Below are 144,179 nucleotides of genomic sequence, written 5' to 3'. Positions count from 1 at the left end.
CGGTGACTTAGCATGGTGGGTCTATTTCATCATGCTGTCTTTAGACTTCCCATCTCTGCAAGCGTGAGCAAAAGAAAATTTTGGCAGGTAAACTGTATTCATCAAATTCTTTATAACTTGGTTTCATACCTCAAACTGTGAGCAGTGCAAGGCGATAACTTAGGAAATGGCTTCAATCTTAAAGTGCATGAGTCTTACGTACACGTTTGTGAGTGAAGACGGTTGCACGCAGAGCCTTCTCAACTGGAGGCTTAAAGGATTTGCTTTGATAAGCGGTATTTAAATGTAAGTTTTAATAATTAGATGTCCGCAAAAAAACTGCAAGTAATTTAATTATCACTAAGCTTCTCTGGAATGGATTAACATTTTTATCTTGTAGTAGAATAGTTATTATTTGTTTAGCACTGACAACTTAAATACATAATCAGGTATACTATTTTTAGCAAAATAGATGTTATGGAATATACAGTGAAGATAACTAATTAAAGGCTGGGTTTATTTTCTATATCCATTTCTATACCACTACATGTTTTCATACCAGCACAGCTCTGTTGTCCCTCCCAACCTAATACATCTAAATAAATGTTTGTCAATATTAAAAAAAAAAAAAAAAAAAAATAGGAATGAAATGTGAGATTTGGTACAAGAACCCCAAGTAAGTGGAGTAGAAGAGGAACTGCATATCAAGAATTGTCATTTTAGGTGTGTTCTCAAGGCTATGTGGGCAGTGTGGATAGCTTGTTTTCTGTAAGAATTTAATGTAAGTTCCTTTTGTTTTTAAAAAAAGTTACTAATTTGAAGAAAATGGCACTGTTGCGGATGTAGATTTGCTGGGTGAAAGTTTTGTTGTGGATGGACTGCTTTCTTTTAATGTGGAAGAGTATTGATGAAATAAAAATGACAAATGGTAGTAACAATAATAATTGTGAATCACCAAGAGGTAGATGTGATGCCCGCCTCTTCGCTCAAACATTCCTTCGGTAGTGCCCTTAGTCATACTGCTGTTAATGTTCGCCCTTGTACATCATTAATTAAAAACAAAACCAGCCTTGCCCACTACCAGATTAAAAATACCCCAGGAAACAGAGTACAGATCACAAGGTCTGTATGATGCAGTGCTAGCAGTTTTACAGAATATTCGGACTGGAGAATTTCTGTGAAACTTTGCTGCTTTGTTACCAAATCTTGAAAGAAACAGTGCATCTGTTACAAGTGGCACCTTGTATTCTTTAAGTCCTGGTCTATTGAAGGTAGTGGGAATTTTGTGGGATAGCCCAGGTATTTAGCAGATTCATACTACAAATGGACTCCGTTGTAAGTGACCAGCAGCAGCGGGTGCCCCTCCTGACCACGTGCACAAATAGCTGTTCCAGCAGGCTTATGCTTGGCTCAGCTGTGGTATGCCAATAGTTGTGCATGTGATGGGTTGTAATCACTGAGCTGCACAGATGATCTCATGTATTTCTAATCAGATGCTGGTTAATTGCTGCTAATAAGGTCAAAGTACTATAGAGCCAGTTGAATTCTTACTTTGAAAAGAGAGGACCTTGATTTCACCGTGACACGTAGGGACCCACCACGTGCAGGCAGGCAGTGTCTAACTCGGAGCTGGACAGTACCTAGCCTGAGACCAAGGAGGTGTTGAAAAGACTTGGCAACCAGAGCTGTCCTGGTTCCTCCTGAAACATTTTAATGCATCCTGATCACCTTAGTTAGCAAATAGGTATGTGCCCAGCAGACTGACAGGGTGGACTGGTTTGTTGCCTCCCATTTTTACTGGTGTTGATTCAAATGGAGACTTGGTTGTGCTGATTTTCTTCCTGGCTCAGTCTGGGTTTCTCCTGTCTTGCACACTGACTGAATTTGGGAATGATGACTGATCACTCAGAAGCCTTTCAAAAGGGAAGATTCCCTCATCTTTGAGGAGTGATTTATGTTTTCTTTCTATTGTGTATGATTTTTGCCTATGGCATATGCTTCAGCTGTTCTAGACATGATTTTTCTCCCCTTTTTTAGAACAGTTAGCCAGGTCAGACCACTAAACTTTTAGTCCTACTCTGTGTACATGTCTTAGGCCTTCCAACTGGTAATGATCCAATACTTGGTGCTTTTTGTAAGGTGCTTGAAGTGCATTGCAAGCAGACATGTTGCACACAGTCCAGCTGTTGGCCTTCCAGCCACTGAGTGCTTGGCAGCAGAGAGAGCTCTTCTTACAACAGCAGTGTTTTAAATCTTAGGTTGTGTCAGTTAAACACCTCTACAGCACCTGGCACATTGCAGAAAGCCATAACAGTGGTAGTACCAGCATGAATCCAGGAAATGCTTTTAACTAGGTGAAATGCTTTTAACTGAGGTGCAGTTTACGGGAGGATGTTTTGGAAACTGTCATCGTGAAGCTCGGAAGATCTGTGCCGTTGAGACTCATGCCCTGAGCGTCATGATTACCATTTGTCTGCTAATCCTGGTGTGGGAAAGTGCCCTTCCTTCCCCACGTGCCCATGAACATGCCGAGTCATGTGTGGCAGAAGCACGCTTACGAGTGGGGGCTTGTGATGCGGACAGCATTTAATACATCTGATCACTTAGCAGTGGGCTGCTGCATCCACCCCATGTGAAACAGCTGAGCTTGGGAGAGATGTGTGGTGACTCGCAAGACCCACCACACAGGGAGCTTAGTGCCGTGACAGATCCAGATATTAGTTAAAATAGTGGATTGCAGCATTTTTTTTCCTAAGCATTTGTAATGTGTGCCAGTGTTTATGGTTACATTCTGTGAGTTTCTAACCATGTTCACTGATTTATGGGGGATTAGAACCATTGTATTGATGTGTGTTTTTTCTGTTTTTGTAATCCTTTCAGAAGACACAGTGAGCCTCTTTGAGAATTTGTTCCTAACCAACAGTTCCTCATGATTGAAGACTATAAACCAATTTCCCTTCTGTTTTGCAATGTAATAATTTTCTACATTAGTTGAGTTCCACTCTGCTAATCTTTGGGTTTATGTGTTATTTTCTTAAGCTAATTTAAAATTATTTTCAAGTGTGTTTTAAAATTTATGAATGAAATATCACATATACTAGAAATTTTTAGTTTATTATCTGCACTTATTAGGTTTGTTGGATTATACTTGAGTCGGATTTTTTTTTTCTTGCTGGATTTATTATTTTATAGTTAATTCCAGTAAACCTGCTATGATCCACATATATTAAGTACAGAAATATTTTTGAAATGATAATTTTAAGGTCATAGAGCTTTATTTTGGTCAGATGTGAAAGAGGAGTCTTTTTAGAAGTTAATATAAATTTATGTAATACTAGTGGGGCTTATTCAAAGGGAAATCACATGCTCCAAGAACTCTCAAGATTCACTAGCACTGAAGCGAAGAATGAATCAGCATCTTCATGGATCTGTCTGCACCATGTCTAGGGTCTGGCTTTTGCTTTCCTCTGTCCTGTAGGAGCACATGGACTAGGATGGTTGCTCAGAGCATTTAGGCTCTGTATAGGATCATCATGCTCCACTGTACCAGGGAGGTGAAATTAAATTAACTCTGGTGCAGTGGGATACCTGAGGACATTAGCAGTAGAACTTTTGAAATTTTTGTCCAGACATTTAAGTCCTGCTCTAAGTTGTCTTGACAAATCGGACGCAAAGAGCAGGCTGCTGGATGGCAGCAATGACTCTTCCTCTGCATAGCACTTCTTTTCCTCTCCCTTTAAGAACAGGTTTCTTACTAATTTCTCAAGACATTTTTTGAAGACTGCTGCTTTCATAGCTTTCTCAAGTGAGTCTTAGAATCATACTTCTCACCTTAACTGTGTACTATTTTGTTTTCATCTCTTTAAGTGTAGATATCTGAACTGAAAAATGTGATGACTGTTAACAAAAATTGGATTAAAGTGCTACAAAAGTTAGTTAATACAACTGTGTTTTCAGGCAGTGGGGATGGGGTGGAATTTCCCAAGGATATTAGATATTTTGTATGGCCTCACATTAGCATTCTCACTTCAGGATCTTAAAAACTGAAACCACACATCAACATTGCTGGAAAGTTTGGGCTGCAGTCCGTTACTGTTCCAAGTCCCATGGAGTTTGGTGAGGGTGGGAATCTGTAACAGCCTTCTGCTGGCTAGGAGAGGCTAAGGAGTTACAGAAATACTGTGGAGGAAGATATTAGGAATACAGCAGATACTGTGGAGGAAGTGGTGGAGGAAGAATAGCTGTATCTTGAACTGACATCTAAGCAACAAATAAAGCATGTAAAAATCAGGGTGGGAGAGGAACATAAGTTTCTGAAATACGGTCTGTTCTATTTCAAACATTTTGTAGAGCACAGCTAACAAAAAAGTCAGCAGTAGCAGTATCTCCAGAAGGTCTGTAGAATGAACCACTGCCTACGGTATGAAGTGGTAGAAGTTAATGTTCTCCACTTTTCTTCAGAAAATAATTTTAGGGGATTAAGTTAGAAAGCTATTTAATCATTTAACAACATCTTATGTGAGCACATTGGTAGGTAAACAGCAACTGATGTGATAGTGAAATTTCAGCAGTGCTTTGTATGATAAAATAATAATGATCTTACCTAACAAGTTGATATATAATATATACACTGGGATTTCTTACCCCACAGCCATTTCCAACCTAAAAACAGCAACAGTGTTTAATACATAACAGGAAGGGAGGCCTGAAAATCTAGTAATGGTTTTACAGAGATGGCAAGGCTAATGCCTCTAATCTTACAAAGCTGTTTGAGGATCTTTAATAACCTGAGGTTTCTACATTATTGATTTTCACATCAAATCTGAAAACCAGCAGAAATTTCCCTAGTATCAGTGAGAGTATTGGTAACACCTTAAAGGGTAGTAATATCCTTTGTGGATTGATTAACCAGCCTCAGTTCGGGCAGGATTTGTGATATGTACCTGGTGAATCAGTGAGGAAGGTGTTGGTACAGGGTAGCAGCACTGCTGACTGTGTGCCTTGTCTGACCTCTGGCTGTGACAGGACTGACTTGCTCCCAGCATGCAGATCCTGATATCTCCAGAGGGCCAGAAAAGGCATGGAGGTACACAGTGAGGAGGAGGGGAAGTAGGGACACACTGCCGGTGATATGGTGCAGTTCCTATCTGGATTTCCTTTTCTTTGAAACTTGAGTAGGGGGTGGGAGGGCTGGTGCATGTCCAGGTATCACCCCAAAGACAGCATGCATACATACAGGAAAGCGCAGGAACTTGGTAGGATTCCTACTGGTGGTGATGTATGAATAACTTGTGATGCTTCATGTTCTTGAATTCATGAGTTCCTGATTTCATGAGTCTTGAACATCTAGATCAGGTTGTAAGTGTTGTATATTGTGGATCAAGCATAGTAGGATTGACAGAAACTCCACATCCATCCATGGTTTGTTTTAAAATCCTATAACTTTTAGTAAAAGTGTAAGGGACTTTACCATCTTCTTTTAATTTAGACATGGGATTTGAGGTCAGAAAGTGGAAATCCTGCTGGTACCTGCTTCGTTTCTGTGGTGGCCATCAGGCTTTTCCCTTCCTTGAAGACTTCTGCTGGGATGACAGCAATGTGAACAAATCTAGGAGAGACCAAGGGGTTTGTCTGAAATGAAGCATCCGGCTTGGCCTCATGGTCTCAGCTCCTTTTGTAGTGTATGAAAGAGCCAGACCTCTTCAGGGGCTAGTTCCTCAGATCTGTTTCAGGTGAATCATGACAGTGACTAAAATATTGTGGAATGATTGTTGATGAATAGCAACTCTATATATCCCACAACATGCAGATGTGCTGCTGCTAACTTCAGTGGGATTTGTGTTCATATGCCTATGGAGAATATTATCCTCAGTCTTCAATATCCCTGAATGTGTATTTTGTCACTGTTTGTGTTGTAGTGTGTATCAATAATTGATAATTTAAATAGAGGAGAAAAGATGATAATATATTTCAGGAACAGATTATAGAAATGAGGAATATCTGATATACAGTGAAAAGCAGCATGTAGTTCTTTGACCAAGGCTGAATTCTGATATGTATCTATATGGATATTTTCTGACCTTTAGCTACTGAGCTTCCCAAAATTTAGATTGACTTAAATTTTTTTGAGAGAAAATTTTGAGAGCATTAGAAGGGATATTTTGCATGCTAATCATCTGCACTGCATTAGTGAACAGAGTCAGAAGGAAGAACTTGAGATACAGACCGTAACAGCATTATCTTTTAACAAAAGGAATTTTGTTTCGAATTTAAATTAAAACTTGAACCAAGCAATTAGAGCGTAATCCTTAATTTTCATTGAAAGCTTCACTTAGAATTTGCAAAAGTATTAAATCTGATTAATAATAAATTGTAATGATAGATTCCATAAGCATGATAGAAGATTTTGCAGAATTTCAGTTCCTGTTTCCTGATTTTTTTTCAGTTGTTTGTCATGGATAAAGTACTGTTGTTAGTGGTGATGTAACTGTTTCAAAATAGAATTTCTTACAGTTAAGGCTGTTTACTAACATTCTGTAATGTCAGATTATGTTCTCTCCTCTTGAGATATACGCATGGCTCGCTGACATAACCTTTAATTAATTTAATGCTTCTTCAGTCTACGTGCAGGCTAGTACAGGCTGAAGTTGAGAATGTTCCTCAGTTGTAAATGAGATTTTGCTCTGCAATTATTTAAAATTGTAAAACATTCGTTGCATAAAATTTGCATAAAGTTTGCATAGAAAACAGGAACATTTTCTGTTCAAGAATGAATGAAAGTCTTAATTTTCAGTATCTTGATGACCTGAATGTTCACCAAAATTGTTTTCCTCCATTCACAAATCTGTTCAGCCGATGGCATTCTCTTGGGAGTCCAGCCCAGGTGAGGCAATTGTGACCAAAACTACAATTCTGTCTTCCTTCATTAGAAAAGTTCTAACTTTTCTAATAAAAGTAATTAACTGTTCTGTGGAGCTGATGCAAAATGGTACATTTCACATGAGTTACAAAGTAGCCATATGAATGTTTTCTCCTCCTCCACAATATTAAGGTTTGGATCCAAGTAACACAACCTCCCCTAATCCCCTTCATTTTAATGTATTTGGTTAAAATCTGGTAAGTTAGAAAAGCAATAAAAATTCCCTTTGAAAGTTTTTTTCAGAGTCTGTATTCGCCACTGGATAAATGAAAAGGCCGCTTTGATTCTATTACTCTTGATTTAGTTTGTTTCTCCAGCAGAAGAGTTTCCTTCCATCCCAAAGAACTGATGTCATATGGGTCTTAACTCTGCTAGTGTACTTGTGATTTTACGCTAAAAAAATGCCTTGCGTTGTTATTCTGCTTCAGTTCACTGGATTCTCTGAATGTTAGTGTTAAGATAAAGGATGATGTTTCTGTGCAAGTAAAAGTTTTAATTAAATAATAGCACTCTCAAGTATGTTGCAAAACCAGTACAATTTGATAGTAAGTAGAACTAAGAACTTTTTCAGTTATATTTACCATTGTCAGTGGTCCAGAATCCCCATTTATGTGTCAGTTTGCATAAACACCCCTTAGGAAGATTTCTCATTTCTTTATTTTACCATAGTGAATTATTGAGTGGTAAGGTACGTTTGTGGTGTGTCAAAAAACAAGTTGTAAGACCTGATTCAACTAGGGCGGAACAGAAATCTTAATCCACAGTTGGTACTTCCCAGAAAAAAAGGTCAGCAATTTGGAACCGTTCTTCTATCTGTTCCTCAGGTTTTTTCTTGAAGATAAAGGTCTTGAGGTTTTCTCAGTGTATTTTGAAACTTTATTTTTCCACTGTGGAAGTGAACCTCTTGATTGCCATTTAGATACAATAACAGTCTTTGTCAAGTGGTTGTAAGAGCCTCCCTATGTTATTCTATTATTATCATCTAACTGGACAGCTACGGCAACTAATGATATTGTCAAATATACTAGCTCAGGGTTCTCTTCTGTTCTGTGGGATCAAAGGCAACATGGTGTTTAGTGGATGCTGGGGCTTTTTACTCTCTTTTGAGTGGTGGTGGTGTGACAGAAGGTTCTTCAAATTTTACAAATGTCACCAAAAAATATTCTGCAATTATGAAGTAACTGTAAGTGTTAAAGGTCTCATTTTTATGTCCTTATCAGATCAGGTCTTTTAAAATGTGCCATGTATTGCAGTCATTGTATCTCCGGTCTGAGAAATGCCAATGATCTTTTCCTGCTGGAGCTGAGTGTGTGACTTGCCACCAATTCTGTTTTCACTAAAAGTGTCTCTGAGGTCAGGATACCACATACTTTATTTGTGCATATCAGGGAACAATAAACATCATGATTGTTTCTTCATTCTGATAAAGCAATTACTTTTTAATAATAGTAATTATAGATATTAAAGTAAACCAAAGTAATTACTTTTTTACATTGTTTTCCCTTTTATGTAAGTGCACGCATTGAAATGCGAAGCACTTCTTCAGTGACTGTTGTTTATGGTGAAGTTATACTGTGCTGATTTTTAGTGGATTTTTTTTTTTTTTTTTGGTGCAGAATGCATATTTCTTCAACCTGCTTTGCAGCAGATAGTGTGTAACATCTCCAGCAATAACTCTGCTCCCTCCTTGTTTTCATGGAATTCAGTTTCATGCTTTTTAACTGTTTTTAGTTTAATTCTGGGTAACAGCCCTCAGCTGTTCTTTTTGTTGAATACCATTTGGTTTTTAAGCACTTCTAAAGTAAATTTTGTCATATCGCCTTGCTTATTCCATTTAATTAGCAATACATCACATGCATATAATGAAAATTACTTCTTCCTAACATAGATGCAGGAGGAGTATAGATAGGTGCATTTCATTGTTTTCCCATAAACAGAGCAGGAAGAAAAATAAGCGTCTCCTGTACCAGAGCTACAATTGTGAAAATCTTTATTTTTAAACCTAACTTGGAAACCTAATTTTTAAGAAGTAAAAATTGGTTTAGATTTGTTGTTTTCTCTGAACTTGTTAAAAAATGGAGTTGCTAGTTAGCATCAGAATTTCATTGGTTGAGTTACAAAGGAAGCTTTTCTGGAAAATCTTCATTTTGTAGAAATACTTGGTTAGACCCAAATTCATGTTAGCTGACGGAAACATGTTATTGTTACAGAGTATAATGAGTAAACAAATGGTTAAACATGTTAAGGTCCTTAATCGCTAAAATGTGACTGCTAGAATAATAATACCCATTACCTTTATGGAAGTGTATTTGATATATTATTGCATATCTGTTTTATGGGAAACGTAGTTACCTCTAGGTTAATTGCTGCCTTTAGTGTAGGCATATCCTCTTCTGCTTTTTTTTTGTGAAGCACAGGCAATTTCTGTCCCTTATTCCTCAGGTGCTGAGCAGAACGCCTACATGCTGCTTCTGCAGAAGGAAGTTCTCTGTCCCCAAACCCTAGTCACTTGACTAATTCCAACAGGTTCTCCTATCACTTTTCCCTTTTCAGATATTTAAAAGACTTTTAGTGCTTTTTCCTGTACTCTGAGTAGCTCTGAGGGTGTTGGTTGTCATTTTCCTCATCGGTTGTTTACATGCCTTTCACTTCATATGAGTCCCTTTTATCCACAATTGCATCCACTCATAACTTATCATATTAGTCTAGTTCTTCAATCACATGAGACATTTGTATTTAGCATGGAGGATCTGTGATGTTAAAGTCCATAGTTTTCTCCCATCCTTATTTTACTGGCAATTTTCTTCAGTTCAGAGCCCTCCCTGTGACAGGTCAGGATCGGTGAGAGATATCCGAAGGAAGGTATCTGGAAATGTGATAAATTTTTAAAAAAGAATAGGATCTGAATAATATTTCAGCATGAAGAACTCTGAATTTAAGGACTATACTTAGAAATTGATGCTATTTGATGGCATCTTAACATTTTTATTTCATATCTGCAGTTCTATGAGAAAATCAGACACAGTTATTGTCAATGGTAGTGATGAGTGGGTTAGACAGATTTCAGCTACATTTGATGTTAATAGTTAGATTCTCAAAAATAAATAGAGACTGAATAGAACTTCTGAGAGTAAAAGAATTACTCAGGTTTTGGTTACAATCCAGAAGCTGACAAATATGATTAAAGCACAGTTTATTCCTATGTTGGAGTGTTAGTTCAGTGCTGACTGGAGGGCATGCTGATCTACCATATCCCTGTTACGGACTCTCTGGTTTGTGACGTACACTATAGGTTCTACAGATAAACCATGCAGGTGTATTTCCACTCAATTCATTTAACCATTTTTTTTTCTTCCACTTTTATATCTTTACTTGCATTGCATGTGGAAATACTGAGGTGATTTTAGTTGCCACATTGTTTCCTTTCTAGAATTCATACTTTGCAAACTTGATGGCTTTTTAGTCAACTCTGTGCTATAGAGGATGCGGATTATTCTACTGAAGATCTTAAGTTTTGTGCATGTTTTTCTTAAAAGATGATGGGTAGTCACGGTTTAAGAGAAGCAATAAAAAATTTGAATAGCTAAAATTAATGCAGGTTTACAAAAATAAAGTAAAAAGTATTGTATTTAGACTTCTTAGCTTTGGCAGCATTTCTCTAATCAAGTAGCAGAGGAAGCAGCTAGCTGAAATGCCATCTTAAGACATGACTCTTATCATCCTTTTTGCGATCATCTCTAGCTTTTCTGTTGGAGATGTTTTTTATGTTTCTCTGACCTTTTTGCTGATACCATACCCTGTTGCCTGGAACTACAACTCTGTAATAAACTGTGCTAAAGGTAATGGTGAAAGATGTGCCTGACTCATACCAGAAGTAATTCATACCACTAGAAGAACAGGGAAGAGGAAGAAAAGGCAGCCTTGTGAGTTTGGACTGAATTCTGTGCCAGTGTTTCACCCTGTGCTTGAATTCCTGCATTACTGTATTAGAATCAAATTTAGATACATTCATTGTCTGGGATGAGCTCGTTAAACTGCACTGTGTGATACACATTTGTTTTCCCTCCTTTCATAAATGTATATACAATGCATGCGTACATTCATATATGTTCCCTTTCCCCCCCTTTTGAAAATAGGTATAATTTAAATGGAATTAAAGGATGTTACTCCTTGTCATTAAATGATCAAGTCAGTGAAAGTTCAGCACAACTCTTGGCAACACCAGCACAGGCTTGTGTTATCCTGTCAGCATAGCGTCACGTTCCTCCTCTTCTGTTGAAGAGTCCTGTGAGTAGGTGGTTGGACCTTAACGTGGGTATGAATTGTGTTAAGGAAGTCTGGAGTTTCTTCTCCCTCCCCATCACATGGCAGCCCCAAGGGGCATTGTAGCTTCTGAGCTAAGGTAATGTAGGTCACTGGTGTGAGGATACTCTTCAGCAGGGTTATGAAAGAGGCAGAGATGGACAGGGAGAAGATAGGATCTTTGTCCCACAGGTACATAGAAGCGGTGGCTGAGGCAGCCAGGCGTGTGGGATGCTGAGCAAGGGTTATTTTGCACCTTGTACATACAGAACTGTTTTATCTGGGTTAGTTTTTGAAATGTCATGTTAGCCACTGCATGCCAATTCTTATTTTTTAAGTGCTGATTGACATTGTTCAAAGTTTGGACAGTTTGCACATGAGTTTAGGTGGGAGTCGGTATGCCCTAGCCTCACCTTTTAAATACAACCTGACAGAAGGTCCGAAACAGAAAGTCTTCACAGTGCCTGAGCACCTCCTTGTTACTGCAGTAATATGGGTAAGTGCTGTGCTCTAGCATTTGGCAAGTGGTTGCAAACACAAGCAAAGCAGTTGAGTGAGACTGTGGCGTTTTCAACGCCCTGCGGCCTATAGACACAAATATTTACTGTTTGAGCTGTTGTCTGGAAAGAAGACTTTTCATGTTAACCAGGTGTAAAGTTGGGAAGGGAAAAGCTAGAGTGCTACTAAGTCTTGTCACTGATGGGTCTTGTTTCCAGGCCTGAAATCAGCCTTACTTTCTGTTTCAGTTTGTACTAGCTAATATTTTTATACTTGGTTACAGTTGCCAAACGCAAGATGTTATCTAGAACTCCCCAGGTTATTATGGCTAGGAAAAGATAGCGCTCTGAGCTCACTTACTGCTAGGAGATCATGACATTAATAATGAGAGCAGTTACATTTATTTTTCAATATTTAAACATTATTTATCTTGAACACGTTGAAGCATAAATAAACATATGATGAAGCATTAGCGATGCAGCTTGTGAATTTGAGAAACATACTAAACGTGGGACTGCAATACTGAACATGCAATCCAGCAGAATGCCATAAAATTCAGTTTAACTAAAGCAACAGGAGCTTAATGTTAAAATGGAGCGTGCCGCAGTTGCCTACCTGGTTTCCTCATTTTCTGTGTTCTGCTTAATCACAGATGCCATCTGTAGAGATTTTTGTGTCTGGGGAGGCAAAACCCCAGGCCTGGGAAGGGGGCAGGCAATGTTACAGAAGCTGCTGCCTTTTCTGAGGCTGTCTCTGAGTATGGTGGCTTTATTCAAACAGCATAGTGAATGCTTTCTGACCAGGAAAGCATCAGGGGATTTAGAAATTTAGTTTAGAAATGAGAGGACTACAGGGTGCTTGACAACTATTAGTTTGTTTTGACAAATGTAATTATATGTGCTTAAATCACAGCTCTGTAGAACCTTCTTTTGCTTTTGAGTTCATCTGTACACAAAAGGTGTAGGGAGCAGTGGAAGTGATATGAAAATGTAAATAGATATATCTAAGCCCTACCCGTAAGGTTGAACACACATATAAGACTCCTCCAAATTCAGAAAGCGCTTGAGCTTGTGATTAAGTCTTAATGGTTTCAATAGAACTCAAGTGTATTCTTAAGTGAAGATCACAGAGCTTCTTTTATGAACTTAAATTGTACCTACAGAAGAGGAAATGGAAAGAACCAATTCTGGTATTTTACTACTCTTATGCTCCTACAAAAATTTTTTTCTAGTTTCATGTGTGGTATTTTCATTGTACAGAGCTTAAAGAAAAAGACAGTTTAAAATATATTAAAATAAATGTTTTAAGTTTCCTAATATGTATTTTAAATCACATTGCTGAATATGATTCTGACATTCTATGGTTTCAAATAATTTAAATTTTGCTGATATTTATTTTTCTTTTATGATTTATTATACTGTGAAGCAATAAATTAATATTTGTTGCATTTATTTGACTATGAGTCATTTAATTGAGTTGATAATAATATTAGAAATTTTGCAAGACATAAAGATTTAAGTTCTGATATTTAACATTAATGAACAGTATTCATATAATATGTTAGAAGGATGGGTAGGCAAAGAGGTATTATACATACATCGAACTGATCTATTTCTGTATGTGAATTTTATAAAGCATGTTATAAGGTGTTAAAGCACTTGCAGATTTAAAAGGGGGTAAAAACACAAACTAATTTGCATAAATAGAGATTGAAAGATGATTTGGTTTAGGTGAGTGGTAGGACTTTATCTGCTAAGAGGTTCTATCAACTGTAAGGTATTAGAATGAGAAATAATTTAAACCTGATTCTTTTTTTTAGTTAACTGGGATGGTTTAAACATGTCAACACTGAGTAGTGGTGTTAACTGACAGTAGAGACCATGGAGAGAATCACAGCGTTTCATGCCTAGTTGAAGAACAAGAATTTGAAAATGAGGACTGCTGACTACAAGAAAAAAACCAGCCACTCATTTAATTTAGACAAACAAATGAGAGTACTTAAGCACTAAAACCCGAACCTAAATACGTCTGAGGAACTGTTTAAAAACATAGAGTATATGTTGGCTGTAGTCAAGTTGTTGAAGTATCTACTGCAAGAACTTCAGCTGTTCTTACAGATGACAGACTGTGAATATGGGAACGCCAGTGCTGTAGCTTTATAGATCTGAAGTAGCCCTGAAATTCGTGTTTAGTGTTATAGAGAAGTAAGTTTCAGCTTAATTTAGCCATCTAGCATCTCTTCAGTTTACTGCAGGCAAACAGGATTTGAGTAAGTGTTGTTGTACTTACGCAAGACTTTTTCTAGTTAGTAAACAAGTGCTATGTTTTCTGCACTTCTCCAGATACTTACTGGTTGTCGTCTTGTTGCATAGGCTGAAAGTCTGCATGAATTCCCAATTACCTGGATGACTTGCATTTTTACTGATTAAACTGTCTTTAGCAGATGTTGTGAGGAGTTCTGTGTTTAGATTTGAGAACCTTAACAATTTGCATTTTTAGAAGTTATGAGTGTCTTATTTGTAATCTGCAAAACTACAAAAAAAACCCCACTTTACTGTGATTCACTTTCTTTAATGGCAGTTTAGACATCTTTATGGTTATCTTTAGAGTTCCTGTCACTGTACAAAAATAATTCCTTAGGATAGGGATACAGTCACTGTCATAAATGCAATTGAGACAAATAAATATTATGGTGATAATGGGGTGTTTCTGCATGCCAGCATAACTGGGAAAAGATCGGTGGGTTTGTAAAAGCTTACACTATCTGGAGATCCCCTGTATTTATGACATTAACTGTGGGAAGGGAGCAGTGTTTGAACAAATTTTATATGAGTAGGCAACAGTGAGAAACATTTTATTTGAAGACCAAATAATTAAAGACTTCAAAAGGCCATTTTTTAATAGGTGCAAAGCACCCCAACTAGTTAATTTGTTTCAAAATTCTGAAGATTAGTCTTTCTAATTATGGATATTTGTTTTGAAACATCATTTTTAGAATGAGGAATTTATTATATGGGCAATTATAACTACTGTGAAAATAAATGCCTTTAATTATTTGTATCTGACACTGGACTTATGAGACTTCTGATTTTGAGATTTACAAATGAATTTGCTGAAGTGAGCTTCAAGGTTTTATAAAATTTCCTGTGTATGATCATGGCAGTATTTTAATATGTGCGTTCTGTCAAAATTTATTCTGAATTAAAAATTCTAAGTAGTAGTCTGTCACTTTGCTATATCTTTTCAGATTCAAGTGTAGTAACTTCAAGGAAAGTTAATGGTGACCTTCAAGTGTGAACAACACAATCATTCTCTATTTTGAAGTTACATCTCAAGATACATAGTACACTTAGAAGTTGTGAGCTTTCGATAAGGATTTCTATACTGTAAGTTGATCTAATTTTGATTTTGGGAGTTTCTGAACCAGATAGAGGTCATTATTTGGTTTTCCATAGTAGCTGAAGTTTTCTAACTCAGGGCAATGGATACCCTTGACATCCTTATCCAAGGGTGAGTTTAGTGAGGCAGCTATTGCCTAGGCTTTCTTTATTCTAAAGTGTACATTTCAGTATGACCACAATTCTTATTTAGGGCTTGAAGGCATCATCTTACTTGACAGAATAATTAGAAATGGAATAATTAATTATATGCTGTGTGAAAGTATCTTTCCACATTTGGCATTTGTTTAAAGTTTACAGTATTTATTGCACATTACACATAAACTGGGGCAACTTCCAATTAAAATAGGTCCTACCTCTCATTTACAAGGCTGATTTTGATCCTTTTACTCATGGTAGGAAGACCCAGACCCAACATATGCTCAGTGTAATACTTGTTTGTTCCACAGTTAAGATGTCAGGTATGGTATTTCCAAATGAGCTTCTTGGAAAGCATCAGAAATATAATTGATATTTCAGGGACTTTGGGTTTGGAAGAGGCAGAGACCCCACAGACTTCTGAGGTCAGTGGCCTCATCGGCCAGTGCTTGAGAGAAGCCTGAGAGTAGGGTCAAGGTGTGAATGTCATGCTCAGTGTGTGAAATTTGACAGATCTGCAACAGTTGTCAAATGACTATGAACACAGTTTAGAGAGTGAAGTGCATCTAGCAATGTTAATTTTATCATTTAGTGAACTGCTTAAAGGTGCTGAAGTGCTCCATTGAGGAGTCCCCAAAAAATTCTTGAAGAGTGACATGTATTTGGACTGAAAATGTCAGAGTTATAGTGGTTTAAATGTTAATACAGTAATAATTATCAGAGCTAAATTGTTATAAAACCAATCTTGGATGTCTTCAAAGAGCAGTTCTCTGGTTTGAACTTCCATCATCACTGGACATTACTTTTGTCATCACTTTCCTTAAAAACCAGCTTGCAGTGTGTTGTACATAATGTACTTGATCATTGATATAATTAATTAGACCACTGGAGTTACTCTAAGTTTCCTTCATAATCAATAGAGAGAATTTTTAATGCAGAGTTTGAAACTCTAAGGTGTCTAAAGTAGTGCGAAATAGGTGAGCTGTACCCCAGGGGTTTCTGGTTCTGTCAGAGTGTGAGCATGTGGTCTAGCTCATGTGTCCCTCTCCACGTTGTACTTTATGTATGTTGTTTAGATAACTGTATAGCAAAGCAGAGCACAGCGTATCTCAGTGGTGGTGTAACACTCAAATGTATACATTAGTTGTGTCTAAATTAATCTTTCAGGCAAATTAAATGGAATATTTGAACTTCTGTGAATTTATTCCCACTTCGCAATAGAAAGGCTCTGTAACGTATTTTCATATGGGTATAGAAATGTCAGTCATGTAGAACACCCATCTTGGGAGCCCGTTAAAATTAGCTCTTTCATCTTGAAACAAGCTTGAATGTCTTAAGTATGTTGAACAAGTAGAATAAGAGCTATGAGAGGCTCAGCTCTGCCATCTTTTACTCTATTGTCATTTAAAATGAGACATACTGAGTAATGTCTGTTCCAAAATAAACCCTTCATAGCTTTTTTTTTCCCCATATCTTTGCATTTTGATTGTGAATATTTGACTAATTTAGTCTTTTTTAATACTGTTCATTGTGATAGGATCTCTTTATCCCTTTATTATCTTCTTTAAATTAAAGGTCAGTGAAGACTGATGTCAGCAGTACATTAACTGCTTTGGAATTCTTAGATTATCCCCTGTAGCTCTTCCTTGTGGTGGAGTAGTGGACCAAGATTTATCTTGGCTCCTTGCTTCCTGTTAATGTGTTTTTTGGAATAATCTCCGACTACTCTTCAGGCACCATCAAGCTGTTTCAATTTCATTATTTTCCCCATGCTTTCTGATTCTATATTCTCCTTCTGTGTTTGTATTGTTTCTTAGCAAGTTGTCACTTCTGTTTCCAGTACTTTCCCCTCATGTATCCAGAAAGACCCATAGTTTGGTCAAGATCATTTATTAACTTTTCTATCTTTCATGAAAGAAAAATGTATATTTGTCTTCATTGTATTGGCTTTATTTTTAATAATTTCTTAATTCTTGTGGACACTTTTTTGTTTTAGAGATTTTTCCAAGATCATATTTACTGTTTCTTGAAATATATCCTGCTGTAATCCACTATTTTTGTTTTGCCATTACACTTTCTCCTTGCATTATAACCATTTCCCTTTCCATTTATTGACAAAGTTCTCATTTTCTTGACCCAGGCAATTTGATCTGAAATACATAAAAGTAATTTCCTGTTGCTCTTCAACTGTTTTGTAAACAAAAAAATGTATAGATGATTGAAATTGATTTATGAAATATAATAAAGTAGAATAAAAAATAAGCTACCTTTCAGTCAGATAGAAGCTCAGAAGAATTATAAGACTTTCTCTTAAAATGAAATTTCATCTTGGTAGAGTTGATTCGAAACATGTTATAAATGAAATAGGGAAAATATTACAATATTTTTTTTCAAGGCTAATGGAAGCTTTCAGTTTCTAAAGGCAATCTTTCCTTTGCTTTTTCGTTTTTTAATATATCTATCAAATAGGGGTGCTGTTTCATGACTGGTGAACGGTAGATGTACTAATGCTGTTTTAAGAACAATATGCAAAGTTTTAGAAAAAAAATGAAGGAAAGAATAATTAGACAAAATGAAATAAAATGCATTGCAGGCTAGTACAAGACTAATTGTAAATGAATAGGAAGGACGATAGAGTTAATTTACCAGAACTCAAGAAAGCATTTCCTATAAACGGAAATAAAATTCCTATATTAATGATTGGATTCGATGATCTTCAAGGTCCTTTCCAACCTAGTTGATTCTGTGATTCTATAATGTCATATAGGAAATTATTCATTAAATTGGAAAAGATTGTTGTAATTGAAGTAATTGGTTTAGTGGAAGTCAATAGAGTACTGAGTTCTGGCTTCCAAATGATTAAATTTTACATTTTTCCTTGATGGAACTCCTTGGCTAGTCCAAGGAAATAGTTATTCCTTTCCTCTTTGAAGCATTACCTACCTGAAAACTCTTTCATATAGTGGAAGTCTCCCCAGGTTGAGAATAAACAATCCAGTTCCTTCAGTCTTTTCTCAAGATCTCTTTTCTTGACTTCTAATAATTAATTGCCACATGTTTGCCAGTGATGATTGGGTCCCTAGTCAGTCATTTGCAAAAGAAGTTGCTGCTTAGAAGCAGTTCCTGTTTCTTATGTTTCTATGCTTCCAAAATATACATTTTCTAGGTTGAAAGGGAGGCTACCTTTATAATGAAATGAATCAGCTTCTGGTAACATTCCTGAGTAGTGGGATGCACTCATCTATACTATTAAATTGTTCATAGGGTCACTAAATCATAGAACAGTGTAGGCTGCAAGGGGCCCATGTAGGTGACTCAGACTAAACTCGTGCTCAGAGAAGGTCTGACTAGATCATGTTGCTCATGGCGTTGTTCAGCTGAGTTTGGACAGTTTGTCTCCAGCAGTGAAGATTCCACAAATGCTCTGGCAAACCTGTGCCACAGGGAAGAATTCATTCTTTATGCCAAATCTGAATTTCCTGTGTTGCAACTTCTGCCTATGGCATCTTTTCCTTCCACTGTGCACTTTTGAGATGAGTCTGACTCAGTTATCTTTATATCTTTCCAGTAGGTCTTTGTAGAAAGCAGTAAGTTCTCTACCTTGGCTTCAAGCTGACTAAAGTTTTCTTAGTCTCTGCTTTCATTTCTTGTGCAGCCTTGAGCACTCACTGTCCATGTTTTTTTTTGTCCTGATGAGTCCAGAACAAGACACAGCGCTCCAGATGTGCCCAACAGAGTCCCACCAGTGCCCAGTAAAGGGGAAAGTTCACTTCCCTTGACGTGCTGCTAGCACTCCTGCTGATACAATGTTGTACATGGTCGGCTTGATGGATTTGACATGATTGACATGGATTTGATGGATGGACCACTGGGTGGATAAGGAATTGGCTGGATTATCACACTCTAAGTTGTGGTCAATGGCTCGATGTCCAAGTGGGGAACACTGATGAGTGATGTTCCTCAGGGGTTGATACTGGGACCAGTGCTGCTTAACATCTTTGTTGGCCACATGTACAGTGGGATTGAGTGCATCCTCAGCAAGTCTGCTGATGACACTGAGCTGTGTGGTGCAGTCAACATGGTGGAGGGAAGGGATGTGCCATCCAAGAGGGACCTGGACAGGCTTAAGAGGTGGGCCTGTACAAAGCTTATTCAAGTTCAACAAGTCCAAGGACAAGGTCCTGCATATGGGTTGAGGCAATCCCAAATACAAATAGAGTGGATGGAGAGCAGCCCTGTGGAGAAGTATTTGAGGGTATTAGTAGATGGAAGTATCATTCTGGAGGCATGCAGTGGTAACCAGATGTAGTGGGAATTTGTAGTGCTTATCACTACCCTTTGAGCCCAAACATCCTGGCAATGTTCTGCTCATGTTATGTCACTCTCCAAAGCATATCCTGCTAATTTGTCTATTCCACTGTGGGATTGTGTTCAAGGCATTACTAAAATCAAGGGAAGTTGCAGCCATTGTTCTGCCTCAGTGCAGTGAGCCCATCATCATGTCACAGAAGACAATCAAATTGGTCACTTACGATTTGCCCTTTAGTAAATCAGTGGTTGCTATTCCCAGTCACCTTGTTATCCTTCACATACTGGAAATTTCTTCTGAGTGAATTTTCTCCATAACCTTCTTGAGGAACTGAGAATGGGCCAATTTGGGGAAATCCTGCTTTGAAAATGGATGTGACATTTGCCTTTTTCTAATCATCAAGAATCAGAAACCTTTCCTGATTTGCCAAAACCTGTCAAAGGTGGTAGAGGGCAACCATGCAATGGTATTGGTGAGCTCCCTCAGCAACTTTGGATGTCTGATGGGATCCATTGGATTTATGTATATCCAATCGGTCCAACTTAATCTTCTTGTAATGTAGATAATGCTTTAGTCCCCCAGACCCTGATATCCCTGATATTGGCTCAGGGATCTGCGTGGCTGGATGACAAACCTTGCGGGTAAAGAACGAGGCAAAGAAAACACTGAGTACCTCAGGCTTACTCATGCCATTGGGTTCACTGCCCCATTGAATAATGGACTCAACATTCTCTTTAGCCTTCCCTTTTCACTGTTGTATCTTCAGAAGCCTTTCTAGTTGTTTTTCACATCCTTTGTCAATTTTAACTATCTGAATTTTGGTTTACCTAACCCTATCCCTGTGTGGAGCAGTATCTTTGTATTACACTCAAATGACTTACTGCTTCTGCCACTATCCTAATGCTTCCTTTTTGCATCTGTGGTCAGTCTTTGTTGTTCATCCATCCTGCCTTCTACCATGCTTGGTTGACTTTTGGTACATCACAAAGGGCTGTTTTCATACTTTTGAGAAGGGTGTCCTGAACATCAACAAGTTCTCCTTGATTTATTTGCCCTCCTACAAGATGCTGCTGAGCAGGTTTCTGAACAAGCTCATGTTTGCTTTCCTGAAGTCCAAGGCTCTAACTCTGCTGTTTGTCTTGCTGCCTTCTTCCAGGGTATTGAACTGCACAACCTCACAGTCCTTTCAGACAAGGCTGTTGTTGACTTTTATATCTTTAACCAATTATTTGAGAGTAACAAGTTGGAAGGTTTCCTGGCATGCTTTTGTCTGAGCCATCTACAGAGTCCTAAACAATTCCTTTCACAGTTTGGGAATTAAGAGTATTGCTGGAACTGTTCCCAGTTGTTGATTTTCATACAGCCGCTGTTTTCAGCAGTGAGAGTTTACTGGAACTAAGCACAGTGGTCATAGTTTTGGGCTACTAGATGCCAACTGGCTTTAGTGACCTGAAACATTCATTTTTATTAGTGTAGATGTAGCTGACTAGTCTCACAGGTCTGCCATGCAAGCAGTTGACTAAAATGTTGAAATACATTGTACCAGCTAGCGCCAATAAAAAGAACACAGAGGTTTTTTTCTGCAATAGCAGCCTTTTTTAGCTTTAAAAATGGGAAAGATACAGAACAAATGATAGAGAAATTTAAGTGTGTGTATGTGCATGTTCCCACAAGCACTAGGCCAGTCCTGACCTGAGAAAGTTGCAAATGGAGTTCGTTGCTGTTAAGGTCTGTCTGATCCCCCCCATACCTCTGTTACTATATTGATTTTCCTTGCTCCAGAAGTTTTCCATTGGTCTTAAGCTTGCTTGATGCTGATTCTAGAAGGAAAGCCTGAAGAAGTAGCTGATACTTTTTTACTCTGTCTAAACTGGTCCAGTCACACTTCCAAAGCTCTGCATCTAAAACATGCCCTGGAAGTTTCCAGGATAACAGTGTCCTTTCCCCACCTTCATTTTCCCCACACCCCTCCTGTCTCCCTTTGGTTTTATAGGAAATAAACTCTCATGTGCAGGTTGGGAGGGAGCCATAACTCTCCAGATTTTACTTAATGCTGAGTTTTGACTTAGTCTGAATAAATAAATGTCCTATGACGGTTTAATTTAGGTGCATATTACAGCCACAATGTGACAATACGCTGAACGGGAATGTATTTATAGTTGTACAATAGAAGTGTAAACGTGTTCTTGAATCCTTCTAATAAAATAAAAATGTCACGGTAACAAAAAGATAAATTGGCCTGAGGAACACTTACAAATTTATTGTATGATAGTATTTCACTGAAAAGTTATTCACAATGTTCTAGGTAGAATTTATGATTTTTTAAACCTTTTTTTTTTTTTTACTGTTTACAGTATTTCTAGTGGACATTTTACTTTCATAAACTCCTCTATACAGTAGTTTTTAAACAGCATCCCTTTATATGGTACCTTCTCTGTAAGTTTATTGAAACCACTTTGGAATTTTTTGCATTTGTAGTGCTGAAATTTAAATCTGTGTACTGATGTAGTTCTGCAGTGATGGGCACCTCAGTCTGGATGGAGGTATCCTACTTCTGCCTACATGACTTGTACAGAACTGGAGCTCATGAGCCAAGACAGATCGAAGCTGGCTCTCACAGAATGTCTTGTCACCAGTCAGCATTGCCAGATAGACATAGTAGCTGGATACTGCATGATATGTATGTACTGGCTTGTGTTTGCTCCAGTTCTGGAGTCAGTCATTTCTCAGTATCCCAGAGTGCTGGAACATTGCAGGAGTCCTGTGGACTCAATAACTTCAGTTTCTTGCCAGCCTGGTAGCTCTAGGCTGGCTCAGCAGAGTGCAGACTGTGTGGCTGTGCAGCATACTCCCACTGCGGATATTGTCACAGCTTTTTCATTCTCTTTGTAATCCCAGAGCTGCTGCTAATGGGAGGTTGCCCGTATTAACTATGTAGAAATACTGGTTTGCAGAAAATGAACATTGCTTCTGTGCAAAGGATCATGGAATGAGACTTTCTGAAGATTTAAATAGCAGCCAGATTCATGGCTGAAGGAAGTATCATCCACAGGTCGAGATACATGTGAGGTTCATAAATGTTTCTTTGTGCTGTGCAAAAGTTTCTTAGGGAAATTTTTCCTTGTTAAACACAGATTATCTTCTTACTGTTGTGTGTGGTATGGACGTTCCACTTGATAAAAACAGGTAAACCAGAAAATATTCTTAAAGGGGATGTTGACACAGGTCATATCTAAAGTCTGCAAATAGTAACAGAAACAAGGCTTGTCAGTCTAAAGTTTAATTGATCCTGGATGAATAACGGTGAGTCCTGAAAAGCCTCTCACGTTCTATCACTGATTAATTACCTCCAGCATGAGAAGCCACCTAATACCCCCTTTCAAACCCCATGGAAGAGATTTTAAAATGATGAAATATTTTGGTTCCATTTCAAAGATTTTATTTAATTTCAAACCACAGATTTCAAAAGTAGGGTTTTTTTTTTTACTTTATAATTTGTATAGGCATTTGTGGTTGACTGTCTTAGGACTCTGGTTTCAGCAGATGAGTATCAAAAACTTCAATCAGAAAGCTGTTCAAGATTCATCTTTTCATATAAATAACTTCTATCACATGAGGCTGGATTTGAATATGTCCAGTGTTTTGTGATAACCTAAGAACAAACAGCACTGCCATAAAATGTGAGAATGAGGCAGTGAGCAAGTTAAGACTGTTTTCCTCCTCCAGTAAATTCACACCTGAAAAGTGAAGGCAGGTCTCTTGAACCTTCCCCAGAACACTTGCCTGAGGATTACAAAGCACACTGAGTCTGTGGTGGCAGGATACAAGGATTTATACTTCTGTATAAACAATTCAAATCCACTCTATGCTATCAGAAATGTGGGAAAGATCTGTGCCTAGCTAAAAATGTTGTACTTCATGGCATTTCAAGAATCTAGCTTCAGAATTATTAGTAGCCTCTTGCTCTGTATTTATAAGAAATTACTTGGCATTTTCGTTTTCATTCTGCAGGTACTATCAGCAAATATATATTTCATGTTTTTAGCTGCCTACAAAATCAGATCATTCATATGCGTGGTATAGATGGCTTACTGTTCCCACAGAGAACTTCTGCATTGTTGTGTATACGCAGTCCTTCACACGTGGATGCCAATTTGGGCTGAACTTGCTCTTAGCTCATAAACGCCATTGGTATGGTGCAGCATTTGGGTTACGAGCTCAGCTGGAAGGCAGATGGCTCAGACTGAACTTTTGGGTTAGCTGTGGGTACTCAGCTTTGCAATTAGTGAAGGTTCATATCAAGCCAGCTTAGAAAGTCAACAGAATGAATACTTGCCTACAGGCAAAGGTTATACAGATAACAGAGTGTCATTTTTGATGTCCATTAATGTATTTGCCCAGAAACTGCAATGTGGCTGTTTCTACTACATGAGGGAAAAGGAGAATCTCCAGCAATTACAAGTGTATGATCTATTCTTCTTCTGTCATTACCTTATCTATAATCAAGGCACTGAACTGTCACTTAGCAATAACATGAAATTACCAATAACAAAAAGAGCCAGGGGTTCAGCTGCTCAGACCATGGGACTCGCTTTGAGAAACCTGGTCTACTGGGGGCTGATGGGGTCAGAGAAGGGGAAGAGCATCTTTGGTCATAGCCTTGCCCAGCTGATGAAGAGAGCTTTAAACTAAAGTTGCCAAGGGAGGGGAACCTCAATCCATCCCACTCCTACCAGTATGATGCCAGTGCCAACAATAGATGCCCAGAGTCTGGAGAGGGATCACAGGTCAGCAGGTGAGCACCTGAAGAGCAGCACCAAGAAATTCCAGACATTCTAGTCAGTAAGTCAGCTTCATCGGGGGCCTAACTTAAATGTCACTATACAAATGCATGTAGCATGGGGAATAAACAAGATGAGCTAGAGCTGTGTACATGCCTGCAGGGCTACGATCTTACTGGCATCACAGGGATGTGGTGGGATATTTCCTATGACTGGAATGTTGGAATGGAAGGATACAGTCTCTTTAGGAAGGACAGGCAGGGGAGACAAGGAGGTGGTGTCACCCTCTGTGTCAGTGACCAGCTGGAGTGCATGGAGCTCTGCCTGGGGATGGATGAGGAGCCGACTGAGAGTTTATGGGTCAGGATTAAAGGGAGGGCAGGGACAGGTGACATTATAGTAGGGGTCTGCTACAGGCCACCTGAACAAGAAGACCAAGCAAGTGAGGCCCTCTATAGACAAATAGGAGCAGCCTCACGTTCACAAGCCCTGGTCCTCATGGGGGAATTTAATCACCCAAATATTTGCTGGAGGGACAACACAGCAGGGCATAAGGTTCTTGGAATGTGTTGATGGTAACTTCCTTCTCCAAATGATGGAGAAGTCAATGAGGAGAGGTGCTATGCTGGAGTGTTCTCACCAACAAGGAGGGGCTGGTGGGGAGTGTGAAGCTGAAGGGCAGTCTTGGCTGCAGTGGCCGTGAAATGATGGAATTCAAGATCCTTGGGGCAGTGAGAAGGGTGCACAGCAAGCTCACTACCATGGACTTCAGAAGAGCTGATTTTCATCTCTTCAGGGGTCTGCCTGGCAGAGTAAGTAGAATGGAATAAAGCCCTGGAGTGAAGAGAGGCCCAAGAAAGCTGGTTAATATTCAGGGATCACCTCCAGGAAGCTCGGGAGTGGTCCATCCCAACAAAGAGGAAGTCAGATACGAACACCAGGAGGCCTGCATGGATAAACAAGGAGCTTCTGGACAAACTCAAACACAGAAAGAAAGCCTACAGAGTGGAAGCAAGGACAGGTAGCCTGGGAGGGATACAGAGGAACTGTCCTGAGACACCAGGGATCAGCAGGTTAGTAAAGCCAAATCCCTGATAGAATTAAATCTGGCCAGGGCCGTCAAGGGCACAAGAAAAACTTCTATAGGTACATCGATGATAAAAGGAAGACTAGGGTAAATGTGGTCCCTCTCCAGAAGGAAATGGGAGACCTGTTTACCCATGATATGGAGAAGGCTGAAGTACTCAATGATATTTTTCCCTCAGTCTTCACCACCAAAGTGCTCCAGCCACACTACCCAAGATGCAGAAGTGAAAGGCAGGGACTGGAAGAATGAAGAACTGCCCACTGTGAGAGATCAAGTTTGAAACTGTCTAAGGAACCTGAAGTGCACAAGTCATGGGACCTGGTGGGATGCATCCACAGGTCCTGAGGGAAGTGTCAGATGATGTGCCTTAGCCACTATCCATCATATTTGAGAAATTGTGGCAGTCCACTGAAGTTCCCACTGACTGGAAAAGGGGAAACATAACCTCCATTTTTAAAAAGGGAAAAAAGGAAGACCTGCTGAACTACAGGCCAGTCAGTCTCACCTCTGTTAGGCAAGTTCATGGAGCAGATGCTCCTGGAAACTGTGCTAGGGCACATGGAAAATGAGGTGATTGGTGACGGCAACGTGGCTTCACTAAGGGCAGATCATGCCTGACAGATTTGGTGGCCTCCTCTGATGGCATTATAGTGTTGGTGGAGAAGGGAAGAGCAACTGACGTAATCTATCTGGACTTGTGCAAAGCATTTGACACTGTCATGCGTGATCCTTCTCTACATTAGCGATACATGGATTTGAATGATGGATCACTTGGTGGATAAGGAATTGGCTGGATGGTCACACTCAAAGAGTAGTGGTCGACGGCTTGATGTCCAAGTGGAGAGTGTGACAAGTGGCATTCCTCAGGGGTCAGTATTGGGACCGGTGCTATTTTAACATCTTTGTCAGTGACAGACAGTGGGATTGAGTGCACCTTCAGCAAGTTTGCTGATGACACCGAGCTGTGTGATGCGGTCAACACACTGGAGGGAAGGGATGTGCAATCCAGAGGGACCTGGACATGCTGGAAATGTGGGCTCATACAAACCTCATGAAGTTCAACAAGTCCAAGGACAAGGTCCTGCATATGGGTTGAGGCAATCCCAAGTACAAATACAGTGAGTGGATGGAGAGCAGCCCTGCGGAGAAGGACTTGGGGGTATTAGTAAGTGGAAAACTGACCATGAGCCAGCAATGTGCACTCACAGCTCAAAAAGCCAACCGGGTCCTGGGCTGCATCAAGAGAAGTGTGGTCAGAAGGTTGAGGGAGGGGATTCTCCTACTCTCCACTCTCATGAGACCCCACCTGCAGTGCTGTGCTCATCTCTGAGGCCTCCCAGCATAAGAAGGGCTTGGACCTGCTCAGGTGGGTCCAGAGGAGGGCCGTGAGGATGATCACGGGGCTGGAGCACCTCCTTTATGAGGACAGGTTGAGAGAGTTGGGGTTGTTCAGCCTGAAGAGAAGGCTCCAGAGAGTCCTGTAGCAATCTTCTAGTACTTAAAGGGGGCTACAGGAAAGATGGGGAGAGACCTTTTTTCAGGAAGTGTAGTAATGGTTTTAAAATTAAAGACAGTAAATTTAGGTCAGATAGAAGAAGTTCTTCAGTGTGAGTGTGGTGAGGCACCGGAACAAGTTACCCAGATAAGTTGTGGCTGCCCCCTCCCTGACAGTGCTCAAGGCCAGGTTGGACGGGGCTTTGAGCAACCTGGGCTAGTGGAAGGTGTCCCTGCACATGGCAGGGTGGTGGAACTAGATGATCTTTAAGGTCCCTTCCAACTCAAACCATTCTGATTCTCTGAATTACATATTGATTATGATCTTTTGCCTTCATCAAAACATTCCTTTCCTTGCACTCTTGTTTGATTTCACATTTCACAACATTTTTAAAGCCTTTGCTTCCTTTTGCTCTATTTTTCCATTCAGCTCAGTGCTTACCTTTACAAACAAGTGAAGGATTGCAAATTGCAAAATCACAATACCTAAAGGATCCTGACATGGTTGTTAGGATAAAATTGCTGTGCTGTCCTTTTTTGGTGACTTCTCCTCACTTTGTTTCATTTACTAGAAAATATCTGTGCTGGGTTTGTGTGGTAGGGTTTTTGCTAGCTGGGGAGGGGGCTACAGCAGTGGCATGTGGGAGAAACTTCTCAAACCTCTCTGGGCTCTAAGTCGGACTCTTCTTTGGCCAAGTCTGAGACAATTAACAACAGTGGCCATGTCTCTGTGATAACATATTTAAGAAGGAACATCAGAGGGCGTTGGGAGTTGTGAGGAGGCGTTATAAGAAGGACACCTCTGAGAACACCAAGGTCAGTGGAAGGAAGGCGAGGAGGTGCACTGGAGTAGAGAGCCCCCCTGTATCCTGTGGTGAGATGTCAGGACTGCCCCCTCCTCCACCCATGGAGGTCACTGGAGGAGCAGAGACCCACCTGGAGCCTGTGGAGGACCCCTGGGACTCTGTGGGAAGAATCAGCCCCTGCTGTTGTAGTTCATCATTGGGAGGACTGCAACATATGGAGGTGACCTACACCAGAGCATCTCAGGAAGAATGCATCCCATGGGGAGGACTCACGACAAAGGAAGTTTGTGGAGGACTGTCTCCCGTGACATGGACATGATGTGGAGCAGGGGGAAGAATGCAGAGGAGTGCTGCCCTCCCCTTTGCAGGAAGAAGCAGTGGACTGACCGCACCCCCCATCCCCTGTCCCTGTGCTGCTGTGGGAGGAGGTAGAGATATCGGGAACAAAACTGAGCCATGGAGGAAGGGAGGGGTGGGGAGAGGCGTTTTTTTAAGATATGATAATGCTCTCACCGTCCCATTCTCTTTAAGTGTTGGGTTTGTTAGTGTTTGAATTAAAGTGATCAGATTTTTTTTTTCCCCTACCAAGCCTGTCTTTTGCCTGTGATCATAATGGGTGAGCACCCCTTTCCTGTACTTATCTCCATTCCTGAGCCTTTTGATTCTTTTTTTCTGCTTCCTAGTGCTGGTGTGGAATGGCTGGGTGAACAGCTGCGTGGTGCTCAGTTGCCCTCTGCGCTCAAACTGTGACAGAATTTAACATACCATTTAACAATTGTAGTCTTGGAGATATTGTTGGTTGAAATTTCAGTTTCTGTCAGTTGTTTTAATTTTCCATTTTCCAAACTCTCTCCTGTTTATAGAATCTACTGGTTTCACATATACATTAGTGCAGATTCCTCCCTTATTTTATTAGGTTACAACGCCATTTTAATGGTAAAATAATATTTACATTTTTACATTGCAAGCAGCATGTCCATAAAAAGCAGATGGCTGAAGTTTTTGTAATAGGTGTAAATCTGAAGTTACTCAAGAGGAATTAGGGAATGGGAAAAAAGCTGCTGCTGCTTCTTGTAGAAATTACTTCTTTGGGTTTAGGAACATTATATGTTTGTAATGGCTATGAGACCTCAGGCTTTTTTGTCTTCCTCTCCTCTCCAATCCATCAATACCTGCACAGCATTATTTTCTCCTCATTGTTTTGTTTCATTGCTTGCAATTGGAAATACATAATGTGGGGAGAATCTTGTCATTCAGCTAGCTGTGTTTCCTGGGATATGCAAGGTTTATTATTTGTTTTGGAAACACAGGATCTTTATTAGAGTTATTCTTAGGCATCTGCTCTCTCCACATTTTTCTGTCAGGACCCAGTGTGCCTTTTTCAGCTTTTTGTGAGTACCCAGGAGTCTTCACAAAAAACCTGCAAATGGAATCAGTAAGTACTAGGAACTGAAATGAAATTTATATTTTTGTCTCACTCATAAACCTGTTGATCACAAAGGTACTGTGTTTTCTTATGTATCTGGACAGCTTCTCACACAAAGGGTTCTGCTCAGTGACTGAAGTCCTTAGGCTATGTCTGTACTAATAAATGAATAAGTGCCAGGGAATGTTCCTGGGCAGCAGAACCCAGTCGTCTGTATAGCTAAGTTGTTAGCATGGTCCCTGGTATGTTTTTGGCCTAAGCCAACTAGCACTCTGAAATATTCCCACGCACTGCTCAGAGTTAACCCAGGCCACAGAAAATTTCCATTAGGTAGTCTGAATGCAGCCACCCTGTTTTGGTAACTAGCAGAGTTTAATGTAGGGTCGTGGGTGGTTCAGCACCAGTTCACTTCAGTGGCCCCAGCACACTTCACTTTCTAGCACAGATACAGTCTTAGAGCTTTTCCCAGTTCCCAGATGTGCATCACGCCGCTACTCTAACTCCATGTCAGAACAAGACCCAGGAACTCATCATTTTCTTCAGATTTCCTTTCCACATCTTGAGGCTTCCAAAGAATGAAAATGAGTCTGCTGGCTGGGAGCCAACTATAGCATGATCCAGATAGATCCTCAGTCTGGCCAGGGACAAGACAAAGATGATGTGAGCATGCAGCAGAAAGTACCTGCCATTCTGTTTCTCTGTAGCCTTACATAACATGTCTCATTTTGAGCATAAATCAATTATTTCAACTCTTATTTCCTGCATTAAAAGGGAGGAGTCTAGAACTTCTTGGGAAATTATTTGTATTGCAGGCACTTGAAGTTTGTCATTTTCCTCAGGACCAGAGGCAGCTCAATAGCCTTCCCTGCGATCCAAGAGAAATGAATGAGCTTCATCCTCTCTATCTGGAATAGGGTTAAAGTGAACACCTCTTCCAGAAGTGTGATATGCAAAATTTGTCTAAATTGACACAGATTGACTTATGTTTTAAATAATATGGCAAAGCAGAGTACATTTGTCTTTTAAGAACTGTAGTTTTGATCATTGCCAAGTCATATAGTGAAATCCCAGCGTCATTAAAGTGAGCAGCAAAACTTCTGTTGTCTTTGGAGTAAGAGTTTTATTCCTGCTATTTGGTTTGGATTTTTTGTTTGTTTTTTTTTAACATTGATGTTCTAAAACATCCTGGTCATTAAAGTAAGATGGATCCTTATTTTAATAGTGATTCATCTCTTCCAAACAGATAATATTACTTCATCTATCATATTAAAGGTCCAGACCAGTTCCCACACAAGTCAGTAACACTTGAATCAGATCCAAAGAGATGTTTGGCTTTATCTAGCTTAAACTGACATGGTACAAATGCAACTGCCTGGGGAATTTTCACAGCATTATCTGCCCTTTTGCAAGCGCTCAGACTGAGTATCAGAAAACTGTTTTTAAGAGGGCATTGGTTCTTATGTAAACCTCTGGGATCCATGCTTTAAATCTAATTTCTGATCCAACTTCAGGCATAATTTTCTGTATTGTGCTTTATAGATAGAGGAGCACAGTTTGAAAAACTGGTATGCTTCAGGTTCCAGAGGCAGTCAGAATGATTTAAGGATTCTGGCAAGATAAGGTTTGTGGATAGAGGTGATACCTTTCTTGGACGAATTAGTGTAGATCTGAGTCAGATGAAGTCCTCATCTCTTAGATAACTTCAGTGATATATATATATGTAGATATCTACATCTAACTAGGCATGCTTAGCTCATTTTATAATCAGTGGAGATAAATAGGGACTTCTAATGTGCAATTCAATTTAGACGTTTACTTGGGGTGATGAGTCATGCTGTGGAAGGGCTTAATTCTGTCCATCAGTGGTGTTGGTTTGGGGTGCCTAGCTCAGTTGCAGATGTCTGCATTGTGTGCATCTATATTTAGTCAAATCAATCCCATCTGATTGTGTCACACATAATGGATATGATTAGACATTATCCCATTTTCCAAGTCAGTTCTGGTGTCAACATATGTATACTCCATTAAAAGCTGTCAGATTTTCTACTGTGCTCAATGACTAATGTTTAAATTTTTTGAAGAAAACTACACCATACTGACATAGAGTATATTTCTTACTAGTGGATTGCATAAGTCAGAAAGATCTGGTGTAGTAATGTAGACTATACACGACGGGAGAGGGCATGCTTGACAAAAGAGCTCTCCAGATCTTATTATTAGTAGAAATGTGACTGTATCATAGTCCTGAGTTCTTTCAGGGAATATTTGGAAATACCTGGGGCATTCTGCTCAAGTGTGTTGAAATCTGTGTAACAGCATGAGAACCAAAGGCTAATTTGGTCCTAGGCATAGCTGCTGGCATCCAACCAGTCCTTCAAAAATTCTGTAACCATTCAAAGGAAAGTGATTAAAAATTAGTTTGCTAAATTCTATTAAGAACATTTAACAATTAAAATCAAAAGAAGAGGTAGTAAGGAACTTGTTGTTCTTTGAGTTGTAATAAAAAAATAAAGCATTAATTTAGAAAGAAACCATATAATGTTATAAACTTAATCATACCAAGCTCCACTAAATCTCTGACTTGAATTTGATGAGATATTTAGGTATTTCTCCCAGGTTCTTGCCCAATGTCTGGACTTCAGTGGGAATGATTATAGTATTTGTTCCTTAGACACCAGTTTTCACATCCTGATTCCTGCACAGCCTGTTAGCACACAGATGCCTATGCCTCCCTTCCTTGCTTGTTTCCCCTATTTAAAGGTGAAAAGGTTCAAATATAGGTACTAAAGGAATGAAGTGGAATCCGTCAGTGAACAGAAATTTCCTATGGCCTAAAATGGGTGTGTATGGTAGTTTTAGCAAGGAGCCTATAATGACCTCTGATGCTTGACAAGATACAAAAGAGGTACAGGAGAAGTTTAAGTAGAGAGATCCTTGTGGGGTTGCCCTGTGCTGCACTGGCAGGTGCTCATGCATGAATGCACCTACACAACCAGTTTTTACTCTGAAGTTAGACAACACTAAGGACACTTGCAAGATAATAAAAATAGAATTATGTAATTAAAGGAAATGTCAGGTCTGTAAAGAGGATTATATTTTCCCTCCTCTGACTCAACATGGGGCATTGCAGGGCCTGAGTAAGAGGCTGCTGCAGGAGGTCTTGTTGAGGCAGGTTGTTCCAGCAGAGTGGTCATGCATAGGGCAAGTGGTTTGAATTTTGTCCATTTATAAGCTGAGCCACAGATGGAGCTGTTTCACTTTGGAAACTGAGACAATAAAATGTTATCATGCGAGAATGTTCTATGAAATACCTTGACAGGCTTAAGAGGTGGGCTTGTGCAACCCTCGTGAAGTTCAGCAAGGCCAAATGCAAGGTCCTGCACATGGGTTGAGGCAATCCCAAACACAAATACAGGCTGGATGGAGTGTGGATTGAGAGCAGCCCTGCGGAGAAGGACTTGTGGATGTTGGTTAATGAGAAGCTCAACATGACCCGACAGTCTGTGCTCACAGCCCAGAAAGCCAACCTCATCCTGGACTGCATCAAGAGAAGTGTGACCAGCAGGTTCAGGGAGGTGATTCTCCCCCTCTGCTCTGCTCTCATGAGACCCTGCCTGGAATGCTGTGTCTAGCTCTGGGACCTCCAACATAAGAATGACATGGACCTGTTGGAGCGAGTCCTGAGAAGGGCCGTGAAGATGATCAGGGGGCTGCAGCACCTTCCTGAAGAGATCAGGCTGAAAGAGTTGGGGTTGTTCAGCCTGGAGAAGAGAAGGCTCCAGGGAGACCTCATAGTGGTCTTCCAGTACTTAAAGGGGGCTACAGGAAAGATGTGAGGGACTCTTCATTAGGGAGTGTAGTGATAGGACAAGGGGTAAGTTTTAAAATGAAAGAGGGTAGATTTAGTTTAGATCTAAGGAAGAAATTATTTCCTGTGAGTGTGGTGAGACACTGGCACAGGTTGCCCAGAGAAGCTGTGGCTGCCCCCTCCCTGGCAGTGTTCAAGGCCAGGCTGGACGGGGCTTTGAGCAACCTGGGCTAGTGGAAGGTGTCCCTGCCCATGGCAGGGGGGTTGGAACTAGATGATCTTTAAGGTCCCTTCCAACCCAAACCATTCTATGATTCTGTGAAGCTTCTCAAAAGAGGCAAGGTAATACACAATTATACATGGCCTGTATTTTCATACATGCTTACTCACAACCTTGCTGTAAAATGGATCTATGTGATGGGGCTTATATAGAGAACCCAGTGATGGCTGTGATAGTTGATAGCTGGTTTTGATTGCTACTTTATCATCTTTGAAGAAATGTTATCATAACAGATGTTGCTCTTAGAGGTGTATATCAAGATTACTCAAAGTAAGTTCTTAGCCTTCCTGGTTGTCTGTGGGGAAGCCAGCAAGTTAAGAATTAGGAGGCTTTAGATGCTACATCAGTAAATAATCATAAGGGCAAAACCTTTCTCAAAATATGAGTGCTATTTATTTATGCGTTATATTTTCAAATAACTTCTGTCACATCACTGAATTCAGTGCACGTGAAATGGATGTCAGTTTTTACTCTGATGTATGTCAAAAGGGGTTTCAGTGTATACAGTCATAACTAGATAGCTAGATAACTAGGTACCTCATGCCAAGAGCTGCGGAGGCCCATCACAAAAGCAATTTCAGAAGCTCAAAAAATAGAAATTGTAAAGTGATGTTTCACAAAACACAGCACATTTATTAGTTCTTTATCAAGGACAGAATTTAGGACATACTTCTTTAATCCTAGCAAAGCCGGCAATTTGGTGACATTATTTATCTTCTGACAGTGTTCAACAAAAAATCACCCTAGACATAGCAATGCCTACTGCCATGTAGGTGTAAGAGGTTGCATTTTACTCCAAATCTATTTTATTATACTTATTCAGTCTCTAAAAGTTTTGCTTTTGCAAAGCCTTAGAAAAGCATGCGGTTGTTCAAGGATCTGGTTGTTTCTAGAAGTGAAAGCGGACAGAAATGGATTGTTAAATCTCGGGGCCATTAACACTAAATATGAGATGCCAACACAGACTTATTTTTCCTTTTAAGGCAGAAAAATAGCAATTTGACAACTAGCTTGTGCCCTTGAAGATCAGAGTTAACATGTATCCTTTTGATGCTGAGCAAAGCACTTAAGACTTTTTTAAACTTTGCACTGATGAGTCTGCAGAGAATCCCAATATTCAGGTTTTGCTCCATGCGTGCAGTCACTGAAACCTTTAATTTCTTCACTAATGAACTTCAGGACAAAAAAGTTGTTCCCCTAGCAAATGAACTGCTTCATCAGTTAAGTTCCTTTGTTCCTATCCCAAATGTGTTAACATCATTGGGAATTTTTTCCTTTGTTGTCTATGGGTTTTGGATTTGAGTTGCTGCTCTGAGAGAAACAGAATCAGCTAACAAATATAAAGACAAATAGATTATGTATGTCCTGGTCAGTTCCAAGTTCCAGGTAGTGACATCTACAAGTTTCTTTTTCGCATTTTTTTTTTTCCCCCTAAAAGAGTATCTTCAGCTGGGAGGTCAGCTTGTGGGCTTTTAGTATTTTGGTGGAAGTGATACTAGGTGCAAGAAGCCTTGCTTGACATGAATTTTGTCAGTCTAAGAAAACATTTTCAGACTATTTCCTTATATGTCATAGATGTTGCCCATGATTCCATGTGAATATTATTACAGAAATGCTTCACCACCTGCTGTTTCATTGACTGTTTTGTGTTGCACACAGAAACCCTGAATGGTACCAGTAGAATCAGTGTAGTTCTGTTATGCCAGAGAGGAACTGAAGCTTCAGCCGGGAGCTGTATATTCATTCTTTTCCTTACAGTCCATTTATCCACAAGGATTCCCACATACAAGCTTGTGCAGCATGGCTATTGGGGAGTGGCATTTCAAAGTTCATCAGATCCATAAACCTTTCACTGTTCTGGAGAAGTACGTTTAAACCACCTTGCTAGTCTCAGTACTTCCAGGAATGGAGATTTCAAAAGATTATTTTATTTTTCTTTGTATCCCTGTAGCTGTTTGTTGGTATAGTGTGAGGATTCCCTGCCATCTGAATATGCAGATGTCATGAGTTTGGACAGAGTGCTTTCACTGGCATTGAAATCCAATGAAATGTTTTGTAGGGCACAAGAATTCTTCAAGTAAAACAACATAGGTTTGATGAAGCAAACCAGAATGTTTTTTTTTTTTTCTTTCTTTTTTTCTTTCTTTGTGGAAAAATGTTGATTTAATGATGTGAAAGGAGAAGGGAGACATGCAGCCAGAAAGGGCCCAACAGTGCATTTTGCTGGTGTGTGTATGATCCAAATTCAGGCTGTCTCTGACACCATGGATTTTAGCTTTGCAGAGAAACATTCAAGATCATATACTGCTTCAGGAAACTGTGTTCATATTCTTGAGTAATTTCCTGACCTGAGGTCCTGGTTGTTAACTTTTCCTTGAATTTTCTCATGCTCTCCACTATTTAAAGAACACTTTTCCCCTTTGGATCAACTGACTGCCATTTTCTCATTTTTTAAGTGCCTTAAATAATCCAGGTGCCATCATGAGAAGTATGTTTATGAGTCAGATTTCTTACATTATTTTCCTTCTTGTCAGCAGTGCTTCCTGATACAGCTGTGGAATGATAACAAAACCCTTCTAGGTCATTCAACCGATTTTTTATGGGCCACTCCAGCAAGTCCTACTCGGAAGACTCTCTCAGACTTCATTCAGGTTGTTTTACTCTAGTAAAAAACCTCCAGTGAAGACTAATATTGTTGATGTTGTTTCAGTGATGATGTCTGATATTTGATATTATTTATTTCTGATTTTAACTGATTTAAAAATATTTACCCTTCCCTGCCTTATTTTAAGATTTGATTCTCTTTTTTTTTGTTAATTGAAATGAGTCAAAAAATTGAAGTTATACCTCAGAGACAGCAGAATTGAAAGGAAGTATGTGGTCTCTGTTTGGGGATTGCTTTTATTCTCTAATCAATTTGCAATAAGTTTGTAATCCTTTCAACAAGTTAACTATTGCTATTGTAAAGCTGGCATGACTGCTCTAGCAATCACAGTAAGCAACAATTTCAACAGAGGTACAGTATATATGAAAAGTTTTGCAAAAGAACACTGAAGAGTTAGACCATGATAAATAGACTATTATGGTTGATGACGCTGACAAAGGGAATGTAATGTATTAAACTTATTTCCTCCTTGCTATAGCAATGAAAACACATTGATTTTCTTGGAAAAGATGAGGCTGACACAGTGTATAAGCACACTTCTGCTATTACTGACCTGTCTACAGAATGGAATAAACTAAAAAGAAATACAACAAATTAAATTAAAATCTCTGGCCTGATTTTCAGAAAGTTTATAAGACTTATTTTACAGACCAATGTAGAAACAGATCACAGAGTCATAGAATACTTTGTGTTGAAAGGGACCTTAATGATCATCTAGTTCCACCCCCCCTGCCATGGGCAGGGACACCTTCCACTAGCCCAGGTTGCCCAAAGCCCCGTCCAGCCTGGCCTTGAACACTGCCAGGGAGGGGGCAGCCACAGCTTCTCTGGGCAACCTGTGCCAGTGTCTCACCACCCTCATGGGAAAGAATTTCTTCCTTGTATCTAATCTAAATCTACCCTCTTTCAGTTTAAAATCGTTACCCCTCATCCTGTCACTACACTCCCTGATCAATAGTCCCTCCCCATATTTCCTGTAGCCCCCTTTAAGTACTGGAAGGCCGCTATAAGGTCTCCCTGGAGCCTTCTCTTCTCCAGGCTGAACAACCCCAACTCTCTCAGCCTGTCCTCATAGGGGAGGTGCTGCAGCCCCCTGACAATGAATATACAACAGGAAGAAATAATAGAACTTGTATATGAAGGCCTGACAACAAGGTCCCTACATTTTGCATTTGTGCATAATTCTGGGGCGCTGTGCTGTTCTCCATACAAAATACATTAATGTGGAGAAAAGTAAAGTTGAATGAGTTTTTGTAAGGAACACAGAATTGTCATCTCTGTGTCAATTGTTTCTGCTGTTTCTACTTTACTTCATCGTTTACTTTTATTCAGTCTTGATGTTATTTTTAGTTTTCTTTAACTGTTTGTGGAAATTTTCTCATAGTGGATAACAGAACTCTATTGTCTTCTGCATGATTTTTCTCAGACTCTCTCATAATGACTATCCTTTTTCCCAAATAGTCTTTTCCATTATTGCCTTATTTTGGAGAAATAGAAAACCACAATATCCAAAACATGCAGACCTCAAAAAGAGCGAGGCTGAGTTCATCAAACTTATTTTTAAATTACTTCTCTTAGTGTCTGGCATTGCACAGCTTTTAAGGGATACAAAAGGTGCTTCAGTAAGAAATCCATCCATTCTGAAACTAAAAGTAGCATTAAATGAATCTGTTCACTTTTTTTGATAGCTGAACTAGGTTTTGTACAGTGAACGTGGCCCAGATGCTTCATATCACTATTACTTATTTATAGGTAAAAATGTAAAGTATTTTTAGAAAAAAAGAGAAAAAGCTCATTCTTTGCTTACAAGAGTTCTTTATTTAGGTTACATAAAAAGAAGGAAGTGGGAAATTTTATACAATATACATGAAATGTGGGTAAGGAAATGTAGTTCTGACTGTGTTTCCAAACATACCACTCTAGATTCAAGCTGCAGTGAGGTTTGTAGCAAGGTAAGGAAAGGGTAACAGTTACACCAAACACTAACTTCTTTCAGCTAAATTCAGCAAATCTCTAGGTCATCTGAATTACTTTCTGTGCTTCCATAAATTAGATAATTTGATTATTTTCCCCCTTTAGTACTAAGTACTGGAATGCTTTCACTTTGGTTTTATGAGTAGATACAATTTTCTGTTGCATGTCTTGTATGTGGAGATATCAGGCTCCTCTATGGAAAGTGTGCAGGTGGTATGTGAGGAAATTTTGATTTTTGGCATAATAACCTAAAGTTTAGACTTTGGGAGGGTTCACTTTCTCTGCTTACTGCTAGAAAAAGCAATTCAGGGTGAGCCTGGACTACTGAACAGCTTGTCTAACGTTGAATAAACTGTTGAATAGGTTGATCAGATATCTTGTACAATTGTCCTATACATTTGCTTAATATTACCCGTGTGCCTAGAGTAAAATGTCAGGGTTTTTTTTCCTCATTTTCTCCTAGCTGATATTCCACTTTATTGTTTACATATCAGACTATCTTGCATCCACTGATGTTTCTGCATACAGAAACCAGTTATACCAACGAACCAGTGAAAGTCAAAGCTCAACACTCAGCAGGCAGGTGGAGTGGCCACTCCACTGGCTTCTGCTCCAGGAAACTCTTCTGAGTGGAGTGACCTAGGACTGTGGTGCTGCTCTTAACAGAAGGTTTCTAAATATTTAAAACCCCGTTTGATGACAACTTGTGTGGACATAATTACCTTACTTCATCCCAGTATGTTATATTTTTTCTTAAAATTGTGGATTTTTTTTCACCAAAACTGTTCAGAGCATAAGTTCACATCTTTATTCCTGGAAGATTAAGACTCACGTGGATTTTAGGTAAATTTATTGTTTGTATTGTGCAACAGATTTTTAGTGTAATACAGAGAGAAATCTACTAGCCAGAACAGAGCTGAAGATAGACAGCAATGGTTTAGTTGTTCTCAAATACAGTTTAAGCTTGCACAGCCTGAAGTACTTCAGAGTGCCTGCAGAGGCAATGTCGAATTGATTTCTTTCAGTCTCAGTATATCTACTTCATCTCCATACCAATTACAGTTGCATGTTTATGAAGTATGTTCATGATGATGGTAGATAAAATCAGTAATTTGCATCAGGAAGATCCAGCTAGGGACCTGTCATGCACTGATTCCTCTGCATCACCACTAGTAATCTGTGAAAGCTCAGTCAAAAAAAACAAAACAAAACAAACAAACAAAAAAAACCAACAAACCCAAGAAAATTGAATGCTTTAAAAGGAATAGGGAGTGGATGTATTTTTTATAAGCTTAATTAAACAGTTTTCAGAACTAAATACTTGAGGTGGTTAGTATATCTAATGAAGAATAATAATTGTGGTTCTTTTTTTGCCCTTTTTACTCTGCAAAGTAATGATTGTCTGAGCTCAATATAATACCCATGTTATTACTTAAAAAAATGGTCAGTAGTACTAGAAGATGGCATGCCCTTTGGCCAGGTTTAGCACTGCTCACTAAAAAATGCTTGAATGGAAATTTGGCATTCTTGAAAATGAAAAGTGAATCCAAGCTCTGTATGGTAACTCCTTCTAAACACATAGCTTGTGTTTCTCCTGTGTTATTTCCAGTTCTTCTACTTCGGTGGCCATCTTTTATTCTATTGCTGGATTATTCAAAGGAAGGAATGGTTTGTGGAAAAGCAACTACATACACTATATACAATTATAATATTTTAATTTGATAAATTGATGACTTATCAATAGCCATGAGAGTTTGAAAACAAGAAAGTATGCCTTGTTCATTTTCTGAAGTCCTTTTTAAGTACCATAAAGATGTTGCATCAGATAAATCATATGCTTTGGGGACAGCATATTTATGTTTTCTAAAATCACTTGACAAGATTCCTCACTGAAGGTTATGAGTTGTGATAAAATGGTGTTGAGTGAAAGATGAAATAGGATATTGGCTAATTCCCAGAAACAAAAGAACGCCATAGATGGATCTTTTCATGATGGAAAGGAGCTAAGAATGGAGTAATCCAGCAGCCTGTTCCTGTCAGAAGGGGGATTTTATTATACTGCTGGGCTTCTGCATGTCTCAGAGGTGAAAGACACTTGAAGAGTGGTAATAGCACAGAGAGGAGAGACAAATGCTGTCCTGTATCCTAAAAAAAGCAGACCTTGTGCTCTGGGAAAGTAAACACACCCTCTGTATTTCAAAGAATCAGAAATGGAAATTGTAGATGGGCTTTTTTTTGTTTGTTTGTTTTTGTTTTTTTTGTTTTTTCTGAAAATATAATCTGGTTGGGATTGCTGGATTTTAGGGGTAAAACCTCTGCATTTATTTCTTACAACTACAGAGCAGGAGATTTTGAGCCCTGATTACCTGGGTAGGTAGTTAGCTGTCTGCCGGAATGTGGTGTATCTCCATGCAAAGTTTGTGCTCTTTTTCCCGGGTGTATTCCCTGGGGAATTTCAAAGTAGGGTGACTTTTCTGCATGTTCTGGTTTGGTTGATGGTTATTAACAGCTATCTTCTAGGCTCAAACCATGTAAAGTGCAGCCCGTCTCTGCCCTAAACACATAAAAACAGAGAACCCAAAGAATTGGGAAGAATGGTGCATTGTTTTATATTTTTTGTTCTAGTATATTAATTTTATTGTCTATTATTATTTCCAGGCAATTTATTAATATCTACTGGCAGGTTTTGGATATGGGTAAAGTAGGTGACTTGTCTCTAATGAATGTTGGTTTAAAATTAAATGGAGGAGTTAAGAAAGTCCTTGGGGAGAAGCATTTCACAAATGAGGTTAAATTATCACATGTCAGTAAGCAGAGTTCAGTTTGTGAAAGAAAAAACAGCAGAATGAACAAGGACTGTTGGAAAAAGTAGAAAGGTACAATTAAAATAAACTGAAAAGGAGCAATACTGGCAAGAGTGTGACGTTTCTTTGCTTTTAAAATGTCTTATTGAATATGGCAGCTTTACAAGCTAAAGTGAAGTTAATCTTTAAACATGCAACTGCACTGTTATCAGAAGGCTAATGCCATAGGACCATAATAGGACATCTCTTCATATCTGAGGCATAACTTAAATATATCATTCCTCAGCATTACTTGAGCTTTCTTTGTCCTTTCCATTTTTTTTTTTTTTTTTTTTTTTTTTTGTCCCTATGTGCAGTCTCCCACAGATTTGCCTGTTCTAGGAAGAAAAACAGGAGATGCTGTTACTAAAGACTGATAAGTTAGGTTTACTTATCATTTCACAGATTTAGGCAGTCTTTTACATGCTGCACCTACCCACGGTGTTCAGCTATGTTCATCTGAAGTCACAGTCCCGGCAGTTCCACAGCTGGTGCTCATAAATGCATAACTGTACTCGGGAGTCCTACCTCTTCGGCCCTTACTCTTTGCTTTGGGGGTATGAGCTAGTGACTGCTCATAGTGTCACTTCCCTGCCCACAGAGAGCCTGAGACTAGCTTCACAAAGTATGAACTGCCCAGTTATTCCAAATTAGATATTTGAGGTTTCCTGCCTTTCACAGAATCACAGAATCATTCAGGTTGGAAAAGACCTTCAAGATCGCCTAGTCCAGCCATTAACCTAACACTGACCGTTCTCAACTACACCCTAAGTGCTATGTCAACTTGAGGTTGCCTGGTCCCAGCAGTGTTAAGCTTTACAAGTAGTAAAACTCTATTAAATGGGATTAAATGTACCTCACTGAAATCCCATGTCATTGCATCTTGTGGGTTTTTTTCTCTAAAGGTCAAGATGTCCTATGCAAAGTATGTTTCATACATTATTGCGTGTACTATTCAGAAGAGGGTTACTGCTTTTAGAAAAAGGTTCTGAGCTGTGCTGTCAGATACTTAAAGGACTTGAATTTCAAACCAGGGTTGGGGAACATGGGATAACTTTCCTCACCTGTATTTTGTACAGTTAATTACTCTTGTAGGTAGAATTTTATCATCAGAATCATGAGGCTTACATCAGTGTTCTTTTCTAGCTGTGAGCCATAGTTGTATAAGGGTTTGCAAAGGCGGGAAGGCTTGGATGTAGATGATGGATGGCGGCATAGTAAATCAGTGATGCTGCAGAGTTTATAGGCTGTTGCTGCAGTATCAAGAGCTCATGCCATTGAACTCTGACATTTCAACTCTGGAATTTGCTGATGAAGAATGGACTGCTACGGAGCTAATCAGTTCATGGCTGATCTCCCTGTCTTTCTGATACATTGTACACAGTTGTTAGTGTCTTTAAAGCTGTTGTTTAATTTCAGATGTTGGTATTTATTAGAAGGGAACCTAAATCAGGTTCAGCTGTCTGAACACTTGAGTTCTTCAAATTCTAAAGAAAAATTGTAACTCAAAACACTTTCTAATCCTTACACTTATTTGCACTAATCTCTTTAGTGTACTTTTCTCTTAGGCGTGAAGTGATTTTATAAACATGAATCCATTAACTGTAAATTACCACTGTACTAAAACAGATTCCATGTCTCTGTGATAGATTGTGACTTTACTCAAAGGAGCAGTGCAAATATAATTTTGTCTCTAGTATATAGACATACTTTCCTGTTGCCTAATTTAATAATCTTTATCCATACTCAAGTTTGTGTAACAAAATGCTCATACAGAAATGAATTTTTATTAAGCTACATTGTTAAAGCATGCACACATCTATGTGACACTTAGAAATATTAAAATTGATGGCCTAAATCTGAAGCTGTTCTAAGTCCTGGTCAGAGAATGAGAAAAGAAACTGTCCTTTGAAGAGGTTCTTGTGCTTTTCTTATTTATGAGGCACCCAGAAGAAACCTGTTCACCTCTCAGGGTAAGCTGAAGAGCCTCAAACTCCTAGAGAACATGCCATTGTGATGTGTCTATCATGAATTGACTCTGGCTGGACGCCAAGTGCCCACCAAAGCCACTCAATCACTCCCCTCCTCAGCTGGACAGGGAAGAGAAAATATAACAAAAGGCTCATGGGTCGAGATAAGGACAAGGAGATCACTTGGCAATTACCATCGTGGGCACAACAGACTTGATTTGGGGAAAATTTATGTATTTCCAATCAAATCAATGTAGGATAATGAGAAATAAAAACTAAATCTTAAAACACTTTCCTCTCACTCCTCCCTGCTTCCTGGGCTCAATTTCTGATTTTCTTTACCTCCTCCCCCCAAGCGGCTCAGGGAGATGGGGAACGGGGTTTGCGATCGGTTCATCATGTGTTGTGTCTGCCACTCCTTCCTCCTCAGGGGGAGGACTCCTTACACTCTTCCCCTGCTCCAGCGTGGCATCCCTCCCATGGGCAATAGTTCTTCATGAATGCTCCAGAGTGGATCCCTTCCACAGGGTGCAGTCCTTCAGGCACAGGCTGCTCCAGCGTGGGTCCCCCACAGGGTCACAAGTCCTACCAGCAAACCTGCTCCAGTGTGGGCTCCTCTGTCCGCAGGGCCACAGGTCCTGCCAGGAGCCTGCTCCAACGTGGGCTCCCCACGGGGTCACAGCCTCCTTTGGGCACATCCATGTGCTCCAGCGTGGGGTCCTCCACAGGCTGCAGGGCACAGCTGCCTCACCATGGGCTGCCCCACGGGCTGCAGGGGAATCTGCTCTGGTCCTGGAGTACCTCCTGCCCCTCCTTCTGCACTGATCTTGGTGGCTGCAGAGCTGTTTCTCTCACATATTCTTACTTCTCTCTTCACCTGCAATTGCACAGGGTTTTTTCCCTCTTTTTAAAATATATTATCCCAGGGTGCTACCACCATCACTGATGTGCTTGGCCTTGGCCAGTGGTGGGTCCATCTCGGAGCCAGCCAGCATTGGCTCTCTTGGACATGGGGGAAGCTTCTAGCAACTTCTTACAGAAGCCATCCCCGTAGCCCTGCCCCCCAACTACCAAAACCTTGCCACACAAACCCAATACATTGCTCTTTACTGCCATGGGGATTGGAACAGAAGCTGCTGGAATCTGCTGTGGGCTGTGGAAACAGCTACAGATAGGGGAGTACATTAACTGAATCTTTCTGCCCAGTGTAAAGGATTCAAATGACAAACTAGTATATCTCCTCAGTTCTACCTGTGGTTCAAGGAAACCTTTTAAGTCAGTTATCTATTTACAATTATACATATATATGATTAGGTATGTGCATAATTTAATGTATAAAAATATATATAAAAGGGATAAATTACAGACCTCACAGTATCCTGTCTCCAGCAGGGGCCAAAAGCAATGTCTAAAAATGACTGTGAGACTAGTGAACACAAGAAGCCATACTTGCCTAGCTTTCTGCAATCTACTGCTCAGAAGTTTCAGAAACTTGGTATTTAATACCAGCAGTGGACCTTTTACAAGAGCATGTAGTGATAGGATGACGGGTAATGGCTTTAAACTGAAAGAAGATAGATTTAGATTAGCTATAAGGAAGAAATTCTTTCCCGTGAGGGTGGTGAGACACTGGCACAGGTTGCCCAGAGAAGCTGTGGCTGCCCCCTCCCTGGCAGTGTTCAAGGCCAGGTTGGACGGGGCTTTGGGCAACCTGGGCTAGTGGAAGGTGTCCCTGCCCATGGCAGGGTGTTGGAACTAGGTGATCTTTAAGGTCCCTTCCAACACAAACCATTCTATGATTCTGTGATTTCTGTGCGCTGAATTTGTCTAGTTGCCCCTTGAACCTATTGGTAACTTTTAGCACCCGTAGCATTGTGTGGCAGGTTCCACATACTAAACGCACACTATAAAGGAGCACCTCCTTTTGCTAGTTTTGGACCAGTTATCTGCTAATTTGCTTACTGCTTTATTTTCTTCAATTTCCTTTGTAGGGAAGAGTTACAGGCTCTGCTTGTACATGTTCTTGGGAAAAAAAGGGAAAACAGGCAGTCATCAGTTCTTCCTTCAAGTGCTATTTAAAAACATGCCTATGTGTGGTCAAAATCAAAGAAGACATGACAGAAGGAAAATACACACTACAGAAGCTCGATATTGCATTGCCAGATAGTTTTAAATATGTTGTTCTGTCAGTTCATCATCATACGCTCTCTAGAGGGAAGGTGTCTGTGTATGTATGTGTGTAAATGGGGCTTTGCTCTTGCTTGGCTCCTGACCATTCTCTCAGCAGAGAATCAGAGTAGCAGAGTTCAGTAGTTGCCTTATGATGACTCAGAGATTTGAGCAAGAGACTGTGCATGAGCAGTCCTGGGGGCGTGGAATCCCATTTGTGAACTGTAGACAGTGAGCAGATAGTAAAGGATTAAATGCTGAGAAAGTAACCTGGCCTTTCTGGACCCATAGGTATCAACCTGTTTTCTGTTTAGTTGTCACTAAAACCAGAGATGTAGTTGCTGTCAGGTTTTAATGGAGAGCATCTGAGGGACTGCTATTACTTACTTAAATATGAATAATATGCCCAGGTTCTGTTTATGTAGTTGTGACATGGGCGACCACAAACCAGAGATTGATAGAAAAAAATCCACATGAAGTTACATTGTCTATTCTGCTTTTCACCTGCCTTCTAGATCATCTAACTAGTCACTTGGTCATCATCATAGGTAGATCATCTACCTGTTCACTTGATGAGTGAATACAAAATGCTGGTTGAAAAGAAACAAACCCAACATATTTTGCATGATAGCTAATTGTTCTGACTAATATTGCTCACAATATAAATATGAGCAAAAAAGGGTGGTACAATGGGCATAGGGAGAGGACAAGGAAATGATGAAGTCAAAGTAAGCAACTTGGTAGACATCTACGCTTGGTACCATAGATATTAAGTAGCATTAGTCTATATATTTCCATATGCTTTGGGGGTGACTTTAACAACCACTGTCACCACAAGAATCAAGTCTCCCTCTCTCCTCACTCCCTGTCTCTGCTTCCTGGCCTCATACTATCTCCTACCATGGGCCAGCACAGGTGTTTGCATCTATAGGATAAACTGAGTTGGAGACCTGGGCTTAGAGTAAGCATTTTTTTCTTTCCTGAAATGTTAATTTTCATTTAGATAAGCTCCTTGATTGGGGTCTACCTGCAGATGCCCCAGTACTTACATCAGAATAACAAATAGAATGCTGTGAGAGGAGCAATGAGCAGCCACAGCAGAGCAGAGGATTGGGAGTGTTTCTGCAAGAATGCACATGAAACAACATCCTGACCTAATTTACTAAGCAGTTAGCAAAACTGCTGCACTGTATAAATTATGGCAGTATAGGAATACACCTGTTTAGTTGAATAAAATCCAACTGTAATCCATTTGAAGCTAAAAAAAATAATTGTATTTGTCCCTCCATCTCTATGGGATCAACATTTTGTGTCACCTGATTTGATTAGGAAAGACGAAACACTGCACCTTGTCTGTAATTTATAGTTTGAAAGGCAGCTTCTCTTTAAGAATGTTTGAGTTTCCAACAGGGGAGTACCAAGATCAAGTTGCTTGTACATAATAGAAGTTTGCTTTGTTTGTATCCAGTTTTAGCATTGGTACAAGTATCCATGCTCTATTTTAAGTGCTTTTATTTATAACCAGTGGGACACAGCACTAAAGCACATAGATAACATTCCATAGAATACACATCCAACATACACAGTAGCATAAAATTCCAGAGATCTATATGAGAAGTGGGTTTTTCTTGTATTTGAACTTCTTATCACTCTGTTCCTAAGGAACTCTGAGAAAATAACAAGGGCTATCTTGTTGACATCTTCTACTTTATTACTAATGTAATAATGTTCTGTTTATAGAGGCATATTTGTCATAGACAGCCAGCTGTGTTTGTGTAACAGCCATTATATTGATTGTGATCGTTCTAACAGGAGGAAGTTTTAGCTTCATTTTAAAAAGACATGACTTGTTAGCTTTAGTGATTTAGTTTACAATTCATCAAGAATAGTCTTATGATAGTAATAATGAAAGAACAGTAATAGAAGGAATTGACATTAGTATAGTTATGGAAATTAAGTCAACATTGGTTTATGAAAGGCAGGTCCTGCTTGACAAACCTGATCTCATATGACAGGGTGACCCGCTTATTGGATGAGGGAAAGGCTGTGGATGTTGTTTATTTTAACTTTAGCAAGGCCTTTGACACCATTTCCCACAGCATTCTCTTGGCAAAACTGGCTGCTCGAGCCTTGGATGGGCACACGCTTTGCTGGGTAAAAACTGTCTGGATGGCCGGGCCCAAAGAGTTGTGGTGAATGGAGTTAAATCCAGTTGGCGGCCGGTCACGAGTGGTGTCCCCCAGGGCTCGGTGTTGGGGCCACTCCTGTTTAACATCTTTATTGATGATCTAGACAAGGGGATCGAGTGCACCCTCAGTCAGTTTGCAGATGACCCCAAGTTGGGTGGGAGTGTTGATCTGCTCGAGGGTAGGGAGGCTCTGCAGAGAGACCTGGACAGGCTGGAGCCATGGGCTGAGCCCAACTGGAGGAGTTTCAATAAGGCCAAATGCCGGGGGCTGCCCTTGGGCCACAACAACCCCCAGCAGCGCTACAGGCTTGGGGAGGAGTGGCTGGAGAGCTGCCAGTCAGAGAGGGACCTGGGGGTGATTGACAGCTGACTGAACAGGAGCCAGCAGTGTACCCAGGGGGCCAAGAAGGCCAATGGCATCCTGGCTTGTGTCAGCACTAGCGTGGCCAGCAGGGACAGGGAAGGGATCTGACCCCTGTACTCGGCACTGGTGAGGCCGCCCCTCGATTCCTGTGTTCAGTTTTGGGCCCCTCACTCCAAGAAGGACATTGAATGACTCGAGCGTGTCCAGAGAAGGGCAACGGAGCTGGTGCAGGGTCTGGAGCACAGGTCGTACGGGGAGCGGCTGAGGGAACTGGGGGGGTTTAGTCTGGAGAAGAGGAGGCTGAGGGGAGACCTCATCACCCTCTACAGCTACCTGAAAGGAGGGTGCAGAGAGCTGGGGATGAGTCTCTTTAACCAAGTAATAAGCGACAGGACAAGAGGGAATGGCCTCAAGTTGCTCCAGGGAAGGTTTAGACTGGATATTATGAAGCATTTCTTTCCAGAAGGGGTTGTTGGGCGTTGGAATGGGCTGCCCAGGGAGGTGGTGGAGTCCCCATCCCTGGAGGTGTTAGAATCGGGTAGACATAGCGCTGAGGGATCTGGTGTAGTTGAGAAGGTCAGTGCTATGTCAACCGGACTCTTAAACCCCTCCAGGGATGGGGACTCCACCACCTCCTTGGGCAGCCCATTCCAACGCCCAACAACCCTTAAAATGAACCAGATAGATCTCTTCAGTAGGCTCATATCTAGGTGAACAAATGGATCCTAAATTGCCACCTCTGATAATGTCAGATGTTTAATTTTTTGCTAACTGCGGTAGCTTATTAACACAGAAACCCCAGTTATAATTAATGAAAGGGAAAGCCTGCTTGAGGCAGCCTCACCTAGCAATTGTTATCTACAGTAGTCTTCGTGATAGCAGCAACTATTATTAGTCATCTTATAATGAGGTGAGTGACGAAAGCCAGGAACTCACCAGAGATAGCGAGCATAGCAGGCTGCTTGCATAGCACATATACTGTACAGTATTAATAGCTATGTGAAAGATGTAGCTTGAACTGGACAGCAAACACTTGGCCAGAAGACTGAATTTCTGAAAGGGGAAATAGTTTCCTGCACTAACAGAAGGAACCTCAGAAAGAACCATCAACTGCAGTGACCAAGTTAGATACTGCCTGGTAACTGAGGAGTGAACAAGGCATAGGGCATTCAGTTTCAAGCTCAGATAGACCTATACAAATTGTTTAAGTCTCAACTCCGAAGGCATATAGATACCTCTGGAACTGCAGAGTGATTTACTTCATCTCAAAATGGCTATGCGTAAGACTGTAGGAATAGATACAGAATTTAGCATATCCCTTGGAATACGCTGGAAGTGGGATAGCTCTATAAACACATGGCAATGAAGATTCTGATGTACTTTAGGTATTCCATATAAGAAACACAAATTAACAAAGTAGACAGCTGTTAAAATTATGTTAAAGTCATACTTTGTATTTCATTTGCTTCTAACTTTTATTTTTTTTTTTCCCCCCAGTCTTGTAGCTAAAATTCTAGCTTTAATTTGAATTAAGACTTTTTTGGTCTTTGTCTTACTGTTGCTGAAACCAATAAGCTTCAGATGGTCTGTCTCCAGAGTGGTAAAGTGTGTAACAAAATTATGCAGTGACACCAAAAGGTACTTCCTGGAAAATATGTAAGGAACTGGAGCTATAAATTTTTTATTGACAAGTTGGGCATAGAGTGCCAGGCTTAGTAAGGAGTTCCCTCTGGTGGGTGCACACCAGTATTCTTTGCCACCTGCAAGAAACAGTCTGGAAACAAAATGCTTCAGCCTCAGAATAGCACACTGATCAAATAATCTGTGAAACTGGGCAATTACATCTAAAGTGTGTTTAAAGGGTGAATTCATTCATCTTTTTTTTTTAACAGTTGAGGAAGAATGTTTGAGCAGGCATGTATTAGATATAAAGGGAGTAGTTTTGCAGACATAGCTAGACACATTCTGAGCAAGATCAAGTACCAGGAAACAGCAATTCACTTTTTCAGTAATTCTAAAATTAGACTTCAAATCTTGTATTTAAGGCTTATTGTCAAAAGTTTTTAGCAGCCAGCATGAAATTATGCCTGTGCTCAAGTACAACAGGATCTTCAGACCTACAAACCCCAGTTCCATAATAGTCTTCTAAAGCTTAAAATTACACTAATCCCCAAATAAAAGGATGATAAAAATAAAAAGCTGTCTTTTGACACTCCATACTAGGCACTCTCAACCTGTTTCTTAGTGTTGTCTGTCCTGCCTTACCATCCTATGATGTTTAATCTGCTGTTTTCTTTGCCTTGCAGGTATGGTATATAACACATTCTGTGCTGGTAAAGCACTTCTCTCATTTTTTATTCTTAGGAAAGAATCAAAATTCCTTTTCCCTATTTAAAAACTTCAAGTAGTCAGTGCTCTAACCTTTTGTTTGTTGTTTCTGGTAAGCCTCCTTTAAGCAGGCTCAGTTAGTTTTCCAGGTTGCCTTGCCTCCTTGGATGATTATTCTCCAGACAGTTTTACTAATCATTTCCCTAAACTCTTCTATTTACTTGTCATTCCTGTTGCAGTGGTGAGCTGCTGCTTCCTAAATAATAAATCACTGGTTTTATTGCTGGAATGAAAGAGCAGGGTAAAAATTAGGGGGAATGACAAATGAGAAGCCTGGGAAACAGTTTGCCCTATGTTGTGTGCTTTCTCTCCATCAGCCATTAAATAGCCACTGAACTACTTTCCAGGGGAGAGAGAAAAATTTTTTGCAGTTTCCTGAAGAAAATGTTTGTTAGACCACTACCCTTCCAGGTTCACATCAACAGATGTGAACTTTCCACCAAGCTGTGGATGAGGAAATACTCTCTAAAATTAAATTGGTTTTAAGTGCTTCTGTACAAAAGCATTTGCACAACATGATCAGCTTGGAAAAAACGCTTCTCAGCAGTATGTAAACAAAAAGCTGTGACAGTCCAGGTCTCAGAAGTGCCTCCAGAGCAGTCCCAGAAGACACATCAGTTCAAGTAACAGTCTTAAAGGTGACATATTTCATACTTGGTGTTAGATGTGCATCTTCTGATAAAAACCTGCCACATGAGTAGAAATACTCCTACTTGTACCTTTCAGGTGCTGCAAAATGAAAAACTTAAGGGATGTTCATTACAAGATTTTCTCACTTCTGATGCATTTGCGGTCATTGAGTATTTGGAAATTTTTTTTGTAAATGTCCTCAGCTGGTTTTGGCTTGTTACTTACAGAGCGCTTCAGTTCTACCCCACTAATAATTTAGCACCAGCTTCTAAGTGTTATGGGGGATCATTATACCAAAGTGAATATTATTAAGAGGCATTTCCCATTATCACTAAATAGATCAAGGAATGATCAAAAATCATTCCAGTTAGAAAACACCAGAAAAAGAAGGCCACATTGCTATCTGTAAAAGATAAACATTTCTCTGATGCTGTATGGGTGCTGGCTCCACAATCACCCCTGTGTACCCTGTGCTACACACAGACCTTTATCAACAATGGACCTTTATCAACATTCAACACTTAGCATGCCTTCACTTTGTACAGGCTCTGATTTCAACGATCAGAATTGAACCAGGGAGTTGTCGTGGTCTGTCGTTTGTTACTGGTTTGCTGAGGGAGACATATCTTGTGAGAGCTGCATACATGTGCTTTGTAGTAGTAAAGCATGTGGGACTATCATTGGCTTTATGTCTGACTGATAATGGAGAACTGCAGAAGCAGGAGTACTGAATAATATGGTCTGAGGGGTTTGTCTTCTCTCATGAGATAGATATGTGCCTGTTAATAATTTGCAGCATCAAATTGTAGACAGTAGGGCTAGGAGAGACATGGACATCTTAACCGATTTCTCTCCACCAAGAAAAGTCAGCTGTCCCCTACCCATTCCTACCACTTTCTATCATAGCTGTTCTTCAAGATCTCTGGTGATGGAAAACCTGTTTTTTTCAGATATTTGTTTCCGGACATTCACTGTCTTTACATTTAGAACGTTAATCTAATATTCCTTTCTACAGCCTATCACTTTCTGTCCTGTAGCATGGCATTGCATAGAGATTCAGAACACGTGTCTGTCTAAGCCCACATCCTATCGCTTATTGGACTGAGTATATATTGTTTAATTTTATACATGATACTATTTATTTTTATATATCAATATATAATTTTATAAAAGATATGTCTTGCAAATTATATGTATTATTATGTTATGTATTACATACATTGTATTTTTTATATAGATAAAGAAGAGTAGAAGAATAGAACATCCAAATAATCCTCTTTCCTTTGAAGTATTTTCTCACCATCAAGTTTTAGGAACTTTGGAGCCACAGGTTGCCTACAGATCCCAGACCTGAATGGAGACAAATTATTCCCTTCCTTTTACACCATTGCTTTGAACACTATCTTCCTTCCAGTCTTATCTAGATTAAACAAAATCTACTTGTACTTTATTTCATATCTTCCAGGCCTTTGATCAGCTGTGTAGTTATTCTCTAGACTAACGGCGGTTGGTCTGTGTTGTTTTCCAAGCGCAGGGCCTGTGTCACCACAAGTTTGTGTAACATCAATATTATTTCATACCTACCCCTTCCAAACTAACCTATGCTATTCCCATCTTTTAATGTGTGCTTGCTTATTCCTACATCAGTGCAAAACCTTTTACTTCTTGTTTTTGAATTGCATAGCATTTATTTCAGATCACTTCTTGTCAGACCCAATCAAAATGCTAGCCTTGCTTTCCTCCCATTTTCAATTTCTCTCAGACTATGTTTCTGCAAATGTAAAACATGGAGTTTCTGTTCCATCATCCATCACATTTAATGAATAGATTAAATAATACCAAATCTAAGACAGATTATCTGAGCAAATTTTCTTTATAACCTTTGATAGATAACTACAATTTTCCAACCAACTGTGCTCCCTCTTCATAATTTCATTCAGCCTCTTTGCTTAGACTAGCATGTGTGACAGCAGTAAAAGCCTTACCTGTAACATATATCTGGGTTCTACCTCATTCACATGACTTATTATTCTGTCACAGAAGGAAATTGATTGTTTTAAGATTTTTTTTTTTTTTTGGTATTCTTCGGTGTTGATGGTCTTATTTGGTATTAATCTGGTATTACTTCTTATCTGATCTCCTAGATAATTGCGAATTATTGACTAACAACAGCATATGAGAATTAAATTTGAAAATGACTGATTTAGTTTACATTGACTTTTTACCTTTTTTTTAAAAAAAAAAAAAGTACATGTCCCTTTAAGTTTTCTGGATGTTCACCCACAGGGGTGATTCAGAGGTGATTGCTAATGGTTTCAACATTGTTTCACGTAACTCTACTTCCTCCATACACTTTCTCTGAGAGTATTTATCTCTATGACTTTAATATTTTTACAGATTTATAAAATGGATGCCGTCAGCAGTCTCAGCGCCCTTTTTTTCTCACCATGCTTCCAACCTATAGATTTACATTGCTGGCAGTATACATGAATACACATTTATTTTCTCTTCAGAATAACTACAAGCATTATGGCTGTTTTTTCATTAATATACACTAGTAAGGGACTTCAGTGTCGTGTCTCTTACTAAAGTATGATCATAGAGACAGAAGCATAATTAGATTTTGAGATTGTATGTTCTAATTTCCTAAGAAGTTGTATAATCTTCTTCCAGAGGTAATAAACTTTTGAAGGCAAGCCAAACCTCAAGTTTAAATGAGTTAACAGTACTCTTACACAGTAAGTTTAGAGTATAATAAACCCTTTTACATGAGTAAAGGAAAAAGAGGAGGAGGCTGTGCTGTGACTGTGCAGGCTTGTTCAGCCTCTAGCAGCTATTGCAGGCTCTCCTAAAAAGCTTTTTCCTTCAGATTATAATGCTGTGAATGCTCACAGTTGTTTCCCATGCCCAAACATTCCCAGCTCCACAACTCTGTAATGAAAGTCTGTGTCCTCAGAGGGAGTTGAGGATTGAAATCAGATCTCTTTCAGCACAATTCTTTCAGTTCATAAATCAGAGACTGTCTAACACCTGATTAAGGAGATTCAGCTAAGGCAGGAGACTTCTCTCTGGCTCACAGAGGAATCCGTAATGCCTAAATGATTTCTTGGATGTAAATGCACCAGAGGGATAGCCAAAGATGTACATTTTGCCACAAAATGGTTGCTAAACTTTGTAATGACACATGGGTTTACTGTGTAGTTTAGGAAGGTGTGCTTGAGCAGTTTTTGTTCAAGTGGCAGATAAAACGTCATGGACGTAGCAGGAACTGAGATGAACTTGATTTAGCTCAGCAAAATGAAGGTTGAGAGGGGATATGCTTGCTGTGTGTTTGTGTGTTGCAGATAGCCATTGTCAGGGGAAGGGGCTACTCAATTTGAAATACAATTCTGGTTCCTAAACAAAAACAAATATAAATTGGCCATTATTAAATTTAGGCTGAAAATTAGATTAATATTTCTAACTACTAAACCAATCAAGTCCTGGATTAGTCTTTCAGTGGGATTAGTGAGAGAAAATAAAATTCCAGCAAGACAACAATTTCCTTTAAGATGGAGTCTGATATTTTAGTGGGAATTGTTTGAGATGGTATCTGTAATCGTAAGGGGCTTAACTGAATTATCCTTCTGTGGCCTATGTTCCTACTAAACTATATACGTTAAAGGAGGCCTTAATCTCACCAAATCATCTAGGATTCTTTTGTAAACAATGGAAAAATATAGGTGCTCCATATGAAAATTTATGCTATCCTAAAATAAATATTAAACAGGCGAATTGTCTCTCCTTTATCTATAGAGTAGATCAAGATGAATAATTTATACTTAAACCCTATTGTTCTCATAGTAGAAGTGAGATGAGTAGAATACCACCCTACATAATTCACAAAATCAACCTTATTGTGCTTGAAGTGCAAAATACAGTGGAAACTGTGACCCCTGCTGCTCTCTTGCATTTAATTTCTTAGTTTGTAGAATGCCTTCCTGTAATATGGTATCCAAAATGATGACTGTATTCCAGGCTTGGCCATTCTGACTCTGAAGTAATAAGTAGGGTCATTTAGACCACATTTTCCCCCAAAGTGCATTAATAATCTGTTGCAACTAACAGTTATTCAGTAGTCTGGGAAGGTTGAGGTTTCAAGTGGCTTTAAGACTTATGTGGCCACAATCAGTGTCAATAGGTGCTAACATGGGCAACTTTTTGATAAAGAATGGACTGAAAAGACCTTAGTAATGGTGAAGTAAATGTAAGAACATCAGAACATAACAACAGGACTGAACATACTCTTCTGGATCGTCAGATTCTTTTTCCTGCTCTTGGAGGCAATCAAGTGTCTTATACTCTTCATAACAAACTCCTTAATTAATATTTACTGTGTGTATCTAATTAAGTAGGAATAATAAATTAGGACAGTTTGCTTTCTGTGTCACAGTTAAACATATTTATAGTCTTGTGCTGAAAGAACCAGTTTTAATTACAGACCCCTAACTTTAATTAACTGTAATTGCAAATGGGCAAATCAGGAAATTTATTTCGTACATATATAGTGATGCAGGAAAATGGATTACACTGAGATTCGAGAGCTCTGCATCAGACCCCTGCAGTAGTCCAGCAAACAATGCAAAAGTGTTCTATTTCATTCTGCAATAAGTTCTACACCAGAAGATGAGCTACTCTCTAGGGAATGTATGCACTTAATCTCTCATTTAAGCAATGGTTTTCTTCCAAATACAGGCAAGGAAAAAGGAAATGCTACTGGACAAACAAGCTAATTCTAAGTATTCCTCACTAGCAGTGATTCCTCTTTGTTTTGTAAATCATACTGAATGTATTGCTGGAATAGAAATTGAATCGGTTTCTATTATTTGAAAAATGAAAGAGAAAGTGATTAATGAACTGCGGTTTTTGGCTGGTTAACTGAAATTGTTAACATCTCAGGAAAAAATAGAGACTGTGATCCTGCTGAAGGGTTTGTTTCCCTGTATAAGGATCAAATGCTAGCAAAATAATTTTATACTGGATTAGTTTTTCAGGGTTCATAAAGATATGTATTTTAAATCAATTATATTGTTATTGACACAGTTTAAACAAGATCTGGATCTACACTGAATGCATCTTTATTTTTTGAAGGAGTTTTATAAAATATTATGTTTTTAATGGGCTGAATTTATTGTCTGTTCAAATAACTTCAGCATAAATTATTTAAATGATGTTTAGCAGTAAATGATTGCTGCACAGATCATGAAGAACCAGTTCAAGATAGATACAGATTTTGCCAACATGCTGCTCGATAGGATAGTTTCTCCATTTCAGATTATTGTGCTATTGCATTTCAGTGATTAGTTTGTTCAAATCTGAGAAGCCCATGGGGAGCTAAGAAAGTTGTAAAACCTGTTTCCTATGAATAAAAGTCCTCCAGTTGCTATGCTCTTCAAAAGGTGATAGAGCGCAGCCTTGCAGTGACACCTGCCTGCTCCCTCTGTACCCTTGGATGCAAGGTTGCAGGATTGTCTGTCTGGTTGGCTTAATTGTAGCCCAGGTCAGTCTTCCTTGAATGTAGGTAATACTTTACTCTGCTGGGGACCTTTGAATTCTGGGGACAGACCTTCCTGGTGAAAATTGAGGCAAAGAAATCACTGAGTATCTGAGTCTCACCTGTGTCCTTGGTCACTGAGTCCACCAGTCTGTTGAACAGTGGGGCCACATGAATTTCTTTAGTCTTCCTTTTTCTTCTAGTGTACTTCTGGAAGACAGTTTTTGCTGGCCTTCACATCCTTTGCTACCTTTAACTTGAGCTGAACTTTAGTCTTCCTAACTCCATCTTTGCATGCATATGTATTGTCTCAATATTTCTGCCAAAAGTGAGAGTCAAAAGGATAAGAAGAAGCAGTAGAGATGTGTTGTTATGAGTCGAGCAAATGTGGGGAATTTAGGCTATTTATGTAAGGCTAACATAAACATAACACAGCTTATGTTGTGTTAATGATGCTAACCATCCCATGTGTGAATCTAGAAGGACATAGAGTTCCTGCTCTGGATTCTGGTCTCATGGTGTCTGTTTGCCTTTACTGACTGTAGGAGTTGGAGAGATTAACCTCACTAAACTGAACTTAGACTTTGTGAACACTTCCCACGATATGTAGGAGATGCAGCATGGCTTTTTGCATAGTAGATACTAGCAGGAGGAGCTTTCACATACACAGTTGCAGCACATATGGAAGGAATGGGAGAGAAACTGATGGAGTAAGGATTGAGGGAGATAGACCCATAGTACCAATTGGAGAATAACAACAAATATTTCTTAAAACATCGTGGTTTGTGTCTTCAGGATGAATTGAACGAAATAAGGTAGAGGGAGCGTAGATGCTCTGAGGATTTCTGAGGTGAGAGGTACTGCAGTGAGTTTTGTTGGAAGATGGTGATCACATCTTAAAGTCTGAAGAGGCTGTGGAGAGGGAAATTGCAATAGCTATGATGAGAGTTAGCAGAATTACAGATAAGGACACTTGTGGCAGCTGATATGCTGACAAATTTGTGTTAATTCAAGTCTTTCAAAGCCTTTCCTATGCTAAATGTATGTCCTTGTTTTGGCTGGGATAGAGCTAATTTTTTTTTTTTTTTTCATTCTTAGTAGCTAGAATAGTGCTGTGTTTTAGATTCAGTATGGGATTTGGTATGAGAAGAATGTTGATAATGCATTGCTGGTTTTAGTTGTTGCTGAGAAATCAAGGACTTTTCAACTTCCCATGTCCTGCAAGTGTGTAGGTACACGAGAAGCTGGGGGGGAGCATAGTCAGAGCAACAGACCCCAATTGGCCAATGGAATATTCCATATCATATAACATCATTCTCAGTATATAGATGTGGGTTGATCAGGAAGGTCACTCTCACTTCCACGATTGCAGTTTGGGGATTCTTGTTTGTCTGGGATTGGTAGCTGGGACAGGGAATTGATCTTGCCCCTGTACTCGGCACTGGTGAGGCCGCCCCTCGATTCCTGTGTTCAGTTTCGGGCCCCTCACAACAAAAAGGACATTGAATGACTCGAGCGTGTCCAGAGAAGGGCAACAGAGCTGGTGCAGGGTCTGGAGCACAGGTCGTACGGGGAGCGGCTGAGGGAACTGGGGGGGTTTAGTCTGGAGAAGAGGAGGCTGAGGGGAGACCTCATCGCCCTCTACAGCTCCCTGAAAGGAGGGTGCAGAGAGCTGGGGATGAGCCTCTTTAACCAAGTTGTGCCAGGGAAGGTTTAGACTGGATATTATGAAGCATTTCTTTCCAGAAGGGGTTGTTGGGCGTTGGAATGGGCTGCCCAGGGAGGTGGTGGAGTCCCCATCCCTGGAGGTGTTCAAGAGTAGGGTCGATTTAGAGCTTAAGGATATGCTGTAGGTGGGAACTGTGCTAGGCGAACGGTTGGACTAGATGATCTCCAGGGTCCTTTCCAACCTAGATGATTCTGTGTTTCTGTGAATGGGCTGGACATCAGTCAGCGGGTGGTGAGCAATCACTCTATGCATTATTTGTTTGTATTTTCTTTAATTACCATTATTATTATAATAATTATTTTAATTTTATTTCAATTATTAAATTGTTTTTATCTCAACCTGTGAGTCTCCTTACCTTTACCCCTCTAATGCTCTTCCCCATTCCCCAGGGCGAGGGAGAGTGAGTGAGTGGCTGTGCGGTGTTTGGCTGCTGACTGGTTTTAAACCACCACAGTGTTAGAAGTAGATTAAAGATCAGTACCTTATAGACACTGGTTACATTACTCATTGCCTGCTTCTACTGCCAGCTGAGTAAGCTGCAAAGCTCGCACTGACAAAATATTGGCACCTATAATGTCTTTTATTGAGCAGAGTATACAACTATGCAAGGGGCTTAATACTGCATAGCATTAGAACTGATCAGGATATAATAGTTTTTTTAATTTACTTTCATTAATTGGACTGGGAACTTGAACGTACATGACATGATTAACCTGGTATAGGACATGTCCTGCTACAGCATTTCAGATGGAGTTCTCTGACTCCATAGCGAACACTGAAAAGAAGTACCATTTGTTTGAATAATAAAACTTGCATTCTGTTATTGTAACAGTGCTTATATTTGACATAAACAAAATTTAAAGAGAAACCGAGCAACTGATACTCTGAAGAAATCTGATTGGAAGAGTTTATTCAAGTCAAGAGCTAAATTACACGGTGGCTTCTCAGATATAGGTGGATGTTCTCACCCTTTGCTGCCCAAACTTGCTTAGCCCTGTGGAATCCAAACAACATTATATCTTCAGCTGTGGAAGAACTAGGAGGATGAAACTCAAAACAAATGTAAGTCAAGTAGTAGGTTGACTATATAATATCAAAGCAATCTAAATGATGCAAGCACAGTTATAGCTACATGTAACTATTACATATAATAATTAGTTTAATTATTTGATATTTTGTAATAAATAGTTAGTAGAGAAACATTTCCTGTTCTTTCAAACAACACATAATATTTAAATGCCAGGAGAGCAATATTTAGTTCTATGTGTAAATTCATTTTGGAAGCAAACTTTTTTATTAGTAATAAATACAAATCCTGTGAACTGTGGAAGTGTAGCTCAGAAAAAAAGCTATATGCGCTTTATCCTAGTTTTCCTGTATATATGTGTTAAATCTTATAAGCTTGCTGTATTTTTCTAAGCTGAAAAAAGCATCTCAAAATATTTACTTTTAAAGTAATCACTTTAATTTCACCTTTCTTATCTGCAAATGCTGGTTTTGACTAAATCACGCTTTATTCTTCCTGTTTGTTTAGGGCTGCCTCCTATGAGGTGAACCTCCTATAGTTTTGCTAGGTTCTTGCATTAATACACTCAACTATAGATTAGAAAAAGTGCAAATCAGTATGCATCAAAGGAACAATACAATCATTCATTGAAAGTGCAGGAGAAGAAAAGAATAATTAGAAAAACATTTATATATCTTACTGACAAATGTCCAACCCAGATATACTCGTTTTTCTAAATATCTGCTAGGAAAGAGTAGCAATTTACAGTTCAACGAACTCCTGTGACATCACATTTGTAGAAAGTCTTAAAAGCTGTACAGTCAAACTTTCTGTATCCATTTTTTATAAATTTGTTCTTTTACATTAGAGGAACTTTAATTTTTATCAGTTAAGCTCTAAAACCAAACTATGATTAATTAAATTTATTAGAACCATACAAGTACAAGGTGCATAGCTACACTATGTATTCTTTGGTTTTACTTTAGCTTTAGTTTATTTCACTATAAAAGTGTATTTTTTCCAAGCATTGCTCAATTTGGATATGTAAAGGCAATGGTGAATTACAATTAGTTCTGATCAAGTTGGTTAAGATCAACTAAACATTTTTTCTCAAAATTTTATCATCAATACACAGCTGTTTTTTACAGGAAACTGTAAACCTTAAGAAACATATAGCCTGATTAAAACCCTTGATGGTAGGATTAACTTAATTGGGGTATTTAAGTGAAAGTTGGGAACTTGTCTCCCTGTGGTCTTGCTATGGTCATCTCTTAAGAATTAATCAGTGCATAAATCTTAAAACTCATCAGGTTTTAAAATTTTCCCTTTCTTTTATTTGTCATTTTTTCCCCCTTATCTTGTCTTTAACTTTCTTCTCTTTCCTGTCTCCCAGCTGATTTTCACCTTACTTCACACTCTCATAGTCCATGTTTGAAGAAACATGTTACAGTCATTTAAGGTATAACTTTTAAAACTAGGGAGTCTGGCATTCTGCTCTCTGTGCTGTGATCGCTCCTTTCTACCATTTCATCCCTGTTCCAATTTAGTACGCACATTTCTAGTCAAACACTTGTAGGTGTATCGAAAGACTGGCTTCTATTTAATGAATTCCAGGTTTTGGCACCAGTATTGTCACCAGTGCCAGTAACATTTTCATTCTTTCAGTTTCCGAGTTTTCTATGAAACCTCTCCAAAGTCTGTCTTTTCAACAAATATAAATATTTTTTTTTTTATTTTAAAATATCTGGAAAGATGCATGGAAAAATTGCAGTCAGGCATATAACATATTCACTTATAAGACATTAGCATATATCCATGCTCTCTCATATGCTTTGAACCCACTTGAGGAGTAGAAGAGAATGAGATCTAACTTTATTCCACATCTTGAAATGATAGACATAGTCTAAACTTGCCATTGTAGCACAATATTATTACTGTCTGCGTATTGAATAATGTTACAGTGGTTTACTTTTATACATTCCACATTCCTACCTGTGATTATCTTTGCAAAAAAACCCTGTTCTTTTGAATATAAGACTTTGGCAATTTGAATTATTTCCAGTGCTGCAGAGGACTATATCTCTGGAACCAAGAGGCAAGAGGCAAAAAGGAAATTTGTACTAAAGTTAAATATAAACAATCTAGAAGAAATAATATCTTGTAATGTTACTTTTTGTGAAGATGTTTTGAGTCACAAAGGACTCATTTTTTTACTGTCATTTAAATACTTAACTTTATATTCATTAGTAAGTACTTAGTGAATAAAATATTGCTCGTGGTTATTATTTTGTGGAAAATACTGAAAAGAGTAAAGTGTGTTTGAGCATATGTATGTAAAGAATCATTAAGCTGCCATTCAAAAAGAAAAAAGATGAAGTTGTGAATATTATGTAGTTTTGCAGAGTAGTTCTAGGAGAGAAAATTATTTGCAATTGAATTTCTGTTGAGGACTGGGATCTTATTTGACTGAAATAATAGTCATGAATTAGATTTTCTTCTTGTTAAAGAGAATGTGGCGTATTCTGTAGCATTCCTCAGCAAACTTAGCTTTGATATGGATCAATTTATGGCTTAATAATTAAATAATTAATAAGTAATTAATAATTAATATAAGAGGTGAGGAATGGCTGAGGGTTTCAATAGAAGTAGAAGAATGGAAAACAGTTCAGAGCTATCATGAAGCAAGAATTGGCAGGATTTGCTGTCAAGCCACTGAGTGGATGAATAAATAGGATATCAAAGTTAAGAACTGTGATAAAGAAAAGGATGGTGGAGATGGGAAATAACATGTTATACAATGTAGCTGATGCGCTTTTACCATGTAGAGATTCACTTTGTGACTGAGCATTCAATTATAGATGTCAGAAAAACAACCGCAGGGTGAAGAAGAGAAATCATATCCAAAATGTAATTTAGATAGTTGCTGAAGTAGTGATGGGAGTAAGAATAATAAGAGCAAGTGAAGTCAGCCTGCCTACTTTTCTGAGGCAGAAGGGAATTTAGAGAGTTTCCATGTTTGTGTGCCCTGCTGTCCCGTGCACTCTCTCTCCCCTTATCCCGTGACTGCTGACTCCTTTCACACTGTGACTTGTCTTTACTCTAAGCTGTGACTGAGCACCAACATAGACCAAGTAAAGAGCTTGGGTGAATGGCATCCTGAGGGGATGGTGGCTTTCAGAAGGGCCACCTGAGGTCATCTAGGCTCAGTGTGGTGTCACTGGGACAACTCCGACCAGCTGAGTAGATGTGGGCTATTCTCAGTGCCTTGTGTTGTTGATACCAGCTGCCTCTGTGGACTGAGGCAGTCATTGCATGCCATCACTATTCTCTAGGTCCTCTTTGTATTTGAAATACAGAATTGAACAATAGACTTGAGATCTGATGTTCTTTTTTTTTAATACCCAGCTGTTCCAGTGAAGTTCTTCAAAATATCTGCTAGATCTAGCAAAGGTGTCAGAAGGTTCTACATTGATCCAGAGAAAACGTAGTTTTGCTCTTGAAGCAATTCTCTCACTAAGCTGAATGTTCTCTGTTGGAAATACTGTTGTAACCAGAAAGTGAAATCTTAGCATGTAAAAATGTTATAATAAATGTTTCTTTTTTCTAGATTAAAATAGGAATCACAGTTTTCATGAAGTGACCGTACGTATCAGAGGGATGTGTGGGATACCAAATGATGATAAGAAGTTTGGATAGAAGAGTGCTGGACAAACAGATGGTTTTCTGTGAAAACCCAAGAAAGAACCTTACCTTTAAAACTGTTATTCTACTTATGTAACATGAAGCACAGCCCAACTTCACTAAAAATTACATAAAAGCTGTGGAGGACCAAATAGGGAAAAAAGTGTAATCTTAAATGATGATTGACCAGGGCTTTTTCTTGTTGAAGTAAAATGTAGCTGGTTACCAATTCCAGAGCTGTGCGGCAATAGTGGTTACAAAGTGCATCAAAGTCAGAGTTTGTCGTCTCCTTGCTGCCTTAAAAATATGCATCAGAGAAATGGTTAAAATATTTTTATGAATTATCATTTAAAATGGATATGCCCTTGCATAGAACAGAACTAATGATTTCCCTATTTCCACACAGCCGAGGCAATGAGAATAGACTAGCACTACGACGACAGACCATTCTCCGGGAGAAGGGGAGGAGGCAGGCCAGTCGAGGGCCAGCGTATATGTTTAATGACCACTCAACAAGTCTTTCTCTTGAGGAGGAGCGCTTTTTGGATGCAGCAGAATATGGAAATATTCCAGTGATTCGCAAAATGCTGGAAGAATGTCCCTCACTCAATGTGAACTGTGTGGACTATATGGGGCAGAACGCTTTGCAGCTGGCAGTTGCCAATGAGCACCTGGAGATCACAGAACTTCTGCTGAAGAAGGAGAACCTCTCTCGGGTTGGGGATGCCTTGCTTTTGGCTATTAGCAAAGGTTATGTTCGGATAGTGGAAGCTATCCTAAACCACCCTGCATTTGCTGAAGGCAAGAGGCTTGCATTGAGCCCTAGCCAGTCGGAGCTCCAGCACGATGACTTCTATGCGTACGATGAAGATGGCACACGGTTTTCCCATGATGTTACACCGATCATTCTGGCTGCACACTGCCATGAATATGAGATTGTCCACACTCTGCTGAGAAAAGGAGCTCGGATCGATAGGCCGCATGACTATTTCTGCAAGTGCAGTGAATGCAATCAGAAGCAAAAGCATGACTCTTTCAGCCATTCGAGATCCAGGATCAATGCCTACAAAGGTCTGGCCAGCCCTGCTTATCTGTCTTTATCCAGTGAAGACCCTGTAATGACTGCCTTAGAGCTCAGCAATGAGCTGGCTGTGCTTGCCAACATTGAAAAAGAGTTTAAGGTGAGTAGAGACACAGAATTGCCAAGTAGGTCTTTCTCCCATTCCTTGAGCAGTAAGAGATCAGCATCATCTTCATAAATCAGCAGGATAATGTAGGAAAATATGTAATTGTTTAATGAATGGAAGATTTAAATCTTCAGGAATGTCTTAACTGCTCTGTGCTGGTTGTGATTCATGCTGCTTATGTAGCATGTGCCAGTGAAGTAATTTTCTACTTCCTATCAGGCAGGATGGTAAAGGAGGCCCTTCAAAGCCATGGGGGAAGCTGGCTTAGGATGTGGGGAAAGAGGAGAATAAAGTGGTACAGTTTGGTCATTTATGCAAGACAAATTGTATGTTTCTGTTAAACCCTCATGCATTGTCATTATTTTCTCGTAGTTGGACTGAAATCTTTCTCACTCCTCTCAATGTTTTGCATTTATTCACAAAAAGGACTCTAAGTAATAGCTTTCATTTCCTGTTTTAATGTGTTACTTTTCTCTGGTGTATCTACTCACCTCTTCCTCTTTTTTACTTATTTGTACTTAGTTATATATGAACACTGTGAAGTTAAAGTCTTTTTCAGTGTTGTATAGAATTTTTAATGTTTCACAAATGAATGATTAAAAAAAAAAAAGTTGAGACCCAAGGATTCAAGGCCCCTAAGATCCTTGAAGCATGAGTGGGTTTTTTTGTTTTGTTTTGGTTTGTTTTGTTTTTTAATGTAGATACAATGGTGCACAACCTACAAAAATATTTACCACAGTTTATTTATGTTAAGATAGTAAGAATGTAAGCTTTTTGCTCTCAGTAAATGCAAAGGCAGGTCTTGTGCAAATATTGACAGTGTTAATTATGACCTAGGTTAGCTATAATCCTTTGGACTGGGTTTACCTCATGGGAAAGCATGTGCTAATATATGATATTGCTGTGATAGAGGAAGATATGTAGACTTTGCTATCAGGAGAGCAGATTCCCTCCAAAGCAGTAACAGAATCATTTCCAACATTGTGTTAGGAATGGTTTGAAGTTGCCATGATCAGTTTTAATGTTAATCTTAGCAGCGGTACAGTTCTCAAGGCTGTGAAACTGTCTCTGCTCAGCCAACCTGAGCTGAGGTGCTGCAATTCTGAGTAAATTACTTGTGACTTGTGCTCATAGGTGTATCTTTGTGGCACCAATCTCTTGTAAGAAGCTGAAATATTTATTGGAGAGCCAAAAGAAGGCAAAGGAATGTGTAAGGAGAGCTTAAGAGCAGTGGCTAAACAGCTGGAATAGGAGCAGAGGAAGATTTTTATTTTATATCAGTAAGACAAAATGCTGAGAAGAGCATTTCAGCTTAATGCAGACAATGAACATCTGTCCCATGAAGTTCCTGACGGAAATTCTTAGGACTTCAGTGGACTGAGATTTTATCCACTGCTTTAATGTATAGTTCAGAGAAGAGTGTTTAAACCACACTCTTGTTTCTTTAGCAGCTGTTGAAGATGTGAACAAAAGGACTTGATTGGCTTAAAGGGGAGTAAATTTAGAACAGAACAGAAAAACATTTTTCATACACCATAAATGTTGCCTGTTAAGTTCACAGCTCTGTTGAGATAAATAGCATGTCTCATTTGTAGGGGCTGTATAGCTCCATTTACCGCAGTTGGAGTGACACAAACTAAAATTATTGTAAAGATAAATACAATCATCATCTGAACAGTCAGCAAGAAGTCGCCTTCAGATGTATGCTCCAGTACACAACCGGTGAGATGAACTGGGACCACAGTATTTGTCCGTGGTGCCACCAGGGCAGGGAATGGAGCACATGGTTGAGAAAAGGTGGGGTGGTTCAGAGCAGGCTTCTGCAGCCTGCCCTGGAGCACCATGAGTGTAACCTGGCTCATCTCTGAGTGACTTCTAGGTTTTTAGTTCCAATTTTGTCTCAGTTTCCTTCTCTAAAATTAGAGCTCTACTTCCAGTTCACTGCAGCAGAGATTTTGAGGTACTGTCCCTCAGCAGAAACAGGAGGCAAGACAGAGCAGCTCCATATTGCTGGGTGTTGATCAGCCACACTCTGCTGGGGACATGCATACTCTAAAGAGTAGAGGGAAGGTGAAATTTAACTCTGCCTTAATTTAAGGTTTTGCCAGGAGTGGGTGACTGGCAACATAAGGTCTTTCGGGAATGTTTTTGTAGGTGCTAAAATCATGTGGTGGCTCTGGATAAATATTAAAGACCATGGAGTATATTTATACATGCATTGACAAGAGTTAACATTTACACTATTGATAAGTGATAACATTTATGGTATCTAGGCAGGCTGGGGGTTTGGCTGAGAAATACCTAGCTTAGGTTCAGTGCAGGCAGTACAAAGGTTGTGTGTACAAGTTGCAGGAAACGGACACTGTTGTCTTTGCCCAGTCTGGGCTTGCTTGTGCTCCTACAAGCTCATAGCTCTGCTTGGAGCAATTTATCTAACAATTATTACCCTTACTTTATTTCAGGAGTTTGCTACAATTATTAGGATAGTGTAGCCCCTGCATAAAAATGTGGTTTTATTAAAAATGTCTTACACGTGTTAGAATAATCAAACCAGGTGTATTTTTAGTGCGTAGATTAGCTGGTCATGACAAATCTTTAGCTCCACCTAGAGTTTGCCTGAGCCATTTAAAGTATTTCAAACCTTACCTAAATTAAAATTGAACTTTCTGGTAATACACTATTTTAAGTCACCTATTTTATAGTACTGATGGTGCATTTTTGCAAGTGAGCTTCCTAGTGGGTGCCTATAACAACCAGTGGCACGGATAATTCCCAGGTCGTCTTCAGAGGCAATGGAAAAAGTTAATGCTCAGCTGTGATGCTGGTTGTTCCATGACTATCTTATAAGTTACTTCTCTTTCCTGTCTTACACCATCAGGTAATGTTAGAGATAACACCAACCATGAAGATGATTCACGCAAAATAGGAAATGCCATAATTAGTGGAAACTACTATTCTCTGGAATAAACTCCTTTCTTTGCTTCAAACCTCTGTAGCAGTATCACCCAGCGTTACATGCCTGTTGCATTTGGTTACAGATACTGTTTTCACAAGTGTTTTGGAGGATCATTCTTTATTAGCAGTAAATCCAGAAAAAAATTGAAGATGATTTCCAAAGGAAGACTAACTGGACAGATGTGTCAAGCACAGCATAGAAATATTTCTGTAACTAGCAAACATCTAATTCAGGCTTCCTGAGTAATTCTGAGATCTTCAGGACTTTCTGAACACCATTTAATTTAGCTCTTTATGACATGGCTAAGAGTGCAGCTTTACAAGATATGATGTTATACAGAATATTAGTATTTTGGGTGATAGTGCTCATATTTTCTGTCATCTAATTTGTATGCCCACCCTAGAGCTAATATCTCTTCTATGTTTATAAGGATGTAGGTGATATCTGACAAATGTCTTGCAGAGATATGGCCTGGAGTCGTGAGAGGGACAGCTGTGGCCCAGTGCTGTTCAAAATGGATAAGATTTGCATTTAGTACAAAGTTCACTGCAGCTTTAATGGCAACGGACTGTTTTATTGTTTAATGGAATGGATTGGAAAATGTATTTTTAAATTAAACATAGATGTATTACTGTTTGCTGTAAATTAATACCCCTAACACAAGGTTGTCTGAGTTTGCTTTTCTGATGAGAAGCAAAATTCAATTTATCTTCTCATCTTCTGTTTGTTTTCATTTATACAACCCCCATTACAGAAATCAGACACCAATCTTCGTTATGGGTATTGTCAGCTCTCTTAAAGAAAAGTTAACCACCTTTTAGAGAAGGAGAGCTGAGGCACTGAAGGAATAAGGGCCACCTTTGTAAGGGGAATAATGTGTTTACCTACCTACCAAGATGCCTAAATTCAACATTTAGGTCCCACTTATGTTCACAAGGTACTTTGAAATCCTAAACCCTCACAAAGCAGTACCCGTGTTTCTGGACTTGGTCTCTATAGTTGACTAAGCGGGGCCAGGACGTGGTCTGGAGCACTGCTCCTTCTCATCAGGGTTCAGTGTCAGCCTGTGTCCTGAGAGCATTTTCATCCCAGGCACAGTCTGGGGGACAGCAAGAGCCTGTCACAGGAGGCTGCGTGAACTCCTCTGTCTTCTGGGCCGTGCTGATGCTCTCCAACTCTCCTGGCCATGCTCTCCTGCTTGCATGGTCAGAGATAAGACAAATCATGGTCAGCTGAGGTTTTCAGCATGACCGTGGCCTGCTTGCTCCCTTACCCAGGACACCAAAACAGTATGTGGCTGCTCCCACCATGAAGAGCAGGCGACCCCTCTCAGCAGCAGCCACTGTCACCCCCAGCCCTCCTGTCATTCCTCTGCCACCAGCATCTTTTTCCTCTGGTTCCTCACCCCCCACAGTGCTCACCCCAAATCATCACCTTCCTTTTGCAGGGTGGGAGCATCCAGTGCTGCCCTCTCATCCTTGGTGTGACAAAATTTGGCAAAATTGCGTTTTTCCTAAACTGCTGAGGAGCCCTGAAGCAATGTTGTCACATGTGTAAAGAAAGCACATGCTTGCTTTATTGCAGAATTAAGGGCTGATTCTTTTTAAAGCCTCCAACTGTAATTTAATTGCTAACTACCTTCTCAAGTCTCCCAAGAGTGCTTTTTTAATTCATTAAGTTTATAATTTTCAGTAAAGGAGAACTCATGGAATTATCCATGTGCCTTTGGCCATTTAAAAATATAAATTGAGCCAAACAAATTACCACATTCCCTTGGCTCACATTAGTGGTAAGAGACATGTGAGACTCTGGGGGAGAGTGAACTTTCTGTGCATGTGTGACAGCAAGACACTGAGACAGCGTGAAGAGTGTATTAATAATTTTTGCTGTCACTACACATTTAAGTAGACCAAGGAGACAAGGGGCAAGAGGCAGCATGTGCAGTAGTCTCTGCAAGTTAACACAATTTCTTAGAAACAAAGCTGCTGGGCTAGAGCTACCTGCCCTGTGTTCAGACCCAGACAAATCTTCCTGTAACAGTTTAAGACATTATCATCTCATCTGTCCTCCATAACCTTCCCTGAAAGAATAAATTTTTCATAAGGGAATGCATCTCAAGACATCAAACTGTGAACGGGAGCAGGGACGTGCATTGCCTTCAGCAGTTTCTGCTGTGTTACAACCACCCTGTGCCGTGGCTGGGGTGCAGGTGGCAATGCTGGGTGCTGCTCAGGTCCCCAAAGCTTGTTTGCTGTAACCTGACCACCAAGGACATCTCAGCCCAGCTACTACCTCTGATCACAGCTGTGGCTGTATTTCACAGGAAGGGAAGCTGGTTTACTGCATTTGCAAATGAGAAAAGAAACTGATGGAGTTTATGGATGAGTTTACTGGGTGCTAATATATCCTGTGATACTGTGTACAAACCTAAATTCAGAAGGGATAATTCTGCAAAGTGTGAGTGGAGGTATCTGGCTATTTTTAAAAGTGCCCATTCAATATTCATTTTGGTAAATAGGACCACACTCAGAAAAAAATCATAATCTACATTAGAATAAATTATCCTATATGATTTTTGGTTTGAGACTACCCAAAGGCATTGGACTCCACCATGGATTAATGGTCTCCTCACATACTGTTTTGAAAGCCCATGTCATGTCTTAGTCACCAGAGGTGGAAAATACTGATGAAGGAGGTGTGTGAGTGTGCATATATATATGTATCTTCTACCAGAAAATATGCACATACTAATATATTACAAATATATTACAATATTTTTGCAGTATTTGTGAAGGTAAAATTATTGTGTTCCTAAATTTATTGAAAACTACTCCTTTTTTCATTTCATGTTTTAAGGGTGATATTCAAGGTCATTTGGAACAATTCATGGTACCTAATCATACAAAGATGCATAAGCTGACTCCATGTTTTTCCTTTGTGAATCTCAAATGACTACTTTGCCTTTCATTTTGAAGAGGACATTTATTTATTAAAATGATTGATTACTGAATCTTATCTTAGCTGCTGCTGCAAAAATGAAAGCCAAACAGAAGGTGATATATTACTCTCAAAAAATGTCTTTCTGTAGTGCCAAGAAGGCAGGATTTTGGTTAATCTCTCGTTATACTTCTGAAGAGTCAGAAAATAAATAATATAATAAAATACACAGCATGTCATGAAATGGTTAGTTTTAGTATTTGGCTTCTGTTGCCTTTGTAGAGAAATGACGTTAAAGTTTCTTCTCTTTTATGACAGATCTGATCTGTCTTCCTTACATTATTAAAAAAATAAATCACCAGCAGTTTTATGTAGACATATAATAGTGTCTATAACCGTTTGTCTATGAATGTTTGCATCCGTCTAAGTAAAGTGAAATGTAAAACTTGGATGCAATCCTTTAATATATCCAAATAATAAACTGGTATTGTGGTGCTGGGGTTAATAAAACATAAACATGCATGAAGTACACCTCAGCAAATAAATTAGGACATTCTGTATACTCAAAGTAATGGTTTCTCTTCCAGGGTGTGCATTAGATGGCAGTTAGTACGGAGGAAGTAATTAAAAGGAAGTGACTAAAGAGACTAAGAGTGGAAGAAGGGGAAAATCTATGAAGAACAGACCAGAAGAGGGGGAAATGGATCACTGTAATAAAAGCATTCATAGAAAGTTACTTTGAATATGAAATAGAGACCATATAAGCAGTCCTGTATGGTGTGGGTTGGCTGGAATATTTTCATTCTTTTGGGAAAAATTCTACAGTAATTTCATCTTTTTAAGACATTAAAATTAGCAGAGATCACAAAAATATCAGATGTTGTTGACACATGTATGAGTAAATCTCTTGTAAGACCTGGGCCAGGGACAATGTATCTGTACACATTTTTTAGCTTTAGATATACATCTGTTTATCCATCTAATTCCCTATCTGTCAGACATATTCATCTTTTATGTCCCAAACACAGCTGCAAGTAAGGAATGGTTAAAGAACTGTGGATTATAGTGATCAAAGTATCTTTTTCTGGTTTGATTTAATGCCTTGAAGAAAACAGTAACTGAGAAGAATATTTGGTAGTTAAAGCAATCGGCAACTGAACCTGCAGTTGTAAAGCAACATTTTGGCTCACATGGCAAAGTCTGTCATGAGATCTTTGAGCTAAAGAGCACTGAGAGTTGGAGATGTGGTATTACCATGCTATCTGTAGCACTGCTGACACTGCTGGAAAACGGCAATCAAATCTTGTGTTTGCAAGCTAAAAGAGATGTTGGAAAATGAGAAAGATAAGGTTTACAAGAATAATTCAAGACCTAAGAAAATTCAGTATATTTCGGTAGTTTTCCAGAAGGTTGGGAAGTTGTTTAGACGTGTTCTCTCTAGGATACTAATCTTGTCCAACTGAGATCTCTACATTGTAACTCTCTACATCTGAGCTACTTATCTAGACTTCTGTGACAGTCAGTGAATAGAAAATTTCACCCTGTGCTATTCATCTTAACTGGAAATAGTCATTAAAATATGTCATACAATATTTCTGAAAGCGTTTTTTTTTAACTTTCAGTTGACTCTAAGGAAAGTCTAGAGAAGTAACTCAGGTGTAAAAGTTGTTAATGCTATAGATGTCCAAGGTAATCAAGGTGAGACGAATCCCACACTTTGAACATTCAGGGGAAGTAGATGACTGATAACAAAGTGCTGTTAATATACCAGAAAAAAAACCATGACAAGATACATACTATTGATGCTCACATATGTGTAGCTGGGGTATAGAACTTTTCTTTCGTGTTAGGTTTAAACAGCAAGTTATATTTCTTCTTTTCTTTTTCTAGAACGATTACAAGAAATTGTCTATGCAATGCAAGGATTTTGTAGTTGGACTCCTTGATTTGTGCAGAAATACAGAAGAAGTGGAAGCTATTTTGAATGGTGATGTAGAGATGAGCCATAATAATGGAGAACATGGTCGCCCCAGCCTTAGCCGCTTAAAACTCGCCATTAAGTATGAAGTTAAGAAAGTAAGCAGTTATGTTGATCAAATAGACATGTCATGATAGTGGTATTAAATTGTGCTATTATTGAATGTTTATGTTTTGGTAGCCTATGATCCTTAAATAAACATTTTGGCACTTCTGCACAGTGTACTTTACCAACAAAAGTATGCTTGCCCCAAATAGCTTGCAATAAAACAAACAGCAGATATTCAGGGTGGATACCAGTCACAGTGTGTATAAGGACAAATGACTCTATAAAATGTGTACCTATATGCAAAATTTGCAGATATTTACTTCGGTTAGGTTTATTCTGTTTTGGTTTTTTGTGGTTTTTTTTTTGTTGTTGTTGTTGTTTTTTTGGTTTGGTTTTTTTTTTTTAAGAAGAGGGAAGAAACTTGCACTACTGTGGCCTGGAAAAGTATAAGATGTAATAAAAACCAGAGGATAGCGCAGCAGTCCTTTGCACTGCATGATAACAAATATGGATACACATTTTTTCAAGCTGTTGTGTCTTAGTCAGAAAGTTGAGAAAACTTAGTGAAATTGCATGTCTCCCAGAAAATTTGTATTTGTTTGTACAGATGATCAGAGACACAGTCTAGGAGTCATAGTTCTGTGGTTCTCACTTTTGAAGAACAGCAGGCTCCAGGCAGTGTTGAATATACAGGGGTTATCATCCCTTCTTCGGCTTAGTTTCATTTCTACTATCAGTTTAATACTCTAGTCTGCATCTGAAAAGTGCTCAAGGAACAAGGAAGAAATTATTTATGTGATGAAGTTTGTACAACTCAAGGTCAGGAAGATACCTCTCAGGGATATACTTTGAAAGCAGAGCAGGTTACCCTAAAGTAGAGCTATTTCCTGACAGAGCAGCAAGACCTTTGATTTAACTTTCCCTACATAATGAAATGGATCAGATGGATCAGATCACTGTGAAAATAAACAATGTTTTATTTACAACCCCCCCACCCCCCAAAAAAAAACCCTCACAGGGAGTCAAGACTTAAAAATGCAGTGTGAACTGAACAAACAGATTAATACATTAGAAGAGTTGTAGATTTTTTACAAAAATCGACTTGACATCTCTGGAGGACACTTAAAACATTTATATGTGAGGAGATTTTATGTGTTCATGAAGGGAAGAAAAGAAAAAAAATATTTTGACTGAATAGCACCTACCAGCATATGAATGCAAACCTGCAAAACACTTGGCAAGGTATGACCGCTAAAGAGAGCTGAAACAACTTTTGAAGAAAAGATACCACATTGACTTTGTCCTTCATAGTATTTGAGTCCTAATTCTTGCTTAAAGTAAACTTTCTGTCAACACTTTCTCTTGCCCGAATAACGACATTTCTTGCACTTTCAGCCAGTCATATACAGAACTATTCCAGAAGAAAAAATACTAGATTCAGTTAAATTTTTAATTGTATTTCCAGGTCTAGACTTAAAAATTTACAGTGTGCAAGAATCCACTGTATGTGAATATCTGCCTTTGTATGATGCTTCTTATACTCTCTAGAGGTTTTGACAGAAATCAGGGTTATAGACCAAACTTGTCCGTTTTTCAGAGTTTGTCCAAAAGATTCCAGAACCAAGTTATAAATAGTCCTTATCTAATTTCCTGCAAAAGTGACAGCTTTTTTCTTATGACAGCTGAAAAAAAAAAAAAACAAAACCAAGTATTTTCCATGTTAGCATGTGAAAAATACGGCATATTCTTTCTGTCATAACTAAAGGCTGTATAACGACCTTTGCAGAAGAAAGACTTGAAGTTTTAAAATTTCTGAAGTAGTAGCGTGAAAGTTATAAATGTCAGAAGCAAGAAGAGTTTACCTGGATAAAGTTTGTGTTTAATTACCCTTAGATGAAAATGAATAGTTTGTGATGGAACACGGTGTCAATAAAATAATAGGGTTTTTTAATTAAAGGATTTATTGTTGCTGATAGCAACATGCCTGCATACTGGGAGATTATGCTCACCAAACAACTTTTTCTTATACCCTTGTTAATGCTTCTTTGAATATAAGCTGAGTTGTTGCTGTTCCAACATTCTTAATGTGCTTCATATAGCTGTTATTTTAAGAAAAGATATTCTGATAGCAGTATTCTTTTCGTGCTCCTTTTCTTTGTTACAGTTTGTGGCACATCCAAACTGCCAGCAACAGCTTCTCTCAATCTGGTATGAGAATTTGTCAGGTTTACGACAGCAGACCATGGCAGTGAAGTTTCTGGTTGTTCTTGCTGTTGCGGTGGGACTGCCATTCCTCTCGATGGCTTACTGGATTGCTCCTTGCAGTAAGGTCAGTCTGTCAAATCTTGTAATGGCCTTTTATTAATTCCTGTATCATCTGTATGTAGATTCCTGTTTGGCAAAGATGAAGCATGAGTATAAATTACTGTCATGTTTAAATAATACTTCATAAAGGTGTTATTTTAAAGTTGAGTTAGGATGGAATGGTGTCCTGGTTCAGCCAGGATAAAGTTTTCCCCAGCAGAGAGAGAGGGGGAAGGGATCTCCAGCCGGGTTATTCATACCATGCTGACGTCAGGTCCAGGGGCGGAGCCTTTTTCCTTTCACTTCTGGTGTTGGTTTTTGCCATACACGCGGCGGGTTTGCTCCTTGATCATTTAGCGGTATTTCTCTGTATATCTTTTGGCTTGTTCACTGTTATTGCTGTTTATTGTTGTGACTATTGATACTGTTGTTATTCAGATTGTTTTATCACTCTGTTGTATTAAATTTCTTGTTATTTTAGCCGGGGTCTGTGTCTAACTTCCAGCCCGACCGACGCGGGTAGGGGAGGGGCAATGGCAACACGCTCTCTCATCCCGGCAAGGGTTAAACCTTGCACAAATGGCTGCAGGATTGCGTGTTCTGGCAATTGTAAGAAAGACAGGCAAATGTATTGTGTTAAATGCAATGTACATGAAATTACAATGGTTGAGCAATAGTTGCCTTATAGAAATTAATACTTTGAAACAATATGTCAGACTATTTCATTCTTACCTTTGTAGGCAGATGCAGAGGACCCTCATTTCCCACTGATTCAGAACAAGACTAAGTTCAAGCTGTGGGTTGATTCTAATTACCTCAAAGGCAATTTTATTTTTGATGCTTAAATGTTAATAAATAAAAGTCACTGAAACACAAATGCCAGAAATTAAGTCATCATTAGTTTTCTAGAAATCAAAGTGAACTGTGTTGGCTCATTATATTCCATGAGGTTTTTAAAGCAGTCACTCAGCCTCCCCTGCATCCATTTATAATGCACTGTCTGGATTTGGATGCTGCCACTGTATCTGTTTTGGATGATACATAGTATGGAAAACCTTTCCACTGAAGATGGGTTACAGTTTCTGACCCATCTGAACTTAGTGTTGAATCTCTGTTTTAGCTGGTCACTATCTGTTTTAAATGGACACCAATGGAAAATTTCCCTTGAGAGTATGTTAGAGGGAACAAATTGGATCCTGTAAGAATTACTCAACAGGTTACAGTATAACATCCATGATTTTAGCAGGTTGAATCTTGTGCACATGCAGTGATTCCGGGGGAAGAGGAAGGTTGAAGGAGAGGACTGAGATCTTTGTGGGGTTTTTTTTTGGTTTTTAATTGGTGGGTCTTTTTTGTTTTGCCATATTTTTAAATTGTTTCAGTCTGGACAGTAAAAGTCAGTTATATATTTTTCACTTTTCTGTATAATGACTAGGATTTTTATGAATATTTTTGTCTTAAAACACACCTTGAGATTCAACAAACTTCTGCAATTGGCTTTCAACTATAGCAGTGACTTATCTATTTGTCATTTTCCTTGTTCAATGATTTATTGGATCTAAGTAATTTTGAACGGTTGTACATTCTGAAAAAGCTATTTCAGAGTAGCTTCTTAACATTCAAGGGACAACATCCTTTAAGATTTCACTTCCTCTGTTGCTATTGAATAGTCTCATCATGTGATTTATGTGATGAATGCTTTCTGTTTCATTATATTCTGCAGATGTAAAATCTAATCCACCTTTTTCACCAGTTGCCATTTCTTACATTGTGCCTCACTCATACTTCAAACTCTGATTCTTCTGGTTTTTGAAGACAAGATGTTCATTGTTTAATTTCAGGATAGGGTAGTTCCAATACAGAAAATTATCTGTATCAACAGAGTCCATTCTGTGTGTGAATTGATGGAATTTTATAAATCTTCTTGTCCTACTGAGATAAAGTACCCATTCTTTTTTTCAGGCTTGGAACTGTAGGTGACAGAAAAGAGGGAAAGTACTCAGAGTATTTGTAGTGAAAATAACAGCTTGCAGTGGAGTTATTCTAACGCATTTCTTTATATTCTCATGCCATGGCTCTGAGAAAGGCAAAAATGTCTTTATGATATTTGCAAGATTTCAGTCAGTTACCTGTATAGCTGACCAGTTTCCTCTTTAGGAAAAAGTTAATTTGAGCTTGGACCACAGATACTGAATTGAGACTTTCAGATCTGGAAGAAATTTCACAGTAATACATGGATAAAGTCCTGTTGATTTAGCAGGAATCCAGTAGTGTCAGGTGCAAAAAGGAATTAAGATTGCCTCTTACCTGAATTTCTGCCACCAGTCTGCATGGAGGGACTTCAGAGTTTTGCGAACTGTTTGCTCTGCATTTCTAATTGGTAATTCCGTGTCACTACTGGCATGATTAACCCAAAACTTGTAGAATACTATCTTATTACATGATATTTTGAAAGAGTAAAAACTTCTTTTCAGTTATCTCCAAGAATCTAATATCTGTGTTGTTCAGCTGTAATTAATAATAGAATTTAGATTGTTAGCTTTATGAATTCATAAGTAATTCAGTCAGCCCTTGGCCAAGATGAGGGCTCTGAATTTGAAATTGAGTCTTCTTTTGCTGTTACCAGCCACCTGGGGTTGGCATTTCTGAAGAAGTAACTTGATAATTCCCTGCGTGCTTTCTAGAAGCATGTTCTGAGGGCTATACACATTCCTCTTTTGCGCTGTGGTAGAGGAGAAGAAATTGAACATTATGCCCAATAGATGAGGAGCCAGGAAATTGTTCTTCCTACAAAAGTATACTCATTCTCTCTTTTTTGTTATCAGGCCTTTTCTCCTTTGTGATAGATGTGCTACCCGGACTCCTGTTATATCATTTCTTTATCAATGCCGTAATGTTACAATAGTGATTGTTTCTGCAGAGTTACAAAGAGGGAATAATGTGAATCACTGACTCCAGTCCCCAGCGATTTCAGGTGACCTTATATAAAGACAAATACATGTCAAAGTGTCCACAGTATGACTACTGTATATCTTGTCCTAACCAAAACCAACCTATAAAACACCGCAGAACTCTATCGCAAACCAAAGACCATAGCACAGAGGGTCAGGGACCAGAAGAAAACTCAAAACAAAACCCCAAACTAAAACCACTTAAATTACATAAAGGGATTCAGAGCATTTAGAAGATCATGTCTTCAGTTTCTGCAACAGGAAGGAATTTTTAATGTCAAAATGCACAGTCAAAGTTATTAAGGAGGGACTCTAGCTTATAGAAATGCCTAAACTTTCAAGATTATGGCCTTGTCTTTACATGTTGCTCTTTCTGTCCCTGATTTGTATTTTCTGACCTACAGCTTCTCCATAAAGATATTCAGAATTTTAGAAGTGTCATTTCATGATTTTATTGGATCACTGTTACATGGCAATGTCATTATGACTTCAAGTATTTGTGTAATCAGTTCAACTGTAGTCACTCTTGCTTCCAGGGAGATTTTGCTATGTATATGTAAAAAATACTTTTCTGTCTTTTTTTGAAGGGGTGGGAGGGGGGATGCTCTGAGTTTGGTCTACTGTATTTTATATTTTTTGATCAAAGGATATATTAACATTACTTCCTTCAGCATTATTTCTTCTTTTCTGGCTATGTCTGTTTCTGGCATCTGTCTCCTAACCCATCTTTGTTTCTGAACATAAGAATAATGCCTTTAAAATGACACAGTCAAGGTACTTTATAATTTTCCAGATCTACTTTATTGTGTGTTGCTTATGACTGTTCCTTCCTAACTTGAAATAAAATCTTTCTCCGTGATGATAACCTATTGTCTTTATAGTTCACCCAAAATAACTGGTTGTTGAAGTTCATCTCATGAGACTGACAGAATATTTTATTTAATAAAATATAAATTAATTTTATTGAGTAAAAAACATAACAAATGGCATGGGTTTGCAAAATAATATAAAGAAGAAAGGAAACCAAATTTTGTGCCCTGCTAAACTTGACAGTGTTCCTTTAGCAGTATCCTCTTTTTACATTGGTGTAGTTTTCTTAATGTTATCTGTATCTGAGACTTTACCATTGCATCCTCTTATTCTGTGTAAAAGCTGGCTGTAAGGACAACAGAATTCTGACTTTGATATTGAAACAAGTTTAGCAAAAATATCAAGACCAATAACTTATCTTTCTACTTTCCCCTCCCTTTTCCAGACCACACACTGTTATATGTTTCAGCTGAGATCCATGACACTTGCTTTCAATTATTTCCAAAGAATTTTTGTTAGATACAGATACTGTCTTAATCTAAAATAAAAAAGTTTTTTTCTGCAGCTGCCAACTAAGTGAACAAGCTAAGACTTTTACTATTAGTACAGGCACTCTCAAAAATAAATAATTGCTTAAAGTTCAGCCTTGTGTGAATTTGTATTAAACCTTTTGGTTTTTAAGTGTTGCACTAAACCATTCTAAAGTTGGTTTTAGTCATGACAAAGTTGAGGACATTTCCATTAAAGGAGTCAGGAAGGAATTTAAGACACTACACTATAATAAACATAACCTTTTGAGGCCTCATTAATTTTTTTTTTTTTTTAATAAGAAAATAAGTTGGGAAAACTGCATAATAGCTGTGCTAAACTGAGTATCACGTCAGCCAGGAAACAGAATTCTTTAGTCATAATTCACTCCTGTTGATAATGCTTTTAGTAAGTATCAAAATCCCATTTTCTTTGTTGCCTCATAAAGATGATTAGCATGTAAGAAATTTAGCAACTATAATAAATTTTTCTCTCGATTACCTCTAATAAACATAGATGTCCCCAAATAATTACAGAATTATTTCAAAACACTGAGTTAAAAATACATTTATGGTGGAACTGATAGATTATCACTCTGAAAATAGCAAATAAGTGGAAACATTTCAAGGTGACTGTCAGCATGGAGTCATAGTATAGAACTTCTTCCAAATATTTGTTCCTGTGGGTTACTGAAACATATATTTCTCTGTGTTACTGTTCTTTTTATACATTTTTATTTTGAAAGAAGGCAATGCAATATCCTTGTGTTTCATAACCTCTGTTGCAGCTGGGGAGGATAATGCGTGGACCATTTATGAAGTTTGTAGCCCATGCAGCCTCTTTCACCATTTTTCTTGGTCTACTTGTCATGAATGCAGCTGACAGATTTGATGGCACCAAACTCCGACCTAATGAAACAACAGGAAATGTAAAACAGCTCTTTAGGATGAAAACATCCTGTTTCTCATGGATGGAGATGCTCATCATTTCTTGGGTAATAGGTAAAGATTAATTTTCGATTAAATTTTTCTTGCTATGATTTCAGTGAAGCTGAACCCAATTTAATCCTTTGCTATTAATGTTATGTGTAAAAATTGCAACAAAGGGAGTTTATTAACTGGCTGCATTCCCACATTGGCCTCATGTTTCTTATTGGATGTCAGCAGGGTTCACATGTGTCTAGTTAATCACAAACATTCAGGTTAAGGACTTAGGCGAAATCCACACCATCTGAATATGAATGAATGCAGTTTTATGAATATCAAAGGAAAGTCTCTACCAGTGTTCTGGGGTTTTTTGAGTCAGGCTGTGTCAACTCCCAAGGGGAAAGATTTCCACATGATGGGCCAAGTTTTTTTGTGTCCAATTGTTTCCTTCTGCTAAGATACTTTTGCAGGTATGCCCGCAGAATTAATAGTGTACAGCTGAATGTATTATTGACAAAGAAGAAGAAGAATATAGACCCTGAATATTTAGCAGCAGATTTTTCCATCCCAACATAGGGATGAAATTAAATCTGTGAATTGTACTCTGAGCTGACCCATTCAGTTCAGTGATGCAGTGCTGTTCAGCATCAGAACTTCAGGACAGGCCTTCAAAATTATTTTAGCTGTTTGAATCTTATTTACAAGTCATAATACCATTTATTTCAATGGAGGTTAGATGCCCAAATATTTTAAGGATTTGGATTCTGGTTGTTAGTTAAGTCTATAATATGTGAGAGTTAAATTCAAGCTAAGGAAAATCTGTTTTCATTCAAGCATTTACGCGTTTAAAATATTTTGCTTTTATGAGCTCTCCGTGATTAAAATTGGAGCCATTTGCACACCAACTAATTCTTATAGATTTAAAAGACATTGTCAACATTTATTTATTTCATCGTAACGCTGTTTATAAATTAATATAAACATGTATGATAAGAATAATACGTCACTTAGATTTCCAAATATTCTATAAATATCAGTGGTTTCATCTGATAATAAAGGAGTAAATAAATTTCCTAATTTGAAGGTCTAATTAGCTAATTTAATCTATTTTTGTTATTTTGGTGTCACGTGTAAGATGGTTTATGAAAAATTGATTTGGTTCATACAGATGTAACACTGACTTATTGCTGTAATTAACATTATAATTGTCCTTATCTGAAAAGGATGAAAAGTTCCTTCAGATAATTTGATAAGGGCAAAAAATAGTGACATTATTCCAATTCAGAGTTTTATTAACTCTCTTTACAATCCTAGAAATGTAGTTTATGCTTAAATAAATTTGATCTTGAAAAGAAGAATGTTTTGCTCAATAAAAAGCATAAACTAATAAAAACCCATAAACTAATACTGTAGTTCTATATTTTATTATTAAGGGAGAATAATTAGGAATAAGAGAGATACCTTTGCCCTATTGAAGAAGCATTAGGTCTGATTCTTAACTCTCATACTCATTTGTCACATATATTTGCAATTTCAGTAAAAGAGGCTGTATCCAGGGCACTCCATAAATAAGATGTGAGTTCTGCTATTAGTTCTATCCCTGCTATATGATCATGCTAGAGCATTTCTGCTCTTTCCAGCTCTTCCTGTCTGTAACAGATCATAATACTCACATCCCATTCTTCTCTTTGAAAACTTTTGTAGTTGTACGGGAAAAAACAGTGTGAAAGATTATTATTACCCACATGAGAAAGAAGTATTGGAATGTATATGAATTGGCAGGTTCAAGGATTTTAGTTTGTGCTCAAACTCCCACTGATTAAAATTGGTTTGTTTGAGCTCAACCAAGAACATCTCCTATACATAGTAAAATATCAAATAAAATAAACATGAAGATAAAAGAACATACCGTTTTCTCTGTTATGTCTGTATACAGGTATGATATGGTCTGAATGTAAAGAAATTTGGTCTCAAGGTCCAAAGGAGTACCTTTTTGAGTTATGGAATATGCTTGATTTTGGTATGTTAGCAATTTTTGCAGCATCATTCATAGCAAGGTTTATGGCATTTTGGCATGCATCCAGAGCCCAGAACTTCGTTGATGCAAATATGAAAGATCTGACAAGTCCAACGCTGGAGCCCAACATAAAATACTACACCTTAGGTAAGTTGATTGCACATGATTAAGATTTACTTCTTGGGCCAAGATGAATTTATTTTCTGTTAATAAGTCTCCAATACTTTAGTTCCACAATGTACTGCCTAAGAAATTCCTACCCCTTTTTCTCATCCCTGCTATCTGATCACAGTTCACTTGGCTATACTCATGCATCTCTTTGAGGTCTGTTTTAGACATCAGGCACTGAAATGTTCTAAGATGAAAATAACCCCACAGTCACCCCCCCCCCTTTCAAGACTTATTTTAATCCAGGTCATTTCATCTGTTCAGTTACACAATGCTATTCTGCAAACATTTGTGTTGGCACAACTGCAAACGTGGTGTACTGTAATGCAGGGGCAGAACTAAGCAATGAGATGCAGGGATTTCTTAAACCTGCTTTGCCAACATAACCAATATATCTTTTATACATTCTTTGCTCAGAGACTCTGTTATATTATTTTAATATTTCTCAGTCCACTCTCTACCCATAAGAGAAAAATATTAATAAACTTGCTTGGCATATATGACAAGTGACTAGAAGCTATTTTGCCCAAATGAGAAAAAATTAAGCTCTGTTTACTTGTCTTCACTCTCAACACCACCACATCTCTCTTCCCTTTATTAGATATTTTTCTCTAGATAATAAATTACATCAGTTTCTATCTCTATTCCATGCGTCAAATACTATTCCTGATAAGCTTACATTTCTTCATTATCTAGGCTGTAGAAAAAGCAGAGCAATTAATATATATTCTGAAATCCATTAAATTGTAACCTTATAAATTTTACTGGAAAGCTACAAATTTCACATAAGTTATATAAGCAGCTAGTTAAATATTAATTCAGCTTTCAGTAACACCCACTTGAAGAATTTGCAAACAGGGACTGTTATTTATGTTCACAGTTTCTGGGTATGACAAGCACAAGTCTCATAACTCATTCATACTATATAGTACTGTATCATTTAGCGAGGCAGTTTCCATTGACTTTAGTCATGAGTTGTGACTTTGTAATGCACTTAAGCAAAGTCAAGCCATTTTTTAGTTTATGCAGGTACACTGATCTGCTTGGAGGACATCTACGTATAGTAGAGCTAACATGGATAATATTAATAGTGAACATTTCATGCCACAGGTTTTATTATAGGCTATCAAACACAACTTGGTGGCCACCAGGTTGAACATGAGCAGCAATGGGCCCTTGTGGCAAAGGTGGCCAGTGGTATCCTGGGCTGCACTAGGCAAAGCATTGCCAGCATGTGGAGGGAGGGATGTTGTCCTTGCCCTCTCCTCAGCACTGCTGAGGCCACACCTGGAGAATTGTGTCCATTTCTGGGCTCCTCCATACAAGAGAGACATGGACATACTGGAGAGAAGGGCCAGTGAAGGGCCATGAAGATGATGAAAGGACTGGAGCATCTCTTCTAAAAGGAAAGTCTGAGAGAGCTGGGACTGTTCAGCCTGGAGAAGAGAAGGCTTAGGAGGGATCTCATCAGTGTATACACATACCTGAAGGAAGGGTGCAAAGAGAACAGAGCCAGTGGTGCCCAGTGCCAGGACCAGTCACAATGGGCATCAACTAAAACACAGGAGATCCCTCTGGACACCAAGAAATGGTTTTTTACTTTGAGGGTGACTAAGCACTGACACAGGTTGCCCAGGGAGGTGGTGGAGTCTCCATCCTTGGAGATACTCACGTGCCATATGGACATGACCCTGAGCAACAGGTTCTAGCTGGACCTGCTGTAGCAGGAGTGCTGAACCAGATGGCCTCCAGAGGCCCCTTCCCACCTCAAGCTTTCTGTGATAATACAACTAATCTGGAAACCTAAAAGACATCTGGCAACTAGCCCATACTGAAACATCTGACATCTTTGATTTTAGTGATCCATGAAATCTAAGGTAAAGCTAGCATAGGTATGTCTGTTTATGTGAAAATGTGCAGACTTTTGCCATACAGACATTTTCTCATTTGAATATAGTGTGTAATAGGCTATACAGTGAGGAGCTCAACAAACAAAAAAATGTGCACATACCTGCAAGAAACAAAGAGCAGCTAGCAAGTCAATGAATGTGCTAACTAGCCTTGTAATACCTAAAACCAGAGTTATCCACTGCTTTGTCATGATACAGGAGTATTGATATGGCAGTAAGTTCCTTGAAGAATATTGTTTTCTGATGTATCCATTTTGAATAATGCTCAGCATCACTGGGTATTAGAAAGCTGTATAAATCGTAGACTTTTTATTAAATGAATATATGTTACTTAACATCTCAAATTACTATTTTTCCAAATGCCAGTGATTGCCTTCTTTGCACTATAATTTTTTTTCTTTCATTTTGTGGCTTTACAGCAGAGTAAACACAGATAACAACATTCTCCTGGGATGTAGGACCCATCCCAGGTAAACCTTTTCTCTCTGCCTGAAGCACAGTAGTGAATTGTATTTAAGACTTCTGAGTCATCAGAGAATACCTTAATCTCCAGCAAGGAAGTATTCATAGAATCATAGAATAGTTTGGGTTGGAAGGGACCTTGAAAGGTCATCCAGTTTCAACCTCCTGCCATGGGCAGGGACACCTTCCACTAGCCCAGGTTGCTCAAAGCCCCGTCCAACCTGGCCTTGAACACTGCCAGGGAGGGGGCAGCCACAGCTTCTCTGGGCAACCTGTGCCAATGTCTCACCACCCTTACAGGAAGTAATTTCTTCCTTATAGCTAATCTAAATCTATCATCTTTCAGTTTAAAGCCATTACCCCTCATCCTGTCTCTACAGGCCTTTGTAAAAAGTCCCTCTCCATCTTTCCTGTAGGCCCCCTTTAAGTACTGGAAGGCCACTATAAGGTCTCCACAGAGCCTTCTCTTCTTCAAGACTGAACAACTCTGACTCTCTCAGCCTGTCCTCATAGGGGTGGTGCTCCAGCCCCCTGATCATCTTCATGGCCTCCTCTGGACCTGCTCAAGCAGGTCCATGTCCTTCTTACATTGGGGGGCCCCAGAGCTGGACACAGTGCTGCAGGTGGGGTCTCACAAGAGAAGAGAGGGGGAGAATCCCCTCCCTTGACCTGTGGGCCACACTTCTTTTGATGCAGCCCAGGACATGTTTGGCTTTCTGGGCTGTGAGCGCACATTGCAGGCTCATGGTCAGTTTTCCATCCACTAATACCCCCAAGTCCTTCTCCGGAGGGCTGCTCTCAATCCATGCCCTGCCCAGCCTGTATTTGTGCATGGGATTGCTCCAAACCCACGTGCAGGACTTTGCACTTGGCCTTGTTGAACTTCATGAGGTTTGCACAGACCCACCTCTGAAGCCTGTCAAGGTCCCTCTGGATGGCACATCCCTTCACCCCAGCGTGTCAACTGCACCATGCAGCCTGGTGTCATTGGCAAACTTGCTGAGGGTGCACTCAATCCCACTGTCCATGTCACCAACAAAGATGTTAAACAGCTCTGGTCCCAATACTGGTCCCTGAGAAACACCACTCGTCACTGGTCTCCGCTCAGATATTGAGTCATTGACTGCAACTATTTTGAGCGCAACCACCCAGCAAATTCTTCATCCACAAAGTGGTGCATACATCAAATCCTTGTCTATCCAATTTAAGAGACAAGGATATCATGCAGGACAGTGTCAAACACCTTGCACAAGTCCAGGTAGATGATGTCAGTTGCTCTTCCCTTCTCCATCAGTGCTGTAACCCCATCGTAGGCCACCAAATCTGTCAGGCATGATTTGCCCTTAGTGAAGCCATGTTGGCTGTCACCAATCACCTCCTTGTTTTCCATGTGCCCTAGCATAGGTTCCAGAAGTATCTGCTCCATGATCTTCCCAAACACAGAGGTGAGTCTGACTGGTCTGTAGTTCCCTGGATCTTCCTTTTTTTTTCCTTTTATAAAAATAAGGGTTATGTTTCCACTATTCCAGTCAGTGAGAACTTCACTGGACTGCCATGACTTCTCAAATATGGACAGTGGCTTAGCCACTTCATCCACCAGTTTCCTCAGGACCCACAGATGCATCTCTTCAGGTCCTGTTGTTGTGCACTTTCAGGTTCCTCGGATGGTCTTATCTCCAACAGTTGGTGGATCTTCACTCTCCCAGTCTCTGCCTTTGCTTTCTGTGTCTTGGGCAGTATGACTGGAACACTTACTAGTGAAGACTGAGGCAAAAAATTCATTGAGCCTTCTCCATATCCTGGGTAAACAGGTCTCCTATTTCCTTCTGGAGAGGGCTAACATTTTCCCTATTCTTCCTTTTATCATTGACATACCCATAGAAGCTTTTCTTGTTGCCCATGACATCCCTGGACAGATTTAATTCTATCAGGGCTTTGGCTTTCCTAACCCGATCCCTGGCTGCTTGGGCAATTTCTCTGTATCCCTCTTAGGCTATTGGTCCTTGCTTCCACCTCTGTAGGCTTCCTTTCTGTGTTTGAGTTTGTCCAGGAGCTACTTGCTCATCCATGCAGACCTCCTGGTGGTCTTACCCCACTTCCTCTTTGTTAGCATGGACAGCTCCTGAGTTTGAAGGAGGTGATCCTTGAACAAGAACCAACTTTTTTGACCATCTACCCTCCAGGGCTTTATCCCATGCTACTCTGCCAGGCAGATCCCTGAACAGACCAAAATCAGCTCTCCTGAAGACCAGGGTAGTGAACTTGCTGTGCACCCTTCTCTCTGCTTCAAGGATGTTGAATTCCACCATTTCATGACCACTGCAGCCAAGGCTGCCCTTGAGCTTCACACTCCCCACCAGCCCCTCCTTGTTGGTGAGAACAAGGTCAAGCATAGCACCTCTCCTCATTGACTTATCCACCATTTGCAGAAGGAAGTTACCATCAACGCATTCCAAGAACCTCCTGGCTTGCTTATGCCCCGCTGTGTTGTCCCTCCAGCAAATATTTGGGTGATTAAATTCCCCCATGAGGACCAGGGCTTGTGAACGTGAGGCTTTTCCTATCTGTCTGTAGAGGTCCTCATTTGCTCAGTCTTCCTGGTGGGGTAGCCTGTAGCAGACCCCTACTATAATGTCACCCGTTCCTTCCCTCCCTTTAATGCTGACCCTTAATCTCTCAGTCAGCTCCTTATCCTTTGCCTGGATGATTGTGAAGGGTATTGCTTTGGTTTTCTTCTTTTGACACTTTCCTGTAAATATTGCTTTAAGTACAGGTTTGAACCTGAATGTTCTCCTCTGCAGTTGAATGTGATCACTGTCAAACAACAGTGTCACATTAACTCTGATTGAGAGGACGTTCAAGTAATTCACAGAAGTGAATTAGCTTCAACTGAAGAGATTGATAGAAATGATGGTAGAAAAGGTGATGGAAATAGGTGTTTGATGTATGCTCTGAGTAAAAAGATGCAGTAAAGTAGAGAAACATTCCCACAGTTCTGTAATTGTGGATGGCATTTAATGATTCCAGATCCCCACATCTAAACAGTTCATTTTGGGTAGCTCAAACAAATAATTTTTCTAATTTAATTTGTTCGGTTTTCATCACTTGGCACTGTAAGCTGAATTTTACTTAAATTCTCTAATAGGCTGGGATTAAACTCCCAAAGTTACCTCAGTGATTTTACAGCCCACCTTTATAATCAATACAGTGGAACTGTGGAATGGTTTTAGTGCTACCTGGCTCAATACAATTGGCTAAACAGAAGTGACTACTGCTGTTTGAGTTGCTCAAGGTTTTTTCCCTCACCTCCAGCTGCTGTTCCAAAAAGACCTCCCACAGATCTGTACAGACATCTTGAAATACTGACAGAAATTCTCATCTTTTGTTTCTAGCCAGAATAAACTGGGATCCGTCTGATCCTCAGATCATATCTGAAGGCCTGTATGCAATTGCAGTAGTATTAAGTTTCTCCAGAATAGCCTACATCTTACCAGCTAACGAAAGCTTTGGACCACTGCAGATATCACTTGGCAGAACTGTGAAAGACATCTTCAAGTTCATGGTGATATTTATAATGGTGTTTGTGGCTTTCATGATAGGCATGTTTAATCTCTATTCCTACTATCTGGGGGCAAAACAAAATGAAGCATTCACAACGTAAGTACAACTGATTAAACTGTTATGATTGTGGACTATTTTTTATGGGAAGTTGGCTGTTTGCATTGTATGTATTAAATTTACTAATTGTTTTATAAAGTTTGCATCTCAAAAATTTCTTCATCTTGGATTAAGTAGTAATTTTCTCTGTTGTTCTGGTGCTTAAAGGATATATTTGAAATCAGAAAATGAGCTGTCGATCCCAACAATACTATGATAAATCAGGAAAGACAAGCTGGGAAGGTGAGAAATAGTTGCCTTATATGTGAGAGAGCAGCCAGAACGCCTGTACCTCTGCCTAGGGATAGGTGATGAGCCAATGAGAGCTTATAGCTCAGGATTAGAGGAAAGACCAGCATGGGTGATGTAGTGCATGTCTGCTACAGAATGCCTGATCAGGAAAAGGAAGTACATGAGATCTTCTTCAGGCAAGTGGAAGAAGCCTCACACTTGCAGACCCTGGTGCTCATGGGGATTTTTAACCACCCTGATATCTGCTGGAGGAAAAATACAGCAGGGCACAAGGAATCCAGGAGGTTTCTGGATGGCATTGACAATAAATTCCTGACACAGGTGATGGAGGTGCTGATGAAGAGAGGAGCTTTATGACACCTGAGTTTTACAAGCAAGGAAGAACTGTTTGAGTATGTGAAGGCTGGGAGCAGCCTTGACTGGTTCAGATGGTGGAGTTCAGGTTCCTGCGAAGAGAGAAGGCAGCAAATAGCAGGACCACAACTCCAGACTTCAGGAGAACAGACTTTGGGCTGTTCAGGAAAAAATCTTGTGGGATAAGGCCCTGGAGAGAAGGGCAGTCCAGGGAAGCTGATTGATTTTTGAGAATTGCCTTTTCAGTGCTCAAGATTGGTCCATCTCAATGGGCAGGACATCAAGCAAACTTGTCAGGAGGTCTGTGTGGATGAAAGAGAGTGACTGATAGGCCAGCAGGTTGTAATGCCGTTCAGAAGGACCTCGACAGGTTGGAGAAATGATCTGACAGGAACCTTGTGAAGTTCAACACAGGGAAATACCATGTTCTGCCCCTAGGGAGGAAGGACCCCAGGCACCGGGACAGGCTGGGGCTGACCAGCTGGAAAGCAGCTTGGCAGAAAACCACCTGGGGGGTCCTGATGGACACCAAGTTGACTGTGAGCCAGCAACCTGCCCTTGTGGCAAAGCAGACCAACAACCTCCTGGGCCATGTTAGGCTGGGCAGGCTTAAAGAAGACCAGAAGTATCACAGACCCCTTACACAGCCCTATACGTATGTCAGATGACCTGGCAGTGCAATCTGTATTAGCACTCCGTGCACAGGGCTTGTTCACAGAGTTCAGGGACTTTGGGACATAGGCTGGTCAGACCCTGGACCTGCAGGACAGCATCCTGCCTGTGAGGGTGATTGGCACCAGCACTTCAGAGTGCAGCGGCTCCCTGCAGCCTGTGGAGCAAGGCTGGTGCCTCTGACAAGTGCCACTCTCATCTGTAACTGAAGCAGGCTAATCACTACCGTGTGATACACATTGTAAAATATTTGTAATTTAATTTAGACAACTCCATATATTCTCACCATTAAAAAAAAAAATAAATCTAATCCCTTTTTAAAGCTCTGGCTCCCTGTAGTTGCCAATGGTAATAACCTATTCCATTTTGAGAGGAGAAAATACATTCCCCTTTTTTTCTTTGACTATTTTCTTGATTATTCTTTTTTTCTTCTTCCACCATAAGAATAGAAATTCTGAATTTCTCTGTCAGGAGTTATTTGGTATACATTTGTCATGCATCTCATTTCTAGCTGTGATTTAAAGATAAATAACTTCAGCGGGAACTTATTCTTTTCCATGCTCTGCAGCCCTTACCCACTTAATTTCTGGCTGTCATGATATTCAAGCTGTACCTGTTACGAAGTATATTCAGCCAGGAAGCAAACTGGGCCAAGAGAAAAAAAATTGTTACTACTTTTTTAGTATTATTTGATCACACCATAGATAAATTACCTAAAGCTACGACTCACAGATGGAATACTGATAAAATATTGTAAGTAGAGAAGTAAATTCACTACTAAAAATTAAACATTTCTTTTAACTTTTTTTTTTTTTTTTTTTTTTAAACAATAATGCAACAAAATCCAAAATGTGCTTTGCAATGCTACTTCATTTTTGGACAAGCGGAACTGAGATCTCTTCTTCAAAGCAAGGGGAAATATATTTTTAAACAGGTGGAGATAGATAGGAAAAGATACCTCAGTGGATTGGATTTATGTTTATGCAAATATATATATATAAAATTATTAAGAGGAAATACATGTATTTAAATGAACTGACTTGGAAAAAAAATCAGTATCCCCACACCATGGCTTATTGCCTTTACCTTGAATTTGTGGGATAGTGAAAACTCAACTGGAAGGTTGTGGTCTGTGAGACTCATTCTTTGAAAAATACTGATTTGCAGTCAGACATCCTGTCTTCTTCACAGTTTCAAAATGTTATATTAATGGTGAAATAATTCATACTAAGTGAACTAATGGTGCAGTTAAAATGAAGTATCTACGGTGATTTTTTTTTTTTATGTGCATTCACATTACCAGCAAGCATGTAGCATATAGATTAAAGTAGTTAACAAGTGAATTGTAATATTCTTTTGAGGATATAATAATAATAATAATAATATAAGTCCTAAACTGAATCAGATGGTTTTATTTTCAATCTTAAATATTAGGAATCTCATATTATGAAACAGCCTGTACCTATGAAATTAGATAGTCTACTTGTTCTGCATAATATCACTATGGTAGAGTTCTACATTATGATAATGGAAAAATTTGTACACTGTATAAAAATGGTAGCTGGCAATTTATACAATAAGAATATACAGCTTTTCTTCAGTAACATATGCGTGTGTTCAATTTCTCCTTTTAGTGTTGAAGAAAGTTTCAAGACATTGTTCTGGGCTATATTTGGACTCTCGGAAGTTAAATCAGTTGTCATCAATTATAAACACAAATTTATTGAAAATATTGGTTATGTCCTTTATGGAGTCTATAATGTTACCATGGTCATTGTCTTACTGAACATGCTTATTGCAATGATCAACAGCTCATTCCAGGAAATTGAGGTAAAATTCCATTTATGGTGAAATATCACCACATTTACTGTTATACCCAATTGTCTAAATCACCTGAAAATTTTCTTGTTGACATCTTATTTAAGAAAAGTAACAGATAGGCTTTTGGAATATATTAGGAGAAAATACTAAGTCCACTGTACATTTTTATTATAAAATACCTGGAAATTGCGCAGTTGCATGTGCTTGCAATAGTAAGAATTAGACTGGACTAAGAAACTTCTAGTGAACTGTGTTATGTCCCTGAAGAGGATGTGTGACTTCTTTGTTGATCTTTGCCTCATTTGTAGTTCCTATTTGAGTAGCATGCCTCTTGCTGTGAGAATGTTCTCACTCCTATGCCTTGACCTTGCAAGCAAGTCTGTAATATGCTGTTTTCTTCTTTTATTTAAACTGTTGCTCTAGTCAACTGCAGTGAACAAAACTTTACTTGACAAAGTAAAGGGCTACTGAAAATCAGCATGAACTGTTGTATGCTGTGGAAAACAACAGGCTAAATCATTATCATTGTTTAATAAAAAAAGGAAGCAGGTCTTCAGGAGCTAGGCCACCTCAGCCTTTCCCAGGTGATGCCCTTGCCACAAAGCAGCAGACTCAGGTTTCACACCTCTCTGGTCCCAGGTTCTGGGCTCTGGTTTGGGACTGTAGCATTGTTCAGCTTGGGCAAGAGCAACACATGTTCTCTAGGGAGTTTCAGATTCTTCTAACTCAGGAGGCCATCAGGTTCACAGCAAATAAAACCAAGCTACTATCTGAAAATATGGTCACTGGATACAAAGAGCTTCTATAAACAGCTACAGCGGTACGGAGTCATGTCCTTGAACATAACTTAGGTCCTTTCCGCAGAAACACTATTAAACTTTACATGGAGGAATAAAGTGCATGTTTTGACTATCGTAAATGTTAAACATAAACCATGATGATGATACCATACCTGATTTAATCATATATCCCAGCAAACGGAAAGGATTAGGTAAAAATCACCCAATCTTTTCCAACTTCATGTTTAACGTAATAGAATAAAGTTTTAATTTAAAATTCTGATACTATGTCTTCTTCACAAAAAGATAATAGACTAATTGCTACAGAAGAGACCAATAAGAAATCAGAGTTTTTAGTCTCATTGAGAGATTGTTATGTTAACATAGGATTTTTCAATTTTATTTCCAGACCATGAGAGTGTTCCAAGAAGGCAACTACTCAGTGAAGCCCTAGAGCGGGTGAATTTGAGTGTTGCCATGAAGCTTTAACTTAAGCATTGTATTGCTTTTAAGTCAGAGCTCTCCTTCTAATCAGTGTGTTTACAAAGAGAACAAGAGATGTGGTTTTGTGATCCTGTATTGCAGACTATTAGCAGTCACTCTGCAGTAGCCAATGTTTAAATCAAATCCACTTTGCTCTTCTGTAATTGCATTATTTAAATGGACTAATGAGAACAGTCCCACTCACTGAAATTTAGTTTTCACATAATATAAACAACTTTTTGATCTGTTTGAGATTATTTTCAGCCAGTTACATTCAAAAACACCATAAAGTTTATCTAGAGCATCTTCAATAGTCAAGGTGATATTAACAGTTTACTAACAGCCATGTTTCTGTTTTACAGGATGATGCTGATGTAGAATGGAAATTTGCAAGGGCTAAACTTTGGTTTTCTTACTTTGAAGAAGGGAGAACTCTTCCAGTACCCTTCAACTTAGTGCCAAGCCCAAAGTCTTTGCTGTATCTCCTACTCAGAATCAAAAACTGTATTTCTAAACCATTTCTGTGCCAAAAGAAAAGCTTTAAGGAAGATGCAGAGATGAACAAGGTAATTTTTTAATGTGTATACTGACTGCTAATTTTAAAAGATAAAACCAATTTTAAACTTCATTTTTGTTGTTAACCTGCTTTTTCTCATGAATTTCCCAACATCATTAGTCCATACTGAAGTCAGTCATGACATACAGGCTCTATTCCTTAATTTGTTTTCTAATATAAATATTTGTCTACATCTGCCATATGTTAAGTTCAAAAATAACTTTGTAAATTTACAGTTCTTTCTGCTTCTTGTCAAAAAATCAGAGAATAATTCAGGCTGGGAGGGACTTCAGGAGGTCTCTGGTCCAACCTCCTGCTTGTGCCAGGGTCAGCTCTAAGGTCAGGCTGGTTGCTCAGGGCTTCATCCAATTAAGCCTTGAAAACCTCCAGGGATGGAGACTTCACAGCCTCTCTGGGCAGCATCTGTCACCTCCTGACTGCCCCTCAGTTTCTTCTACCTCTTGTTTGAATTTGTAGCAGCCTTCCAGTACCCAAAGGGGTCCTACAAGAAAGCCAGAGAGGGATATTTCACAGGGGTGTGTAGTGATAGGACAAGGGGTAATGGCTTTAAAATGAAAGAGGGTAGATTTACATTAGATGTGAGGAAGAAATTCTTCCCTGTGAGTGTGGTGAGACACTGGAGGAGGTTTCCCAGAGAAGCTGTGGCTGCCCCCTCCCTGGCAGTGTTCAAGGCCAGGTTGGACGGGGCTTTGAGCAACCTGGGCTAGTGGAAGGTGTCCCTGCACATGGCAGGGGGTTGGAACTAGGTTATCATTAAGGTCCCTTCCAACCCAAATTGTTCTATGATGCTATGATCCTCTTGTCCTGCAGTACTGTGAAAAGCCAAGCTCCATCTCCTCAATACCTCCCTGTATACACTGGAGGCCAGTGTTAGGTATGCCTGAAGCCATATCTACTTCAGGCTGAACAAGCCCATATTCCCCAGTGTCTCTTCACAGGGCAAGTGATCCAGCCCCAAATGTCTTGGTGACCCTCTACTGAACTTGCTGAAGCTTTTCTGCCATCTTTCTCACTGTCCCACAACTCTCCCAGGTCCTTTTCTGCAGAGCTGCTCCCTATCCAGCCAGTCCCCAGTGGTTGTTGTTGAGTTATTCCTTCCCATTTGTCCTTATTGAAATTCATAAGGTTTCTGTCAGCCCTATCCTCCTGGATGGCATCCCTGCCTTCAAATCTGTCAACTGCTCCCCCCAAATCTGCCTTTGTCTGCAAAGTTGACAGGAGTGTGCTCCAACACTGCCTCTGATGCCTGGTCTTTGATAAAGATGTTTAAAAGGGCAAGTCCCAGGACAGGACCCTTATATTGCCTTCTGAGTGCAACCATCCACTTCAGGATTTTACCCATCTAGTTGTCCACCCATCCAGGCAGTAAAATCCTAACGTGGGTACAAGAACATTATAGGATACGGTGTTAAAACCCTTGCTAAAGTCAAGGCAGTGGACATCCCCAGCTCTGTCCTCATCTGCAAATCCAGTAAAAAAATCCTATCTGAGAAGGCCATCCAGATGGTCAGACAGGTTTACATTTCATAAACCCACAGTTACTTTTCCTAACCATCTTGTCCTCTTCCTTGTACCCCAAAATGTGCTCTAAGACGACTCAATCCATTATTTTGTGTTACTGAAGGGAGATTTAGTGGCCTGTGATTGCCCAGATCATTATTTTGACCTTCTCTGGAGATGAGTTTGACATAAAAAATGTTTCACAGAAAGAGTGGTCAGACAGTGGAATAGGCTGCCCAGGGAGGTGGTGGGGTCACCATCCCTGTGTGTGTTTAAGGGTCATTTGGATGAGATGCTGGGGGATATGGCATAGGGGAGAACTTTGTAGAGTAGGGCTGATGGTTGGACTGGATGATCCCAAGCGTCTTTTACAACCTGAATGTTTCTATGATTCTATATGTCTTTCTCTAGCCTTTGGGGACCTCTCCAAATCTCCATGATCTTTCAAAGATGATAGCATATTTTCAAGAGCTTAATCTGCTGTCTCAGCACCCATGGATGCAGCCCATTGTGTCCAATGGACTTGCCTAGACCAAGTTCTCTCAAGTAACCCCTGACTTGACTGTCCTCCACAGCTGGTCATTCTCCTCCTCGAATCCCTTCACTAAGCACAGAGGCCTGAGAGACTGTTGGTGAAAGCTAAGGCAAAGAAGGCACCGAGTCCCAAGCCTTACCTGAGTCCTCTGCCACTAAACCCCCTGCCCACTGAGCAACAGGCCCACATTTTCCTTGTTCAGCATTATACTGCTACTGTAGCAGTAGAAGCTCTTGTTACTGCCCTTGCAAATGTCAGCTTAAGGTGAGCTTTGTCCTTCCTAACACCAATCTCACATGCCTGGGCAGAGTTTCTGAATTCCCCCTTTCTAGCCTGTCTCTGTTTCCACTGAGAGTGCTTTTATTGTGAAGCATTCTGTTATCTGTTTTATTTGCACAAGTGCAGTGAAAAGCACTTGAGTTGATTCATTGCTGTATCTCAGGTGCTTATTTAAAGAGTTTGTAGTCAGTCTGTTTTTGCTACAGTGTCTCAGTATAAATCAAATGACTTGCTTTAGGAGAATATGGGGCATAGCACATGGTTTTAGGTGGTATTGGAAGTGTAAAGACTAGCACTATTGTGACATGTTATGGAAGAAGACCTTTGCAAGACAGTGAATAGAAAGGTGAGCATATGCTAACATTCACAGAAAGAAAGGAATTACAGGTTTGTCATGGTGGCAGAAACAAATGTGTCATTTATGGACATTTTAGTGTGGAAAGATCTTTGTTAAAATAGGCAGCAGTCTGGCCAGAGGCCTGTTCAAAGTTTGGAGTTCTTGAGTCTGTAGTCAGGAGTCATTAGTCATTAGACTGGGGGCCAGTAAAGAATTTACATGCATCTGTCAGCTCTCTGTCACCAACATGACAAGCCCATTTTCCATCACAGTTATCAGTTGAAGAGTAAAAGAGAAAAGAATCTGGTTGCAATCCTAGAAGAAAGAAATGGAGCTCTAGGGAAAAATACTGTGCTTCTGACGAGGCTCTGCCTCTGCTAAGTTCATAGTAGTCTATAAAAACAAACACAGATATTACAAACGTCACCAATGTCAAGATTTTGATTAATTTCAGATGCCTTGTGTGTGCTACCAGTAATTTTTCTAACATTTCACACATCTCAATTTTATTTGGGAAATCTAATCCTAATATATTTAAAACCTAATAGAGGTGATGCTGTATTTGCTCAAGTTTTTAGTGATGCTGGCATTTGCAAAACTTTTCATCAAGCTGCTTGATGCAAATCAATTTTATAACTTCCATGAGTGATAAAGTCATTATTGAAAAATCATGACTTTAAGGAGATGCATATAAACTTCAAATTGAGTGATGATGAGATGCAACAAATCAAAGGATTTTTTCTTCTAATTCACTTAATTTGTGACTCTCAAAAGCACATAAGCTAGAAATGTATTTTTAATGACTTTTTAAAATGAAATTTATGTTCCCATAAAACAGGTACTCTTAAAAATTCCATTCTTACACCCTAAGTAAAGAAGCTGGATTTTTACCATTCCTTTTCAAAATTATATCCAAGCCTAGCAATTCAGATGGCTAGAAGGGTGCAAAATGTAATAATTACCAATTCTAGATAAAATAGTAACAGCAGATTCTGCTTTTACAGCAGTCCCTCTGAAAGAGATCTGTAAGGACGCAACCATCATTTATCAATTTTTTTTCTAACCCTGCATTTTGGTCTTCAAACATTAATGCTTTCCACTCACTACAGATTGTAGTACAACTAATGCTAAATGAAATGTCCTTACTCCCCAGCCAAAGAAGCTATAAAACTGCAGATGAAATTTTTTAAAAAAAGCTTTTATGTTGAAAAACATAAAGCAGCTGAGTAACACCTATTTCTTCTTCAGCTTTTCCGGCAGGGTGACTGATGATTACATTTTTACTTACCCATTGGACCATCACATACTGTGCAGTTGACTTTACCTGAATCTATCAGATGCTGCTATCCTTCATACTCCTAAAAAATATATATAAAATGGTTTTGTGTCACATCTTGACCCACTGTTGATGATTCATTATCGTTGAGGTTGTTTTGTGGCATCTTCTCAAAGGCATTCTCAGGCTTTTTGCGTTTTGACTTTGGACTCATCCTGTGCTGAGCAGGCTTGTGCTGCTGTGACTGTTGAGCAAGGAGCTACTATAAATGCAATGTGCAAAGAAGAAAAGATTTGTCAAGACCAGATCCAAGTCTTGGTGGCTGTGTCTATGCTAGTAAATTAAATGTGACAGAGTTTGTCTGGGCACTGAGGCCAATTCAGTATTGGCTTGTCCCTATTCAAGTAGTTTTCCTCCCAAAGTAGGGTTGCTGCAAGCTCTTGTCCCCAGACCATTCCAACTGCCAAACTGTGCCTGAGATTGCTCTGGTGCAAGTCATATTTGGGAGGACACTTGAAGTTTACTGATAGGAGACATTGCATTGCAGGACCCAGAAACGTTAATACACGCTTGAGTTTACTGCTCTAGACCCAGCCTGTGGGTCTTTCTCCTGCAGAACCTGCATCTTCTCAGTGCAAAAGTGGCAGCAGCAACAGGACGAGTGTAAAGACAAGAATTAGGATGGGAAGAGGGGAAATTCTGGCCCTAGAGCCACCTCTGCCCTGATTACCTTTGGCAGAAAATTAAGCCAGATGCCATCAGTGCTAAATGGCGAGTGATTTACATAGCTGTGTTCGAAGTGTAGCACACCAGAAACTAACTTCTCAAGACATACCTACATATAATAATAAAGGCTATGAGATGTTTTCTTTTAGCCTGTTGATCAAAACCCACAGATTTCTTCTGTTTCAGGCTAGAACCGGTGTTTTAAATATCAGGTGAACAAGAAACTGAAACCAAAAAAAGGGGAGAAATAAATGAAGGAAAATGAGAGTTTTAAAACCTGCTTTGAGTTTTATTCTAAATTGAAAAACTGCCTTGTGAATGAGAAAGTTTATGGTCTAAGAGTCACAGAACTTGTTCATCTTCCTGAACTAAAAACTGAGAGTGGCACATGATGTATTTAAAGTTTTTTCTTAAAACATGACCTTTCAGGATAGAAATAAGGAACAACTAGTTATTGAAATAGCTTTAAACCCTCATTCAAGCAATAAAAACTATGTTAACTTTTACTTTCCTAGTAATTAACAGTGTTTCTGAAATTTTCCCAAGCGACCTCTGGTTATTGGAACACAAACTGTCATTTTCTGGGAACCCTCCCATCTGGTCCAAGCACGTATGATTTACTGTCATTCCAAGTCATCATCTGCTTCTGAAAACTGGGATTTAAGTTGTTAATAAAGTTCTGCACAAAACAGCTACAGTAATTGCATTACTATTCTGATTACATTAATTTTAAGTAATACTAGAGACTGATGAAATGAGAAGCAAGTTTAAAGAAGGTGTTTTCTAAGAGGAATGTTCCATTTATGCTGAATTTCTTCTTCTACACAACACTCCTGGAGGAGTGTTTTTGTTAGGGTTTTTATCATTGTTTTATTTAAATTATATTTTTTACCCTCCATTTAGTCATGTGCTGATGTTCAATAGATATTAACTTAAAAATACAAGTTCTAGTTCAGTCATTAATGTGACAAGCTGAGATTACTTTAGTAGTAATTTTGGGGAGAGGATAAAGCCATAGGCATGAAACTTAAAGAGAGTTTAAAAATTTTGTGTAAAATGAAGTTATAACGAAATCTTGGCAATCTCTGCCACCAAGTGGTCATTCAGCAACATACAATAGATGTCCTGTCACTGTTATATAAGTAGATTCATTGAAGTTATATATTTCTGATTTACCTGCCAACTCTCAAGGTGCAGCCTGTAGCTAATTAGAAGTACATTATTCTGTTCAAAAAATGCAGAGTGCTGAAGGGTCAAAGTTAAGATAAAGATGTTACAGTGTATCTGGTTTCACCAGTTTGCAGTGTCTCATTTTACTCATTTCACTACATATTACCAATTTTGTTATTTCAGGTGAAAATCAAGTTTCAGTTAAGCATTGGACTAATTTTTGAAGTGAACCAATGTAAAGTAAATTTGAAACTGGTAATCGGCACGACAGATTACATTTAAAATACATAATTAAATGCATAATAAATATTTAAAAATACATAATAAAATTGAATGCATTTGCAGATTATATGTGAACTGGTAAGTACCAGGATCATGAATGATATCACAGCTGCAGAAAAAGTCAGAAATCCAGAAGGACTGGGACACCAGCCACATAGCCGGAGCCCAAGCTCACGCCTTGGGCGGTGAGCCCAGGCAGCTTTGGCTACAGTGACTTTCCTCTGCCACTGAAGAGGAAGCATAATCTTCCTCTTATTCTACTACGTTATTTCAAAAAAATTGTGCATTAGGAAACTAGGAGTTGAAAAAGCAGGAAGATTTTTTTCCTTTTTTAACCTAGTAATAAAGGTAAAGCCCAAGAGTATTTTTAGTTCTAAAATCCTGAAAGACATAGTGATTACACAGCCATGTAAACTAGCCACTATTTTTAATTATAAATTAGATACGTAGTTTTAAGTTAAAACATTTAGATAAACTTGTGTTTTCTAACATATTCAAAATATGTAAGGTACTTTTATTCAGGCAAGGAAAAGCAACCATAAGTTGCCTTTTTATACATCTTTAGTTCAATTTCCATCCAAATTCAGGTTAATATGTTAGAGATAAAAATGAATTATATATCTATTTATATATTACTGTATGTCTTCTATTATTATTTTTCTTAGTCAGATAAACATAGTCTGAATAGATAGATAGTGTTTTCAAAAGTATCTGTATATAGATATTGTGAGTCTTTTTAAAGAGCAAAAAGTCCAAATTCAGTGTAAACTTTATATTAATTTCAAAATATTGTATTTTACCAAGAAGTGTAATCTTTTCTTCAGGAAAAAATATCAAAGTACAAACCTGATCTAGTGAAAGATGTCCCCACCCATGACAGGGGGGTTGAACTATTTGATCTTTAAAGACCCCTCTCAACACAAACCATTCTATGATTCTATGAAATGCTAAACAAAATCTAAAAATATTTAAATTATTCCATTTGCAGTTCATAAAGACTTCCATGCTTTACTGTTAAAGTTAGTATAAAGTTATTTGGAATTCTAGAAAACTACAAGACTTTTAAGGAGCAACCTTAGCAGCAGCTGTGAGAATTGAGAATTTTAATCAGTGTTCTCACTGCTGATTAAACAACTGAACCTGATGCCTCATTCAGCCTTTTCATACCTATACAACTCCCAAGTTTTTTATTTGAGCATTTGTATTAGTACATGTATGTTAGAATGAAGCCCTGGTAAATTCTCTCTGCTGAGAACTTTTTATCATTTTCTAACTGACGTCTGGTGAATATTTATCACATATTCCGTATTCCTACTTCCATTTATTATCAAAGTTCAACCATGGGAAGTTCCTGTTATACCTTAAGAGTGAAGTATATATGCCTGATTTCAGTTGCAGAAGAAATGGCTACAAGAAGGTTTTAGCCTTCATTAACATCAGGTATTGTGTTTTGGGCTCCCTTGATGCGTGACACGCCTGTAGAGCTGCATAAGCATCTAACCTTCTCCTGCTTTCCTCCCGAGCAAACTATATCCCAGAGTATCCCAAATAACCAAAGGCCTTAGAAGACATCAGCACAGTAATTTAATATTCCCCAAACTGAGTTAATGTTCTGTCATACGACATATGCATGAGGTAATTAAGCATATTGTTCTTCTATTTATTTTGTACTCTAAATTTAGTTTCTATTTCAGCTTGGTCAAAGGAAGCAATCAAGTATAAGAAGCTCGGATGAAATCCATTTAAACAGTTTAAACAATCCTCCAAGGCAATACCAGGTAAAAACCAGTATATTTTAAAACAAAATCAAGAAGTAATAGAACTGTCAGACAGACAGCACGAGGACAGTTTTGAATTTATGTTAAACAATATGAATCAAGAATAAATCCACAGACCTTGTGTATATCAGAAATAAATGTCAATGGTTTAGGTATTTGCAGTACAGTCTGAGGTTGTTTTTCTCTAGTCTTTGTTTCTTAAACCTTACCATTATAGTGCAATATTTTAAAGTGCTCGAAAACTGTTTTTAATTTTGGAGACAGGTTGAGTCCTCAGCTGCACAGTATGAATTAAGAAAACCAAAAAGAAAATAAAAATCAAAATAGCTTATTGTGCTACACCTCTATATACTAATACTTCAAGCACTGCAAATATCTTTCAGGCTTTATGTTATCAATATAGTCTGTTTATTCTTTGTCTCCTAAACAACTGCAGTGAGCCTTTGTGCAATTAAGTATAAAGAGACCCAGCACAGTTCACATAAAGCTCAGCTGTTCTGCTCCAGAGGCTGCTCCTTTCCTTCCTGTAATACTACAAAGCAGGTGGAAAGGAAGAAGCAAGGGCTGCGTGGGCAATAGAACAATGCCATCTGGATGCGAAAGGATGTAGAAAACAGGTGTACCTTTTTTAACCATACAAGAGAGAAAAGTTTTTTCCCTTGGGCAGGCTAACTCAGCTCCACTCTTATATTGTGCAGTGTCTGCAAAAGTCTATTCCAAAAACTCCCTGACTTTTTCACAGCCAATTTCATTATGATGCAGTGATACATTTGAAGAGTTCAGATTTATCCCATAAATGTGAGAATATGTGGCTTTGTATTTGAAACTTTCTCGGATTATTAGAATAAACAGTACAGATGCTGACCTTGCAAGCATGACTGCAGTGACGGTCTAGAACCACTAATCTGGGATGATTCACACCATAACCATCTCTGGTCAGGTCTATTACTGTGGAGACAAAAGCAGACACATAAACCTACCTATATTTTGCATCTTGTAGTGAAAACCAGAAAGTATTGTTTTGTCATGGGTTACACCACATGAAAATATTAAACACAAAGTTAGAAAGATAGATCCTCAGAGATAATTAGATACCTTGTTCTCATTCAAGTAATTTGAACTAATGGGAGAATCAGGGGTGGAATTCATTTTTCCTGGGAAGGTAAAATTTACATCTCAATTTGCTGGCCTAGGTTCCCCTTTATTATTAGCAGAGAGGGTAGTCATTTGAATGGTGTGATTTATTTGATGAGTTTTAGTTGTCTGAAACGAACTGTGCTCTCAGGTTTGCTTTTTCTATCCACAGAGAGATTTAAAGGTGAGATATGTATATTTACATTAGAAAGTATCTCTGTTTGGTTAGATGAGTCCCAGCTGAGATGCTTAAATAACTCTTAGAATTGTGGGTCCCATTTTCTCTAAGGCTTACACTGGGAAAAGTTAACTTATCAAATATAATATAAAAGTGGATTAAAATAGACTGATGGCAAAAGGGTGTAGCAATTAGCACTGCTAATCGGGGTCATTAGCATATTTTGGTAGCAATATAGGCTAGATGGTTCCACCTACATGGAAATCAAAGCTGCAACTGTATTAATCATTCTCACAGACTCCAGCAGTAGGTTAAGCTTCATGAATGATAACATTCCTAAGACATGTTTAGTTTTCTAACTTTCACGTATATATATGTGCAGAATCATAAAGTTTCAATATCTACTGTAGATGAAAACAGATTTTTTCATTCCTTTAACCCTGTAAGTCCCACACTAAAGTGTCTGAATGCAACAGAAGGACATAACACCTCATGTTTTGAAACGTCATAGCAGTAATAGAAAGACCAACTAAGAAAACTCTTTTTTCTTCTTTCTTCTCTGCAGAAAATAATGAAGCGCCTCATTAAAAGATATGTACTGAAGGCTCAGATAGATAAGGAAAGTGATGAAGTCAATGAAGGTATGTTTATGAATTGTATGTTTATCTCTAATCAGAGAATCAAACCAAATAAAGCGGTTACATGTGCCACTTGAAAAAAATGTTTACAAAATACTTAATCCACTTGACATGTTTACAAGTGCAAGAGGTAAAATTAACATGAAATCGAAGTCAAGGAAGAGATGTGGCTTTCTGTCTCTGCTCTCCGATCAGAAACTATCACTTATCTGATGACTTCTTGTGAAAAGTGTTGCTACTGCTAGTAATACCCATGCATTTCTCATGGTGAGGCCTGAATTTAGTGCAGCAGCTGGTTTGAGGCTCTCCTGTACAAATTCTCCCTGTGTGGATATATGCTCTTATTGGGAACTCATATATGGGGATACACACACTTCAGCCTTTTTTTGGAGTGATTTATTAGCTGGAAACAGCTAGTGAATGCACTTCACAGAAATGTTTTCTTTTGTTTGCACCCCTCTGGTGCTGAAAGGACACTTAGTGCAGCAGGAAAAGGAGAAGACCACTCTCTTTTGGACAGTGCTTGTTGCTGGCCAGGAAGACTCAGGCAGCCCCGATCTGCATGATATACAGAAAGGGACCTGGAGGTGTTGGGCAACAGCCGGCTGCACATGAGCCAGCAGTGTGCCCAGGTGGCCAAGGCAGCCAACAGCATCCTGGCTTGTATCAGAAATATTGTGGCCACCAGGACTAGGGAAGTGATTGTCCCCCTGTACTCAGCACTGGTGAGGCCGCACCTCGAAGAGTGTGTTCAGTTTCTGGCCCCTCACTACAAGAAAGACATTGAGGGGCTGGAGTGTCAAGAGAAGGACAACCAAGCTGGTGAAGGGTCTAGAGCACAAGTCTTATGAGGAGCAGCTGAGGGAACTGGGGTTGTTTAGTCTGGAGAGAAGGAGGCTGAGGGGAGACCTTATTACTCTCTACAGCTCCCTGAAAGGAGGGTGGGCGTCGGTCTCTTTTCCCAAGTAACAAGTGATAGGACAAGAGGAGAGACTCCAGTTGTGCCAGGGGAGGTTTAGATTGGATATTAGAAATATTTCTTCACTGAATGGGTTATCAAGCATTGGAACAGGCTCCCCAGGGAAGTGGTTGTGAACTGATGTGATCTCTCACACTTTTGCCTTCAGTTTTGTTTAATTCCTGAAGTGCATCTTCATATTCCTATCCCTAAGCCACCATTCACCAACAGGTGCAGAACATCCACTTTTTTCCTCTTTCTACAAAGAAATCCAGAGAAAACCCATCATAACTGAGATATTTGGATATGCTGTTTTTTTCCTTTGTTTCTTAATAGTGTGATCTTCTAACATCTGTTACAGGTGAACTTAAAGAAATTAAACAGGACATCTCAAGTCTCCGGTATGAACTCCTTGAGGAAAAATCTCAAAATTCTGAAGATCTGGCAGAACTTATACGGAAACTTGGAGAAAAACTGTCAGTTGACTCTAAGGAAGAAGAAAGCAAGAGATAACCTAAATGTTTAAGAAGTGCAACAGAACGTTAAAGAATTCACTTAAAGCCATATTTCTGTTTTTCTCAAGTCTAGCTCACATTTCTACAACAGATTCAGAAATTAAATCATTCCAGTTCCTTATTGAAAAACCACAGTGGCAAATCCTCTGGGTCCACGGTGAGGAGGAGATGCCACTTGAGTAAAGATATTTATTTATTATTTACCTGTTGAAGAAGACTTAATTTGAGATAATTTCTGATATTCAGTTTACCTCTTTTAGAATTCCAGTGGAATCTTGATGAGCCCAGTCATGAAAGATTAAATGCATAAATCTAAACTTTTCTTACATTAACTGGTTATTTTTGCAAATTTCCTTTTGTAGACATTCTTACATATATTTTAGTGCAGCAAAAGAGGAAAATTCCAGGCTTTTACATATTTATATCAAAAGCTATTTAATTTTTCAAGCATTCCCAACTAGCAAAAAAAATCTAACTGCCTTTCTTAAAAATATGCAGGATATTAAAGTAATTTATTTGAACATCTCCTTGAAGAGATAGATACCAGAATACTCGGACTACTGTGTTACACTTTTCCCTATTTATCCCTCTCACCACTGGACTATCCTGAAATATACCTAATTTCCAATGGGAGTTAGTGCATTAAGAAAGAAATATTTTTCACCAAGTTTATTGAAAAGCTATTGCTGAGGCCTGAAGAAAACTTCTTTAATCCAAAAGAATTAATCTTGATGTTCTGATCTGTTTTAGAATTCACAAATTCTCCATCTTTTATGTCTTGAACTAAAACTTGCGAACTTTGGAGTAGGGGTTTTAATGTAAAGCTGTTGACACATTTATTTAAGGTGGAAGATACTAAAATGTTAGGTGCAAACCCTGTCTCTGAATTCCAGGTACATTATGTGTTGGGGACCATGTTTCCCCACAGTTAAACTTAAGTCATTGATTTTTTTTCGGATCTATTCTTAGCAAAGAAAAAACTGCTGTTCCAAAAATTAAGGAAATCTCATCTTCTATTGATTTGCATCCCTTGTCCTTTTTTCTACTAGAGAAAGCTCAGGTCTTGTGCTGTATTCACTAGGACTTCTTCAATGAAGAATCTTCATTCCATGTCATCATTAGAAGCCACCAGTGCTTCCACCCTGCCCACTGCAATACTTCTATGTCTCCTTCTGTTAAGCCAGAGAAGAGGTCCCATGCTGTGCCTGGCTGATAGTTGTGTGAGTGGCCAGCTAATAAATCCATGCAGGATAGTCAGCTGGTTTCTGTCTCTCGAGATAGATAAAGGCCAAATTCCATCTAAATTTTCCCTCAGTTATATAGTAATTTGGGTTTCTGACTTCTGACAATCACCAATTCTGGGACTATTAGAAGCATATATTACTTTGGGGATCTCTGCTTCTCTAAGGCTTGGTAGAAATTAGTGAAAAATTGTGACAAGAACATCAAGATGTATAATGCACCTGTAAAAGCCTTGTATGTTTAGGAAACAAGGCTGAAAATGGCTTGTCAGTAATTGCTTTTAAATTAGCTTTGTGAAACTTGTTTATTGTGGAATGTATCAGAATGTTCTTGCCTCTCCCCTTTAGACTGGAGGTTATTTTTTAAAGGGTTTAGATTAGTTTCTAGCTGAATTTACTGGTAGTCCTTTTTTAAAAAAAATTTTGTGAAATCACTGTGTATTTTCAGGGGAAAAAGAGTGCATTAGAAAGGGTTTTGAAACCATGTAGAGAGAGGTGGAAGCATGGGGCTGTGTCCTGCCTGGAGAGCGGTGGAAGCCTCTGTGCCCCGAGCATGTTTGTCATGGTTTGGGGGAACTGCTCAGCCTTCTGCTTGGCCCATTACTTCAGCCACAAATGGAGCGTCTGGGACAATACATGTCCTTGTAGGCCTCAGGCATAATGAACTCAGGGTTTAGAAACTTTTAAGGCTTCTTCCTCTGAGGGAGGAGAAGGAAAGTACGATTTTCAAAGGTAGTAGAGCAGTTTGTATTAAAAAACACAGTGCGCTGGCCTGAAAAACTGAACTACAGAATATCCAGTTTCATAACTCACCTTTGATCACGAAAAAGCGTTACCTCATAACCTGCAGTATTTTCCGTGGTAATCAACAGCGGTTACTGCAGACCTTGAGATGACCCAACTGGCTGTTCTTTGTCAGAAACACTCTGGTTCCCGTGTCAGCCGCTGTGTAGAAAACGAAGGCAGTTGAGGTGATCTTGGGCTGGAAGGCAGCATGACACTAGCTTTACTGCCTTTCAGCTCCTGGATGGTTCCTGTCCATCTCCCTTGGCCAGGACTGGCCACTGATTTTGCATTCCTGCTTGAGTATTTTGGGCCTGGTTGTCTGAAGCAGTGAGCACTTACTACAACTCCACTGAATGACCGTGTTAGAGGCCGGACTGCTCAAAGCATATTTTCCATCTTTGACAAGCTCTTCAGAAAATCTGTTGGTCGGAACCTGAGGTAACAAGGACTGTCAAAGTTCACTTTCAGTAATCAAAAGTCTTTATTTTTGGTCATTGTAATAGACAATTTGGATCTAAAATCTAGTTCTAGATGATGTAGAACCTTCAATCTCCATAAACCCAATGTAAGGAAATACATAAACACAGTTTAAGATCCAGGCACTTCTGAAGTGAAGATTTTTATTACAGAGGTAAAATGGACACTGTGAATTTGTTTAAGCCCAAATTTTGACTTACCTTAAAATTATATGATCATAATGTATATATTGTATTTCATGAAGAAAATATGTACGGATTTTTTTAATTCAATGAAGATATTTTATATGTAGTTATTACTCATGGAACAATTTGTTAAATATATTTGAAGAGTTCTATTGCCAAATGTAGTGTGACAAGCAATGTAGTATTTAAAATGAGCACAATACCAAATATATTATTCTGATAAAAAAATTAAATGTACCAGACTCAAAATACCTTTGTGATGTATTGTATGAATACATTGATCCTTCACTGGGAACCTTTGGCTGTTCTTGCTTCAAAGGAAGCAGCAAGACAACTATGGTAAAACACTTTAACTTGCTAGCAACACTAGTACAAAAAAAAAGTTTCATAGAAGAAATAACGGTCTTTTCATATTTGATTAGACTCAAGGTCAAGTATTTTATCTGCTGTGACTAACTGTGACTGATGCTAGATGTTTCAGAATGTCTCTGGTAGGTAACAGATAATTTGCATCCTACATGGTTCTCTTTCTGGTTTCTAGTAAGACAAGATTGACATTGATGAGGAAGTATTTCCAGAATTTTTTGTGAATTATTAGGAAAATAAGATAGTCTTGCTACCTACTTAAATGTTTCTTTAAATCTTGGGGTTTTTTTTGAGCTCAGCAATTCCTGCAGCAGCAGCTTCCACATCTAAACCAGACCTGTTATGAAGAAGTATTCCCTTTATAATTATTTTTTCCCCTGAATTTTTCTTAAGCTTGAATTATGAGACATGGTGAGTAGAATCTGTAATCTCTTAGGCATTTTCTGTTCATGCAAACATATTTCACAAAAAGATACAGGAAGGCTTAAGAAATTGTGAACAGAGATCCCCATATCAACAAAGCTTTGCCCAAGGGTTTTTCCTCCTATTCTGGATGAAACAAAATCATGCCTAACTATTGTGAAACAGACTTATACATCATGGAGGACTGCAGATATTAGAGAGTAATGTTGCAATGGAAGCTTAAGATAGTGAAGATTTGCAGTAACAGGTCCTGAGTAAGAGCTACAGGGTTTCACATATAGGTTCAGATATTCCAGGTTAAAATCTGCTGTATTTCACCCTATTTTAGAGCACTGCCAGGCCAAGCCAATGAATCTTACTGATTTTAAAGTGAGATCTACAGATTCATCTGATTTTAGATGCCAGCCATAAAGACTTCAGCATCTGAGCTCATCTAGACTTTCTTGTATTCAGTGGATAGAAATGGTCAGAGGCATGGTTTTGCTTCATCTTACAGTGGACAAGTATCCCAGGTGAGTCATATAGTAGAAGTGACCATTTCTCTCCAGTTACTCTAAAGAAGCCACTGTAGCTGTTAGAAAAGTTTATAATGAAGTGTGAGAAGTCCCAACTTGGCAGAAATGAGCACTGCAGTATACTGCAGAGCCATGAACCATCACAAATGGTCATCTCTTGGAAGCAACTGAACTGATGATGCCATCATTGAGAAGGGCAGGATCTAACCTGCCTCCAGAAGAGTCCGGCCCGTCCCCCAGGGATGACAGATGCATATGGTTCTTCTTTACTCTGCGGCAATATTACATTTTTACCTTCTTCATTAGTGTGTGGATAGGCATAAATGAAAGTACCCATTAATGGCATCTACCCCAGACATGAGAAAAACTGTAACTTACGGTGCACATGGCAACTAAATTCTTGTTGATAAACCAGGTGCTTTATGATAAAGAGGAGTTAATATCCCATGTTTTAGTACCTTGTCATGAGCATATATTTTCAATATGTCTTCAAAGTTTACAATATACAGTTTGATCTTGGCAGTACTACAGCTAGAACAGCTGTATCATGTAATTTACTAAGAACATGTACTCATGACTGCAGTGTCCCAAAATGCAGTTTAATCCAATGAAATCTTGCATTTCCCTCTTAGAGAGTCCCTCAAGCTTGAAATTTGTAGCTGAACATTATAATTAATACATTATATACCACATAATGTGCAACTGTACTCCTTTGCAGAACAGTAGAAATCATCCTTATGTTGAAAATTGCTCATTTTTTCATGTAAATATTTAATGCTTTTTAAAATTCGTTAGAAAATGCCTGGTGCGAATAATATTTCTAAGTGCTTATGTTCCTGCTGAAACTTTAATTTGGCCTGTGGCAAATAGAACACATCAATTTAAAAGTTTGTGTTTGTCAAAATACTTGTAATTCAGGAGCTCATATCAAAAGAGAAGTTGGGCAAGGCTGAAGAGTGTATCTTAGACTCCATGCACTTAGAAGGTCAGGGAATCCCATGTGATACACTACTCTTCCCTGATGTATATGACCTTGAGTAGCTCAAAATATTTCACTTGTTCTCATGTTTCCACTGTTGCAAAACCCAAGTCTGCTGTTCCTCTTTCAGTTCTTGTTACCATCCTTAATGTGACAGTGCAGTGGGGATCACAAGGTACCATCTTTCAGTGCTTTCTGTGTCCAAGCAACTGTATTTTAGTAGCGTCTGGTTTTGTTTTAACCTTTTCAATATTCTGTGATTCAGCTCCTTGACATTTACTCTTTGGTCCTTTAATCGATGGATCTCCAATCAAAGTAGCTGAAGAAGATCAGATTGTCTAGTATGCAAAGCACAGTTCAGCAGATAAATCATTATCAATATTAATAGCAATATTTTTGTGCCTCTTACTTTTATTTGTGAGCACTTTTTGATCACTTAGATATTTCATTGTGCTTCATAAACAAGTGTGTATTATGTAGGTTTGCAAGGTCTGTCAAAAAGGGCATAAGTAAAATGACCACTAGTCCAAAACCTCTTTGATTGTAGGCAAAACCTACTCACTCTCAGCTAGTGAATGGATTTCTACAAATAAGTTTATTTTCCCCTACCTTTGTCAAGCCAGTTCAACTCTCTGTTCCTCAGCTTCTTAATTTATGCCAGAGGAGAATGATACTAACTGATGTAATCATGCTCAAATAAGTGAGGATTTGATAAAAGAGAAAACTGCAGTTCTTTCTCAAAGGGAGTATTTCCTTGCTTCCAGAAAAGATTTTGATTAACTATGCCAGAACTCCAGTTGTGTGATCCACTTCAATAAAGAAACACACCATTTCATGAGTTTAATGTCTTCACAGCAAAAGGCATTGCTATGGGATTGTTCTTGAGAACTACAGTTCTAAAAATTCCAGTTAAGAGAGTCACTGAGCCTGTCCTGTCTTTAGCCCAATTGCTCAGTCCCCATGTCTTCATGGTAAACAGGTTCTGCAGCTGGCTCATAAGATACTTACTTTTGAATGGAGAAAAATCACCGACAGAGTAAGTTGTTTGAAAAAATACACCATGGTTGTCTTTCTGGGAAACAGAAAATAAGATACATCATCAGGTTGTTTTCAAATCATATTGGTAGTAAAAGATTCAAGACTGCTTTGGATGGCTGTGCTAGAGCATATATGATCTCTACTGAGATGGTGATTCTGTTTTTCAAAAGAAAATGTTTCTCCTAGAAATGACCTTGTGCCACAATTTGTCAGCATCATTTGAGAATGCTGTGAGTTTCTTCCCTCTGAAGTGGACCTTACACTTTGCTTTGCACTTTATTTGAGGAAACTAAACTGCCTGATACAGCCACATCCCTTCAGCAGAGACCTCTCTGACCCTACCGGAGGCCATTGACTGTAGTACCATCAAGAGTGTAAAAGCCAAGCCCTGGCTGCACCAAGAAGGATTTCTCAGTATCAGGGAGAGAGGAAATGAAGAGAAAAATCACTCGCAAAGAGTCTATGGTTCTTTTACTGTCTGTAACCACCCATGAATGTTTCACATGCCTGGTGGTTTTCTCTTTTCTGGTTTAGATATCCACAACACAGATAACTTGGCAAGCCATCTAGGCTCCTCTTCTAGTCTCTGAAAACACATCACAGAAAATTCCAGGGCACAATTTCAGGTGTCTAAAATATGGCAGCAAAACATGCTTTCAGAATACGTCTGTCTCTCCACTACTCAGGTTAAGTCCCATCCACTGTCACAAAGCCCTAGTTGTGAATGTCTGTGTGAAAACAAGCACAGGTCACTAGCACCTTCTGCTTGCAGGCCTTCACTCATCACAGACTTCCATTGCCTGAATGGTGCCTCAGGTAAATCTTGACTTAGAGTGGAGGCACAGCCTTGGCCCAATCTATTTGTAGTTCAAGATCTTGAGAAAATGGGAATCTCTTTTTGAGTCACCAATGAGGTCTGCAGGGAAGTAGTGAACTAACAAGAAAACTGCTGGCAGTTGCACATAAACCTATGCTGAGTCCTCTTCTGTGCAGATGGTTTCACAGCTTCAGACAATGTACTTTAGTAAAACTAAGCTTTTTAAGTAATTTATTTGTGTCTGTTACAAATTAATCCCCATTACACTTGTCTTTACACTATAAAATCCAGCAGTTCCAAATGATCTAGTAGCTGAGCACTCAACCTCAAATTATTCAATTGTTGCATTGAGCAAGCACCAAGATGCTTTTATTTTATGCAGGTAAATTTTCTAGTCACCAGCCCAAACTTAGCATGAAGGAGATTGTGTTTGGGATAGATGTGTGTTGATGATCCCAGTGAGGTATCCCCACCTTCCTGCCCCAGCAGTATCTCATAGGATGATGCCATGTCATGAACCTCGTGAGTTTCCTCTGGAGCTCAATAGGAGAAAATACAATTAAACATAATTTAAAAGAATAAGAATTGTTTTTAACAGATGTTTCTGTTATCAAGCTTTCTTGAAATCACTTCAAATACATGTATTTACTTTGTTTTATACAGAGACAGTACCTGAGCCACAGGACTGCAGTCAGTGTACTGCAGTAGCTCTGGAACAAATAATCCCAGCTCTTGCATTACTTCATTAAACAAAAGACTTGAAAAACTTGGAAGCAGGCTTGGTCACTGCCAAGTTGACATATACATTCCTCTCTAGTAAACTGTTTCTGTTAAACTTACTCCTTCAGTTATTCTAACACTTCTTTTGAAAAGTAAATTATTAAGGTTACCCATTTATTTTTAGGTTTATTGGTTTACATACTTGGTTTAGGCAGGAATTCAAATCCAATTGAAATAAATATTTCAAGTCATCATTTTCAATGTCTATAAATTTTACAGTGTTGTTGTAGCACAGTCAGCAGCTTCTAGCCAAGTTTGTCAACCTAAGCTGCTTCCATGCACAATAAATATCATCAGTTCATGCAATGGTAGGTAAAGCCCTCCATGCACCTGCAGACCACAGGACGCACACCAGAAGACAGATGGTGGTAGATATCCATCTTGTTTAACAGGCTATAGCAAAGACAGCCTGGACTTTCTGGCAGGTCAATTGTGTTTGAATTCACAGGGCACATTGTAGCAGAGCTGCTACTCCAGACTTCGCAGACCCTAAGTCAAATTAATCCATCCCAGTGACTTCGGTGGCATTATACAAAGAATGAATTTGCCTTCCTGTGTACCCAGACAATTAAAATTAACTTTATAATGGAACTGAAAATTAGCTATATGCATGCTGGTTTATGTGATACAAACCTGTAGTTGTTTGTCCAAAGTAAATTCAGTCTGATAGCAAAGGTGAAAACAACCTGGAGAAACCAGTCTTCAAATGCAATCACCTCAGGTGTTTCTCAGTTCAGATGACTTGATGCATAAGAGGGAACTAGAGGGAAATATTACAATGGGGGCTGAGTTACAATGAAGGGCTGTGTGTAGGCTCCCAGGGCACCGCAAGAACCATTCTGGAATCTCTAATGACAAAGTTCATTAACAGTTGTAAATTTCTAGTCCTGAAAATTGCAAAGCAAAACCTAAGAGTAGTTCAATACAACTGAAGTAGTAGTGACTGAAAGACGGCTTCTAGCAATTTCTGAGATTTATGGTCCACCAGACATCTCAGGAGAGTTAGACGCATAATTCCTTCTTTGCCAAAAACGCATATGTTAGTGGATGTCCACATGTGGACAACAGGCAAAGAAACATCATTGACTTGGCTGAGTCACAGCAGCATGTTTTTTGTGGTGCTATCCAAAATAAATACACTGTCTGGGTCAAAAAGAGGATCTGATGTAGCCTAGAAGCATATCACGTTTTCTCTGGTTTAAGAGAATTATATTGCCTCTTATTGCACTAACGCTGTCTACGTAAGTCCCACTAAGCCCTACCTTTTGCTGAGTTCATCCCCGTAAATGTCTTAACTGGGTATGTAAATACATGAAGTATCATTCTCTAATCAACAAAGCAGATACTTTAACAATTTTCTTTTCCAACTGTATTTCCATGTTCCTTCATCTGCTTTTTTCCTAAGTAACAATGAGCTTTAAAACAATAATTTCCCACAGTAGTACCTTGGCCATGACAGTATAAACTAGTTATACCGTGACCAGAGGTTTGAATCAACAAGTACAGTTAGGAAATAGATTCAGTATATATAATATAAAGTACTTACCTTTGTGCAATACATTCATCAAGGTCATGGCTAACTGCATTAAGTGCATTAGCTTTACAGAAATCTTACTGTATAAAAGGGAGGGAAAAAACAAAAAAGCCCACTTGTCTGAGCAAATGCAATTCTGGAAATCAAACCCACTGTCCTTATTCTTATTTCTTCTTGTTTACACTGTAAATGGATTTGAGTATTAAAAACAGGCCCTTAAAATCCCAGTTTTTGCTGGAAGAAGTTATCCTTAGCAGTACAAGTGTCTAAACAACTCTAGTATAGATGAATCCCCTTCAGCAAATTGCACCCCTATAAAATCCAAACCTTATAGCCTGGTTCATGTTTTACCTGCACCTTCAGGCGGTAGCAGCAGGGAATGCAATGTATGTCCTGCCTGGCATCAGTGTAAATAAAACACATCAGCTCCTGATGGTCTGGTGGTTCTCTCTCTATTCCTACAATCATGAGATCTCTTTTCCTGGGAGTGTGCATGTAACCTGCCTGCCAAGCATGAGCACAAGCCTTAGTGCAGCTAAAACCTGCCTCCCGTTTAGATTATTTGGATGAAGGTGTTAAGAACAAGACAGGCACAGAGGCTGAGCCCACAAGTTCTTTCAAAGTAGGTTCAAGTGTAGTCCTAGCTAAAGTGTGCAAGGACCTGACACAGGGATATGATATTTGCTTGGCCTATGGTCACTGTTTTAATGCCCACAGTGCTGTCATCTGACTCCATACGGCTCATTCAGGACATATCTATAAACTGGCCCAGCATCCTAAATCAGGTACAATAAGGCCTTAGCAGTTATGCAGTGCAAGAATTACAACTAAAGGCAGCAATGATGCACAGAGTGTATCAGTGCCCATGGTCTGGGTGATACTGGCCCATCGCACCACTTTTCTACCCAGGAGATAACAAAAAATGGGAAAATGTGACTAGAGCTTGTGCCTCTGTGAGGTCTCTCAGGCACAAGGTGACTGACCAAACCCTGGGAAATCATGAGCACAGACATCACTTCCAAAAATGTTCTGAACAATCTGTGTTGAACTGTTATTTGCGTTTTTGTTTGTGTTTTTTTTGTTGTTGTTTGTTTGTTTGTTTGTTTGTTTTTTTTTTGTTTTTGTGCATGACTTCTTCAACAAAAAGCAAAGTATGACACTGTTGGAGCAACCCTATTATTTCAGGTTCAGGCAAACTGAAGTGCAAAGTAAACCAACACTCTGCTTGAATCTTACTAATGTGGCAAAGCTTTAAGAACGAAAGTGGGGAAAAGACCTGCAACTTTAAATGCAAGAGCACAATTCACCACAATGGGGCAGTAATACCCTGGTTTTGCTTAAAAAGCAGGTGGTGGACAGAGAGTGCACAGACCTTCCCACCGCTGCCATCTCATCTCACTGAGCAGTGCTGGGAAAACACACTCACACTGACACAAACTTTGTATTATACATATACACGTATGTACATATAAATTTACATGTTACATACACGCTCATATGTATATACTATATATGTATATATTATATGTACACACACATACAGACACCAAACTTCCTTATTTGGTTTTTATGGTGCCTTGGGCATTCCCATACAACATTTCCTATAAAGCAGACTGTCAAGTGAAACTACAACTGCTGTGAAATCACTCAAAGGCTACAGCAAATGCTGTGGAAAACATTTCAGACTTACATTTATGCATCTCAATCACACAAGGAGGATAAGGGCCAATGGACACAAGCTGCAAGAGGGTGAATGTGGCTTAGATGTTAGGCAAGGTATTTTCCAACTGGATGTGCTCAAACACTGTCACAGGCTGCTTACAGAGGTTGTGTAGTCAATCTTTGGAGATTTTTAAAAATTGTCTGGATGAAGCCCTAAGACACCTTACCAGGCTTTGGATTTACTTTGACTGGGAGCCTGGTCCAGATATCCATTGAGCTTCTTCAAAACTAAATTATTCTATAATTATATCAGTTTATGATTATACTATGGATAACTTTATACACATTTACAAGTCTCAGTGATTGACAGCGTTATCTGTATTTATCCAAAGAAACTATTTGGGATTGTACACCAGCCATATTTGTGTTCCAGTAATTGAAGGGATGCAAGAAATCTGCTGAGATTTCAACATTTTGATTTTCCTTTGGTGAGTTTGGGAAATTTATTCATTTTTATGCATGGCTTCTAGATCTATGATTAATCATTTCCCTTCATGTAAACACAGCAGTTTTCCAGTATTTGTTTATTTGATTTTCCCAGCCAAGAAAAATAACCAAGGAACAAACAGTCAAGCAAAAGCCCCAAGCAGACAAACCAATACAGGCAAACAAACATGGACCCATCCCTACTTGGGAAGGCTAGAGACTGCAGAATGTAACATTTCATGTCGCAGAAAACATTATTATTCTAATCTGATGCAGCAGACTTAAAAAGTTGCCTAGAAAATTATCTTAACAATGTTTAGAAAGAACTTATATAAATTCTTTATAGTATCATCAAAATGAATCTCTATAAAAGAAGTCACACCTCAGGTATAATTCATATAAATGTTTTAAATCCCTGAACATGGAAACTTTTAAGTCTTAAAATACACCTGCTGTCACTGCTAAGGCTAACCTCCAAGCATGAAATGGGTTGCGCTCAATCTGCTTCACCTATTTTCATATTATCCTGTTTCTAGAAACATGACTCCAAATCCTTCAAATTCTCTTTTCCTATCTTGCACCATTTTTTTTCAATAAAACCTTGGTCATTAATGTTTGATGTCAATTTTGGAATAGCTGTGTGGAGGTGGGAGTCTGATGGAGCTTGTTTGGGGTAGGAAAAACCAAGAGAGAAAGCAGCAGAAGACCTGCTCTGGGTTTAAAACAGAAGGTCAAATGAGTTGGATTTTTTTGTATTTTAATTGCCATGGATCAACTTTAATAGGTTATAGGTAAATACGAGATAAGTTTTGAGTCTTTCTTTCCTTTGTTCCCGGAGTTGTACTAGATGTATTCAGATTTTGTAAAAAGACGATTATTTACTGTTTTCATTCATTATTTTTTCATTAATGCAAATATTTCCCAGTTCTAACAGCCAGCCAGTGTTGTAGTTTTGCACAGGGCTTGTGATGTATTTTCCTCATTCAAAAGGATGGAGCCAGAGGTTTCTGATAGATGCCCCCGAGTACAATGGCGATTTTGGGCATGTATGAGCTTTGAAAAGAGAGCAGGGAATTTGACCCAGCAGCCCTGGGGTTCAAACACAGCTCAGGGACAGGATGCAGCCTTGGCCTTTGACTCATGCAGACAGCAAATCTGTGCAGCCTGTCTGGGAGCAGCATGAGTGCCTGGGCCAGGGCTCCTTCCAGCTTGGCACATAGCGGCAGCTGGTGCTCCTCACCCCAGCTCTCAGCTACTCTGGCTTTACAGTGTTTGAGTCTGCAGAGACATGTGAGAATATAGCCCTCAGCTCTGGCTTTTTGTCTCTCCCATGTTAGACCTGTTTACTTGCTCCCAAATGGCTCTCATTACAGAATGGTCTAAAGGCTGTCTTGGTTTTACCCATAAAAAATAAAAGCTTCAAGCCACCTGTGCCACTGTCTTGAAGCATCACAGAAAGCCACAGCAGTGGCACACCTTGAACATGCTGCATGATTTTGTTCTGGATATATTTCCTTGGGTCATGCTGCAATATTGAAAACTGCAGACCTGTCAGGCTATATTTTTATATTTATCATCCACACAATTCCACATCTGCTAACTGACTGCCCGTTGCCTCATTTGTAAATATGAAATCTCTGTCCCTGTTCTGTCTCTGTTCACTGTTCCTGTGACTTACATTTATTGGTCTGAAGTCTAGTTTCTTCTTCTGGGGCTGGCACGGCTCCAGTCATGGCAGTGTCATATGGGTTGAATTACTTCAGTTGCTGGGTTTTATTCTGCAGAAAAGTGATTAGGTGACATGGCCTTGTGCCTGTTCTCTTCCTTCCCTTGCTCTTGAGCCTTGACAGGTTGAACAGTGATGTGAGTAAATTGACCGCAAGTTTTCTATACCTGCTAGAAGCTAAGCTGAAACTGCGTTACCTGGAAAAAGCACAGCAATTTATTGACGTGTTACATTTTAACACTTTTTCTCATGAGTAATTTTCACTAAAACCAATGCTGGAATTTGCACACTGCAGCTCAGAAAGGAACCGGGACTTTTCAGAGTTCTAGTGATAATTCTTCAAACAAGCAGGTGGCCTTTTAGCAAACTGTGTAAGATATCATTCCCCAGAAGTTTTGTATCTAATTGCAGACCAGAAGGTTTGTGAAATTATATAGGATTTAAGGAGGACTTGGAAGAACAGAGTAAATACATTTTCCTATTTATGTTTGGGAAATGTTCTTGTTTTTACTGGGATTTTGTGGAGGACAGGTAGCAATAATGTTGTATGAAAGGTCTGCACAGCTGCTTTCCAAGTGCTAAGAGAAGAGGGTTGAGTGGAACAAATATATCATACACAACATGTCCTCCCACCAAAAAAAATTACCAAAGCAGTTTGTCTGATTGAGTTTTGGCAAAAAAAACCTTCTTTAATTTACATGAGGTAGATCAAGGCATGAATGTCTCATCGCTGTATGTTCAGCACAACACAAGTACTCAGTAAGAAAACACTCAATTGCCCCCTGCAGCTATAAACAGCAAGGCTATAGTCTCTCTTAACCCAGAGATAGAGCTGACTTGTGTCTATTTGGTGCTACTACTTTGTGATGAGCAAAATAAGGGGTGTTAGAAGGCTTGCATTGTTAGGACAGAAAAGTTGCCCTACTTTTAAAGGAAATAGTAAGCTCTACCTGGAGTTTAGCCCTAGGTATGGTGCTGCCACCAGCTTCTACTGTCATTAGTGCTTCTATGGCTGCCTGATTTCTGGCATCAAAAAGAACACCTTTTGTATTCAGAATGCATTGGCACAGGGTCGTGTCTCCTTACCTCCAAACAGGATCCACAGCAGAGAAGTCTGTGCCTGTGGGAATCCACCCAGCACTGTCTGCTCCAGAGCTCCTGTTGCCCCTCCATGGGATGCTCCCAGGCAGTCTAAAGGTCTACACCAAGCTTCCTCTCTCTGGACATATTTACGGGATATGAGGGAAAAAAATAATATATTGTAATGAAAAATATTATTACTTTCATTCACTTTATTACTCACTGCACTTTTTACCTAAAGTTCCTGAGGTTTGACATCAGAAAGCATCAAAATGACAAGCGAGGGCTTGGAGTGACAGCCTGACAGTGCTCTAGAAGCACTCTGTGTTTTTTTCCCTGAAAGTGGATGAAGTTGTCTGAAATGGGAGCTTGAAGGTTTCTCATCTCTCTTTTTCATCAGAAGAAAACATTTTTTTTTTCCCTCTTGACCAGCACTATTTCCTACTGCTTCTGTATAGGAAAGGTCAGAAAATTTACTTTCTTATAAATAAATTTATAGCTACACTAGATCAAATTCCTTTTTGGGAAAAAGCCACTTTTTCCCAAACTTCCTTCTTAACCTTCTCATATTCTTACATTGTTTGTATATTTAGAAACTTGCTTATGCAATAATTATACAATATATTGTGAATAGATAACATATCCTATATATAGTCTCTGTACATATGTATCTATACAATGTAATGTGTTTATGTATATGTGCGTCTATATTTATATGAAGACAATTTGTAAAATACAGTATATAAATATACATGCTTGCACACATGCATACAAACAAACACTTTGAATTTTATCAAATGTCTATAGCACTCAAAATATTATGCCATAATACTCTGATTAAATAATCACTGGACTTGCCTCAATGGTGGTCAATGCCAAACTAGCAGAATTTTCACTTCATGGTTAATCTAGATACAAGAAAATAAGATATTTTTAATTTTTAATATGAACTAAATGAACTGTGGATTCATTCTTCTGTGAGTAGAGGGCTTGGCAAAATATACATTTCACTCACAGACATTTATCTCACAGGATTCTGAGACTTAAACCTGGGCTACTGTTGCTGTACAGACTTCATCCATGGTCAATGTGCTATTAATAGAGGTTAAAACTCAAAAACCAGAATTCTAATATTTTTTCTTCAATCCATCACTATAAATCACAAATGAAAGGCCAAAAGCAAAATAAATCTCCAGTCAAAATAAATCTCTTTTTCTACTGGTTGGAGATATTATTAAAACTGACTGAGACCTACAGGATATGAAATGGTTGAATTTGTCAGAAAAATTGTCATTAACTTTTCAAAACCAGCCATAGCTTCTGTATGTTGGGTACTAAATAAGTTGCACTTTGAGCTCACTCTAAAAGAGCTGCTAGACATATTTCAACTGAAAAATCAAGTGGGAGCAGGTTTCTTCTGTTAGAAGCTCCTATAATTTCTTTAAAAGTTTTCCCCAGTCATTTCCCAGTGACAACCATAGCATCACTTTGTCATGCCTGAAGTAATTGTGTTAGTGACCCTCAAAGTTATCAGTGTTTAAGGGAAAAACCATGCAGGAAGCGAACTCTTCCTGGCACAGGGTAAAAAAAAAAAAAATGTATTTATGAATTAAACCACTGTGGTGATTTTTATGGAAACAGTTTCAAAACTTCATTTTCAAAACAGAAAAAAAAAAAAAAAAAAAATATTTGAAATGAAAATAGAAAGATGTTTCAGTTCTTAAGCTGTTTGAGGGTCTTTCAGATCACCTGGCAAACATATATTATATTCAGTGTCCCTTTCAAGTACACAGAATTTAGTAGGACAGCAAAGGCAAAATAAAAAAGTCAGAGATGCTCTCTGCAGAGAAGAGGAGGGAAAGCTGAGTTTGATTCCAGCTCTGACACAGACGTTCCACCTCACGTTAGACTGTGTCTACATTGCAAACTCTTCTTGGTGCTGCTCAGGCTTAGGGTTTTGTGGTAATCCAGCTAAAAACCCCACACATTTCAAGGCAGACGGGTTGCTGCAGACGCCAGCATGGACTAGTGCCCCGAGCATGTCTGTGGGTGAGAGTTACAGGCCATGCTGGCTATCACAGTCTCTAAACTAGAGAGGGTAAAACTGAACTTGGTGTAGGTACTGATGTATCTCACACTAGCTGCAAATACCTTGGTGCCACAATCAGCTCAATGTGAAGTTGCCAGCATGGACCCCCTGTGTGCTACAGGAGTTTTCCTATGCGCTGGAAAGTGCTAGCAGGTTTTCACATGGAAAATAGCAGGGACAATGTTTCTGTGCTTGTTTCTTGTTTCTTGTCAGTGTGAGAGAAAAAACAGCTTGTTTTCCACCCCTATCTTGTCTCTTATAAATTCTCCAGTGACAGTTTTATTCCATGCTTTCACAAGTGGAAGTCTATAGAGTTGGAATAACACAAGTAATAACCACAAAAATAGGAATAAATAATGAAGTGCAACACTGTTACAAGTCAACCATCTGCCCAAAATGACTTCTTCAATGTTTCTTCTGTTCTTGTCATTTTGATGCTCCAAGCTATTTGCTGGGGCTAGGATGAGGGAATTGCTGGCAGTGCACCAGCAATCCCTGTCAAGACCTGGTCAAAGTAGTCATAAACCAGAGACAGGAAGGCTTGCTTTCTCTCTCTGTAATTTGTCTTCTGTTCATGTATTTCCTTTGGGCTTTACAGGAGGAGATGTGAATGTGGGTGTCTTAAGTGAAATGTTTTTGGACATGTTCTGCAATAGTGTTCCAGACCTCCTCTAGCATCTTTACCAGTTCTTGCTTCTCTTGGGATTAATATAAGCATTACCTTTTTTTTTTTTTTTTTTTTTTTTTTTTTTGTGGAATCTATAAGGACACCCACAAGTTCCTGCAGAGTTCAGTGGGAATATGAAATAAAAAACTTTGAAATCGACTAAAAAACCCGCTCTCATGGAGTCAGATTCCCACCCATTTGTCATATCCTGTGTTGCTAATCAGCTTTGCCTTAAAATAGTGCATTCCAACAGAAAAAGACTTGCAAGTATTTTAAAATATTATCTATGTTGATGGGTCAACAAAAGAAGGCAGGTGTCAGCCTGGTCTTTTAAAAACCTGCAGACTCAGAAGTCCACCCCTCATCCTGAGATGGGATCAGCTTTATAGATATCTTGTCTCAGTCTGCTTTTAAAACTTCAGATGCTGGTGACTCCATGGCAACCATAACCCATACACATGCTTTACTGTTCCTAAACATACATTTTTCTTTCTCTTTTTTTGTGATCTGAAGTTTTCTTGCTATATTTTCAGGCCATACTGCCACAGCACAGAGAGTTAGAACAGATTATTCTCTTCCTCTTTGCCACAGCCTCCTATGTCTTTGAGAGCTACTGTAATTTCAGTAATTTCGTTTGGACTAAACTCCAATTCTAACAATTATTTTCCTCAAAAATCATGGTTTTTAGACTCTTCTCATTTAAGTTTTTCTCTTCTGAAATTTTTTATTTCCCCTACTAAACATGGCTCTCCAGCTGAAGCCCTGCCAACACTGGGGAGAGCTGTACTATGGCTTTCTCTTACAAGCTCACCTTCACCTTATGCTGGTCTTTTTCTTGAAAGCATGTCACAGGTAACCTTCATTTCATTCCTGAGCTATCACAACCCCTGGATCCATTTTTTCTGGTAGAATTCCTACCTAATCTGTTGCTTCCCAGCATGAATCTGCAGATAGATCTGTACCTACACCTGCAGGGGCACTGCAGATGAATCTGCTCACATTTTAGTTGAATAATATTGTATCTGGCGTTTTCACCAGATCATTTTTCTAATTTATCCACATGATTGTGCATTTAGCCTGCCTTCCAGCAGCTCTGCAGTCTCTGACAATTCTGGGAAAAGGGCTGTCTTGATTTGAATGTTCTGCTTTTTTGCAGAGTCGATGCCTAAGGACTTTCCTGAATCCGGGAAAGTTATTCCTTGATATAACACCACTGACTTCAGCTAAGGCCTGCTGTTCCTCACGTTGTCAGGTTCAGAGCTCGCTGCATATAAATCAGATTTTGTGAGAGGTCTTATGATGCTGCCATCCAGCTTGCCCAAGGAACTCCTCTCTTCCCTTACAAGGCTGGATCAAGCCACCGCTGCTCTGACCTCCTGAAGGAGGATCTGCTTCTGGCCACGCTTTTGTTCCAGCATCTGAGATGGGCAAGCTATTTGGTGCAAAGTTAAAGGGACAGCAACAGTTTGCACAAATTTATATAATGATTTTACATGGTGTTGAATGCCAGCACCTGCTGCTCAAGGTTTTCACAACTTCTGCCTGATGTTAAAGAGTACGTTTCCCTGCTTTTTTTTCTGTGTTGGAAATGCACACCAGTTCCTGGGGAGATCATCTGAAGTCCCATCTGAAGGCTGGATTGTGAACCCTTTATCTCATTAACACATAGTTATTTACACATGGAGTAGCTCTACTAAAATTAAAGAATGGGGTTTTTTGGTGACTAACTCCACCTTGATTGGACCAAGATCTGGCTCTTGTCAAATATGTATATAAACAAAAATGAAAGCGGTTTCTCCTTCAACCTCCCCATATACTTTATTTCTAGTTATTTTAGGGATCACTTGTAATAGCAACATATGAAAAAAAAAACAAATAGGCCAGATAGTGTTTTCTTCAGGTTCTGTTATAGCAGCCATCCCTTCCTACACTGTTTTGTTTCAAGGCACTGTTAATAACTTCATTGTTAATTCACAGAGTTTCATAGAATCATTGAATCACAGAATGGTTTGGATTGGAAGGGACTTTAAAGATCATCCAGTTCCAACCCCCTGCCATGTGCAGGGACACCTTCCACTAGCCCAGGTTGCTCAAATCCTCATCCAACCTGGCCTTGAACAACTTCAGGGAAGGGGCAGCCACAACCTTTCTGGGCAACCTGTGCCGATGTCTCACCACCCTCACAGGAAAGAATTTCTTCCTTATAGCTAATCTAAATCTGCCCTTTTTCAGTTTAAAACCATTACCCCTCATCCTGTCACTACACTCCCTGATAAAGAGTCCCTCCTCACCTTTCCTGCAGCCCCCTTTAAGTACTGGAAGGCTGCTATAAGGTCTCCCTGTACCCTTCTCTTCTCCAGGCTGAACAACCCCAACTCTCTCAGCCTGTCCTCATACGAGAGCTGCTGTACTGATCATCTTCATGGCCTCCTCTGGACTCACTTGAGCTGGTCCATGTCCTTCTTATGTTGGGGACCCCAGAGCTGGACACAGCACTGCAGGTGGGGTCTTACATGAGAAACCTCCTGTTAGCTGTATTGTTGTGGGAATGCATCATGAATTTTGAAATCTTTCAAGGCTGCTCTTCACATAGAAGCTTGAATTCACATTTCCAGCAGCACAGCAGAAATGGAGGGGCAAACTTATAACATTTATCATCACCTTCCCAGTGAGCCTTTCTCATTTCTCAAACTTATCTAGCTCCATTCACTTTGCTGAAAAAATTGGCTTTTCTACATGTTTCTTTCTTAGCCCACCAGAAAATTCCTAAAAGGCTTAGATACTGAAGCAGGATTAGGATGAAGTATCAATGCCTAAACCCCAAACTTGTCATAAATCCTTGCTCAGCTGCTCTCTGAGTTCACCAGGTACATAAAGTCACCTTTGCATTTCTTTCAGCTGCTGTGAAATTCATACTTAATAATAGCAGCAATGCAGAATTTCATGCAGTTTTGAATGCAGCCTCATGTTTGTACTGAAGTATTTGTTGTCTAGGCAAAGAGGGGAGGGCTGTCTCCACTCCACAACTTTAGTGGTGGAGTGCAGATAACCTTCTGTGGGTGATGATGAAATTGGGATGCGGAAACAGTGTGGGGAGCTGCAACCTGTTGCCACTGAGCCTTCTTCCAGGCAGTATTTGTGACTGCAAGATTAACTTCATACATGGTCTTTCTCAATCTTCCTGCAGTTTCTGGGACAGACTATTTTCTTGTACAGCAAGCAGATAAAAACAAACAAACAAACAAACAAACAAAACAAACAAAAAACCACCAAACCAATATTGTCTTTCTTTCACGATGGAAAACAAGGCAGTTTGCTGGTGAAGTAATGATAAAAAGGAGACAGTGGTATCAATGTCAGTATAACATTTTCCTTGCTAGAAGTTGTGTGAGCTGTGCACATATTTGTCTTGTGTGTGGTATCCTCCCATCTCATTTTCTGTGATCCTTGCTTTTCTGCAGGGTAACAGCTATATTCTTCAGGATGGGCACCACTGACTGGCCCCATCCTAGTGACTAACTCTGAATTACGTTGCAGACTCTGTTGTGTGCATTGCTCCATCTTTGTGGAGTTGTCTCTGAGCTGCTTTCTTTCTTTGAATACATTTTGTAATCTTCTGCAGCATAGCCTAGCCTCTTCCTGAAGCTATATTTAGAGCCATTATTCTATCATATTCTACACTATTTCTCTGTACTCTCCATCAACTTGACTTGAAGGGAACTAGCACAAAATACTTGTCTCTACCAATACTTTTCAATCAATTTGCCCTTCTGTGCACCCTGAATTGAGGCCAAAAGCCCTATTAGGTTGTTAGAGCTCTAGCCTGGTTAGCTTTTTACAAATCCAGATCATTTACTGGCAGAACAGATTATAAAGGTATCGCTACAGAAAATAAAAAGGTAATTTAAGGCATGAGATCACTCAAGAAGAGCTAAATATAACGCACTGATATATTTGTTGAGGAGAAATCTTTGCAGCAAATCCAGTGTTTATTCCCCTACAGCCCATCTTTGAGGATTCCTGGGTTGGCAGCAGGTCATGATCTATGTAAGAATTGCCTTTTTGTCTTTCTCTGAGTTGCATGCACTGATTTCCTGATGAAATGTTTATAATCATACTGATGACATGAGGAAGTATTTTCCTCACATTCCCTCATATTTTGGGGGGAAAACCCCACCAAAATAGTTTTTATAGTTCACTGTTTCTGTTACCTGGTTGAACATATGTTCTGTAACAGATTTGTGCTGCTTTAATATTTACCTTTTTCCAGCTATATCATAGAGCAGTGTCTCAGAAGTCTTTTAGGTCTTTCATCTTTTATTGTGATGGGAACTAGCTATATTATCGGTGTGGAGGCCTCTGTGGACTGACCTCTGTGGCCCTCTGCTTTAGTCAGTTGGCTGCAGGGTCCTTCACAAGATTTGTGTGGTGGTGCCTTCTAGCTAGGTGTTAGCTCTATATGTTCTGCATTTTGTCTCCACTTATTTTTATGAATTACAAGCAATTCAACTTCACTGATTTACTGTTTGCAAAGGACAAAGCCTTTGGTAAATGTTCAGCTTGTAAGCTAATGTCTAAATTTTCCATATTACCAGTAATAAGTTCTGGCTATAACATGTCCTAACATTAATAAATTATTCATTCAAGGGGCTTGATTAGTGATTCCTCCAGTGAATCATGATACTGATCTTTAGGTTCAAGGGTTAATTTAATTTTTTTAGAAACAAACCAGCCAGCTAAAATGTTTGTGACTGATGACAAGTGAAGCTAAAGAGGAAGTAATGAATGGGAAAATACAATATTGGAGATATCTGGAAAATGTGAAGGGTTGTACTGTCATGCTTTACTGCTCAGGAGCATACCTGAGAACTATCAGTGAGTGAAATGACATGAATACAATTGTAGATGTCTATTGTCATGTCAAAGCAGTATAATTTACAGAGAGGGAAGCTGACGCAACTATCTGCCTGTGTTTCTACACTCATTCATATGTCGTCTGACTTCAAAGAAACTAGAAAAAACTGTTAGACATGTGCAGCCAAAGAAAGTGTAATTCTGCAAGGAATGGAATCATCTCCTGGTTATAATCCAGTTTTGTTGTAATGGTTATGACCAGTGGATGATTAACTTTTACCGTGCTTGCTCTTTAATACTAGTGAATCCAGATGCACTGAGACTCTAGGATCAATGCTTATTTAGCAGCTTCATTGGCAGTGTCTGGATTCCTCTGTGTTTCTGGAACTGTTGCTAGCATGTCTTATGTGTGACAGAGCACCTGGAGAGATAGATGGAGGTGTTGCCTGGGTTCTGGCCAAATGCCCTGATGAGGACAGGATGCCTCACTCTGTCCTAGTTAATTGCTAAACTGGCTGTAAAGGAATATTAAAGGATAAAAAATACTCAAAAGATGATGGCAAACCTGAAGTTTCTTGTACAAATTTGCATGCACATTTTAAGTTAGTCTTGAGGTAAAAAATGAAACTAATTCCAGGTTATATGTAGTCTTCTAGTTAGTGTCACATCAAATTTAACACTGCTATGACAGTATGCAGATGTGCACACAGAAACTCATTAAGTCATGGACAGAGAATTACAAGCTACCTGAGCCAAATAAGAAAGGGATCTATCCAGGGGGTTTTGCCAGGATATCTCACAGTTACTATTGTCAAAGGTAAGACCAAGCTTCTGGGTTCAATTATATATTCTAAAAGCTGTGTTCTTTAATAACAGTCATTCTTAATCTTTTTCCTCAACCCCTCTTAATTTTCGACCTGTTATGCATTGAACCATCCACATGCATTGAACTTGCTGTTCCCATCACTCCATTTTTCAGTATCTTTGTTGCCGCATCAGTCTGTGTGTCAAGACCTGTGCCAGTACCAACTACCGCTCTACTTCCTGGACCTTCCCTGCTGTTGTCACCTCCTTCCAGAAGATCACTGTTTTCTGGATCTTCACTCACTTTTGGCAAAGTCAGAAAGAACTGAGGGCAAGCATGTAAAGGATTTGGCAATTTAGTCAGCATGACTTGTGCCAGATGTTACATATAGATTTTCCAGTGCTCCTTGTACTTTATGCCTCTTTTGCACTAGCTTGGTCTCAATGATCTTAAAAGTCTTTTCCAACCTAAATGATTTTATGACTTTATGATTCCTAGATCTGAACAACAAAAATTCCTTTCCAGAGTATTCAAGGAATGAAAATACAGTGTTTATTTCAGCTGCTCTTCTGACTTGTTTAAAAGGCCACGGCCACACAACAGAGGAAACCCAACCAGAGTTTTGTGGTCTCTTTTTGAATAGATTTTTTCCTGGGGAAATTATATATATCGACCTCAACTTATACATGGAGCTTCTGAAGGAAGCAAATTATGTAGCTGTCTGATTAAGGACAACTTCATTAGTTTTCTAATAAATTAGATTTATTAAACATACAGCCTAGACACTTTTCCATATTAAGTGAAAGAAAAGGAAAAAAAAAAGCACCAAATAGACACAGCTACTTTAGTAGATATTTATCTAGATCTCACAATTATTGTTAGAGCTTTTTCCTAAAGAAATGTTCTCATTCCATACTCATTTCCCATTTGCATTTTTATGCCAGCTCCATCAATAATGCATCTCAGCAAAAGGGCTGGTTTAGTGTGCTGTACTGTAAACAGAACATTCCTTGCTGCAGGCATAGCAGTATCCTGTGTCCTTCCATTCCAACACTCAAGTGCATGGAGTTCCAGCTGGGGATGGATGAGGAGCCGACCAAGAGCTTATGGGTCAGGATTAAAGGGAAGGAAGGTACAGGTGCCATTATAGTAGGGGTCTGCTACAGGCACCCCACCAAGAAGACTGAGCAAATGTGGTCCTCTATAGGCAGATGGGAGCAGCCTCATGTTCACAAGCCCTGGTCCTCATGGGGGACTGTCACATGACAGGGACCTCAACCACTCCAATATTTGTCAGAGGGACAACACAGGAGGGCATAAGCAAGCCAGGAGATTCCTTGAATATGTTGATGATTTCCTTCTCCAAGTGATAGAGGAGCCAACAAGGAGAGTGGCATGCTGGACCTTGTTTTCATCAACAAAGAGGGGCTGGTGAGGAGTGTGAAGCTTAAGGGCAGCCTTGGCTGCAGTGACCATGAAATGGTGGAGTTCAAGATCCTTGGAGCAGTGAGAAGGGTGCACAGCAAGCTCACTACTGTAGACTTCAGGAGAGCTGATTTTGGTCTTTTCAGGGATCTGCCTGGCAGAGAGCATGGGATAAAGCCCTGGAGGGAAGAGAGGCCCAAGAAACCTGGTTGATATTCAAAGATTGCCTCCTCCGAGCTCAGGAGTGGTACTTCCTAAGAAAGAGGAAGTGGGGTAAGACCACCAGAAGGCCTGCATGGATAAACAAGGAGCTCCTGGACAAACTCAAACACAGAAAGGAAGCCTACAGAGGTGGAAGCAAGGACAGGTAGCCTGGGAGGGATACAGAGAAACTGTCCAAGCAGCCAGGGATCGGGTTAGTAAAGCTCAAGCCCTGACAGAATTAAATCTGGCCAGGAATGTCAAGGGCAACAAGAAAAGCTTCTATGGGTACGTTAGTATAAGAGGAAGAATAAGGAAAATGTGGGCCCTCTCCAAAGGGAAGTAGGAGACCTGTTTACCGAGGATATGAAGAAGGCTGAGGTACTAAATGAGCTTTTTGCCTCAGTGTTCACTGGCAAACACTCCAGTCACATTGCCCAAAACACAAAAAGCAAAGACAGCGAATGGGAGAATGAAGATCCATCCACTGTAGGAGAAGATCAGGTTCAAGACCATCCAAGGAACCTGAAAGTGCACAAAGCAACAGGACCTGATGAGATGCATCTGTGGGTCCTGAGGGAGCTGAAGGACTAAGTGGATAAGCCACTGTTCATCCGATTTGTGAAGCTGTGGCAGTCCAGTGAAGTTCCTGCTGATTGGAAAAGTGGAAACATAACCCCAATTTTCAAACAAGGAAAAAAGGAAGACCTGGGGAACTACAGGCCAGTCAGTCTTACCTCTGTGTTCAGCAAGTTCACGGAGCGGATCCTCCTGAAAAATATGCTAGGGCACATGGAAAATAAGGAGGTGATTGCTGACAGCCAACATGGCTTCATGAAGAGTAAATCATGCCTGATGAATTTGGTGGCCTTCCATGATAACATTACGGCATTGTTGGAGAAGGGAGGATCAACTGATGTAATCTATCTGGACAGGTGCAAAGGATTTGATACTGTCCTTCATGACATCCTTGTCTCTTAAATTGGAGAGACATGAATTTGATGGACTGACCACTTGGTGGATGAGGACTTGGCTGGATGGTCACACTCAAAGAGTTATGATTAATGGCTCTATGTTCAAGTGGAGAGCAGTGATGAGTGGCATTCTTCAGGAGTCAGTACTGGGACCAGTGTTATTTAACATCTTTCTTGACAACATGGACAGTGGGATTGAGTGCACCCTCAGCAAATTGGCTGGCGACACCAAGCTGTGTGGTGCCGTCAACACACTGGAGGGCAGGGATGTGCCATCCAGAGGGATCTGGACAGGCTGGAGAGGTTGGCCTGTGCAAACCTCATGAAGTATAGCAAGGCCAAGGGCAAGGTCCTGCACAAGGGTTGAGGCAATCCCAAGCACAGATACAGGCTTGGTGGATAATGGATTAAGAGCAGCCCTGTGAAGAAGGACTTGGGGGTATTAATGGATGGAAAACTGACTATGAGTCATCAATGTGTGCTTGTAGCCCAGAAAGCCAACCATCAAGAAAAGTGTCGTCAGCAGGTCGAGGGAGGTGATCCTCTCCCTCTGCTCCAGTCTCATGGGATCCCACCTTCAGTATGCATTCAGGTCTGGGACCCCCAACATAAGAAGAACATGGATCTGTTGAAGTGAGTCCAGAGAAGGGCCGTGAAGATGATCAGGGGGCTGGAGCACCTTCCTTATGAGGACAGGCTGAAAGAACTGCAGGTGTTCAGCCTGGAGAAGAAAAGGGTCCAAGAGACCTCATAGCAACCTTCCAGTATTTAAAGGGGGCCTACAGGAAAGATGGGGAGAGACTCTTCATCAGTGTGCAGTGACAGGACAAGGGGTAAAGGTTTTAAACTGAAAGAAGGTAGATTTGGAAGAAATTCTTCACTGTGAGAGTGGTGAGACACTGGAACATGTTGCCCAGAGAAGCTGTGAGCTGTGGCTGCCCCCTCCCTGGCAGTGTTCAAGGCCAGGTTGGACGGGGCTTTGAGCAACCTGGGCTAGTGGAAGGTGTCCCTGCCCATGGCAGGGGGTTGGAACTAGATAATGATGATCTTTAAGGTCCCCTCCAACCCCAACCATTCTATGATTCTATGATTCAAAGGTATTGGTAAAAACAAATTATTATTAAAAAACAAAACAAAACAAACTCAAAAATCATCTTCTTTCATGATTAGGGGAAACTATTTTTGGCTAAGGCTATGTAGCACACATAAACAAGTGGCTTGTATAGAGGTACCAATATTAACTTACTCTCAGCTTTCTGTATGAGATTTTAATGAAGAAACACGCAACTGGTAGTCATGATTCCTCCACACCAATTAATACCGAGAAAGATCACAGAATCACAGAATTGTCTGGGTTGGAAAAGACCTTGAAGATCATCCAGTCCAAGATAACTATAAGTTCAAGAAAAACTGTATTCTCCTTTTCATGATCTCTAGTGCCACCGATAATTAGGTAAATGTGCTCAGGGGTGTGGCAGGTCACATTAAGAAGACTCGGTCTGGTTCCTGTAGAGGACGGACATCTGATGATAGCTTTTTCTATGCAACAAAGGACACAGTCCAGGTAGGAGCCACAGGTGATCTGGGGAAGCACTGGTTAGTCCCCAGACACCTTAGGTCTTTGAGTATCCTACATATATAAGATTGCACAAAGCTACTGTGGTATAAGCACTGATACAATCCTACAGCCAATGAGATACTATGAAATTCAGAAATGCTTAAGGAGAAAATCTTAAGTAGAACACTGGGGGAGAACAAGGGTCTTCTTGTAGCTAGGGTAGATTTCTGTGGGGTATATAAGAAACTTGGTTTAGATCCCTGTTGTGTCTAATTGGGTGCTTTCAATCCAGGTTTCTCCCTTCTATACCTTAGCTATAGTCAAAGTTTTTTGGTATTTGATAGAAATATCTTCCAATCATTTCTATTATTTTTGTCACACCAAGTGTAGACACTTCACTGGAGTAGGAACACAATTACAGGGCATTTATGTTCCACCTCCTCCTTCTGAAATTAAATCTGCAGTAGCTTTGGAGATTTGTCACGATCAGTTCAACAAGTGCCTAATTCTCCCCAGGGCTGACTGACCTGGAGAGGAGAATACCCCAGGTTCAGCACCCCTAGATGCTTTTCATCTCAGTGTTGCAAGCCTTGAGTACCTTTAGGGTTTAGCCTTTAATCTGTCTTGTCCATTCATTCCCCACAGACATAATGAAGTTCTTACTTCAAAGCCATGGGATGCTCTGAGGAACAGTGTATTCTCCAGTGCTTCTGAAAAACTCAGTTACTGTAATAATGGAGATAAAAGTGGACAGACAGGCAGATATTGTATAGCCATCTGCCCCAATAGCACAGGTCACTGCATGCATGTTGAAAAGCACTTTAATTTATATGAGGGCAAAAGAGGTTGAAAACGTACCTATTAAAAATTTTATCACACTCTAATAACAGAGAAATCTATTGCAAAGAATCCATTTTCATATTTGATTAGGTTAGCTTGACATGTTTTCTGGAAAACAGAGAAAAATATGTACAGATTAGCTACAATAAAATATACTTAGCTCTTAGAAGAAAGTTAGATTGACAAAAATAGCAGCAACATACTTGAAATATCAAAAGTGGTCTGTGAGGCATTACATTTGTCATGACTGCAAACTTCAGTTAGGAATCTGAAAAGCTTAAAATAATTCTAAGAAAAATCTTGTTGGATTTTGTTGATTTTAATGAATGAAAAAGTGTAAAGAGTGGGGTTTTTTGGTATGGATTAGGCTCAGAATAAAATAATTGCTTCTGAGTCAATCCCTTTTCCTTTGAATAGTGATATAGGATTGAAACATTTAAGCTGCAGACTATCTTTAGATAAATGTAAATGTGATATAATTTGTGCCTCACAAAGCTGAATCTCCAAAATGAAGATTCAACAGCGAGACTTGAATCTTGACATCAGAGCAACTCGCAGCCAAACAAGAATAATTAACCATGTGTTATTTGTTATAATATCAGTGGCTGAGCCTGAAATAATTCTAAAAAAATCTCTTCAAGTTGCTGTGGCCCTGGTTTTGTTCCTTACCTCCTGCAGAGCACTTTACAGGGTGTTGATGAAATATAGACAAGCAATCTGCTCTGCAGACTGACTGGTTTGGGCAGTGATTATGACACTATAATCATTATGACACTATAATCCCCTCCAGCTATAAATATTTCACCAAAGACAGGTGTAATCAGGAGACTTGCCCACTGGTTAAGATGCCTTCTGTTTGCATATCTCCATGCCAGTGGGTGGAGGTCTGAGCTTCCAAATTGTAAATCTTAAATCTACAGTGGGAGTAAGACTCCAACAAGTTAACTCAGCCCTTCTTCCACCTGATTCGTTATGAATTTCTTCAGGCTATCAAGGAAGACTGCACAGAGTAGCAATTATGTCTCATGGGTCTCACCCAATGTCTTGGTCACTGAGAAGCCAAAGAGTAAGACCAATCTTCGGTTACCTAAGACAGAAATGACCTTAACTGGAAGTTAAGTTGAATTGTTAAAGTACTTAAATGTTCTAAAGTCTTATGAAATAATCAGATTTAGCGGTGTAAAAAAGCATAAGTAGTTTTATAATTTCCATGAAGAAAAAGAAAACAATCAGGAAAAGGCAAAAAGAACACAGTGAAATAAGTCACATGTACCTTAATACGATAAACTATGTCTTGTTGGCTTTTACTGAACAATGTCTGCATCACACTGTTGCAGAAGGATGAGGGTGCATGTAAATAAGGATAATTTAGGTACCTCGCAGCTTTCATTGCAGCATTTTTAGGAGTCCATACTTCCTATCATTCTATCCTGCTGAGGGTGGAGGAGAAAAATATTTTTAAGGTTAAATGTTTGCTTGCTAAATGTATAATAGGCCACAGAAACACAAAGTGGCAATGAAAAACTAGCTTGTAAAAAATATTAATTGCTCCTTAGTTTATTTCATTTGACTACTATAAAATAATACTGGACAATAACCTCTGAAATTATTGCCAAGTGGACAAAGTAGATGCCCTATGACTGCTTCAGAAAGCTCATCCTCTGACTGACAGTGATGTACAGAGGCAAGCCAGGCAGCAAAACTACAATGAGAGGAGCATGTGCATTTTAAGGACAGTGGCATTTAATGAGTCACAAATCTAGTTTGATTTCCACATTGTCCTTATGTCTCATGTGATATAATATTATGATTTCAATCATTTCTCTTCGCCTTCAAATAATACTTCCTCTGGAAGGAAAAAAAGGCGAACACCTCCAACACACTGAAATTCACTGGAGATTTTATTGTCAGAGCACCCCGTCTTTGTCACTATGTGCAGCTGGCCATTTCCTTGCCTTCTGAAATGGCAAGAGCTGCCCTTGTGTACACAGCTGAAGTGTGCACAGGCCAGTATTGGTTTGAGCAACTCCTGATGAAGTACAGTCTGCTGCCCTCCAGGAACTGCTGGAATTGCTTTGATTAATACCTGTTTCATACAAGATATCTTCTGGGAATGCTCCTTAGTGGCATAATCTCTTCCATATGACAAGTAACCTGGATGTACACTTTAACACTTCAAATAGATCAGGGACTGTAAGTTATATCTACGGCATATGCCAGAGATATACGTGAACAAATGGAGTTTCACAGCTTATTCAATTGAAGGGGCTACATTTTTGCAGGGTCCCTCACGTTTGACACCATATTGATGTCACATGGCTCACTAGGCAGAGACAATAATATGGGCTTGCTGGCAAATCAGTCATGTAAGCAACACCAGATTACTTGCTTTGTTGGGGGCAAGTCATTTCACAGAACCTGGAAAAAGCATCTTGTTACGTTTGATTCCTTGAACAGAAATTCTTAAGGCCTCTTCTATTTCATGTTCAGCATTTCAAGTTTACTGGATTTTGGAGACTTTGATAGGATGACTCTAATTGATAGTCTTGTGCTGATTGACTTGAGTATTTTTAAAGAGATAAGCCTCAGGAGATGTTGAAGCTGGCAGGACGGATAAACACTTTATGTGGGAGACTGAGCAAATTTGTTTTGCGAAACATGAAACCCACAGGTGAGTGAGAAGGATGCACAGGTGAATTCAACATCAGTGACAACTTTCAATAAATATGTGAGAGCGGTGCTATCCTCCTGATTCTTCATAACGGTCATTTTTCAGAATCCAGTGTGAGGCTATGGAATCTCAGCCCATGCACCATGCATAGGGTCAAAATTGTCTTTATAGCTTGGGTTCTTCTCATGTGAAGGGAGGAAGGTGGGCACATCACTGCAAGTGGCAACCAGTGTCAGCAGGGACCTGGTAAATGGCATTAGAGCACTGCCAGCTGTGAGCGAGGGAAGTGGGGGCAGGTTGGATAACCAGTGAATTCTTTTATTCAGTGCTGATTTATTTAAGTTTTGATTTATTTAAGTGCTGATTGTTGTCTTTTATTCACACATAAGTACATTTCTGCTTCCTTTATTTGCCTTCTCATCCTTAAGGCTCCCAGAGACACTTTTAAGAAAGACAAGGCTTATAGAGGGAGGTAATACTTATGCTTAAACAATTATTACAGTCAGTAAATACAGACAAGATTTCACTCAAGGACTCCATCAGGCCTGAAACAGAAGCAGTGACTTTCACGCCAAGCAGTTTGGAAACAGTTATTCTGACGAGGTTAATTATGTTAATTTTCTGAGTGCTCTGGCAGCCATTATGATTTGTTGTGAAGTGGCAGGCAAAGGTGAGACAGTTTGTTGTCTTTATTCATCTCCTTGGCACAGAAGCAGAGAAAACTCATAGTAGAAGCAACCAATACCTACAGTTTTACAACATGCCACCTGCAGAGTGATGTTTACAAAAGAAGCTTCAGTCTCTAGCTGCTTGTTCCTCCTTCTGCGCCCTCTCAGCTTGCCCCATTTTTACAGTTTTGCCTCTCTATCTTATTCGAAAGTTAACTGGATCACCAAAACAGAGGTTTGGGGATTCTTTATTCAGCCAAGTACGAAGCAAAAGACGAATCCAATCCATAAAATATAATGACACAATAAATGTCATGTTTGTTCTAAATTAGAAATTATGAAGGGGAACAAGACATCAGGTAGAAAAATGTACTGGCGGGGCTGAGTACAACCTAAGTCCATTTTTTAAACATGCAATGGGTAGAAGAAATCCTAATGCTAATACTTGTCAGAAAAGGCAGTAATGAATAATGCCCCCCAAAAAGTGGAAACACTTGGTAATTAATCTTGCTCTGGCCCTGGGAAGAAGCAGCTGTATAGTGTTCTAGGTTATACAGTACTGCCACTTAATGAGAGTGATAACAGACAACATCTATTAAAATAACATTAAAATGGTTAAGTGTGTATATTCTTTTGTCTCCACCACTCCAAATGGCAGGTTAGTCCAGATCCTCACTGGTCTTACGGTCAGAAACATTCTTTAATTTGAAGACTATAGTTCTTTTTGATTAATTTATACCTGTGTGTTCTTGTGCCCATAATGTCATTTAGCTTTTTTTTCCCCCAAACTCAGTAACGTGTTCCCTCAGCCTTCATTTAATTGTGTTAAAAAAAATTAATCCCTTCCAGTTTCTGATCTATGAAAGGCTCTCCATTCCCTAGATCAGCTTCATAATACTTTCCAGTCATGATGAAAATTCAGTTTTCATCTCTGTTAACAGCAGTGCCTTGTATACTGTCACACACATTTCAACTGATATTGAAAATTTCTACTTTTTCATATTCTCTAGAATACCCTTTGCTTTCTACGCTATCAAAGCACTTAACTAATTAGTAAAATGAGACTGTGTAGTATTCTGAAGTCCCTCCTCTTCCAATCAATGTGCTTCCAGTTTCCAGCAAATTTTTGTGTGCTTGACCTTTTCATGCTCGTCTGTATTTTCCTACTAGTATATTTTCTTCCTGTCCTCAAGATACTGCTTATATTTATCCTCCTGAATTTTGACAAGTCTTTCAGGAATTGATAAAATATCTCCTTCAAGAATTTCATTTTTAGCCCTCTAATCTTGCATTTCTGTTTGATGCCCAGTCCGTAAAGTGTCCACTTCAATTAGTTCTTGCTGATTTTCCAATCTGTGATCTGATCCCCATTTTTTCCAGATTAGAGGCTGTCTCTGTGGCACTGTATCATCTTGACTTCAGATAACATTGCCAGGATAGCATATTTGATTCAGAGGAGATTACAACAATCTTCTTCCTTCCAATATTCCCTTTGAACTATTGACTGAAATAATAAAAAACTCAAAGTGAGTTCTGGCTGAAATTTTCCTATTTCAACACACTATATTTAAGTCACTGTGAAAGTGTAACTTGTGATCTTTTAGCCCATGAGGATAAATCAGCCAGGTTTCCTCCAGAACAGGACTGAATCGGGAAATTTTGAAGAAATACAAACTAACAAAGTATGATTTGATCAGAAATACTTTATGTATGATCACAGTCATAAATCCACCCACTCCCTCAAGTATATGCGTCCGTGTTTGTTTAATACAAGATGTCATGGTGTGATATTAGAAAAAAAAAAAAAAGTCATAAACTGAACCACATTCTGAGAAGAAAACAACACTAACTCTCCTCCTTACAGTAGTCACAGACCTGTGTAGTATACTCTAATTTACAAAATTAGATATTCAGTGACAGAAGATTACTTGAGGAATCAACTACTCTTTGTAGTTAACTAGCCTCAAGTGGATGGCAGAACTTTTAAAACACCTGTCTGGAAGCCAGTGAAGAGAACCAGCATGGGCTAACTTTGATGCATTTTAAAAAATAATTTATCACATGAACTCTGTAGTTCACACACTTTCAGACCATGATTAGATGTGCCCTTTTTTTAAGCATTTGCCTTAGGCAGGCCAAGGCCAATATAAAGCCCTGCCCAGCAGTGGAGGTGTGGAGAAACCCCCCACCCTCAGCAGGAAGGCCTCCGGCTTGATGAGATGCAGTGAGGGAACATCACACGTTATTTATAAGAACATAGTGCAGACCACTGTCATCACTCAGCCAAGCACCTCACACCTCTGAAACCATCTCATTTCAAACCCTACACCTGAAATTGGCTGCCTGTAGCAGGGCATCATTTCCATGCCAGCCTGAGGAGCCTGAGAGGAGCCATTCAGGGAGGAGCCTGTGCTGCCCCAACACAGCTGCCAAGAGCCAAGAGCAGAGTTCATGCTGCTGGAGAGTGGTCGGTAAGTCAGGGTGACCCTGGTGAGCAGGGAGCTAGAGGGAACCTGGCCTCACACAGAACAAAACTTGGGAAAGGCTCCTTTTACTTGGTTTTGTTCCTACTCCTTCAGCACTGATCCAGAGCTAGCGGAGGTCTGTCTCCAACAATTTCTCTGCATTGCTTTTTTCCACATCTGCTGTGCAGAAATTATGATGTGGGTAGGCTCTACTCTCATAACAAATACCATGTCCCTTGTGCTTCTATAAAATTGTTCTGCCTTTAAGCCTAAAATCTTCAATTACATATCCACATGGTCTTTAAAGTCCCTTTTATTAGGCAATAAAATAAAAAATTTATTAGGAAACTGCATACACAGATTTATTCAAGTGACCGAAGCACACAGTATCTCACAAGGAAAATATGGAACACAGTGACCTGAAAAGCTTTGTGTTCATAGCCAGTAGATCCTCATGGCAAAACATCAGACAGAGTGGGTGTTGTTTTTTTCCTCTGTATTGTTAATAGTTTATTACCTATTGCTGTTCCTCTCCCAAGCAATATCAGAAAGACAAAACGATTAGTCTCAGCAATTTTAAAGTGGCATCCAATTGTTATGTCTTTTAGAAAGGTTTTTATTAATCCTCTTTTGTAATTTTTTTTTTCTTATTTCAAGTTGTATTCAAGCCATGGTCACGTGAACAGTGTTTGTTCTGAGGTTAGGGAAAGTGCTGAGCAATGATCTGTGCCTAACCGCAATCCCTCAAAGGTTCTGCTGTCCCTTGCCACCCCGTGCCTACCCAAAGTAAGCCACAGGGAGCAAAGCAGCAGCGTGCTGTTGAATGTACCCACTTCTTAAAGCCATGATACTTCAGGGACAGAACTGAAATAGCTGACATCCCCTTTCCCACACAGTCAAGGCTGGCAGGAAGGTTTGCTGAGTCTTGTCGCTAATTTTTGGGTGGATGGTAAAGTGTGTGGTAAGAGGGTTTCTTATCCTCTTCGTCTCTTGTACAGCTGTGGTGTCTACATCACATTTTAACCCTGAAGAATTAATCTGCTGCTTTGCAGAGGATGTACAGAAAGTAAATTTGGCAAAGAGTAAATGTCAAATGAATTCATCCTACCTACTTACTGAAGCAAGGTCAGAGAAGGATGAGAAAGCAATTAATTTATATGGGCTCAGAAAACTGAGCTGACACTATAATTCATTGGCTTAATGTGTTATTTTTAATTATACTACTATAAGCACCTATACTATGAAAGTAAAGATGGTTGTAAATGCAAAGTCAAAGCACCCAAGGAATCAAGTACCTTGATGTATTACAAGCAGAGTGCAATGCCTGCATTTTGACAGAAGCCCATCTATTTGCACAGGGAGATAAGACTCATTCCTTGACTCTTTTCCCATTCCCTTTCCAAACACATGATCTATGAAAAGCACATAATTTTGAAAACTATCTTTTCATTACAGCCCTGCTATTCTTTAAATGTACATTACTTACATACTGCTATTACATTTTAATTATGTCTGGTTAAGTCCATAACTTGAGTACATTGTGCATTCATCTCCTAGGGCTGGATGATTGCTTCCCAGGGGGATAATCTGTGTTTCTCTCCATACACAAGACATGGCACTACCACACAGACCTTTTGCAAGATCTTTAAGGCCTTTCTTCTGCACCTCACTTACCAATTTGTGAGCCCATCACACTCCTATAGGTGTCATACCATGACAAGCTCACTGGGTTCAGGAAGGCTCTGCCTTTTGAGAAGACACGACTCAGGCTGCATCCACAGTGGTCTTGCTATGTGAGACATTGCACACAGCTTCCATCCTCACATTTCTCCTTCTTCTGGCAAAATATGGTTTCCAGAGATGTATGCAGCACCCTGACCTCCCACTTACTTTTGGAAAGAACAGCAGCTTTTTTTTTTTTTCTTCAGTAAAACCTTAATGTCAGTCTTTACTCATCAGCTTCTGGTTACTGACATGTATTTTTGTCTTTTCACTATATTTCATGTAGTTATCAGATTTGCCAGCCTAATGACCTTTAGGGTATCTAAACCTAATTTCTAAATGACTGCTCAGTAGATGCTACCGCACAGGTAATTAATTGTATCTGTAACACGGGATTCGTGGGGAATTCAGTTCTGGGACACATACCTAATCTCTGAACTTTATGTTTGGTTTTGAAAGCTTTTAAGTATTTTAAAACTTTTTTTTTAGAAAAGAAAAGAAAAGAAAAGAAAAGAAAAGAAAAGAAAAGAAAAGAAAAGAAAAGAAAAGAAAAGAAAAGAAAAGAAAAGAAAAGAAAAGAAAAGAAATCTTGTAAAGATTGGAAAGGAGAAATTTAGTTGTTTTTTTCTATTTCTGGACCACTTTCAGTTGTGATAGAGAAGTACCACAATTTCATTTTCATTAAAGAAAAAACCACACTAACAAAGGGAAAAAATATTCATTTGTCATCTACCTTGGTAATAATTTTCAGCATCTCTTGAAGAAAAATTATGAGATTACCCATAAAAACCTGAGTTTAAACACAACCATCTTGTTTCTGTTCACTCTGCACAGCAAAGGTCTTTGAAATCACTTTGTCCTTAGTTGATGCATGCATTTATTTTGATGTCTCATAAATTAGAAAATCAGTGAGTCACTTCTTCACAGATAAAGTGACTTCAGATACACCATCGTAATCTGACATAATGCTTACCTGTCTTCTCTGACAGGGGAAAGAGCAAAGTAAAGGAGTGACATAACAGCCACACTATTGTGCTTGAATGTAATTTGGATATGTAGATTGCTGTGCCTAAGAACTGAATGAGCTTCTTCATTGACTTCCATCACTGTCAGTGTCCAGGCCTTTTTATTTCATAATGACTTGGAACTATTGCCTTTCCTCATGTTCATGTCTCAGCACTCGGTGGCTTCTGAACTCAGCAGAATCTAGGAATTTGGGGACATCCCAAGAGAGATCAGATTTTGAGATTCCTCTCAAAATATAAGGAGTCATCTATATGAAAAAAAATAAGATTGACCTTCAGAAAAAATTCTTTGTACATACATACCAAGTCATACACGTAGGGAAACAACAACAGCAACACATATTGATACATTCAAACGTTGAAAGCAGAAACCACACAGGAAATAGATAATCATGTTCTTGTACTAGATAACTGCTCAGCAGCTGTCAGAGCCAGGACAGACTGCGAGGCTTTAGCTGGAAATGACTAGACAACAGGGAGGATGATAGCACTGTTACGCCACACTGTCTAAACAGTGACCATGCAAAAAAAATGCATTTCAGTGTGAGAAGTCAGATGAAATGTCTGAAAACTAAGCACACAGGTTATACCTCCAAGTTTTAAAAGACTTGGTTTTGGAAGGCAGGAATTTGGGAAAAGGCTGTATACGATGTTTGCGAAACTGTCACTAGATGAGATTGCAGTCAGACTACAAGGTCACACAGCAGGGCTTCATGTTAAAGTCTGACTCATCTCAAAACATATATTTGATAGCAGATATGCGTAATGTAAATTTATGTCCTTTATTTTTGTTACAATTTTCTAATTTACTCAGGAGTCTGCAGAATCAAATTGAGGGAAGCTTCTGTAAGTACACTTTTTATCTTTTAATCATGTTAAACAAGCAAGAAAAATAACATAAACCACCTTGTTCTAATCTCCATAAGGAAAGCAATACATTCACATTGGAAAGCAATACATTCACATTGGAAAACAAATAGAAAACTAATTCCAACTAACCACTTAAGAAACTCAAAGAACAGATCAAGTTTAAATTGTAAAAGTATTTTTCCAGTATTGCTTTAATTTGGAAAGCAAAAAGTAAATAACACAATCTATAAAAAAGAGTATATATTTGGAAATACCAAAATGTCAGACCAAACAGGACATGTAGAAGCTCCATGCATACCTCTATTGTCTTGTTGTACAGATAAGATGTATATTTTATCTATAATCCATGATTTGTTTTCAGTAAATTAGGTTTGAAAAAGTAAATTGGTCTTTTTTTTTTTTTCCTTTCCCAGGCTGAAGATCATATAGCCAATGTCCCCATGCTTGAGTGAATTCAGGGGGCCATGAAACTGACACAAGGATTGAAGAATATAATATTATTAGGTTTCGTGAAAAGAAGGGTGAGAAATGTCTTGGATCCTACTCTATAAGGTTCCATGGAATGTGTAGGGTTTTCCAACATAATGAATAGAGTCATAACAAAATGCTGTTGCTCGATGTCAAAGATAGGAAATTCAGTCTGGAAATACAAAGTAATACCAGGATGATGGATTTACCACCACTTAACCTTTAAAATAAGGTCAGGTTTTTCTAGAAGACTCTTCTTGTGGAAGATGTTCTGTGTCTAATGCATGACCACACGATTGTTTGTGCAGGCTACCTGAGGTTAAATAATGCTTGTTAAACTCTGTTAAAAATATGTTTCTCAGCTTTGGTCTTTGATATAACTTATATGAGTTGTTAGGTTTGGGGTTGGGAAAATTCCTTTCTCAGATATGAGATCTCAGAGTACTTGTGTTTTCCTCTGTTCTTCATCTGTGATGAGCAAGGCACAGTTTTTCTGTTGTTTAGATGCCCCAGATTAGTAGCACTCTGCATTTGTATTGTTGGCCAGTAGCACACAGTTCTTCATCCTAGCAACTGCAATTTTACACCATGTAAGCCTTTAAAAAGAATATTTGTACAAAACTTAATGACTTACAATGATACAGGCCAGAGCAGAAGATGCAGTACTGCCTCATGGATGTAAACTGTGTGTAGTGAAACATCTCTGTGTTGTACTGTATCAGGCAGATTTGAGTAAGAAGGTTAAGAAATAGCTTATGACATATTTTTAAGGGGCAGCATGACATTTATAGTTAATGGAAGCCAGAACAAATATTTTTAAATTCAACATACATTAAGAGAAAATATAGAAATAAATAAGGGCGTACTGACCCCACCACATATTGCTATTTTCATTGAATAAGCTACCTTGAAAAAGAATGGGAAGATTTATGAAACCAACAATACTCATACACCAGACACATCTTAAAATAAGTAGGTATAGCTAAATAATCACTGCTGCTCAGCCTCAAAGTACAATATTTGTCATTGTGCCCTAATTCTAGTAAAACATGTTTAGGCTTCACCTACTCCTAAGACATTATTACTTCCCCAAAACATGTTTGCTACCCTGTCTAATTATTAGCCAAGAGTCCTTGCTCTCCCATCAAATATTTTATAAAATATAATAGAATTATCTAGAAATAATAAGGCAGCTGAGAAAGTTTTGAAGTCTTTTATTACTCAGAAGGATGTGATTAATTTAAAGCATGTACTTTTTAAACAAGCAAAGCATTTCTGTATGGCCAAAAAAATCCATTGCACTTGTAAAGTTTTGTATTAACATAGAAAAAAAGCTTTGTGTAGAGTCATCTAAACATCAGTTTGGCTGAGCCCATCTGGCAGGAATAGCACATTATATAGCAAACGCTGAAGATCTGAGAGGCAGTGTAAGATTAGCATGAACAGGCTATAGTGCTGTGACCTAATCTCTGTCAGAATTGAGGCTGAAAGGACACCCTGAGGGTCAATCTATATTTGACATAATCCCTAACAGAAAAAAAAAAAAAGGTCCATAACAGGAAACTTCATGCCTCTGTCATGATCCCATTCAGAAACAGCAAAACCTATGGATGGCACCCAGCTAATGGATTAACTCTCTGCTCATTCTTTTCTCTTGAAAGAACTGTTCATCTGACCAGACATGAGCTGCCTACTACAAGAACACTGAGTGGTCAAACTTTCTGGGTAAACTGAGTTACCTCCAAGTTGCACTGTTTGACTCTATCATCTCCATCATCTGTTGGGGCATTTTAGCCACCTAGTTTATCTGTAGCCACCTACTTGCATACACCCACACCTTGGTATTTTGATAGCAAAATGAACCCCAACCAAGCAGTTCAGTTAAAGCAGAACCAGAGTCATGTTATAACCTTGAAAGGCACCAAAAGAGGTTTGGATAAAATGGATGGTACAGAAGTTGTCTGAAGTGTTAGGTTTCTGAAGAGTAGAAGGAGATGCACAGGGTGTAGGTCAGACAGCACAGGGAAGAATTAACAAGCTGATGTGTGTGTTAAACTATCAGTCTCCAAAAATTCAAAGAAAAAAAGCAGTTACCACTATCCAGAAGCTGTTTCCAATGGATTCAACCTGGGATAAGACTATTCATCAGGAGGAAGAGAAATTAAATTCTATCTTAAATCAGCAGTTTGCCTGAGCTGTATGCAGAGCTGATAGTACCAGGATGGTTTGTGAAATGCTCAGCGCCTTTAATAACAGGACTGACAAAAAACCCTCCTGCTTACTTTGATACTGTGGCGGTGATATTGTAAGGACATCTGAATTAACAAGCCGAGCTTTCCACAGGCTCAGCCTTTGATAATTCCATAATTTTTCTTTCCTTCTGCATGACTTTCTCCACCTTGACTCCATGGTGAGGATTACAGTACCATTTGGGTCGTCCTCATTACAGCAATTTAGAAATCTTTCCAGTAGCCACAGGGACAGCAGCTGTTCCCTTTAGTTTTTCTCCCTCTGTTACGTTAGCCTAGATTATTCAGTGCAGTGCCCAGTACATCTTAACTGGACAACACAGCCCTGCATTTAGAGGAATTTGCCTGCTTGGTTCCACCCTGTGTTTGATTCTTGATACAGAATGATAAATTACTAGCTTCACATAAATGTTAGGTTGTTTTCCAGTCTCCCCCTCTGCAGTTTAGCTCCCACACTGAGAAAAGCTATTAGTGATAATTCATGGTATGTTCTCCTGGTGATTGTTCAGTATTAACTACAAACACGTGGCACTTTGCCCAGTTTTTAAAATATTTTGCTATTGAGCCATGATACATCAAGGGATCTTTGCCCTGCTCTACAGACACATCAGATAGAAGGATGCGTAACTAATGGACCACACATGGGACCAGCAGGACAATCTCTTTGGCTTGTGAGTAGCAGAAAGGATGGCTCTATACACCATCAGGCATCTTACCAGCCAGTGTGGTGAACCTCACTGGGCAGGGGCTGCATGAAGTCCTGATGACTGCCTGGCTGTCCCCCAGCAACACTAATTTCCCACCCCTGGGGCGAGCTGAACTGTCTACACCGTTTCTTTCTGTGCAATAGCTCTTAATCCCTGAAGGTTGTTTACTGTCCTGCTTGGCATGACAGAGAGGCACAGCCCTTACAAGCTGCCCAGCTGCAGAATACTTTGAGTGCTTCTTGCATTTCCCTCTCACCAGCACCTGGCTACAAATTCAGATGGTCTCTGATGGAGTTTGAAGCAACGTGCTTTCTATAAGGTGTTTAACTCACTGTGAGCTGAACTATGAAAAAAAGGCTTTCATAACTTTCTACTTAA

General features: G+C 39.2%; 1 protein-coding gene across 2 annotated transcripts; it reads left to right on the top strand.

Moving 5' to 3' along the window:
- Positions 1 to 62,775: 62,775 nt before the first annotated feature.
- TRPC6 (transient receptor potential cation channel subfamily C member 6) lies at positions 62,776 to 103,887 on the top strand. Of its 2 annotated transcripts, none has more exons than XM_026858299.1 (11): positions 62,776 to 63,546; positions 71,336 to 71,521; positions 73,636 to 73,800; positions 78,852 to 79,065; positions 80,927 to 81,154; positions 86,940 to 87,204; positions 90,117 to 90,312; positions 91,928 to 92,131; positions 99,930 to 100,025; positions 101,903 to 101,978; positions 103,295 to 103,887. In XM_026858299.1, the coding sequence occupies exons 1-11, from the start codon at positions 62,860 to 62,862 to the stop codon at positions 103,444 to 103,446; spliced, it is 2,469 nt and encodes an 822-aa protein (XP_026714100.1). In that variant the 5' UTR covers positions 62,776 to 62,859; the 3' UTR covers positions 103,447 to 103,887. The 2 variants fall into 2 exon arrangements, with proteins under 2 accessions (XP_026714100.1, XP_026714106.1); XM_026858305.1 differs by having other exon boundaries at positions 99,942 to 100,025; positions 103,295 to 103,446.
- Positions 103,888 to 144,179: the final 40,292 nt, after the last annotated feature.

This window comes from Athene cunicularia, assembly GCF_003259725.1.
Source record: "Athene cunicularia isolate RWA chromosome 1 unlocalized genomic scaffold, athCun1 chr1_part1, whole genome shotgun sequence".
Taxonomy (NCBI): domain Eukaryota; kingdom Metazoa; phylum Chordata; class Aves; order Strigiformes; family Strigidae; genus Athene; species Athene cunicularia.
Note: the sequence above shows the minus strand (reverse complement) of the source record. Positions and strands in the feature narration are given on the sequence as shown.

Excerpts from the sequence above, each read along its gene's own strand:
- TRPC6 (XM_026858299.1), top strand. The coding sequence starts at position 62,860 with ATGTTTAATGACCACTCAACAAGTCTTTCTCTTGAGGAGGAGCGCTTT. Across the intron at positions 79,066-80,926 it reads CATCATTTCTTGGGTAATAG|GTATGATATGGTCTGAATGT; the intron begins GTAAAGATTAAT and ends GTCTGTATACAG. Across the intron at positions 92,132-99,929 it reads AAGATGCAGAGATGAACAAG|TTTCTATTTCAGCTTGGTCA; the intron begins GTAATTTTTTAA and ends CTCTAAATTTAG.